Below are 144179 nucleotides of genomic sequence, written 5' to 3' on the forward strand. Positions count from 1 at the left end.
GCTGCACAACCATCAGCTTCCGTACAGTATAGCTCAAAGGGCTTTTCATAATCAGGTATTTCCAATTCAGGTGCTCTAGTCAGACTATCTTTAAGGTTAAAGAACGCTTGCTCTGATTTCTCTGTGTGAACAACACGTTCTGGTTTTGAGGAAGAGACTAGCTCCTGCAATGGTAATGCCAGAATAGAAAAACCCTGGGATCCAGGATCTACAGTATCCACACATCCCCAAGAAGGTACGGATTTGCTTCTGCTTCTGCGGCAGAGTCATGTGTTGTATTGCCTCAATTCTGTCTGTTGTCAAGTGTCTTAGCCCCTGGGTGAGACAGTGTCCTAAGTATTTAACCTTAGTCTGACATGGCTGTACTTTGTCCTTTGCCACCTTGTGCCCTGTTTGTGAGAGATGAGGCAACAATAATTTAGTATCATGTAAACATGACATAAAAGAATCAGAGAACAACAACAGATCGTCCACATATTGAATCAGAACAGACCCATTTCTTGGTTGGAAGGATTGTAAATAGTCATGCAAGGCTTAGGAGAAAATACCAGGACTGTCAATGAACCCCTGGGGCAGTCTGGTCCATGTGTATTGCACCCCCCTATAGGAGAATGTAAAAAGGTATTGGCAGTCAGGGTGAAAAGGGACTGAGAAGGCAGAACAAAGGTCAATGACAGTAAAGTGACTAGCAGACGGTGGAATCTGCATGAGGATGACAGCTGGATTGGGCACTACGGGGAATTGGCTCTCAACAACTTTATTAATTCCCTTTAAGTCCTGGACTAATCTATAGCCCCTCCCCACTCTTCTGCACAGGGAAAATGGGACTATTTGCTGTGCTGGATGTACGAATTAAAATCCCTTGTTGCAACAGCCTCTCAATAACAGGATACACCCCTAATTCCACCTCCGGTTTTAATGGATACTGTGGGATTTTTGGAGCTATCCTACCACTTTTTAGATTTACTATCACAGGAGCTACATTTGCCATCAATCCAGTGTCCTGTCCATCTTTGGTCCATAGGGAACCCGGTATTTCCAGCAACATCCCCTTTACCTGAGATGGACTTTGTTCTATAACGGTAGAGTGTAACATTAACCTCTGTGGGGTGTCCAATATATCCTGTACCTCATGTGCGACCTTGTCTGGTATATCTAGGAATACACCATAAGGGGTACAGTATATGACACATCCCATTTTGCATAACAAGTCCCTTCCCAGCAAGTTAGTAGGAGCTGCTGCAGCCAAGAGAAATGAATGGGTTTAGTTAAAGGGTAATGTAACACTCTCCCCGTTACCCCCATAGCTGGAATAGTTCTGCTAGTTACCTGTAGATTAAAAGGAGAAGGTATCACTGATCTGGCCGCCCCTGTATCTACAAAAAAAGCTTGTTTCCTACCAGCTATGTCAACTATCATTGTAGGTTCTTCCCTCAGACTCTCAGTTAACCTCACTGGCTGTAGACTACAGGTATGATCTGACCCCTATCGCTGACTATCACTTTCCCGCGCAGCATTTGCTGCTATAACATGCGCCTATGTGTGTTTCTCCTTGGTGGGTATCTATGTGATCCCCCTCTAGGTGTCTCCCTTCTTCTTTCTGGACAAACTCTCCTTATGTGTCCCTCTTTATGACAGTTGAAACATATCATTACCCTATTACCTGTGTTGTGTGCGTAGTATGTTTGTGGTTGTGTGTGCAATCCCTCTAAAGCCTGAATACTTACCGTCATCAACCTATCACTTTTCTCTTCCTTCTTTCTAAAAATATTTTTGTCATGTTCCACAGCAGACTCCCTAAGTGAATCTACTGTGATGCCTCTCCAATTAGATAATGAGGTTTGTACCCTTGTCTTTAAATTTTCTCTGAGACCATCCATTAATACCCCTACAGCCACTTCCCTATGATGTGGATCCTCCCTTATATCTGTTATCCCAGTAAACTGTGTCATTGCTGCAAGAGCTCTAGAAAAATAATCAACTGCCGTTTCACTCTCTTTTGCTTAAGGGTGGACATTTTGCACCAATTTACTACTACTGGAAAATAGATGGCTAAATGTGAGACAATTTGCTGAATATTCTCTTGATTATCCTCATCTGTCAAGGTGTTGTCTTCCTCCAACAAACAATCTTTAATAAATTTGTGTATGTTAGTATTGGGAGGAAGGCATGCCCTCAACACCACTCGCCAATCCTTATTGGTTGGTTCGTGAGCGTTTTCTAATTCTTTGACAAACTTCTGACATTTAGCCAACTCTTTTCTAGGATCTGGGAACTCAGTCATAATGGAACGTAGTTCTGATCTAGTCCAGGGACAGTGCATTGCAACTATACAGGAACTATACCATCCTTGTCCGCTTTCCCGTTAGGATCTGCTATTGAGCGGACAGGATAAGTACCAACCGGTTCACTACATTCAGAATTAGTCACAGGAATTGCTGCTTCGGTACCATGGATGTTCTCCCTCCTAGTAGTTACCCCAATACTCTCACCTATCTCAGCCGCTGCCTCTGCTGGTGGGACCGCTCCCTTTCCATACTTTCGTTGTACCTCAAACATGTTAATAGCATGGGCAATGGCTGAGATCACGGTGGGTTCATCCTCTTCCTCAGAAACACTTGCTTTAAATTTACTTAAAACAGGATATAACTTAGCAATTTCTTTTTTCTCATTTTTAGTAACGGCTGTACTTACGCCCCCTACCGCATAGGGCGGCGGGGGCGCGCTTGCATATAGTTCACCATGCTTCTCAATGGCTACTTCCGCTGTGCACGCACTTTTCACCACGCCTACTTCCGCTGTGCCACGTGTTGCACACAACTTTATACAATCATTATATTTAGTTCTCACTTTTGTTGATTTAATCAACCACACCTTATCTTTAACATTATTCAGTACCTCTGAATTGAAACTACCTATCGTTGGGAAAGGCCTAACACAATCTTTGGTCATCTTGACCCACTTGTCGCAATACGCCGTTGCGTATGCACCATACTTCTATAACATAAGGAACCTCGCTGAACCAATCGGTCCTTCCTTAGGCAGCACAACATCAACCATCTCTAGCGTTTGCTTCGCACCTGTTGTGAAAACAACCTATTTCTCAATGCTAAGCAAAAAGGGCCTCTTTAACTGATCTCTTTTCAAACAGAGCCTACTAGAGATTATAACCGTGGACGATTTAATCAGGTTAAGCCACTCACCTCCTAACACAGAAATATCACTATGAACCACAGTAATATCAGCTCCTCGATCAGGGCGGGCTGGCCCGGGGGGCAGGGGCGTATCGGTCCCCCGGGCCGCTCAGTTTACCCATTGTTAGGGCCAGCCGCCCAGCTCCGCCTCCCCCCCGGCTGCACTATAACTTAATTATGACGAGCCTGCCTCAGCGCACAGGCGGGCGAGTCAAATGACACACAATGCGGCCGTGTCATTGATGACGCGGCCGCATCACATGTCATGTGACGCGCCCGCCTGTGCCCCCCCCCCCGGGCTGCATCTTGCCAGCCCGCGCCTGTCCTCGATGCCCTGTCTTTCCACAAAATCTGTCGAGTTTATTACTTAACTGGTAGCATCTGAGTTTACCCACCTTGCCAGCGTAATTCCTCCCGCAGCTCCACCCAAGTCACAATCACGGTTGCACAATAAACCGTGCAGTCCGATCGCACCGCTTAGCGATACTAGCTATCGCTAAGCTTTGCGATTACTATTGGGGAGTACGTTTCAAAAACCTCTTTAACTGTTCTCTTTTCAAACAGAGCTTTTGCTGTCAGTATACCTGCTGTGTATACCTAACCTCGGTTGTCCAGCCTGCCTCGTCAGGCGAAAACCGATCCCTGTATTTTCAACAGCAAATCAACTGTCACTTCAAAATCATACAATTCCCAAACACATACACCTTAGTTTTCTGCGCAGAAAATAAATTTCCCAAACAATAGTAATATCTTTTCAGAGGTTTTACCAAGTGATTATACAATGCATATATAACAGACTATGAACTCGATTTTTTAAACACGTGGCAACAATACCGGAAGTACACATACGCAATTCAGGAAGTACACATACGCTATGCAATGCAATATATTTAAAGCGCAAAACGACAATCAAAAGAAACAGTTTTCTCTCTTGTCCCTAGATTCAAGTTAGCTGTCACAAATCGGGATCTTAGCCGCACTTACCTCATCCGCCGCTGTCATATCACGGCTACCTGGGTCCCTTCTGGTCATCTGCAGCATTCCCGTTCTCCACACCTTCATTTGTAAACAAACACATACTGTTTGTCCTGCTGCATGGGCGCGGCCATCTTGGATGCAGTCAGGTGATCATTCCAACCAACCAGATTCAGAAGCTGTGATCACATGAACTGATCAGCCAATAGTTGTTTGGGACATCCTATTTAAACCTGCTGCTGTGATCTGTTCATTGCCAGAACAACACACTTCTCTCCAGAGGATAGTTCTTGGCTTCAGTGTTCCTGACTGCATTACAAGTGCAGTGTTCCTGTCTGCATTGCAAGTGCAGTGTTCCTGATTGCATTACAAGTGCAGTGTTCCTGACTGCATTACAAGTGCAGTGTTCCTGTCAGAATTTCAAAGTGCACTGTTCCTGTCTGCATTACTAGTGCACTGTTCCTGTCAACATTTCTAGACTGCTCATTCCTCTGCTATATTCTACAATGAGCAAAAAGATCAACCAGGCTGCTAAGTTCTGTTTCACTCATGCTCCAGCTAGTCCCAAGAGTCCCGAATCGGATTAAGACATTCAGACGACCGTGACAGTTTGTTCTGGCCCAATGGATCTGCTAGGGGAACATACCCCGAGGGAGGACTCTGTCCAAATATTAGCTGAACGCATTGAGAGACAAGAAACTAACCAGGGGCAAATTTTGAGATTGCTGCAGGATGTTTCTACACGTATGGATACCTTGCAGTTATTCCGCAGTCAACCATCCCATACTCCGCCTGAGCCAGTAATACCTGCTTCACTACTTACTTCATCCAGACTCCATCTTCCCACGCCAGCTAAATACAATGGCGATCCGAAGAATTGCCGCGGGTTTCTCAACCAGTGTAGTATACACTTTGAATTACAACCCGGAAATTTCCCCACTGCACGTACCAAAACTGCTTATATTGTTTTGCTACTATCAGGGCAAGCTCTGGCATGGGCATCACCGCTCTGGGAAAAATCTGACCCAATTTTATTTGATATTGATAGCTTCCTGTCTACCTTCCGCAGAATATTCGACGAGCCTGGAAGAACAACGTCAGCCGCTTTAAATATTCTGCGCCTTTGGCAAGGGCAGCAGTCTGTGGGCCAATATGCCATTCAATTTCAAACACTTTCCTCTGAACTATCTTGGAATAACGATGCTCTTGTTGCGGTTTTCTGGCAGGGCCTGTCTGACCACATTAAGGATGTATTAGCGTCTCGGGACTTACCTACAACGCTAGACCAATTGATTACCACCTGCAATCGGGTTGATCTTCGGTTCAGAGAAAGAGCTCTAGAAAAGAGGAAGCTGAAACACCCCAAGTTCCACCCTATTCAACGGGTCCGTGTACCGTCTCCTTTCCCTGAAGGACCCATGCAATTAGGCAAAGCACGTCTTTTACCCACCGAGCGAGAACAGCGAGTTAGAGAGAAACTTTGCTTATACTGTGCCAGTTCCGGACATCTGTTACATCATTGTCCTCGCAAGCCGGGTAAACACAACCTCCTAGCTGACGATGAGGAAGTGAGCCTAGGAGTGGCTCTTCGCTCCCCACAAGGCAAGGACTGTATTATCCCAGTCACTCTGAAACACGCTCAAGGCTCCCAATACATTTCAGCCCTGCTGGATTCTGGAGCAGCTGGGAATTTCATGTCTGCCAGATTAGCTGCTGAACTAGCCATTCCACTAGAGAAAATTCCAGTGACCATCTTTCTCTCTGCGGTTGACGGTAGCCGTATTCCAGGGGGTACCATTACGCATCAGACTTCTCCAGTGACGCTCCAAATAGGAGTTCTGCATTCCGAGTCTCTTACCTTTTTGGTCATCCCAGAAGCCACTAGCCCTGTGGTTCTCGGGTTTCCATGGCTTCAAACGCATAACCCCCATATTGACTGGTCGACTCCACAAATCCTGGCGTGGGCTCCAACTTGTTTCGGGTCCTGTTTACAACGTGTTCTTCCACATTGCTCCACCTCTGATAAGGAAGTTTTGCCAGTTCCTTCTGCCTACCAAAAGTTCACAGACGTTTTCAGTAAGCAGGCCGCTGAAACTCTACCACCTCATCGGGATTGGGACTGTCCCATTGATCTTGTTCCGGGTAAAACCCCACCACGTGGCAGAGTCTACCCTCTTTCTATCCCTGAGACAAAATCTATGTCTGAATATGTAAAAGAGAACTTGGAAAGGGGCTTTATTCGCCCATCCTCTTCACCGGCAGGAGCCGGGTTCTTTTTTGTAAAAAAAAAAGATGGTGGATTACGTCCCTGCATCGATTACCGAGGTCTCAACGACATTACCATCAAGAACCGGTATCCTCTGCCCCTCATCACAGAGTTATTTGACAGAGTCAAAGGTGCGCAAATATTTACGTAGTTGGATCTCCGCGGGGCCTACAATTTGATCCGTATCAGGCGTGGCGATGAATGGAAAACCGCCTTTAACACCACGGATGGGCACTACGAATATCTTGTCATGCCATTCGGTCTGAGCAATGCCCCAGCGGTTTTTCAGAATTTCATAAACGAAATCTTTCGGGACTTACTGTACCATACTATTGTGGTATATTTGGACGATATCCTCGTTTTCTCCTCTGATATCCAGTCCCATCGCAGACATGTTAAAGAGGTCCTCAGCCGTCTCAGAAGGAATAAACTGTATTGCAAGCTTGAAAAATGCACCTTCGAAGTTGAATCCATTCCATTCTTGGGGTATATCATCTCGGGCACCGGTCTCCGTATGGACCCAGAGAAGGTGCAAGCTATTCTTAACTGGCCTCAACCATCTACACTAAAGGCAGTACAGCGATTTCTGGGATTTGCTAACTACTATCGAAAATTTATTCGTGGCTACTCTACTGTAGTAGCACCACTCACCGCCCTCACCAAAAAAGGAGCTAATCCTGCCAAGTGGTCTGAAGAAGCCCAATCTGCTTTTCAACTTCTGAAACAAGCATTTATTTCTGCTCCCATACTGAGGCAACCAGATTTAACCTGTCCATTCTACTTGGAAGTTGATGCCTCATCTGTCGGAGTAGGGGCAGTTCTCTCCCAAAAACCAGCTGATGAGCAATGGCATCCCTGCGGGTTCTTCTCCCGAAAATTTTTACCAGCTGAACGAAATTATGCCATAGGGGACAAAGAGCTGCTTGCCATCAAATTGGCGCTTGAAGAGTGGAGACATTTACTTGAGGGAGCTCGTTATCCTGTCACAATATACACGGATCACAAGAATCTGCTCTACCTTAAAACTGCACAGTGCATGAATCCACGTCAGGCCCGATGGGCACTATTCTTTTCTCAATTTGATATCCATGTCACCTTCCGTCCCGGTTCCAAAAATCGCAAGGCCGATGCTCTGTCACGTTCTATGGTAAAAGATGAAGATTCCATCATTGTGGATCCACGGCCTATTATCAGCCCACTCAGCATCGCAGTCAGTAGACCCGACAATACACCTCCCCAGGGGAAAACTTTTGTTCCTGAGAATCTGCGTAAAAAATTGCTCCAATGGGCACATTGTTCCAGATTTGCCGGTCATGCTGGCATCCGCAAAACTCAATCTTTCATATTGAGAAGCTACTGGTGGCCTACGCTTCATCAGGATGTTCAGCAATTTGTTTCCGCATGTGGCAGCTGTGCCCAACATAAAAGTTCAAGACAATCTTCAGCTGGTCAACTTTTGCCTCTGCCTATTCCCACCAAACCCTGGACCCATATTTCTATGGACTTTGTTTCCGATTTGCCCAATTCTAATAATTTCAATACCATCTGGGTCATCGTTGACCGATTCTCTAAAATGGCGCATTTTGTTCCTCTCCGTGGACTCCCATCAGCACCTATCCTGGCTCAGCAATTTATAAAGGAGATCTTCCATTTGCATGGGTGTCCTGAAGAAATCGTCTCAGATAGAGGAGTTCAGTTTGTGGCGAAATTCTGGAGATCCTTGTGCCAAGCACTACAGATCAAACTAAACTTCTCTTCGGCCTATCATCCCCAATCCAACGGGCAAACGGAAAGAGTTAATCAAGACCTAGAAACATTTCTCCGTTTGTACATATCCTCTTCTCAAGACGACTGGGTAGATCTGCTTCCTTGGGCAGAATTTGCTCATAATAATCATTATCACGAATCCTCTGCTTCCACTCCATTTCATACGGTCTATGGCCTACACCCCAGGGTACCCTTGTTTACTCCACTTCCTACAGCCTCAGTACCTGCCTCTGAAGTTTTCCTAAAGAATTTTTCAGGCCACTGGCGCCAGGTACGGGAATTCTACTTAAAGCGTCCCAACGCTACAAAATTCAGGCCGACAAAAAGCGACGAGCCATTCCAAGCTTGAAACCCGGAGACAGAGTCTGGCTGTCTACTCGCAATCTACGCCTCAGAGTTCCATCTATGAAATTCGCTCCTCACTTTATTGGACCGTTTAACATCTCCCGAGTCATCAATCCAGTGTCCTACAAATTACATCTACCATCTTACCTCAGGGTACCCAACACCTTCCATATCTCTCTCTTGAAACCACTGGTGCTAAATCGGTTTTATACACCCAAACTGGTTTCTCCTGAAGTGCAGACTGAACATGGTGACGAATATGAAATTAAAGAGATCTTGGACTCTCGGTTTCGACATAAAACCTTACAATATCTAGTCGACTGGAAAGGCTATGGTCCAGAAGAGAGGGCCTGGATCAAAGCTTCTGATGTTCACGCTCCATCTCTCATCAAAAAATTTCACCGCAAGTTTCCAACTAAGCCCCAATCTAAGTGTCTAGTGGCCACTCGTAAGGGAGGGGTTAGCTGTCACAAATCGGGATCTTAGCCGCACTTACCTCATCCGCCGCTGTCATATCACGGCTACCTGGGTCCCTTCTGGTCATCTGCAGCATTCCCGTTCTCCACACCTTCATTTGTAAACAAACACATACTGTTTGTCCTGCTGCATGGGCGCGGCCATCTTAGATGCAGTCAGGTGATCATTCCAAACCAACCAGATTCAGAAGCTGTGATCACATGAACTGATCAGCCAATAGTTGTTTGGGACATCCTATTTAAATCTGCTGCTGTGATCTGTTCATTGCCAGAACAACACACTTCTCTCCAGAGGATAGTTCTTGGCTTCAGTGTTCCTGATTGCATTACAAGTGCAGTGTTCCTGACTGCATTACAAGTGCAGTGTTCCTGTCAGAATTTCAAAGTGCACTGTTCCTGTCTGCATTACTAGTGCACTGTTCCTGTCAACATTTCTAGACTGCTCATTCCTCTGCTATATTCTACAATGAGCAAAAAGATCAACCAGGCTGCTAAGTTCTGTTTCACTCATGCTCCAGCTAGTCCCAAGGGTCCCGAATCGGATCAAGACATTCAGACGACCGTGACATTAGCGCTCCTTAGATTATGCAAAAACGGACATTCGGTTTCACATCACAGAATGATAACCAGGTTTTGAACACATTGCGTTCTTACCCGTATATGACTCCACCCTTTGTTGAGGAACCGAAATCCGTAGGTCTTGCGTATCGACCGGTAGCGTAACTTCCGCCGCGAGATCCCAAATTGTTATGCACTTTTTGTCGTTATCCAATAACGATTGTCGAATCTCGATTTGTGTTTCCAAAGCACAAAGTAATTTAATATCCAAAAGTAGCAGAATAATAATGCGAAATAAAACAAGTACAGCCGTTACTTATCGCAGTCGCTCTGGATCCAGTGAACAGTCATTCAGGTCTGAAGGCTGTGGTCAAAGAAGACTGGTCACTAAGCCCAGAGCCCCTGCTTATATGCGGTCAGAAATACAGTAAAACAATGCAGATGATGTGGCTTGCTTCTATTGGTCCAGGCTTCAGGAAGGTCCAGTGTACTGCAGGTCATAAGCCAATTCAAACCAAAATATCCCAAGGTGGAGATCATCTCTCCAGGGGATGTGCTCTGATTTTCCTGCCAAGAATTCAGTTTCAACTAGTCTATTTGCATTTTACAGTCCGTATCAGTTTAAACATTTATTCCCTAACATCGCTAACTAGAGTATGCAATGTGCGATTCATTCGGCGAATGAACCGGAAAACTGCTGATGAAAAGGGGATTAAAATGATACTAAATGATACTAAACAAGACATAGTTCCTGCAACCTGAACCTTTGATTTCACTAATATGATTTCACTAATATGCATATAACTTATAATACTAAACATAAATGTTGCTATATTTCGACATAAATAACTATGTGTGGCAACTACAATTAATGTGTACTAATTACAAATGTGTGTGTTTGTGTGAAAGTGAGTAAAAGTGTAAAACCTGTTATTGCCATGTGTTGCGGCTGGATACACCCTTATACGCCGTAGCGTGCTCTATGCATAATTTCAGACAAAGACAACCAAATCTGCTCAATATTAATTGAAATGACTTTATCCAATTTGCTGACTTCGACAGATTGTTCCTGCTTCCAGTGATATTGACCCAGCTATCTGTCTGACTACTCTTTGGATTCTCCCTTGTAGCTTGCTGCCCGTTTGGTGTCCTGACTTTTGGCCTACCTCTGACTACTGTTTGGATTCTCTCTTGTACATTGCTGCCCGTTTGGTTCTGAACCGGATTGTCTGACTATGTTTCTGTCCACTAGTTACTACGCTGATGGCTGTCACCCTCTTGCAGCGAAGCCCAAAATCCCTTGCAGGGGTCCCTGGTGGGTGCATTGGACTCTGCGCCTCCTTGTTCAGCTGTGCCAATACCAGCTGGTAAGTCTTTTCTGAACGTGACAGAGTGCATTCATCACAGGGTAGGGAGGGGGTGTAAAGGCCCACCACATCTTCCTAGGGAATTTGTGAAAAGACCACCTCATAAGAAGGGGAGAATTAAAAGATTGGGTATACCTGCTACCGTCCTCACAAACTTCATTATTACTAAAAATATATGTGAGATAAGATTGGCATGTTATCTTAGTTGTTAGCCCTTTTGTCTCACAACACTGGCGTCATGAGTTTGAATACCAAATATGGCCTTAGCACCTGTGTGCAGCTTGTGGGCCTGAATCATTAAGGAAAGGAACACAAGGGGAACTGGCCAAACCAGCAGATGTTTTTAATTAGCAAGGGGTAGTATTAGGATAGTATTTAGCACATAAGGAAAGTAATGTGTTTTTTTTCACAAACACTTGATAGCTTGATTGTTACTTTGACTTTCAAAGTTGATCTATGACACAATCTACCTACATTATAAATCTGTTCTCATAATTTAAATGTACCTCCCCCTCAAATGCAACAAGGTGCCTTTTTTTTTATTACAATGTTTTTCATGCAAAAATTATTCTGGTCCACAGGACAAATTCATTCACATTATCTGCATGCTGCACGTCTATTACTATGAATGGCCACAGACTTTGGGGGGGTTGATTTGGAGGAGACATGGTCCTTTTCCTCATCTACCGCTTTTATGTTATGCATGTCATCTTCCCAAAAAATCAATGCAACCAACACTTGACACCGCGGTGGCTTAGTGGCTAGCACTTCTGCCTTACAGCACTGGGGTCATGAGTTTGATTCCCAACCATGGCCTTATATGTCTGGATTTTGTGTACCTGAATAAGGGAAATAAAGTTAACAAAAGAGGAACTCTGAACCTTGGCCAAACCATGTTGTGACCCATGTAAAATAAAGCATAATGTATGTGGTAAACGTGCTATCATTATTTGCAAACGTCACATGCAGACATATATTTTCTAATTACATTAAAAAAGACACACACACATTTTTTTTTTATATTCAAAATTTAAATACAATATTTTTAACAAGTACAAAAAAATATACATTGAAAAAAAAAAATTAAAACGAACCATACATTTTTGATATTTTTTTATTGTATTTATACAGTTTTTTCATTAGTGAACCCACCGATGGTGGGTTTTTCTCCTCATTTCTGGTGTTTTCTGGAGTTGTTAAAAACACAGAAAAAAACAACACAATTAGCATGGTCAGGTTATTTATCATACATAAATTTGTTCTTGAGGTACTGTTTGACGGAATCAGCAGAGGTGTGAAGTGTGACGTAACTTAAAACTGTCTGCAATGGTTTAATATATATATATATATATATATATATATATATATATATACACATATATATATACATATATATATATATATATATATATATATATATATATATATATATATATATATATACACCTATATCTCATTTTGGAAATTATTTACTTTTCAATAATCTGGTCTATGATTGGTTCTCAAAGCACGTGTGGGCAACGTCATGACACTCACAGATCTCTTTCATACTTGTGTGCAAAATGTCTGACTGTCATTCATTCATCATATCCTAGCAAAGGGGGGTGGATCGATGGAAAATGTACTCCACTAATCGCAATTACAGGCATCTGATAACAGGCACTAGATTTATAAGTGTGGTAGTTCTTGTTCTAGCTGAGTTCTAGATGTAAGTCTAGAAATAAAGTGTTAAATTTTGTTGTCACTACCAGAAAAAGCAGACAGTAGTTTACTTATGTCTTAAATTACAGACACATATTTCAAACCATTACTTTGTGATATGGTTCAAAGTGACAAATTTATTGGGCCATAATTTGCCTCAGGAATGTGGTCCTCCTATCCTCATCACAAACTTACTAAGGAATTAAATTTTATTCAACACAGATGGTATAGGGATGTTATTGACAGTGATGGAGATTGGAGGCCAGTTGGCGACTCTAGCATGAGGGACAAGAATGATCTCTGTATAGAACATGATTTTCTTTAGTTATCGTTGTAACATCCATGGGATGAATGCAGAAAGACAGTGCTTTACAACAGATAGTCCTTAAAGAAATAGGTCAGGGAAAGCAATGTACATTTGAGTGTCCTCATCGTAGAGGTGGTATTGGAGTCCAAATGAGCAAATTATTACCCTAAGACAAGAGATGTACAATATTAAAGTGCAACATTTTGAAAAAAAAGGAGCCTTGTAAGACCTCAATGGAGAGTGAGAGTGGAAGGGAGAATGTGCCAGGAGTGGATACACTACAGGAGCGGTTTGAGAGATAGGAAGTGAACCAGGAGAGAACTGTGTCACAATGAACAATGGAGTGAAAGGCGTGTAGCACAAGAGGGTGTCCAAAGCAGCAGAGAGTTATAGGAGAATGACTATTGCGAAATTAAAAATATTTATATTTATTCATCTTTCCATTAAACAAAAAAAAACACAAATTACAAACAAACTGTACATGAAAAATCCATTAACAAAAAACAAGAAACAAATACAAACACATGGATGTTGGTTTTATCCCATGGTTGGAGGTGTTGCAAGGCAGCTCATGCCGGAACCCATAATGGCTGTCTTCTTTTTCTGTTTAAAATATTGGAGAAAAAGAGATCAACTGTGACAGCCCCACCCAATCTTCCCTAACACCAGTTCATTTGCTCCAGATTATCTTCCCAAATCTTACTGAAAATGGAAATGTCTTCTAGGTAACCCTGAACTCTGTCCAACTCATCCTCAAAAGCGGTAATACAGGCCAAGGGGTAAGTATCAGACATGGGCACATTATTCAACTGGTGGTAGTATATGCAAAACCACATTGCCTTATCATTCGTGGAAACCAATACACCGGAGGAAGATGGACTGAGCAATGGCTGGATCACACCTAGATCAAGCAGCCCTCACATCTCCCTGTATAGACTCCTTGGCTGATGGTGAGACCCGATACGCGGGTTGCCTAACTGGCCTATGCACACCAGTGTCCATCTGGAAGTTCGACCGGGCTTTCTACTGACCTGAGTCCCAAAGGGCCACAGCACTGCCTCACGCTGCTCCTTCTTGCGGGCACTCAACTGCTCATCCCAGACCCCTTCCTCTACACCACTGTCCCCTCTGGCATCCGTGAGGAGGTTAGGTAGTGGGTCATTTCCTGCTTACTCAGTTGGTAAGCAGCAAAACGCTTCTGCCGACTCCACACGCTCGTGGTATGCCTTCAACATTTTTACATGGTAGGTCCTCTGCCGCCTACCTTTGCTATCAAATGATGCCATGTAAGTGATGTCACTCAGGTGTATTGAGACCGTGTACGGTCCAGCCCAGGCAGCCTGGAGCTTGTTCTGGCGCGTGGACATCAGAACAAAGACCTTCTGCCCTACCACAAACACTCTGGCATGCTCTCTGATCATTCCAAGTCTTCTGTTTCGCTTGCACTTCCGCTAGGTTAGCCTGCGCTATCCCCATGAGATTCCCTAATTAATCTCTGAGCTTCAACACATACTCCATCACACAGACATCCTGGGAGGGTAGCTCCCCTTCCAAGACTCCCGGAACAGGTCAAGAGGCCCACGGACTCTGCGGCCATATACTAGTTCAAAGGGGGAGAAACCAGTAGACTCCTGCGGTACCTTCCAGTAAGCAAACAGGAGTCAGGTAGCGTTCACAGTCCCCCCTCCAAAGTTACAAATGCCCGTAGCATGTGCTTCAGAGTGTCACTGAACCCCTCGCGCAGTCCGTTAGTCTGGGGATGGTAGGGGGCAGTACGGAGTTGCCGCACTTCACACTTTGCCCAGAGACACTGGACCAGTTCACTCATGAACTGTGTCCCTTGATCGGTGATGCTCTCACTAGGAAATTATAGTCTGCTAAATACTCTGCTACCTTTTCCGCAGTTATGGAGAACAGAGTTACAGCCTCTGGATACTGGGTAGTGTAGTCCACCACACTGAGGATCTATCTCTTCCCCAATCTACTGGGCACAGGCAGGGGACCTATTACGTCCACAGCCACTTGCTGAAAATGTTTCCTAATTATTGGCAAGGACCTGAGGGGAGCACAAGCACAGGGGCGCCCAAGATGCTGATACATATCACAGAACTTACAGTAGGCTCGGACGTCATCCGACAATCCAGGCCAGAAAAAGTTCTGGGCCAGGCGCTTCTGTGTTTGGCCTTTGCCCTGGTGTCCCGCCATAGGGATTTCATTGGCAACTGATATTAGTTGCGCGCAAAAGCCCCAAGGTACCACCAGTTGAACTTGTTCCCGGACTGGTCTATCCCCATCTACCTTCTTAGCTACACGGTACAACATCCCTTTACGCCAGGTCACACTCCCCACCTCCATCACTGGAAGGCTGCCGCCAGCCTGGTGCCTCATGCCTTCCAGTGAGGGATCAGAGAGCTGTGCTGCCCTAAACTCTTCCATGCGGCCCTCACTATCGTCTAAGTCAGGATACGCTGCAGGGGAGTCTATGTTGGGGTGACTAGGGTTAGTCAAAGTGGGGTCAGTCAATGGGAGTTCACTCTGGTCAGTGATACTCACCGGCACCCCCACAGTATCAGGTTGGCAAGAGATAACATCCTCTGTGTTGCTAGGGGACGTAGTCTTTCCAGAGGCAAAGTGCTGGCTGTTTCCTTAAGTAATAGAAGATATCGTCTTTTCCTCTGGGCTGACTGAAGCTGTGTTTGCTGGTGATGGCTGTTGTCTAGCACCTGTGGTCTTTTCCTCTGGGCTGGGTTGTGCAGGTGTAGATCCTGAAGACTGTAGTCTGGCAGCTTGGCTCCAGGTAATAGAGTTGAGAACTGCGGTCACAATTCCACCCCCAAAATCGTTGCCCAAAATCACATCAGTTGAGAGGCCATCCATAACAGCAACATCTCGCAACTCCTGGCCATCTCCCCAGTCCAGATACACTCTTGCTACAGGCACTTCTTTCTCTAGTCCATCTGCCATGGTAAATTTGGCAGTGCGATCCTGCAATATTGCAGTAGGACCAATAAGATGGGGACTCACAACAATAAATGAGGCCCCTGAGTCTCTGAGTCCTTCATCCTGCAGGTGTCCCACTTGGACCAGCTGCAGGTTCTTCCACATGTTTTTGGAGGGTATTTGGACACACAGATGACTCTCTAGGCTGAGTCACCTTTAGACATGCCACACTCCATTGGGCTGGCAGGGGTGGAAACAGTCTCTAATGGCTCACCTTCGCCAGTTAAGCAAGTCAGCCGGGCCCCAGGACTAGGACAGGATTAGGGCACGAGCCTGGGGTGCTCGGGCTGTGGGACAGTCCATTCTTAAATGACCGGTTTTCCCGCAGTTGTAGCACTTCTTCTCCAGCCTGGGCTCCGGTGGTCTCTGATAACTCCCAGGGACAGGACAGGGCGGTGGCTGGCGAATGGTACCCGAAGGGTTAGGTACTTGCTTTTCGGGGTGAGTAGAAGAGAGGTGTCCCCCTGATTGTACAGTCCTTTGGTGTTGGCTGTGAACCTGGCACTCCTGCCAGTGTGGCCCCACTGCCACATACTGATCCGCCTACTGGGCAGCGGATTCCAGGATGGCTGGTCTCCGGTCCAGCACCCATTCTTTCACCTCTCATGTGCACCGTCATTGAAACTGCTCTTCGCACATCAAGTCTATTACCTCCTCCACGGTCTGTGCACCTGCTCCACACACACACTTCCTGGCTGATTCCCACAGCAGGTTGGCAAACTCCTTTGTAAGGTCCCATAGATTGTGAGCAGGGTTCTCTTACCTCTCTGTCTGTCTGTATTACCCAGTATTGTTTTATTAATGTCTGTTCCCAATTGTAAAGTGCTAGGGAATTTGCTGGTGCTATATAAATAAATGTTGATGATGATGATGATAAAGGTCCCGGAACTTCAGACGATAGGTCTCTGTGGTAAGAGTGTACTGTTTAAGAAGTGCCCTATTCACTATATCATAGTCCACACAGTCCCCTGTGGGCACCCCATGGTAGGCCTCCACTGCACGTCCTTGCCGTGTGGGCACCAGATGCTTAACCCATTTCTTTCTGGGTACAGTGTGTAGCTTGCAGGTCATTTCAAATACCTGCAGGTGCTCATCAATATTCCCAACACAATCCTCAAATATAGGGCAAGGTAGAGATGACAGTCCTGATTCTCTAAGGGGCTCCTCCCTGGGCTGCATGGCTGGCGCACTTCTCTCTTGGCGCCATATCTCAATGACCTGTGCCCGCTCAACTGCAGTTGTTTTGTCTCCTAAGGCCACCAGCTGGATCTTTAGCCCGTCAGCCCTGCGCTCATCATAGGACAGAGGGCTGGATGTGCGGGTGCAATCTGCTGTGTAGAGGTCCCTGCAGGCTGTTGAGCAGGGATCTCAGATGTCTGGGCATCTGGGGTACCTAGCTCCCAGTCGTCAACTGGGCCGCTATCTTGGCCACTGCTGCCATCAGTTTTCTCCGCCTGGGTACCATGATGTAGGCACCACTCGTACAGCAACTCTCTCATCTCCGCCCTGCTTGGTGAATGGCTGAGGTCAATGTACTTGGCACTACACACAGACTCAAGGTCTGCCGTGGACACATTGGTGTAGTTAGACATCCTGTGCGTTCTGCTGGCTGCAGTTATTCGTCTCCTGAATAACTCTGCTCTCCTGGTTGGTTCACAAAAAGCCACCTGCGGTTATCCCACTGCTTGTCACCAGAAATGTGTGACAGGATGGACCGCCTATGCCACCCTGTCTGTTGTTGCTGGGAACCGGCTGGGCTTACTTTGCCACCGCCCCCTTTCATTATTCTGAATAAGCTACTCCTGCCGCAGTAGGAGGAGCCTGCTGCCACCACTAGACTCCTTTATGGCGTCTGTCACAAACAACACTCACCGGAGCCTGTGTGACGTGTCCGTAACACAGTGTTAACCAAAAAACAACCACCTGGTCTGTCTAAAATGAAAAAATCCTTCCCTATCTATCCCACAGACTAGCTTTGCCGTACCAACTATGCCACCACCAAATTTTTTTTATGAAGAGCTGACACTCTTATTTAGGAAGTCTTTGGTTCTCCCTAGAATTAATCTAGCACAATTTACTTCAATTAGAGTTTGCATAAACCCCAATATTCTCCTCTTTTCAATTATGTAGCGTCTTGACCAAACTGTTGCGTGAATTTGTTAGAACACAGAGACTTGAACTTATTAAGTGTAATTTAATATGGAAAATACTTCCACAATGCTTAAGATAAAACAGTTAATAAAAGGCATACGAATATATGCAATTGTTTCTTATAAAATAAAAAGGATAAAACACAGAATCAGGGCCGGATTAAGGGAATGGAGGCCCCTGGGCTAAGGGGGCCTCCATTCCCCCGTGAGGGCCCCACCCCCGTGATCCAAGCTGCCCCCAAGGCACTTACCTCCTTCTCCTGTCATTGTGGTCCTTCCCCGGCGCAGTGTACGCTCTTTACTGCAATGGTAGCCCCAGACCGATCAATAATGCTGTTGAGCACTTTCAAGGGCCCCCTGGATGCCCGAGGCCCCTGGGCTGTAGCCCAGTTAGCCTTATGGTTAATCCGGCCCTGCACAGAATTGATAACTCAAATATATCAAGTTTCTGGTGCTGGGAGAAGCAGGAAAATGGGCCACTCTTCAATATCAGATTGGCTCCCAAAAGTGAACATATTCTTACAGTCACAGTGCAGTTTTAAAAACAAGCTGCAGGGCCCACAGCCCCCCTTCCTTTGATGTCAGAACGAAAAGGTCTGTGAGAATGCAAATTAGGGTTTTATGACTCTGCTGAAAAAACACCTTTTAAGCCAGATTTTTGTTATTCTGTCCGAACTTTTCACCAGTATGACTTACAAACATGATTTTACCTCAACACAACAGGTCATAAGTTCCCCTTCATCTGCATATCACACATGCCTCTGGTAAGTATGATATTGGGGAAAATGATATGATATTTTCCTGTGACCCTATTCAGCTTGAATTTGTCATTAACATATAACCCCTTCTCTGTAGTCGGCATGTCTGAGGCCTTCCAGACATGTGTTAGATTTCATTGTCTTGAAACAGATATTTTCAAAGGCTTTCACGTTTGCGACCTGCCGAAAATGATACAAGGTGCTACAACGGATCCAGGCTCTTATCTACCAGCCCCTTCTGGGTAGCTTAACATAAACAAAACACATTGATTTAAACAGCTCCTCTGAGCCATGTCAAATATTTCTAGGAATTAATTCACAAACACATATTTGCAGATTTATATGCCTAAAAATTAGCTTGCACATGACAGCGTCCAGAACCACGTTCCTTCTGGGTAACTGTCACTGCAAGTGTACTCACGTGCTGGTACAATTGGGCTGGTAACCCTGATCGCTTACTATGGATCAGGGTGCTGTGGATGGATCCCCCCTATCACACTGGCCAGAGCTGCTGGATAGCGGCAGAGCAGTGGTACTGGAGAGCTGGGTCAAAACCTCAGAAACAGCCGGAGAACGGATTAGATTTAGGGTCTAATCTGTAAATCACAGGATTACAGCATTATTTAAGAAGTTGTCAAGCAGGGTCTTGAAGCAAAGAGTGATGTTTATTTTGCTCAAGTGTCCTGACAAGGACAGTTCCACTGATTAAAGGTATCAGTGGTCAAGTCAGATGGAACATCAGAATGATACATTTCAGTTTACAAGGGCTGTCTTTTTATACAGTTTTAGATACAGCCTCACAGGCTATTTTAAGAATCAGGGTGCAACCTGTATACCCAAACATGGATTTACATGCAATGCAAAGCTAACAATATTTACGCTTATCTGTAATATCCTAAAACCTTGCTGTGACTTCTTGCATCTTATCTTGGACACAGTGGACACCTGACAGCAAGTCTAATTACCCCTTCCTTTCCCTTAAGGGACATTGGACACTCACATCAAAAGGTCTAATTAACATGAGATTAGAATGGGTGCTTTCTTCCAACAGTTGCAGAATACACATTTCCTCCAAAGAAAAGAATTCCCCAAGAAAAGTTGCAAAACCTCAAACAAGGCATTTCCTTATACCAATATACACAAAATACTTCCTAAACAAAGACTTATTGTATCAGATATATACATCAGAAATAATGCAATTCCTCTAGCAAGGTTAAAACAGAAAATATGAATTTTCTCCCCTGGTCTCAAAAATAAAGATTTCCTATATCAAAATATACACAATATCAAAAATAAGTACATTGACAATTATATAAATAAGTGCCCTGCTCTATTTCCCTTAAATAAATGTATACCATAAGTTATTTATGTGATCCAGTCACAGTCATTATATACGAATCCATGTCCACTGATACACAGTGATTTCAGCGGCCAATAACTTATGAGAAAAAATGCAGTTCACAAAAAATATGCAGGAGAGGCATATTCGGAATAACGAAAGGGGGCAGTGGCAAAGTAAGCTCAGCCAATTCCCAGCAACAACAGACAGGGTAGCATAGGCGTTCCATCCTGTCACAATGACCCTTAGGTTAGGAGTTGTAATCTAGTAATTGACTCAATAATCTATAGAGACAGTAAAATAATTATAATTATATAGAGACAGTAAAATAATTTACAAAAATATGCAACTAATAGTGTTATACAATTAAGACACTATGAATGTTTAATGATATATGAAATTGAATACACCGTTCATTATAGGCAATTAAGACCTTTGAATTGCCTTAATATTAAGTGGAGGTGAATAGAGTTTGAACAATATATATTCTATATAGTAATCTATTGGCTATAAAACAGTAACCAAGCACACACACTTTATTTTAAAATATTCACAAATTTTATTGCATCATGATAACAATAATATTACAATTACCAAATATGCATGGGGTTGTAATTAGATCATTAAGACTTTATTTAAAAATGAAGTTTGAATAACATTTAATATTTACTTGTGTGGGTAGCGACATGGTTGGGTAGCGATATGCTGCCTTTTTAACAGTGGATATTTCAATAAAATGCAGTAACTTCTCAATTTCCTATTCTAATATTTCGCTAGTCCAGAGAATATCTGGGGATTAAATGGATGTTAATTCTTCATTTTTAATGTATATCAATTAAGCTATTATGCATTTTTTCTAATAATTGATTGAAATAATAAGCCATTGATTGCCCTGTATACACACACTTCTTTCCTTTTTCTTTCTTTATGGTAAATTTTACTGGCGTGTGATCATGTTCTTCTATATGAACTGTAAGTGTTTTCTATGGTAACAGTTTTATGTGTTGTTGAATGGTGCAGGGAAGGTGCTGGTGTAGGAGTTGACAGGTATATCTGGATTATAATTTATAATGCAGAAACTCCTACAACAGCTTTATAATAGACTGTTTCCTTTATAATTTATAAAGGGAACAGTACTTACTATTTGCAGCAATGCACTTAGATTTAGATCATGGTCATTGCTCTTTGTATAGTATATGTTTGTTTGACTAGGAAAGGATTACTTTTGGGGACCTGATCTGCCTAGAGAATCCAGCCACTTGCTGACTAGCCTATGGCTGGTTTGGCATTATGGCAGGAGGACCCCACACTGCTGGTTTCCCTGCTATAGGGCCACCAGCCCAGGCAGACAAAGCCTAGTGATGATAATAGTAAAATCAGAGGGACCCCATGCTTTTAGTCTCCCCGTCTTTGCTAGTACCAGCCTAGACTGGTAGCACTAAAGCTGGTTATACTGTTTTTTTTTGGGGGGGAAGACACTCCGTTTTTATTTCCTATTTTTCTTGTTGACATTTTAACTATGTAGACAATATGAACACGTAGACATTATGACTGTCGAAATTATTGTGTATTTTGAATGTCAACAATATTAATGTAGACATTTCATACCCAGCCACGCCTTTTTGCTTCATAGTTAAGACAGCTGCTTGTGCCTGTTGTGTATTAATTCTAACTGTCATTTTGTAGAATGTACTAAATAAATGATAACTAGGGACCTGATTCATTAAGGATCTTAAATGAAGAGGATTCTTATTTCAGTCTCCTGGACAAAACCATGCTACAATGCAAGGGTGCAAATTAGTATTCTGTTTTGCACATACGTTAAATACTGACTGTTTTTTCATGTAGCACACAAATATCAACTTTAAATTTCAGTGTACAAATAATCTATCAAGTATTTGTGTGCTACATGAAAAAACAGTCAGTATTTAACTTGTGTGCAAAACAGAATACTAATTTACACCCCTTGCATTGTAACATGGTTTTGTCCAGGAGACTTAAAGAAGTTTCTTAAGTTAAGATCCTTAATGAATCAGGCCCCAGAATCTGATTGGTTGCTATAGACAACATCTCCACTTTTTAAAAACCACAGTTTAGTAAATATACCCCCTGATGTTTTTGCCAGCAAAAGGGCTTGTTTTTTGATTCACACTATATACTAATAGGGTTATTATTTGTTTTAGGGTTAACCTAAAACAAATAATATGAGGGGTGCTACTGGGAGTAGAATAAGAGCACTAGGTATCAATCTGACAACCTGGCCGAGAGCTGGATGGCTCTGGGGGGCCTGGGGTACTATAGACATTGGGGTCCCTATGATGTAACATGGTTATCATTTTAGACAAATACATAGGCAATACTGTATGCACTACTGTTATGTGCACGCAACTCTGCCTTCACAAGTAGTACACTGTGGAGCTGGACATAGCTCCCAACTGTCCTTCCAATCAGACCAAATCCTGACTAAGAGAGACAGCCACCCAATTTCACGATTGCCCCACCAGAGCAGGACAGTTGGCAGACTGTCCTGCTCTCTCCTACCTGTTCTTGTCATTTTCACCACCTGTGGCCGCTAATGTCTTTAGATCAGTTGCTGCTTGTCTGGATCCTGGAATGTTGGGGGACCTATTTGGAAAAAAAATGAGTACATGAAATTCAGAAAACTCCAACCTGCCCCGGTGGTAAAACAAAATAGCACTCACGTTTTATAATTAGGCCTCCCTCCTGCCTCAACATTAATAGTATTCACATTTGATAAAGAGATTTATTTCCCTCCAACTTGCCTCGATATTAAATTAATAGCATACACATTTAATAAATAAACCTATTTTCCTCCCTCCAAACAGCCCTAGCAATAATTTGAATAGCATTTACATTTAATAAATATAACTATTTCCTACAACAATCCCAGGCATTAAATAATTTATAATCACATTTAATAAATATTTCCTCAAACAGCCCCACAATCAATTAATAACTCCCAAACCATTCCAGCATGAAAGGAAAGTTCCAATTACCCTATCTTAAGTTCATAGTCTCGGCTATTAAACTAAATTGTCCCACCATCACCCCACAAATAAAATAGCACCCAATTATTAGCCCCCACCTGCACTCCATGATTTAATTAAGACCATACTCCCTCACACACAGACACACTACTTTCATATACAGGCCCCCTCACATACACTACATTCATTTACTGGCCCCTCACACACAATACATTCATTTAATGGCATCCTCACACACAATACATTCATTTACTAGCCCCCTCACACACACAATACATTCATATACTGGCCCCCTCACAAATATTAATTTAGTATACTGACACACACTATATTAATATATACACACACTATTTAAATACTACCATTCCCACTCCCCCACTTACCTGGTTCCATCCGCGCATGATGTGCAGTTTCTTCACCTCTTCGCACATGGAATGGCACCTGCCACATGGTGCACGTCCCATGTGACACCAATAGAGGTGCAGTGCATGGGAGGGATGGATTATAAGGATCCGTGGCAAGTGAGAGAAGGTGGTTGGTCCCAGGGGAGTGGCCATTCACCAAGTAGAGACTATAGGGACAGGCCCAAAATAATCTTTTTTTGTCCAGCCCAGCCCACCCCTGCTTAAAACCTTTAGAGGATGCTTCAATAGGCCCTACTAGGTTCAATCCTATTTTTTCAAAAGGAACACCAACAGTGGGGAGAGGAACAAAACAAGTGGTGCAGGGGCTGGATGTTTCATAACTGGTCTTTGAAAATCAGAACAGGCAGCACAAAATTTAGCTACCTCTGCATACATAAAAAAAGCTTGCCATGATCCTATTCATAGTTTTATCCCATCCCAGGTGTTCTCCCTAAGGAACTGAGTGGGCCAAAATCAACACCTGCTTTCTAAAAGGGTTGAAAACACCCAATTGTCCTATAACCTCACCTGCTTGTTTAAGCGTGTCCTTTACAGTATAATATATAATTTTGCAAAATGAAACAAGGGTAATTAAGCTCTTTTACACTGTGCAACATTTTCTCATCAGCAGCCACAACATTTTCAAATGCCCTTTTAAGAGCTGGGTCATTTCCTTGAGCTGTCGTGAGGTTAGAGAGGGGCGCAAGAGAAAGAGTTAATATCGTATTAATATAATGCAAACCAAAGTCATCATTGCTATTAGTATAAACAGTAGATGTTACAACGCTCTCTCCCACCAGAGTTTTTCCGAGACCCAGTGCTTGTGGTCTTATCTTTTCTGTCACTGGGTTTTAGGTTTATTTACTCAGCTTAGAAATAAATCAGGGACCCAGTGGCTGAATAAATAACATTTTTCCTCATAGGCAAGAAAGTATGCCCAACTCTGGCCTAGCAGAACAGGAGCTGGTAAACAAGGACAACCCCCCACCCTCAACTTATCAGTCTCATTTTAATAGTTAAAAAGAGACCAAAGTGGTAGGATAAGTCTGAATGTCCCCATGGATACAACCAATACTTATAGGGTTATGTTCTGAAATTCTCTCTGGCAGTTCAAAGCCCTGTATTAAGGTGTTACCAGAACCAAAAGTCCACTATGCTGTTAACCACCTTTCTTTCACCTTGCACCAGTTTCTGTGTTACTGGTAAACCTGGACTAGTGGAAGCAGTGGTGAGCACCTTTGAAAAGGAACAGTCCAACTGCAGCCAAAAATTGTCTTGCTATGTAATTGACCTCCATACGATGAACAAACTGGCACCAGAAGCTTTGGATTATACAATGGAAAAGAAGTGCTGGGTTCCGGAAAATGTACAGAAAGACTTTTTCCTGCTGATCCGTTACCTTGGCCAAAAGAAACACTGACATGCAGATGCAGATAAACAGGTAGTGACTAGATGGGTTTTACCCAGGGCTAATTTCTGTAGAGCGTATGGAACTCTGACACCTTCTGCCCCCTTTGCTGACTTCCCCAGGTAGGGTAGGTAAGGACTGTCTGAGTCGGTCAGCGATTGCAAGGGTTCCACACATGCATCCACCACCAAGGCATTTTCAGCTAACTGAAAAGCCAATGCCAATTTCTTTGTCCTATGAAGGCTTTAAGGAAGAAACCTGATGAACTGCTACAAGACCAAGGTCTCCACCAGTTGGCTGGCTGTATGAACTTTCGGGATAAGTCACTTGACTGCAAATACAGCCAAAATCTGCGGCAATGCCCTTGGTCAACTGTCTGTATGAGAGCGCTCTGTCTGGAACCGCATCACCAGTGAAGAGTGCCACATTGGCTGTTTCACTCTCCCCTGTTAGCAGAGGGGCAGGTCAAATAATCCAACAGTCTCTGGGTCAAGTCTGAGTGGTGGCCACTTGCTCAAAGGTGGTCAGGAAAACATCATCACCAGACCTCATTTTAGGAATTACAAAAGCCATTGAAAGGTGAGCAGAATCAGCTTCTACTCCTTATCTCAGCATTCTGACCTCCTCCTGGTGACCAATCCTCTTCTCCCGGAAGAGCATATAGAGTAGATTTATCTGTTAATTTTGCCATCTACTCCATTTGGGACTGTTGGAGGTGCTTCTGCACTCCTTGTTCTTGCAGTTCTTTAAAATGTATCAAAAACTGCTGCATCACTGACTCCATTCTTGCTCCAAATCTTCAAGGCAGGATTCAACTTGATCCCATTCTGACACCAACTTGTCATGGGTTATAACATCAAGTCACTAGACAATATCTTTAGTCGAGGTCATACAGGAGCTTTATTTTGAGGATCCATAGCACAACATAGCAACACACACGAACAGCAAACCAGAGCTATGCACAAAGTTTAGGGTATATTGGCTCCTTCATTGGAGAGGTATAAGACTTCCATTCTTCCCAGTCACCAGCCAAGACTAGATTCAATTTGAGCCTAAAATATGCCCAAACTCCTTCCCTATGAATAATGAGTGGAACTTCCACCTTCCTTTTCTCAGATGTGGTATTATCTCACCCTGCCACCATCTCCAATGATATTCTTTAAGGAATATGCATTCTTATTTTAAAATGCCTAACTGAAACAAATAAAATAATTAGAGATAGTTTTAAGATACTCCTCTGATTAGATCCATCTTCCCCCACACTAAAATGGGAGAAAATGTATTTATACCTGACTCTAGCGGGGTGGGGCTTAATAACACGATTAAGCCCCACCCTCTATATTCAATGCCGTGAATTTCGGCAATTTTTTTTTGATCCGGGAGGATTGCTTACTCTTCTGGGAGCCCGAGAGGACTCCCCGAATTTCAGGAGCCTCCCGGAAATTCCGGGAGAGTAGGCATGTATATGTAATATTTCAATGTATTTATTTTATTGACACAGTGTGTATATTTTTGTGAATGCAAAAGGTGCATTTATTTCTAAGTTAGTACTGTATGCTTACACCAAAACAGGAAATTACATTTAAATTAGCATCTAGCCTCAGCCAGGTAGGGAGATAGGAGGATGGTGGCACATTGGCCACCCCATTCCTTTGCTAGCAGGTGATCCCTCTGTGTCTTTGTGTGTGTTAGAGTTCATAGGAACACTGCCCTAATAATTATGTGAACAGTCATGGCCAAAAGTTTTGAGAATGACACAAGTATTGTTTTTCACAAAGTTTGCTGCTTCCAACGCTTTAATCTCAAGTGACATATACCCGAATCAAGAATCACATCTGAAATACACACTTTAACACACACTGAATTTTTTGCTGATTCAGTGTGTGAACCTTATATGGAACTTATACCATATTATTCTCATGTACATTTAAAATCCATACCTGACTGAATAAGAAATTATCTCTAACCAGTGAAATTAAAGACCTCTGCCTGGACTGCCCACAGAGCTAATCATCCAATTAACCACAGAGGAAACGGGAGAACATATGTAGTCATGGCCAAAAGTTTTGACAATGACACAAGTATTGTTTTTCACAAAGTTTGCTGCTTCTGTGTTTTTAGACCTTTTTGTCAGATGTTGCTATGGTATACTGAAATAAAATTACAAACATTTCATAAGTGTCAAAGGCTTTTATTGACAATTACATTAAGTTTATGCAAAGAGTCAATATTTGCAGTCTTGACCCTTCTTTTTGAAGACCTTTGCCATTCGCCCTGGCATGCTGTCAATCAACTTCTGCTGCTGAACACCTCTGGAGGAAATCTTGCTCTCTGGTCGATTTCCCTCACTTCAAATTTATCCTCTCTTCCTATAGTTCTGCCCTCTTCCTTGCTAAACAATACTTCTTTAAGTCCATAATTTATTCTCAATCCTCCAATCTCCGCCGCTTCTTTGCCACATTCGACTCTTTTCCTCCCAATCCCACCCTCCTTTTTCTCTTCCAAAATTGAGGCCATCAGATTCGATATTTCCCTCTCGCATCACTCTCCTGCCACCATCATCTCTCCACCATCCTTTGCCTCCAGCAACCAACTCTGGTGCTTCTTCCGCCCTGCTTCAGGTGAAGAAGTCCACTCCCTCATACTATCCTCTCCCCTATGTATCTGTCACCTGGATCCCATCCCCTCTCACCTCCTTTGCTCCCTCTCACCCACTGCCTGCTTCTAACTCCCACACCTCTTAAACCTGTCACTCTCCACTGGCACCCACTCCTCATCCTTGCCCTTATCTCTCCCATTCACAAAAAAAACAATTTTGACCCCTTTCTAACTACCACACCATTTTGCTTCTCCCCTTTACCCCTTTACCATAAATTACTTGAGCGGATTGTCTGCAACCACATCACCAGGTACCTCTTAGACTACTCCCTCCTTGATCCTCTCCAAAATTGCTTCCGCCCCCTCTCCACTCCACTGAAACTGCCCTGGTCAATGTTAATATCAATGTTCTCTCGGCAAATCCAGGAGTCATTTCTCCTTTCTCATCCTCCTGGACCTCTCTGCAGTCTCCAACACCGTGGACCACTCTCTCCTGCTGCCGACCCTTCTTTCTTTTGGACTTTCTGGTTCCGTCCTTGCATGGTTCATCTTATACCTCACCAACAGCTCTTTCTTCGTATCCACTTTTGGTTCACCCCCCACCCCCCTTCTCCCTCCCTGTAGAAGTCCCACAGGGCTCTGTTCTCTGCCCCCTGCTCTTCTATCTGTACACCACCTTCCTGGGTGAATTCATCACATCCTTCGCTCTCTAGTATCAGCTATACACCAATGACAGTCAACTCTACCTCTCTTCTCCTGATCATTCCCATCCCCTCCTCTCTCATGTATCTGATTGTCTCTCAGCCATCTATTCCTGGATGTTTCTCAAAATTAATATAGCCAAAACCGACCTCACTGTCTTCCCTCCCTCTAGATCTACATCTCATCTTGACCTCTCTATCAACGCTAACAATACCACCATCTCATCTGTTCCCCAAATTCGCTGCCTGGTCATCAACCTCGACTCCTCCTTCTCCTTTGCCACCCACCTTCAATCTCTTACCCAATCCTGTCGCTTCCAACTACACAGCATCGACCATATCTGGCCCTTTCTATCCCACAATGCCACCAAAACTATTATCCATGTACTTATCATTTCCCTTCTTGACTACCATAACCTTCACCTCACTGGCCTTCCCCGCTCCCACATTGCCTGTCTTCATACTATACTTGATGCGGCTGCTAAACGTATCTTCCTTTTGCTCTTCTTCTGCCTCCTCTCTCTGCCTTGCCTTACACTGGCTCACCTTCCCTTACAGAATCCTGTTTAAATTCCTTATCCATACTTACTTACAAGGCCCTCTCTCTCTTCACCACCCCGTACATCCCCAACCTCCTCTCCATACACACTCCCTCCCATCCCTAGCAATCTGCAAATGACTATCACCTCTCGTCCTCTCTTTTCTCATTTATCCCATCCCACTTCTGAATCCAAGATTTCTCCTGAGATGCCAACCTACAATGAAACGAGCTCGCTCATTCTATCTGACTCTCCCCTAATCTGTGCATCTTCAGACGGGCTATGAAAATTCACCTGTTTTTAAAAGCCTACCAACCATCCGCTTGATTACCTCACCCTCTCTCTTCCCCCGTCCCTCATTTGTGGTCTACTTGTCCTAGATCTTCTCCACTGACTACCCCTTGTGTCTGCTGTCTGTTTGCCCTCCCTTTAGGATGTTAGCTATTACGAGCAGGGCCCTCTTCCCTCCTGTCTCTATACCTAATACTTCTGCTCCCGCTACAAAGATACTAGCTATGCTTGGAGCTTTTGGAATTTTGGTATTACTCATTTATAGTTCTGTGCTTTTATACCCTGTATGGTCTACTGTTTGTAATATGTATGGTGCTGTAGAAACTATAAAGAAACTATAAAGGATATTAATAATAATAATAATAATAATAATAATAATAATAATAATTTTGTGTGAGTGTACATTCAGCTTTGTAATCTTAAAAGGACAACAATTACCCTTAATCTCAGTAATAAGTTAAAACGATACATTTAATTAAAGAAAGAGACACATATCTGTAATGGCTTAGTGGTTAGCACTTCTGCCTCACAGCACTGGGGTCATGAGTTCAATTCCTGACCATGGTCTTATCTGTGTGGAGTTTGTATGTTCTCCCCGTGTTTGCGTGGACTTCCTCCGGGTGCTCCGGTTTCCTCCTACACTCCAAAAACATACTGGTAGGCTAATTGGCTGCTATCAAAATTGACCCTACTGTCTCTCTCTCTTTCTCTGTCTGTCTGTGTGTGTATGTTAGGGAATTTAGACTGTAAGCTCCAATGGGGCAGGGACTGATGTGAGTGAGTACAGCGCCGCGGAATCAGTGGCGCTATATAAATAAATGGTGATGATGATGATGATGATGATGAAGCGTGGAGGCCCCATCACTGGCATAGATGTTCTCATTTTCAATACTGACACTTTATTTCAATTACTGTGTGTTGGAGCCACAAATGGTATGGTAAAGTTAAAGACAAAGAAATAACAATCAGAAAACACAATATTTTTACAACTGTAAAAATATTCCAAAACAATAGTAGTAAAAAATAATGTGTTATGCATTTGATAGGATTCTGTTTAGCACTGCATTCTACAATTTTATGCGCAGGATAATTTCCAGCTTAGCTTGTTTATAGCAGAAAGAGCAATGTGCTGAGTGGATGAATATTTAACAGTTCCACACAAGTTAAAGTAAGGTGAACGTGTAGCAATGCTCCTTGCTCCCTTGTTTATCAAGCATGCAAAGTTCATTTCTGTCCTGTTGCCTGTAAGGAAATCTGCTGCTGCTCCAGTTATAGTTTTACTGGCCAAGAACTCTTTTTTTGTGATTGGAAGCAAGCCTCCCACATTGTCACATAATTCTTAACAGCAGATCTCTGTGTTTTTCTGAGTGTTTTCTTTACAATCATCTCAAAAACATTTTAAACGGGAATATATGCTCTTGTGAATGATTGACAAAAAGAACTGTTTGCTGAAACCACTGGGAATTTAAGGTATGATTTTAATGCTTATGTTAAATGATTGGCATGAAATATATTTTTAACTGTGTCGTTATTCACTTTAATGTACTGACTCTTATAGGAAATAAATGAAAAGATTGTTTTAACTTTTGTTATGCTTATTTAATCTACTGTATAGAATGTATACTATGGAATAAATGGTAAACTTAAGTCAGTTTATGGTTCTCCAGCGACTGTTAAAGTTTAATTCCTGGGATGGTGAACGAAACTTGAAGCAAGAAAATATAAGTATAATGTTAATTTAATTAATTTAAAGACATTTATCTCCTGCTGGGAAAACCGGAGAGCCACATGTTGCTTTGTGCTCTTGGACTCTGATTACCGTTACATGCTTAGAATAACAATTCAGGCAGTTTCCCACTTAAAGGGGAATGTCAGTCATAATAGTTAATGAAATACCTGAACTTCAAACTAATACATTCAGCTTCCAGGACACACTATCTGCAGCAACACAAAAGAAAACAAACAGATTCCCTGATTTGTTGAATAAAGTGAATGAGCTGCCAGAAAGAGTGAGTACCCACTAAACTGTAGGTTTCTGGAGAGCTGGATTCATGGATTATTTTCTAGTTGGGGAGAGTTTAACTTTCTGGTAATATTATATGAATAAATATTTTCAGATCATGTAACCTTTAAATAAGCTGTAACTATTGTGAGAGTCATTTAGTGGAACTGAGCCTTAAGTACAAATGTATCACATCCATGAATTGCTAGCCAAACTCTTTCTGCAATCAAGAGTCTTTGGAGAACAGAAATTTATGTACAGTATTGTGAACAAAAAAACTATACTGTACATCTATGGTAAAATGTGTTGAACAATTTTAGGAAAGCGACTTGTGTGAAGCAATGAGCACAGCTGCTATACATGTGCTATATTTTCAGGCGTATCTTAAAATAGAGTGTGCCAAAGAATGCACTGCTTAATCAAAGCACAAGTAACATTAGCCTTGTTGAATGTATCTATTGGATAGCTGTTGAACAATAATATTGTAACTCTGAAAAATACTTCAAATTTGAAGACTTATGTGAGTGACGTTGGCAACATTGTTGTTACGAAATGAAAAAGAAAAAACACTGCACCAGGGATACTAATCTGTGTTGCTCAAATCCCTAGATAAATCTAAATATATAATTAGCACAACAAATAGATATTACAATGCGTAACTCTGGATAGATGAAAATGTCCCAATATAGTCTCTATACAAAACGTTCTGCCTTTGTACAGGCGGCTGCCAATTCCCAAGATCCAGATGGTGAGCTGGAAAAATCTAAAGCAAAACAGAAGGGATGGGGCGCCACATAGTATAATACTGTATTTCTAGAGGCACAAATACAGTGACTGTTCCACAAGCCCAGAAATGACAATCTCCACATGAATATACTGGAGTATCAGTGTAAGATAACAGAGTTTTCCCGAAGATCAGTGAGATACATGGAAATACATAGAGTGATCACCACTTTAGAGCACCAACACCTTATATGTGCAATATGCGTACCAGATATGGAAGCTTTATTGCTTATCTGTACAGTGCTGTATATAGTCATACAAACTTTCAAGCGCCAACATCTTATGCATATAATATATGCGTACTAGAAGTAAAATCTTTAAGGCTTATCTGTAACATTTGCAGCAGGCAGCTTCCATCAAACAGGATCTGTGTTGATCTCAATATTAGAGAAAAAGAGTCATCATGGTGTAGTATAAAAAATTACACATTTAATATAATAAGAACCTTAAGGTATCAAACTCGCATGGTAAAAAATATATAAAATCACAGTGCACAAGAAGAGTCTGTCCACGATTCAAATCAAAAGCCAGCAGGAGTATATCGCAATTTGAAAGTTCTATATCCAAATATACTTGCAGTCTTATGCTGTAACTCCGCTGGTACAGTAAGTCCAAAGTGCCTCAACGCGTTTCGTCTTGTCAATATAAGACTTCATCAGGAGCGGTTAGAATAATGTGACTCTCCTAGTCACAATCTTAAATAGTGTGGGCCGCGCCATCTTGCGCATGTGCCTAATGAACGTTCTCCGATGTTCAGCATGGGGGCGGCACACAAACGTGCCCTGCGTGGTCACATGACCACACTTTCAATAAACTTTATGTCTCATACAATAGAAGAACATCAGAGTTCTATAAATCTGCCCTGGATGTCCCAAACTGTAAACAATACAGCGGTATAGCAGAATAATACATTGCAGATATTACAATTACACAGGGCAACCTACTTTATACAATAATTCTGAGAATAAAAAACAAAACCAATACAATAAATGTATAAAATAAAACAGGCTGATAATTAAAACAACTAGCAGATATTATAAAAAAAGGGGCTATTTCGTAATTATCATTAAACCCTTGGGGTGACATAGTACCCAATGTATAAATCCAATACATCTCTCTTTGTGAGAGGCGTTTGTCCAAATCACCACCTCTCACACCTAGTTCTACGTGTTCCAGAGCCATAAACTTCAGAAACTGAGGATCTGATTGATGTACTTCCTTAAAATGTTGCGGTACCAAATGGCTAGTTACTTTGTTTTTAATATTTCTCACATGTTCTTAAATGCGAAATTTCAACTGTCTCTTAGTTTTTCCTACATATTTACGACCACAACTGCATTCTAGAAGATATATAACAGACGTGGACATGCAGTTCATCAAATGTTTAACTTTGAAGCTTTTACTATTATTGTGATTGTAGAATACCTTATTGATGGGAGCTGTATATTGACAGATATTGCACCGATTGCATCTAATGCTACCTTTTATGTCTAAAAACGAGGAAATTTTCGTGGTAGCTGTGCATTTCAGTAAGCTAGGGGCTAATATGTCTTTAAGATTTCGATTTTTCTTAAAGATAATCTTCGGGTGTTCAGGAAGAACTTCATGAAGAACAGGATCTTTTTTAAGCACATTCCAATGTTTGGAAAAGACTGATCTAATTTTTCTCTCACCACCACAATAGGTTGTAATAAACAAAATATCACCATTACTCTCAGTAGTTTTTTTAGAATAAGATAAAAGCTCTTGTCTATTCAGTTGTTTCGTTTTCACAATAGCATTCTCTAGTAATTCCTGAGGGTAACCTCTTTTTCGAAATCTCTCAGAGTATACATTTAGTAGTTCCTTACAATGATTATCATTGCTACAGTTACGTTTAATGCGATAAAATTGAGAGTATGGAATATTTATCTTCCATTTTTTGGCGTGTGAGCTTTTAAAATGTAAATAACTATTAGTATCCACGGGTTTAATATAATTCTTCGTAATTACTTCCTCTTCTTGTGCTATAAGAATAAGGTCTAAAAACTCTATTTGTGTGGAATCACACTTCATTGTAAATCTAAGATTAAAATCATTCTCCCCGATATACAGCATAAAGTTATTGAGAGATTGAACATCTCCTTTCCATACAATTATAATATCGTCAATGTATCTTTTATAAAGAATGATATTATCAGAAAAAGTAGTAGAATCATACACATATTGTTTCTCCCAGTCACCCATTAACAAATTTGTGTAATTGGGCGTAAAAACTGTGCCCATCGCCATCCCACAAAGCTGTAGGTAAAATTTATCAAGAAATTTAAAATAATTATGGGTTAATATAAATTTGATCAACTTACATATAAAAGTCTTGTGCACCTCTGAAATTGCATCATCCAATTCAAGGAATTTTTTGACTGCCTCAATACCTTTGTTATGTTCAATGGATGTATACAACGATTGGGCGTCAATTGTTACCCACAAATATTCACTATTCCATTTGAAATTGTCAAAAAATTTTAGTACATATGTAGTATCTTTTATATATGACTCTAGTTTACTAACATATTTACTTAAAAATATGTCAACATATTTGGATATATGTGAAGTCAAAGAAGTCTATCCCCGCAATTATAGGTCTACCTGGCGGATTATCTAGGATCCTATGAATTTTTGGCAAATGGTAAAATATTGGTATAACTGGATTACTTGTCATTAAGAATTGGAATTCGTCTTCGATAATGATTTCATCATGTAGAGCTCTAGATAATATAATTCTAAGATGATCCACAAAGTCATTGGTAGGATCTGAAGCTAGCGGAATATAGGATACAGAATCATTCAACAATCTAAGTGCTTCTTTTACATAGTCTATATGTTCTTGTATGACTATACCCCCTCCCTTATCAGTTTGCTTGATGACTATGTCAGAGTTATTTTGAAGATTTTCTAATGCCTTCACATCATTGGCATTAAGATTGCAAGCAATATGTGATTTACCATTCGTCTCGCATAAATCTGTAGTAACCAATTCTTGAAATAACTCAATTTGTTTACTTTTCGATTCCAATGGGAAGTACTTGGAAGTGGGTTTTAAACCTGATTTTGAATGAATATTAAAATTATTTAAAACAGCCTGATCTTTTTTAAGAAAGTGTCTCTTCAAAGTTAATTTTCTGATAAATTTGTTGATGTCTGAATACATTTCAAATTTGTTGGCTTTTTTTTATTGGAGCAAAGAATAGTCCTTTACTCAAAACTGATATTTCTGATTTACTCAATACATGTTTAGACAAATTAAAGATGCCTTCTTGTTTTAATTTTTCAGTATTCATTACATGTATCTCCTCTTTTGAGGTCTTAAGGCCTCCCCGTTTTCCTCTCCTTTTGTGTGTCTGCGTTTTAAGGGAGATGCTAGTTTTATATTCTCTCTGAGTGGTCGCTTCCACCTCTCTTTGGGAGTCAGACCTGGAGATAAAAAACCTTCAGTATCACTGTCAACACTTTCTAAAATAGAGAATCTATTTCTATTATTAAAATTTTCTCTGTATTTGGAATGTTGTTTCACCTCATGTCTCGAACTTTGAAATAAATTGGGTCTTTTATAGGGAACAGTGTTCCATTTATATCTATCTGTAATTGGATGTTGTTTAACATCAGTGTGAACTGGATTCCAATTTTTTACCTGATTTTTTTCATAATCAGTCTTATCTCGGATGAATTTTCTTTGTTTGATTTTAATCACATCTGTCTCTACTCTTTCCAATTTCTTATTTTATACTACTTCATATTCTGAGAATATCTGCGTGTCTTTATGAGACTCTAAAGCCTTTTCCTTTTCAGCAATTTCAGTTTCTAAATTGTGAAATATTTTCTTTTTTTCACAAATGATAAGTTTTAGAAGATTTTTAGAACACTCATGTAAGATTTGGTCCCATTCTTTAGTAGAATTTATATCATTAGTGCCAACTGTGGGAGATTTATTAATCCTCAGGCCTTTAGGTATACGATCTACTTTTACATAGTTTTCAAGGCTTTTGATGTCCCACCACACTTTAGTTTGTTTAATGAGGACTTTTTCTAGATCCCAGAAAAGATTATCCACATTATTATGTGGTTCAAAGGGAATGTTTTCATCCTCAAAAATGTTATGACAGAATTCTGATCTTTGACTCACTCTGTTACCTGTTCTCCACATATTAGATAATTATCTGGTAAATCTACCAAAGTATGCAGCTAATATCTATATCACCAAACAGAATGTAAAAATAGCCCAACAAATAGATATTACAGCGCGTAACTCTGGATAGATGAAAATGTCCCAATATAGTCTCTCTACAAAACGTTCTGCCTTTGTACAGGCGGCTGCCAATTCCCAAGATCCAGATGGTGAGCTGGAAAAATCTAAAGCAAAACAGAAGGGATGGGGTGCCACATAGCCCCATACTGTATTTCTAGAGGCACAAATACAGTGACTGTTCCACAAGCCCAGAAATGACAATCTCCACGTGAATATACTGGAGTATCAGTGTAAGATAACAGAGTTTTCCCGAAGATCAGTGAGATACATAAAAAAACAGAGTGATCACCACTCTAGATACATAATTATTCAGGATATAAAATTGATATAGTCCTGAAGGGTGCACCCTAAACACAAAAATACATTAAGTGGCAAAACAGAAATAATGTTACTGTGGGGGACTCAGGGATAGCAGTTTGTAATAGGAGCTTTCTAAAAAATCTCCAATTAGTTGACCCAACATATATATATATATATATATATATATATATATATATATATATATATAGAATACTGGACATGGATTCATTGTGTGAGTACACACTGATAACTTAATGGTTTGAGCTTTTCTGCATTTATCAGGGAGGAAAATTAAAATACTCCCTAGTGACAGATTTATAATATTGCCACTAACAGTGGGTTATATATTCACCTTATTATAGGAATTTATTTTCTTGATTTAAAATAAGGTAGCAAAGCCTATGCAAATTCTGTTCACGTTATTAATTCACTACACACTGTTTTTTATGTTTTTAATTATTTCGCTCCTGAAATCCAATTTTTTTCTACTTTTAATGTATACCTAATAAAATATTGAAATTTTATGAACTGTTATCCTGGAGTGCCCCCCAGTAACATTCTTTCTGATTTGTCACTTAATTTTTTTGTTACATAAGCAATTAATTAGGACACACTGCACATGAAAGTTTCAAGTTTATTTATTTAGTTATTTACCCCTAGGGACCTTCAGAAATGTAACATAGGGTATGCTGTTGCTACACCTGCATGTTCTAGACAGTGTTTTACAAGTAATATAAAGCAGTTGATAATTCCTGTTAATTTATGTATTTCAGTACAGTCTATCTCAACGTATACAACTTATAGCTACGTTATTCCACCCATTTCCTCCCTTGCTCTCAAGTTGTAGTTATAGTTCTTTGTGCCGCCTAACAGCTAACACCATCTACCTTGAATCTTCCTCGCCTAACACTCTGTGGAAGATGCATTGGTGTCTCACCATTCCAGACCTCCATATACAGTACATCACAGTGCTCCATGACAACAAATGGCTTAAAAGTATAAAAACAATATGCACACTCACAAAAAGGCTTTAAACAAAGGATGGATGATTTGTTACTATTTGTCCTGATTCATCATTGCAGATAAGTCTCTTTGCGGGCTATATCTTGCGTGATAAAGTTCTGCGCATACTCAGCAATGAACCTTACGTTAATGAACGCAAATGCATGCAATTTATGTCTGCATGCAAATTACATTTATGGCTGCCTATGACTGAGAGGGCGGAATGGGGTAAGGGAAGGAAGGGATGAACATAGGTAATGTACAGCAAGGGTGTGCCGAGACCGTGTTAATGCAGATGCGGCCGATTGAAGTCCTGGGTTTCTCTAAAATACATGATTTTTAGCCGAATCATTTACACCAACTCCAGTGCTGAAGAAATGTATTATTTATTTATTTTTACAAATATTTTATTAATGATTACAGTATTAAGAGTTGTCTATTTGTAAGCTTTCGAGCAGGGTTCTCTTACCTCTCTGTCTGTATGTATTACCCAGTATTGTCTTATTAATGTTTGTTCCCAATTGTAAAGCGCTACGGAATTTGCTGGCGCTATATAAATAAAGGTTGATGATGATGATGATGATGATGATTATAACAGGTTTTTGTTTTTTGTGCATGTGTTCTGATGTGCCTTTATATTGCACATATGCTTGTACGTATCCTACATTCTGTTCTGTCTGTCTACATGTGGCAAGTGACGTTTAGCCAGATTCAAATGGAAATGTATACTGAGATCTACAAGTTGCGTGCTGGTTGCATCCGAAGATGAATCAGGCCCATTATGTGTACAAACCAGTCCTCTTGAATATATTCAGTGCTCAATGCTGAGAAAGGGCGGGGGTATCATGTGATGCGGCCGCCTGTGCGCCCCCCGGGCTGAAATTTGCCAGCCCACGCCTGATGCTGAGCATATAGTACTTCAAATGCATCACATTAGTAAATGGCAAATTAAGCAGAGGACCTATCATGTTGTAGGTAATACTTGTTTTACAAAGCACCTAATGCAATATGTAAATGTAGAAAAACTGTCACAGCTTGCACAGCTTTTCTATGCTCTCTCTGCTAGGGCAATAGCAGAGAAAATAAGCATGCCCTGTTTGCAAATATGAGAAATCAGAGTAAGAAATATACTATATTTATAATATACTGACAATAGATAATTCATAAAAATAAGCTAATAGGTACTGTCATTAGTAAAACCCGGAGGACCAATAAGGGGCTAACCATCCTTGTTTTCCCCAAATTTTAATCTAAATCTTTCTCTTCTAATTCACTATTTTTATCCTATATTTTGCAACACCATTAAAAGCTTACCATATTTAATGAAAACAAAATTTTTAATTTATGAAATAAAAATTATTGTTTTAATTATATCAATAATTCAATACAAGATAGAGACTACATTCTTGTATATAGCCGAGTGCCTCCAATATTGGAACTTTCTTTTCTTCCTTTTTTGTCTAAAAACATGTGGATACTGGCCAGGTTAACAGCCAACACCAAAGGACTGTACAAACAGGGGGATACCCCTCTACTACTCACCCCCAAAAGCAAGTATCTAACCCTTTGGGTACCATTTGCCAGCCACCACCCAGTCCTGTCCCTGGGAGTTATCAGAGGTCACCGGAGCCCAAGCTTGAGAAAAAGTGCTACAGCTGCGGGAAAATCGGTCATTTAAGGATGGACTGTCCCATAGCCCCAGCACCCCAGACTCGTGCCCCTAATCCGAGTCCTGGGGCCCGGCTGACTTGCTTATCTGGCAAAGGTGAGCCTGTAGAGACTGTTTCCACCCCTGCCAGCCCAGTGGAGTGTGGCGTGTCTGAAGGTGACACAGCGGAGAGAGTCACCTGTGTGTTTAAAAGACCCCCTAAAAACATGTGGAGAAACCTGCAGCCAGTACAAGTGGGACCCCTGCAGGGTAAAGGACTGAGAGACTCAGGGGCCTCAATTACTGTTGTGAGTCCCCATCATATTGATCCTGCTGCAGTATTGCAGAATCGCACTACCAAAGTTACTGTGGCAGATGGACTTGAAAAAGAAGTGCCTGTAGCAAGAGTGTTTCTGGACTGGGGAGATGTCCAGGGGTTGCAAGATGTTGCTGTTATGGATGGCCTCCCAACTGATGTGATTCTGGGCAACGATGTTGGGGGTGGAATTGTGACCGCATTTCTCAACACTATCACCCGGAGCCAAGCTGCTAAGCTACAGTCTTCAGGATCTACACCTGCACAGCCCAGTCCAGAGGAAAAGACCACAGCTGCTAGACAACAGTCATCACCTGCAACCACAGCTTCAGCCAGCCCAGAGGAAAAGACCACATATGCTATTTCTTTAGGAAACAGCCAGCCCTTTGCCTCTAGAAAGACTACGTCCCCTAGCAGCGCAGAGGATGTTGTCTCTTGCCAACCTGATCTTGTGGGGGTGCCCGGTGATGCTCCTGTCCAGTGTCGGACTGGGGCATGAAGGGCCCACCGGGGAATGCAACACTATGGGCCCACCAAAGGGGGTGTGGTCCGCCATCATAGAGGCGGAACCAGACACTAGAGGGGGAGTGGTCAGTCCACGAAAGACAGCTAGCACCTTAGTGTAGTGAAACTACAAGCCCCAGCATGCTTTGCCAATATATAGCAGCTTATTGCTGTGAGGATATGCTGGGACTTGTAGTTTCACAACACCTGGAGTACCACAAGTTAGCCAAGCCTGCACTAGACTCAGATCATTTGACAGACTGTCCTACCTGTTGTTGTCACTTTTACCACCTGTGGCTGCTGGTTTCTTTAGTTGCGGCTTGTCTGGATACAGGAATGTTGAGGGACCTATTTGGAAAAAATAATGGGTACATTTAGAAATGCCAACCATCCCTGCCATTAAATCAGCAGCACCCACATTCAATTATAGACCCAAACCACCTCAGCATTAAAGGTCCCATCACCCCCTCCCTATAGTGTTCTCTGTGCAGCCCCCCCTCACTAGAGTTTAGTATATTCATGCCCCCCTATAGTTTAGTATAGACAGGCAGCCCCCCTATGCCACATAGTAGTGCCCCCAAAACAATGCTATGCCACACGGTAGTGCCCACAATGTTACGCCACGCAAGTGTCCCCGATTCATATTATGCCTGCAATAGTCCTCTCAATTCACACACATTATATATATATATATATATATATATATATATATATATATATATATATATAGTATATATATATATATATATATATATATTGAGAACAGATGTAATGGGAGACCCCATTTACTTTTTACGATGAGCGCTACCTTAGTACTTTCTGGTAAAAATAAAAAGAAGGTGAAGAGGGTGATGCTGCCACTATTCCCAGGGGGTAGAGTATCCTGACAGTACTCAAAAAAATTAAAATTTACAGGGTTTTATGTAGGGATGAGCGGGCTCGGATATCTGAAATCCGAGCCCACCCGAACCTTGCCGATCCGAGCCGGATCCGAGACAGATCCGGGTATTCCCGCCAATTGCAAAACTGAAAGCGAGGCTCCGAGTCATAATCCCGTTGTCGGATCTCGCGATACTCGGATTCTATAAATTCCCCGCTGGCCGCCGCCATCTTCACTCAGGCATTGATCAGGGTAGAGGGAGGTTGTGTTAGGTGGTCCTCTGCCCTGCTATATCCTGTGCTGTGCTGTGCTGTGCTGTGCTCAGTCCAGTGGTGCTGTGTCCTGTGCTCTGTCCTTCTGAGTTCAGTGGTGCTGCTGGGTCCTGTGCTGTGTCCTGTTCAGTCCAGTGGTGCTGTGTCCTGTGCTCTGTCCTTCTAAGGGCATTGTCATTTCCCCATTATTCCCAAGTTACAAAAAAATTTAAAAAAAGTTATAAAAAAATAAAAAAGAAATAATTATAAAAAAAAGAAATTAAAAAAAATATCCAAAAACAATCCTGCAGTATAAGTCCATTGGTACTGCAATATTACAAAGTTCACTGATTCTGCAGTATAAGTCCACCAGTGGTACTGCAATATTACAAAGTTCACTGATTCTGCAGTATAAGTCCAGTGGTACTCTCCTGTGCCGCATATAATTTTTAAAGGCTTTGCCGAGTGTGTGTGGCTTAGGGATACGCTCTCTTGTGCTACATATAATGGAAAACAAAATTTGGAGGATAAAGCTGCGAGGAAAAAGCTCAGTTTTCCTAAAAGACCCGCTGGCGGGGATGCTGATCACATCTGGTCCGGACTGAAGGACCTGCCAATCATTGCAGGCATGTCTACTGTTGCTGCATTGGATGCTGTCACAATAGAAAAAATGGTGGAGGATTATTTTGCTGACACCATCCAAATAGACATGTCAGACAGTCCATATTGTTACTGGCAGGAAAAAAAGGCAGTTTGGAAGCCCCTGTACAAACTGGCTCTATTTTACCTGAGTTGTCCCCCCTCCAGTGTGTACTCGGAAAGAGTTTTTAGTGCAGCGGGGAACCTGGTCAGTGAGCGTCGAAGGAGGTTGCTTCCTCAGAACGTTGAAAAAATTATGTTCATAAAAATGAATAATCAATTCCTCAATCAAGTACAGCACTGCCCTCCAGATAGTACAGAGGGACCTGTGGTTGTGGAGTCCAGCGGGGACGAATTGATAATGTGTGAGGATAAGGAAGTACACACTGTAGGGGGAGAGGAATCAGAGGTTGAGGATGAGGACGACATCTTGCCTCAGTAGAGCCTGTTTTGGACTAAAAACAATATTGTGAGGTGTGAGGTGTTCAGAATAGACTGGGAATTAGTGGAAATGATTGTTATTGAATGTTATTGAGGTTAATAATAGCGTAGGAGTGAAAATAAACCCAAAAACTTGATTTTAACACTTTTTATGTTTTTTTCAAAATAAATCCGAATCCAAAACCTTTAAATCCGAACCAAAACCTTTCGTCAGGTGTTTTGCGAAACAAATCCAAACCCAAAACCTCAAGGAAATCCGAATCCAAAACACAAAAAACGAGACACCAAAAGTGGCCGGTGCACATCCCTAGTTTTATGGGATGGGCGCAAATCAGGGGGGAAGTGGGACACACAAGGATACAAACATACGCACCTATTTGGACTGTAATGTGTATCTAATACTGGGTGTGTGTAATGATCAACAAAGCTAAATTAATATCAAAACCAATATTAATAACATTATAATCCAGTGTTATCAAGATAAAAAAACTGTAATACATAAATGATTTTTTAGCACAAACAATATAAACAACTGGTTAAAGTATACTTACCCAAAAGTTGATTGATGCAGCCTCTCTGAAATTCTCCCTTCAGCGGCGCGGGAACATCAGCTAACAGGGTGAGTGGGCGGTCACATGATCGCAGCTGCGATCGCATGTGAAAGGTGAAAGATGACTGACTGTCAGTGACAGCCAGTCATCCGCAGCAGCGGGGACGCCGGAGAGGAATGCGAGCACCCTGGTGTGAACAACGGGCCTCCAGGTAAGCTCCGCCCACATCTAAAAGGGGGTGTGGCCGTAAGGTAGCCGGGCCTACCGGTAATTTTACCGGTAGTCCTGTGAGCCAGTCCGACGCTGCTCCTGTCCCTAGCAGTATGCCAGCTCCAGCGGTGAGTACAGCTGACAACAGTGACCCCCCTTTGACTAATCCCACTTTGACTGACCATAGTCACCCAAACATACACCCCCCTGAAACATATCCTGACTTAGATGATAGTGAGGGCCACAGGGAAGAGTTCAGGGAAGCGCAATGGCTGTGGACATAGTAGGTCCCCTGCCAGTTCCCATGTCTGACCTGTATTAACGCTTCTGTAGATGAGTTAGGCAGAGTTCAGGGTTACCTTGAGGACATTTCCAATTTCAGTAAAATTTGGGAAGATAATCTAGAGCAAATAGGGCTGGTGTTGGGAAAGATTGGACATGTTTGACTGTTAAGGCAGAGAAGTGTCAGATGGGGATGTCAGAGGTACAGTACCTGGTACAGTACCTGGGTGATCGTGTGGGGGGAGTAAGGGTTAGGTCAGTACCAGCTAAGGTAGAAACAATCCCAGACTGGCCCCAGCCCACGACCCAGTTACATGTACTGACATTCTTAACGACTACAGGGGACTACAGACGCTCTGTCCCAGACTTTAACACTGTAGCGAAGCCCCTGACAGATCTCACTAAGAATAAACTCCCCAAAGTAGTTGACTGGACACCCGCTTGTGAGCTGGCATTTCAGTCATTAAAGGAAGTTCGTGCTCCAGTACTGTTGGCGCCTAATTATGACAAGGACTTTATTGACGCATCACAGTATGGACTGGGAGCAGTACTTAGCCTGGTGGGGCCTGATGGGCAAGAGCACCCTGTGGCCTATATGAGCAGAGAACTGCTAAACTGGGAGGTGGGGTATGCCACATTTGAGATGGAACTTTTGGCCATTGTGAGGGCAGTGAAAAAACTACAACCTTTATTGTATGGACAACATTTTACTGATCATAATCCTTTAAAGTGGCTACAACACACCTCAGGGGAAAATGGCCGGTTGTTGCGCTGGAGCCTTGCACTTCAAATATATGACTTTGACATAATTCACAAGCAAGGAAAGGCTCGCAGCAATGCGGATGGACTGTCTCGGCAGGAAGATCCAGATGCGCCGGATCACTTCCGGTAACCCTAGTATACTGCGGACTGGAAGACAAATCGTTGGACATGGCACCCTGGTTGCCGCATGGACAAGGAGGGGGAGGGGTATGACTGGATTCCTATTAAATAACTTTTGGTATAAATTTATTTAAAGCAAATAGCGCAGGCTGCTTATTTATATAAATTGCCAATGCACTTATTTTTTAAATTGTGTATGTTTTAATATAGGGAAATCATTATTTCTGTGACCAGGGGAAGAAATTTGTCTCTTGTTTAACCTTGCTATAGGATATGCCTATTTCTGATGTATATATCTGATACAATGAGCTTTTGTTTACAAAGCCTCTTGTGTATTGTGATGTGGGAAACTAGTTTGTTTTTGTTTTTTGTTGTTATGTGTGAATATGTATTCCGAATGGTCTGATGAAAGGCCCCATGTCAATTAGATCTTTTGATGTGTGAAGATCCTGTTAGACAGACAGGAACTCTAAACAATGGAGACAGAACATCTGAAGGGGGTATGTGGAAGTCAAATTGTGTTAGATGCAAAACTAGATTACATTCTGAGATCTGATGGAAATCAAGTTGAAATGGAAGTTCAATTATTAGATGCAAAATTAGATTACATCCTGAGATCTGAGGGAATATTCTAGACAGGTTGGAATCAGCTAGGTTAAATGTATTCTTCTGATTTTTCATCTGACCTGATCACACTGGTATCTTCCACCAGTGTGTGAGAGCAAATAAACATCTTGCGTCAAAGACCTGCTTGGAAACATCTTCAATATTGCTGTATTCCTGTGATCTACAGATTAGACCCTAAATCTAATCCGTTATCTGGCTGTCTCTGAGGTTTGGACCCAAGTGTTTCCAGTACCACCGCTCTGCCTGCTACCCAGCAGCCCTGGTTAATGTGATAGGCCAGTGGGGATACATTCACAGCAACCCGGATCCATAGTAAGAGGTCCGGAGTTACCAGCCCAGGTACAACAGCAACGAGACACGCTAGCAGCATCATTTACCCAGAAGAACCCGGTACTGGATGCTGGTAAGGAGTCCAGTGGTGGCAGCTCGTGTAAGCACCTCCTACTATGGCAAGAGGGCACATTTGGGATAACGAAAGGGAACGGTGGCAAAGTATGCCCAGCCGGTTCCCAGCAATAACAGACAGGGTGGCATAGGCGGTCCATCCTATCACAGGGGCCCATGAAGTTGTTGTACCGGGGCCCTGAATTCCTCTTGGCAGCCCTGCATATATCAGTAATGAATGTATAAATAATAGACTGGTGCAGATATCTTTTGTCTAGTGTATAAATCAGAATAAGAGCCAGTCTGCATTCTGCCCTCTACTCACTTTGCTCTTTACTTAAATCACATATTGCAAGGCAAGGAAGCTGAATGAAAGATGACTGGGAATGAGTAAAAAAATGAATGCAAATGGACCCTCGTTCTCATCTTGCATACAAGGCACTATTTTTGTAAACCTACATAGGGTACAAATCACAATGTAAAACAAGTATAGCCCTAACTGTGACCAAATCTTTTAAAGATTTTCTACTTTACAAAATCTAAATATTTGACCTTGTTACAAAGGTCATTTGGCATTATAATCAATTCACAATGTATTAGCTTTCTTTTAATTTGAAAATACATAGACAATGAAACAAAACCAACTGAAAGCATTAATTAAATTTTACAATAATACATGATTTTTAAGGCTCATTTACAAACAACAAATAAATGAGCACCAGCTCTGCTTGCTGATTTGTTCCTACTTATCTGCCTAACACATTTCCTGGTCTTTGGAAACACCCTCTGTAAAATCAATCTATACATTTGTTAGTAGATCCTCAGGTGTGTGCATGGTGGAAGGAAAAAAAATATCACATCACAGTTCTATTTCCACTTAGTAGCAACTCCATCATTAATTTCATCTTTCCAGTTCTTCTCCTAAAATACTGCTAGGTTTTGAATTCGTGTCTTAAATCAAACATGAGATTGAGTGGAGGACAGCAGGGCTGTCTTTATGCACATTACACTTATGTGTGCTTAAATGATAAAAGTATTGTATGTTAGAAGTGGAAAAGACTAATGGTCTGAAACTATCTGTCCGGCAAAATTAATCTAATTTTGTCACATTCAGTGAAAATCTAGGCCCCCATATCCATGCCCATAAAAATGGCTGATATTGCAGAAAACTATGCAAATTGCAGTATTGTACATTGAAAAATAATTACACTTTATATATTCTAATGCAGCTATGGGCAACAGGTGGCCCTAGGGCCACATCCAGCCTTCTGAGCCTTCACCTGCGGCCCCTAGCTCCATCCTACCTTATTGTTTTACAAATAATGTTCCCCGGTGCTATAGGGTAAGTGTTGATGCAAATGTAAACGTCAATCGTAATTATACAACTTTGATTATTTCACTGTTTTGTGCATACCTAATTTATAGGGGTTGTATAGACATTCAGTAAATGAAAAATGTGAAAATTTATTTTTTCAGAAACAGCATTAATACATTTACACCAAATAAATGTAACAAGTAGAGTCTCAGTAACTGTATCCAGTAACTTAAAAAGTTCCTTTATAGATTCTGTCAAGTTTTTTTCTTGGTGTGGAGTTTAACGTTTCCAAAAGGAAATGTGTCTTGTAGTATAACCTTCAGAAAAGTGTGTAAAAGTTTCAAATTTCCTTGATGGTTGCATTTGATTTTTCTGTTAGATGATTTCTGTTGTTAGTTCTTTCATAATGACCAATATCATAATGACAGTAATAGTAACTTGAAATAAGAGGTAATTACCGTCTTCAGCCGTCTATGCCTGATTCATCCGTTCCCCTTCTCTTTGTCTCTTCTTGTCTTCCAAGTTCACAAAGGATTCTTGTTTTCCAGTGTCCTGGATGGTGACTCACTTCACCTCCTATGAGGCGCTTTACTGCAAAGTGCTGGCTGTTTTACCACACTGATAGCGGCTTTGCTTGTTGCAGGGCCTGATGAAGGGATCAGGCCGCCCTAGGCTAATAAGCTTGTAGCACCCCTCGCTTTCCACGTCAGACTTTCAATGCACAGTAGACAAAACCATACTTGTCCTTAATTTAAAATCCGGCTTCTTTCACCCCTCCCCGCCACGTCATGATTAAAACCATATCACATTTTTTTTTCATGTTTTCTTTTTACTTTGGAGAACAACTATTCTAATATTTTACAATTAATTTTCGTTTATACCTCTACCTGTCACAAAATTTTTGCCCCCCCAAAAGTCTTGTGCCCTAGGCTGCAGCCTAGTCAACCTATTGGATAATCAGGCCTTGGCTTGTTGTATGCTTTACTTAGCTGTGGCTCTAGGTTTGAAATCTGAAGATGAGTAATGAATGAATAAAATCCATTTTACTTCATCTTAGTCTTCTTCAGGGATGAGTATGGGTTTCTGTGTAAAATCTGTCTGTGAATATATATGTTCTCCCGTTTCCTGTGTGTTTAATTGGATGATTAGGTCTGTGGGCGGTCCAAGCAGAGGGCTTTAATTTCTCTGGTTAGAGATAATTTATTTTTCAGTCAGGTACCTGAGTATAGTACGGCATAAGTCTGTGGTACATAATCAGCAAAAAACTGTGTTAAAGTGTGTACCTCAGGTGTGATTCTTGGCAAATAGTACAGGTATATATCTCTTGAGAAAACAGCATTGGATAGAAACCACTTGCTGTTTCCTATCAAACGTAAAATGTCAGATACATGTGGAAGCATGTATTAAAGGGAATAATGTTTGCTACTTAATCTATGCTTTACCCAGACGCATATATGCTGGTACAGCGATATGGACTCCAAATACAACAAGAAAGAATAGGAGATAATATTATCCAAGGGCACATTGAACCTCTAAATATGGTAAAGAAAAATATATTTATATTAATTAATAATTGAAAAATTAAACTGGTGAAGGTAGGTTGGTGCAGTACTTAAAGCTCAACATTAGGAGTTATGTTTCACAGGTGTTAATTAATTCTCTAAGAAGCTGCCTAGATCAAAGTCTACATTGAGGCTGTTTGGTGCCAAGTCCCTACATCAAAGATCAATTTTGCCTCTTGCAGGAAGATCCTACATTCTGTAGGAAGGAGCACAACCAAACCAATTACTGAAATAATATCCAACCACAGTGGAAGGAAATTTCCCATTAAGGAAAACATTATCCGTGAGACTGTTGGAGCAATATATCTTCACAAATGCCCCTTCAATAAATAATATGGGGACAGGACAAAAAGAAGTTTAAAAGTCAAGCTTGAAAAACACTGTAGGAACATAAAAAACCCACAGTGTATCTGATCACTATGCCAAATACCACAATGGTGACCCATCCTCCCTTAGATTCCTTTGAATCCTAGGGATCAAAGGAGCTAAAACATCTTGGAGAGTGGGCTATTTCAAGGCAAACGTATCCAAAGAAGAGGCAAAGTGATCTAGAGACTTTTGTACAAAACGGCCTCAACCTAGACTTTGATCTAGGCAACTTGTTAGAAAATTAATTAATACCTGAAAAACATAAGACCTAATGTCAAGATTTAAGTAGAGATGCTTTTGGAAAACTGAGCCCCCCCCTCCCCCCGAACATAGCCGATCCGAGTACAGAGCCAAGTCGACTCGGTGCTTTCGCGCACCCTTGGAACTGAAAACATGGCAAAATATCATTGTCGCTTCGTCGGATCTCATGAGTTTTGGATTCTATAAATACTGTCCTCCACGGAGATCCGGCGCCATCTGGTGCCACAGAAAGGGTAGCAGGGTTGTTGGCAGTCTCCAGTGCAGTTGGGCAGCGTCATAGCTAAAATAGAAAAAAGAGAGGTGACAGTGTTCTTCAAAGTCTCCAGTGACATTGTAAAAACTTATAGCTCACACAGAAACAGAAGAGGTGGCAGTTTTCAGTACTGAAAGACAAATTATAGGGCTGGCAGTGTTCTTAAAAGTCTCCAGTGACATTTTACTGTGCCATAGCTCACCCACAAACAGGAGGGATGGCAGTGCTCTTGTCACTCTCAAGTGTCCAGTCACATTGTTCTGTCACTCTCCAGTCTCAGTGCAGTTGATCACACAGAAACAGCGGTAGCAGTGTTCTTGTCACTCTCCAGCCTTCAGTCACATTTTTATTGTCACATTTAAGTCTCAGTCATGATGATACTAATCCCTCTATGTCATGTGCTAAATCCTATGTTAATGTGCATAGTGGTTTTAAGGCAGGGAAATAAAAATATAAAAAAAAAAGCTTTTACCTTTTTAAAGAATAAAACACCTCTCTAATAAAGGTGAAAGTTTACTGTAGAAAAACATAAAAATGCCAAGATGCCATTTTACCCAAAATATTAGCAAACATACCAGCATCAGCTAGCTCCCAACATCTGCAATCTACACTGTCATCATCCTCACTCTCATCAGTGTGTACATCATCCTCACACAATACTAATTCATTCCCGCAGTAATCCACCATTACAGAAGTTTCTGTATTTTTATGTAATTGCCGGTAATGGGCTTCCTCGTGGAATTTGTAGTTAATGTATGGACAAACCTGTCACGATTTTTGGCCAATTCTTTTAGACCACACCAAATGTCAAAATGTTGTGCTGACTTATCTGCAACACCACTGGGTGTCTTGAGAAAGCTAAGTTTTTCCTAGCAGCAATTTTCAGACAGACTGAAGGAGGAGATATCGTTGTGTCATGTACCACTTGAGTTTTCAGCTTGCTGACCAGGAGCTCATTGCATCTCTTGAGATCTGGGTCAGTTGGATAGATAGAGAAAACATAGCTCTTAAACGTAGGATCAAGCACAGTTGCCAAAATGTAGTGATCTGATTTCAAGATGTTGATAACTCTTGGATCCTGGCAAAGTGAATAAAGTACTTGTCTTACAGGTCCAACATAGTTAGTGGAATTGCTTTGCTTCATTAACTCCTTCAATTTCTCTAGCTGCTTTTCCAAAAGTCTAGTTAGGGGAATCACTTGACTCAATCTAACAGTGTCTGCACTCTATTCACAGTTGACTAATTCAAGTTGTTTCAGCACCTTGAACAACACGGAACGTATTCTCCACTGCGCTGGACTAACGAACATTCCCCGCTCAAATTTTATTCTTCTTGTAGCTGCTGCATTCTCCTACATGCTGTTGCAGAGTGCCGAAAATGACCAGACATATTTTGGGACAGCATCTCCTGCATGTCACTGTCATTTTTTAAAAAGCTCTGTACCACCAATTTGATTGTGTGAGCAAAACAGGGAATGTGATAGAATTTCCCCCGCTGTAATACTCTAACAATATTGGTGGCGTTATCAGAAATCACATATCCTCAGGAGAGTTCAAGCAGGATAAGCCATGTTGCAATGACATCCCTTCATTTTTTAAACAGGTTGTCTGTGGTATGCCTCTTAGTGAAGCAGATGATACACAGAGTAGTCTGCCTCTGAAAGAATTACCAACCCAGTGGGCTGTCACAGTCATATAATTTCCGCTTGTCCACAAATCTGTGATTAAGTGTACAGTGGGTAGAATGGCATTTTGTAGCCCAATAATTTTCTTTTTTGAAACCTCCTAGTACAGGCTAGGAATTGTTTGTCTAGTAAAATGGTGTTGAGATGGAATCTGGTAACAGGAACACAGGACCTCAATTAACTGTCTAAAACCTGCTGCATTAATGGTGGATATTGGACACAGATCTAATACTAGCATAGTTGCAATGGCACCTGTGATCCGCTGTGCGACTGGGTGACAGCTGCCATAATTGCTTCCTCTTGCAAAGGATTATTTAACAGTCAGTTATTGTAAACTATAGTAGTCTTCTTCTTGGTCTGCTTCTGGGCTAAAGATCCACCCTAATGCTCAAGGATTCTTCTGAGGAATCCTGGAAAGAGGAGGAGTCATCTAGCCTTAGCAACTTGGATGCAGAACTAGCTCCGATCACTAGTGAGAATATTGATGATGAAGGTGTTGGGGTGTAAATTTTAGGTGCTGTGATCTAACTGAGCGAAGAGAGGTAGCTGATGCTGGACTGCTTGTTGTTATTTTTTTTAGCACGAGTTTCTGATTTTCCTAAGAGCTTTCCATGAACTCGCTTCAAAAGGCGTAACATGGATGAGGTTCCTAGATGGTTAAGGTCCCTACCTCTATGACTGTGACTTTGCAATGCTACAAATGGCTAGACAACTGTGGTCAGAATTTGGGCAAAAATAATTCCACACATAAGAGGAGGATTTTTTGGTCTTATGCCCAGGCATGACAATGGCCTTCTTCTTATGATTGGCAAGAACTGCTTCCACTGGTGCATGACTTGCAACTGTAGAGTTCATTAACAGCACTGATAGCTTAGGTGCCTTAAGCCCATTGTTAGTTTGTTTTGTGGGGGCCCAAACAAACCAAGCACTTCAGCCACAAAAGTGATAATCCTTGTCACTGAAGTGCTTAGTTTGCTAAAGTGTGCATGTCCTTTTTAAGATCCAACATAAGGATGGATGGGAGGGCCCAGGGACAATTCCATCTTGCACCACTTTTCCTTTCAGCTACCGGCGTGTGCCAATGTTACCTACATGTGCTATATAGTGTTGTGTGCTTTGCAAAACTTAGCTTTCACCAAAACACCCATTGATGATGCAAATGACTCGGCACAACATTTCGACATCTAGTCTGGTCCACTGTAAAATAATTGACCAAAATTAGTGACACCTCCACCGTAACTCCTGATCCTACTATCAACATACAAAGAATTGTGGAGCATTATTATTATTATTTTTAACGGTATAAAGACAAGTTTTATTAACAGAGAACAACATTGCTGGCAGAAGTAATGTAAGAATGGATGTCTGAATAGACGTGTATATGTATTACTCAAACCTTACACTTTGCTGCTGTTTCATCAGTATTGCACAAAGTGTTTGTAATCTGCATTTTGCGTCAAAGGTACCTAGCTGTATTTAATTTTTTTGGGGAAATGGGGTCGATTCGAAGCTCAGTTTTGACCTTGCTTTTTGCTGTGAATATTAATGTTTCTTTTTAGTGCATTGTCTGGAACAAGATCCGATATACTCAGAGTGATCACAGCCAATTTTTGGACGCCTAGCGGATTTACACTTCTGAAGTTCGTTTTTATTTGCCCTTTGAATTGCTTCTCTCTCGTACGTGTGACCACATACTTTGTTTTTTACTGGTTTCACCATCTCCAACTGTGTTATCGGAGTGATCTGGGTGACGGCGATCTCCTCGTCTTCATATTCTAAAGCTTCGTCTGCAGGGTCCAGTGAAACACCCATTTGTTTTCTCAGGTCTCTTAGCTGTTCCTTAAACTGGACATATTTATCGTCCTGCCTCAGGGCCTCCTCTATATTATTCCTCTGAAGCGCAGTGTATTTCTTGTATACAAGCTCTCATAAATCCGAGATCTCATCCAGTGGGTCACGTTTAACTTAAGTACGGTCCCCTCAACTGCATCTATATATTGGTTTAAATCTATGTTCAATGCAGAGTATTCCAACATGACGGATTCCATGCTGCCCACATGTTCTGTGTCACATTCTGTCTGAAGCAGATGTAATGCCACTCCAGTTGTAATATCCATTCCTGTGTCTTCATAAGTTTGGCAGTTCTTCAGGGATGAGAGAGAGGTATCCAAAGAGGAGAAGCAGATTCAATATGCAGCACGAGCAGACATGGTTTAATAATGTTGAGTTAATTGACAGCACTGTTGGGCTTAAGGCAGCTAAGCTATTGGTAGCTTGTTTTGTGGGGGCCCAAACAAACCAAGCACTTCAGCCACAAAAGTGGCACTCCTAGTCACTGGAGCGCTTTGTTTGTTAAACTGTACATGTCCTTTTCAAAATCTTACATAAGGGTGGGTGGGAGGATCCAAGGACAATTCCATCTTGCACTTTTCTTTTTCTTTGGCCACTGCTGTGTACAATGTTTCCTAGATGTGCTATGATCTGGCCGTGTGTCTGTGTCGTTGGTCTGTCGCTTATCATCCAGCCAGTTCACTGCAGTCTTTGTCCGAAAGTATATGAAAATAATGTTGTGACCTATTAGATAATTTGACTGGAAATGACTGGAAATTAGTGTTATTGAGGTTAATAATAATGTAAGAACAAAAAACGAGCAACATTATGTGATTTTAGCATATTTTAGCAATTTGTCTAAAAAATGCAGATCCGAAAACAAATTAAAACCAAAACACGCAAGGGCGGTTTTACCAAAACCAAAACATGAGCTTAATCCAGATCCAAAAGCAAAACCAGAACCAAAACACAGGGGGTTAGTGAACATTTGTAGATTTAAGAAATGAACCCACCTACCTCTTAACTTGTATAGATCTCAAAGAGAGAACATATCCACATATACCTACCCACCCTCCCCCCAAAACATCTAGGGACTACTAGATTGCAAATCTATTTAAACCAATCACATTATTTTATAAGTAATTTAAATATTTCACATGTTCTCAGACAAACCCTTTGATTTGAAGGACCGTTCTCCACTTTTGACATTTATGACAGAATGCTTAATCAAGTTTGACATACTCATATCCATATTTGTATAGGTCCACATACTTTGTACACTTCTCAGGATACGCTATCCATGTCAGACAGTAATACATTAAGCACCACGTGGGCTTAACCACAGTAGATGTAAAGTAACAATCTGCACCAGATTTAATTTTCAGTTTGTTTTTTTTATTTACCATATCCGGAGATTCAATGTGCCCTTGGATAATATTATCCCCTATTCTTTCTTGTTGTATTTGGAGGACATATTGCTGTACCAGCATGCATGCATCTGGATAAGGCATATATTTCATAGTGAACATTATTCATGTATCTGATATTTCACTTCTAGTAAGATTGAGGAAGTGGGTTTGATCCACATTTGTTATCTCAAGTGACATATACCCGAACTGTTTGCCAAGAAACACATCTGAGATGCACACTTTAACACACACCGAATTTTTTCCTGATTCAGTGTGTGAACCTTATATGGAACTTATACCGTATAATTCTCATGTACGTTTAAACTCCATAACTGACTGAATAAGAAATTATCTCTAACCAGCGAAATTAAAGCCCTCTGCCTGGACTGCCCACAGACCTAATCATCCAATTAACCACAGAGGAAACAGGAGAACATGTTCAATGCTTATTTATGCACACACATCTAAACTTAGATAGTTTTATTTGGGTTATAGTATATACCACTATTAAGAGAAATTATTGCTGAATTGCTTTCTCTGTTTCTGTTTTTTTCCTCTTCGTACATACGAGAAAATATCGGAGGGATCAGATAAAGTCTTTGCTTTTTTATATAAAAAAAAATAAATGTCCAAGACATTGATCAACGATCCCAGAATTATCTATCTCGGAGGGATTACATATACAGGAACATGGTGAACTAAGACAATTTGCTGTTTAATTGAGAAATTTATTGTGTGAACTCATAACCGCCTGATATATATACATCGTTATTTTATTCAATACTTTTGAGAATGACACAAGTATTGGTTTTCACAAAGTTTGCTGCTTCAGTGTTTTTAGACCTTATTGTCAGATGTTGCTATGGTATACTGAAGTAAAATTACAAGCATTTCATAAGTGTCAAAGACTTTTATTGACAATTACATTACGTTTATGCAAATAGTCAATATTTGCAGTGTTGACCCTTCTTTTTGAAGACCTCTGCAATTCGCCCTGGCATGCTGTTAATCAACTTCTGGGCCACATACTGACTGATGACTGCCCATTCTTGCCTAATCAATGCTTGTAATTTATCAGAATTTGTGGGGTTTTATTTGTTCACCTGCCTCTTGAGGATTGACCAAGTTCTCAATGGGATTAAGGCCTGGAGAGTTTCCTGGCCATGGACCTAAAATTTTGATGTTTTGATCCCCGAGCCACTTAGTTATCATTACTACCTTATGGCAAGGTGCTCCATCATGCTGGAAAAGGCATTGTTCATCACCAAACTGTTCTTGGAAGGTTGGGAGAAGTTGCTCTTGGAGGATGTTTGGTACCATTCTTTATTTATGGCTGTGTTCTTAGGCAAAATTGTGAATGAGCCCACTCCCTTAGCTGAGAACCAACCCCACACATGAATGGTCTCAGGATGCATTACTGTTGGCATGACACAGGACTGATTGTAGCGCTCAGCTTTCCTTCTCTGGACAAGCGCATTTTCCAGATGCCCCAAACAATCTGAAAGGGAATTCATCAGAGAAAATGACTTTATTCCCAACAGTCCAATCCCTGTGCCTTTTACAGAATATAAGTCTGTCCCTGATGTTTTTCCTGGGGAGAAGTGACTTCTTTGCTAGCCTTCTTGACACCTAGCCATCCTCCAAAAGTCTTCGCCTCACTGTGTATGCAGATGCACTCACATCTGCTGGCTGTCATTCATGAGCAAGCTCTGCACTAGTGGTGCCCGATCCCGCATCTGATTCAACTTTAGGAGTCCTGGCGCTTACTGGACGTTCTTGGGAGCCCTGAAGTCTTCTTCACAACTATTGAACCTCTCTCCTTGAAATTCTTGATGATCCAATAAATGGTTGATTTAGGTGCAATCTTACTAGCAGCAATATCCTTGCCTGTGAAGCCCTTTTTGTGCAAAGCAATGATGACTACATGTGTTTCCTTGCAGGGAACCATATTTAACAGAGGAAGAACAATGATTTCAAGCACCACCCTCCTTTTAAAGCTTCCAGTTTGTTATTCTAACTCAATCAGCATGACAGAGTGATCTCCAGCCTTGTCCTCGTCAACACTCTCACCTGTGTTAACAAGAGAATCACTGACCTGTTGTCAGCTGGTCCTTTTGTGGCAGGGCTGAAATGCAGTGCAAATGTTGTTTTTGGTATAATGGTCATTGTCATGGCAAAGAGGGACTTTGAAATTAATTGCAATTCATCTGATCACTCTTCATGACGTTCTGGAGTATATGCAAATTGTCATCATAAAAACTGAGGCAGCAGACTTTGTGAAAAACAATATTTGTGTCATTCGCAAAACTTTTGCCCATGACCGTATTTTCACAGACAGATGCTACACAGACACTCATACTCATCCCACACCACATAGATAATTCATTTATTACTCATTTTACAGATAAGTCAAACGCAACCATCAAGCAAAACTGAAACTTTTACACACTTTTCTGAATGTTATACTACAAGAGACATTTCCTTTTGGAACTGTTAATATTCACACCAAGAAAAAACACTTGACGGAATCTATAAAGTAACTTTTTATGTTCCTGGATACAGTTACAGTTATTACTAGTTATATTTATTTAGTGCAAATGTATAAATGTTGTTTCTGAAAAAAATCTCTGTCTTTGATTAAATGTATCGTTTTAACTTATTACTGAGATTAAGGGTTATGTTCAATACTTTTGAATGTTGGAGGGCTGCATTAGGCGGCCCCTGAAGTGTATCAGGTTGCTTGTCACTGTTCTAATGTATAACCAAACATATTCATTTTTCTTTACTGGACTATTAGAGAATGACTTCTGAAAATGATTCTGGAAAACCATGCATTGCCAGTAAGCCAGCACTTAGTGAAGCACAGGCCATTAAGCTTGTGAAGACGTTGTTTGGCTTACAAGTAACTGCTGTGAAGTCTCTGCCGAGTTATGATGATCAGAATTTTTATATCCAGGCTTGGAATGAAGGGACCACTGAACAAATGGAGTATGTTCTGAAGATCATGAATGGTGAAGACAGTAAGAATATGGAGCTAATTGAAGTGCAGACATATGTCATGAAGTTCTTGTACGATGAAGGACTTCCTATACCTAATCCAGTATTCATAAAATCTGGAAAAATCATGTCTATAGAGGCTATAGGTAAGATTTCATATAAACATCATTCATCGGTCAATAGTGAGTGTTTATATAAAATAATATTTTGTTTTATATAGTATTATAGTGCTGTTTAACTTCTTGGGTGTGGAGAGCCATACTTTTACATATCCACTAGAAAGAAATAAAACAAAAAATGGAAATATTGACTAATACTTGTGTTCAGATCTTCATATCCATACATACCTTAATCAAGCAAGAATCACACACAAGACACAGAAACATACAATTTTTCACATCAAGTATTGCCTTACACCAGTATGGCCATCCAATCTGCATACAACCATCCACTTGGTACACCTAATATTTAAGAGCACAAATAGCTGAGACAAATGATTAGATCCAGTGCCTTCCAAGCTTGCAGGATAAACCAGATACTAAATTGCTCTGCTGAACCAAAAAAAAAGGTCCATAAAATTTGCTTGTTATAACTATTCCTCCATATCTGTTCAACCAACCTGCAAATCTTTCTGACCCTATCACTTTACTACTGCCAAATTGTCAGGGCCATTTCCAATGCTCTCTAATGGCAAAGACTAAACATATGTAGCCCTGAGTCTATCAGATGAACCATTTTCTCTAAGAGATCAGAATCACTGGACTTTCTGAACTATCCACGGACCCACCTCCAACCAGTGCTGTTCACTGAGCTTGCACAACTAGTTCACCAGATAGTGTTTATGTATGTGTGACAATCCCGCTGGTGCTTCACGAATACTTACTTGGGGTGCCATGATGCAGTGTGTTATCCCACACGCTGTTGCTCTCTTCTTCTCCAGCTGTGACGTGGGTGTGACATCCGTGACCAGAGGGTCCCTGGTTCGCTCAGAGCTTTAACACAAATAGAATGGAGTGGAGACTAGTTATGGTGCCTTCTCATAAAGCACATAAGCATAACTTTGCAATGAAACATGGTTTTTTAATGCCAACTCCTCCAGCACACACTTAAGCAGATGTAAAGCTTATGATTGACTACATAGTCTCCTCACTGATTATTGTCATCTATTAACCCACCTGAAGAGTCCTTGGATATTGTGGATGGTTTATGTTGGAGACATGTGAGAAACCTGTTTGCCTGGAAACATAGTAAGCAGAGAGAAGTTGTGGTAAGTGATTATGCCACTACTGTTCCAAACAGCTTGTATGTAACCTGTTGGTGATTAATAACATCTTATATTATTATTATTATTATTATTATTATTATTATTATTATTATTATTATCCTTTATTTATTAGGCGCCACAAGAGTTCCGCAGCGCCGTACACGGCACAAACAGTCGACTAAACAAGGTGACACATTACAAACGGTTAACAAAAAATACCAAAACTTCAGAGACTCCAGGCAGGCTAATGCAGTAAAGACGAAGCAGAAGAGCAGGTATGGAGAACAGAGGGAAGAGGGCCCTGCTCAAATGAGCTTACATCCTAAGGGAGGGTAGACAGATCTCAGGCACACAGGGAGCAAGTTGAAGTAAGTGGTGAGAGAACAGGGGGGCGGGAGGAGAGAGGGGAAGAACAGGTGGAGGAGAGGTTAGGTGGAAGGTTGGTAAGCCTTTAGGAACAGGTAAGTTTTGAGTGCCCTCTTGAAGGAGGACAGATTGGGAGAAAGACGGATGGAGCGAGGGAGGTCGTTCCAGTGAAGGGGGGCAGCACGGGAGAAGTCTTGGATTCTGGAGTGGGAAGAGGTGATCAGAGTGGAGGAGAGGCGACGGTCATTGGCCGAGCGCAGGGAGCGGGCAGGGGTGTGAATGGAGAGAAGGTTAGAGATATAGGGAGCAGTAGACTGGGAGAGAGCCTTGTAAGTGACGGTCAGGAGTTTGAAAAGGATTCTGTAAGGAATGGGGAGCCAGTGTAGGGCAAGGCAGAGAGGGGAGGCAGACGAGGAGCGGCGAGAAAGGAAGATGAGTCTTGCAGCCGCATTGAGTATAGAGCGGAGGGGGGTGAGATGGGAATGGGGGAGGCCGGTAAGAAGGAGGTTGCAATAATCAAGGCGGGAGATGATGAGTGGGTGGATGATAGTTTTGGTGGCATCCTGGGAGAGGAAGGGCCGGATGCGGGCAATGCTGCGTAGCTGGTAGCGACAGGCGTGGGCGAGGGATTGGATGTGGGGGGCGAAGGAGAGAGAGGAGTCGAGGGTAACGCCCAGGCAGCGGAGTTGGGTGACAGAGGAGAGGGTGGTATTGTTAACAGTGATAGAGAGTATGTGGTGGGCGAGGAGTCTATGGGGAGGAAAGACAATCAGTTTAGTTTTGGAGATGTTAATTTTGAGAAAGCGCGATGACATCCAGGAGGAAATGGCAGAGAGGCAGTCAGATACACGAGAGAGGAGGGAGGAGGAGAGATCAGGTGAGGAGTTGTAGAGTTGGATGTTGTCAGCGTAAAGGTGATACTGAAGACCGAATGAGGAGATGAGAGACCCCAGGGAGGAGGTGTAGAGCAAAAAGAGTAGAGGGCCAAGAACAGAGCCCTGAGGGACACCAACAGGGAGAGGGAAGGGGGTATATCTACTAAGAGACTGTCCAGTGCTATCCCTCAGTGGAGTTATTTAACGTTGCTTTCAACACCATCCTAGTATCCAGGAACCTTATTTTAGTAATTGTACTTCCTTAATGCTGCAGCCCACCTCCTGCTAGAGCCACCCCTAGAGAGGTTGTATTAAAATGCTGTATCACTGCATCTGCCGCGCATCCCCCATCCATGCCACGTTGGAGCAGCATGTGACTCAACCACCTCATCCACCACCGGAGTGTTATCCGGTATGACCCCTGACGCTGCCTTATCGATACATTTCATCGCCCCTGCTGCTGTAGATTGGCCCTCACTAAATTTCCAGAATGTTGTCACATCCTGTCCCTCCAGGCACCCAACTAGTCTTTTCCGCCACCACCTCTGCACTAATTGCTCCCACCACTAAATAGGCAGAGGGGCTATAGCTTTAAAATGTTGCCCTTTCAGTTTGTTCAAGCTTAAATGGCTACATTTAATACCATTTTCAAGTTTATTTTAATTTAAACAGCGAGCATTATATTAAATATGAAGATGCAAAAATATAGAAGGAAATGTAACGTGCACAATGACATTCATAGGCACCGCAGTAATATGGATATATTATGATGGTCATAACTGTTTATTGAGTAAAAAAATTACTATACTAGCGCAAAATATATTGCTAAATAGTGAGCACAACCAATTTAACATTTGAACATTTCTATATCTGAGTATCTTCTGTTACTCTGTAGTATATAGTCTGGATACAAGTAAAAGTTTGCTGCTGCTAGACCGCTTCTATTTCGCAGGTAGCTGCTGAAAGAATGTGTCTAATACCCCATTCATACTGCACCAAAATCCCGGTTTTTTGCCGGGGCGAGCTCAAACCGGGGCGAGCTCAAACTCGGGTCTTCAACCCGGGATTTAACGAGGGGTAATTCCCGGGTCGGACCCGGGTTGCCCTTACTATGAATGGTGCAACCCGGGTTTTTCAACCCGGGTTGCACAGAAAACAAGCTGATTGGCTGTCTGCCAATTCTATTGTCTATTCTATTAATCCAATTGTCTACCTTTCAATGACATCACCATTTTTCAGCCAATGAAAACTGCTCTGGTGATGACTCCCACAAATTGCCAGGGCACAGACTTGTGCAGTATGAATGGGGTCAACCCGAGAAATTCCCGGGTCCGAGGTGCAGTATGAATGGTGTTTCTGAGCTGGGACGCTCCGAGCCCCGGCAAAAACCCGGCTTGAAAAACCCGGGATATTGCCGGGGCGGCAGTATGAAAGCGGTATAACTAACTTGCTTTGATATTGGGATGCCGAGGGCGCTTAAGAAAAGATTTTGGCTCCAGGGGCACATCCACCTGAAGAATTGCACTGTTTGGTATCTTTTCCTGGCAGAATAATCTTTTTCTCATGTAGGTGTCATGGGCACTAGGAGTCTTTACCCAGGGATCACCAGGTGATAAGCTTACCAGAGCAGTATAGGTGGTAATATGGTACTCTGGTAGCAGGGTGATCATGGAACAGGAGACAGCAGATGATAGAGATGCTCAGGAAAGTCTATGACTAGCAGCACTGGTGATATATATGTAGTAATACACGAGGAACTGTATGGACAAAGGACACGTGAGGGTAGTCAGTGGTCTGCGATAGCAAGTTGTACCACTGCTATAGTGAGGAGGAATGTCCAACAGAAACGAGGAGGTGATGAGAATCAGCGGTCTGCGGATAGCAAGTTGTACCGCTGTCTGGGTGAAGGAATGGAATCCAAGTGGAGGTATCCGGGGAGTCAGTGGTCTGCGTTAGCAAGTTGTACCACTGCTATGTGAGAGGATACTGGAACAGGTGACACGGGAAACAGGGATCAGTGGTCTGCCTCTAGCAAGTTGTACCACTGAATATATATGTGAAGAGGAGCACGGGGAGAGACTGCAATACAGAGGATAAACGGGCACCTTGAACTTGATCCACAATGACATGCACAATATAGTAATGACTGAACAGCACTGCAATAATATAAAGTCACATGAACTATCCGGGCAACAGATAACACAGTCAATGATGGTAATAGTCTCAGCGGATAGTAAACTCCAGAGGAGAGCAACTCAGTCCAGCGAGATATGCAATACACCAGCACAGTCAATGAGAAGTATGCATACCGTGGTTCAGGAGCAGGCTGTCAGACAGGAGTGCAGAGATACCTGAACGGCTGGAGGCCGGCAGGATGCGAAGTCCCAGGAGGATGAAGCGGTAATCAAGTAGGTGCAGCGCACAGGTAGGTAGACCAGCAGGGGAACAAATACTCAGGAAGCAGTAGTATGTAGAACTGGACTCCTGGAGGACCCTGAAGAGTAGCGATGGTCTAGATGAGAAGAAAGCAGTGAGGCGCAGATCCGATGCAGACTGGCGAGTAGTGACCAGCGGGAACACGGAGAAGCACGGAGAGCGGATCAGCTGTTGTAGGACGAGTAGAACTGAGGAGTAGCAGCCAGCAGGACTCTGCAGGTACACGGAGGTAGCGGATAGCAACCAGCAGGTGCAGTAACGATGAAACACGGGAGAGCAGAGCTGAGCTGGAACTGTTGAGCACGGAGAGCAGCGGAAAGGAATCAGATGTAGCAGTCTCGAGGAAACACGGGAGAGATGAGATGAGCTGAAGACTGAAGTGCACGGAGGCAGCAGATAGGAATCAGCCAAACAGTCACGATGAAACACGGCAGAGTTGAAGTGGTCTGAAGACTGTAGTGCACAGAGGCAGCGGATAGGAATCAGCTAACAGTCACGATGAAACACAGCAGAGTTGAAGTGGTCTGAAGACTGTAGTGCACGGAGGCAGCGGATAGGAATCAGCTAACAGTCACGATGAAACACAGCAGAGTTGAAGTGGTCTGAAGACTGTAGTGCACGGAGGCAGCGGATAGGAATCAGCTAACAGTCACGATAAAACACAGGTGAGTTGAAGTGGTCTGGAAACCACAGGAGTAGAAGTGGTCTGGAAACCACAGGAGTAGAAGTGGTATGGAAACCACAGGAGTAGAAGTGGTATGGAAACCACAGGAATCAGCAGCGCTGAATACACGAGGAAACACAGGAACACCTTCAGAGGCTCATGGGGAATGAGACTCCAAGATCAGGCCCCGTGGTATTGACCACAGGTGCTTAATATAGGGAGTGTTGCCTGATCTGCCAATTAAGTTAAAGGAACAGGTACTGAAGGGTTTGAAGGGGCTGCGCATGCGCAGACCCTCAGGATGGTGGACGGCCACGGTTCCTAAACATACGGGAAGAAGCACTCACAGTCCGGTGAGTGAGAGTAGGTCTATTAAACTACACTTCTTCTCTTTCCAAAATGGATGCAGAAACACATTCCCTCCTTTTTCGTATGATAACGCAGCTCACTGTTTCTCTTTCTGTAAACTTCATCACAAAGCACACCACTAATGCTTTCCACTGAAAAGGCTTTGTTTTCATGGTTTTACACACTCTTTCTCCCTAATATCTTAGTTAAAAAAATTACTATCTCTCCCTGCATTATCATCATCGTAGAACGTACTCACATCAGTCCCTGCCCCAATAAAGCTTACAGTTTCAATTCCCTATCTCACACGCACACACAGACTAGGGTCAATTTGATAGCAGCCAATTAACCTACTAGTATATTTTTGAATTATGGGAGGAATCCGGAGCACCTAGAGGAAACCCACGGAAACACTGGGAGAACATACAAACTCTACACAGATAAGACCAGGAATTGAACTCATGGCCCCCTTGCTGTGAGGTAGAAGTGCTATCCACTTAGCCACCATGGTTATACCTTCTGATGTTACTAAAGGTGTTCAGCTGTGCTAATGTGGATGTTAAGCCACAACGCTTTTGTAACTTAAAGAGGTTGCTGTTGTAGCAATCAGGCAATACAGATTATATGCAGTACTTGAATGTATGCTGGTATGCAGATGGAGGCTATACCACCATGCTATGCCACGGATAATAAAGTGTAGTCCTGCAACAGGGTCTTTACAAATAAATATTCAGGTCTCTCCACCAGTCAGTCCCCTGTCTCACTAACAATACTCAGTCAATGTAAATAAGTAATATAACAATTGATTTCTACTTCTACCATGTCCACCTTCCCACTCTGCACCTCCTCTGTGTGACTCTGAATGTCAGATCTCATCCCCAGGCAAGCTTGGTGATGTAGTTCTGTGACAGCCAGGACCTGGTCAGTTGCATATGCATGGCCCATCTCACACTCCAAAGCTAATGGAGAATAAAGGAGGGCTAATGATGGAAGATAGGGGATTAATGATAGGATCAATGTTTGCCTTAAAAAAATATATATATATATATATTTGGGCACACCTTAATGAACTGTGCTGTTTATTGATTTCAATGAAACACTGTAAGCTCTCACACGCAGGGCCCTCTTTCCTTGTTTTCTCCTTCGATCATCGCACCTTTTGCCCAGATCTCTGAACCTCTAGGCCAGTTTCTGAAGCCCATGCTCCTAGGCACAGGCCTACATCATGCGTGCATTACTTATCACTTCTACTCACTGTCTAACCAATAATGTGACCTGCAACACTATGCTTTCTCTCTCTGTACTTTGCTATTTCATTATTGACTGATTCTAATATAATTATGTATAACATAATTATTTATTTTTCATTGCTGTCTGTATAATCTATTCTGTTCACCACCTATTTATAGGCCAGACCATTTGTGCTGTTTATAAATAAAAGATAATTATAATAAAAGTATAGTATTTAAACCAGAAGCAGATGTAGCCTTTTGGTGTAAAAATGTTGCAATGTTTTGAGGTAGAAGAAATTTGTGTAGGGGACACTTAAATCATAAAGAGATCACTTGATTTTATTTTCTTAACAGACTCAAAATCTTGTTCAATGAAGGAACATTATCATTCTAATTCTGCAGTGTGTATGCACTCAAGACAACATCTCCATAGAGTTTACAGAGTAAAGATCTTTTCAGCTGATGGTTATGACAGATAAAGAGAACAGGTATGAAGGTGGCTTAGTGGGTAGCACTTCTGCTGCACAGCACTTAAGTCATGAGTTCAATTCCCAACCATGGCCTTGTCTGTATGGTGTTTGTATGTTCTCCCTGTGTTTGAATGAGATTCCTCCGGGTGCTCCGGTTTCCATCTAAAAACATACTAGTAGGTTAATTAGCTGCTAACAAATTGACCTTTATGTGTGTGTGTGTGTGTAAGGGAATTTAGACTGTAAGCTCCAATGGGGCAGGGACTGATGTTAGTGAGTTATCTGTACAGTGCTGCAGAATTAGTGGCGCTATTTAAATAAATTATGTTGGTACACATGAATCAGCATGCTGATTGTGACTTTCAGTTGTTAATAAAATCATTAATGATATTGCATAGGGAGAAATTTTCTGTAGTGTGTACCCAACCTTATTGTACCACACTATAGATTTGAGGTTGACCAAAAAAGCTTAAGGGTACTTCTCAACTGTATTCCACACAGCTGACTCTGGGTAGTAGTGGACTCACAATCTGGTGCGTACAAGTACCCTTGTTGATAGAGGAGGTGTTCACTGATCATTCAGCATTTTATCTGCATTTTGGTACCTAAAGAGAGGCAGCTAGTTGACATAGGTAGGTAGTCCCTTTAGAGCACAGTATCACAATATAAAAAACAGCAAACCATAATTGTTTTTTTAGATAGTCTATAAGTCCCAAAATGTTAATATAATTTTTTTTTTTTTTGTAGACTATGGAGCTGTTGTACAATATCACGTGGTGAGACTTCTGACCTACCTTCCCGGTACACCCGCAGCTGAAATTGTACCAACTTCTGAAACTTTATTTGACATTGGTAAAACGGCAGCAATTCTTGATGAAAAATTAACTAAGGTATATTGAACCTTTATAAAAACTAACTCTATGTGGCTATTCTCAGTATCTCAGTAGTTACTCACTTTTTAATCTCCTGGCAAACAATATTTGCCTGTAGAATCTGTTGACTGTGTGGAGATTGTGTGCTGAAGTTTTTCTTAAAATACTTTAGTATTACCTCCTTATTTAATTTAAACTTACATTTTCTTCTAAAATAGTGGTTGATCGAGCAATAATAATAGTTTTGATAACTCATGAGGGCAAGGGGACATTAAGACTTTGTTTATTTAATATGTCACATTTGTACATTTTAATGGTTCATTACATTGGGATTTGTGCATATAAAAATGCTCAAATGCATATTAAATACCTGTAAAGTGCATATGACATATCATTGAAAGAACACACAAATGCCTGATATCAACCACCTCTGAGGAAATTTAAAATCATGTCTTTTGTGAACAGGAGAGAAGTTCTTGGCTCTCTGCTAACCAGGGAATGCCCTGAAAAAAAGCCCACTTAAGCATGTGGTCATAGTTGGATTTAAATCTTTTTGTCCTGATTTCTGATATATTTTATTTTAATTCACTTAATTTGCCATCAAGGCATGTGATTTGGATTATGCAGGGTAAAATTGTGTAAAGTATGGGTGTAACATGGCAAAATAATCAAGCTGTAAAGTTCCTAAAGATCAAAGAGAGGGGGTATGATCATGAGTGAGCAAAAGTTCTAGAACACAACTGGGGCTCAAATTCAAGAATTCAGCTACAGAGATAAACACAAATGAATGTTGGTATATCTTTACATGGAATAAGATTTATGATTTTACAATTATACTTAAGATAGAACAAATAGAATTTGATGAAATTAGCTGTTTTCGCAGTATTTTTATAGATTTTAAGTTTAATGATAATCATAATTAATTTACTGTGTACAATCTTGAAATCATTGTTTTAGCGAAGAGTTTGGAAAATTTGATTTCATTTTAACATTTACTTATGTATTTACTATAATATTTTTAAGTGATAAAGGTTGGGTAATGCCTACTGGTTAAGAATAGCAATATTAGTGCGCAGTGTGAGTGAAAGTCTAATGTGTAGGGTTTAGTGGTATGTAAAGAGGTTTTAGATTAGGTGGTGGAGGACTGTGTAAAATGTGGGCTTTAGTATTATTTCTAAAGCTGGTGAAATAAAGTATGTTCAAGATTATATTTTAAAATATCGTTTTAACCGAATTTATCAATTTTTAAACGCATTGGGTCTGATTCATTAAGGAAATTAAAGCAAAAAAATAGTAACTTAGAACTTTGGCAAAACCATGTTGCAATGCAAAGGGTGCAAATGAGTTCATTATTTTGCACATAAGGAAAATACTGGCTGTTTTGTCATGTAGGACGCAAATACTTGATAGCTTTATTTTTACACTGACAATAAAAGTTGATCTAGGATATGCTCTACCCCAATTATAAATCTGTCTGCACATTTTAAATTTACCTCCCCCTCCAGTGCAACATGGTTTTACCAAGGTTCAAAGTTACTCATTTTTTTTGTTTTACTTTCCTTAATGAATCAGGCTCATTGTGACCTATTTGAAACACTATAACTGATACTATCATTCAAAGGGACAGGCCTCAAATAACCTGGAAACAAACAACATCTATTTTTATAACTTATTTGCTAAATTTTTACTCTATTGTTGCTCAATGTGTTGCTTATGTTTTAAATAAACACAGTTTCTACTTTCAGCTTTGTGCCAAACTCATAGTGCCTACTCTCCTGGAATGTCCGGGAGACTCCGGAATTTTTGGGAGTTCTCCCGGACTCCTGGGAGAGCAGGGAAACCTACTGGGTCCAGCTCATCTCGTTTGTGAAGTGGGTGGGGCGTGGCTAAAAGCTTCATCATGGCCCGCCTCCACCCACTGATAGACTGAAATGGGTAAATATTGACAGGGGGCGTGGCCTAATGGTGTGATTCGTGTGACCACGCCCCCATAATGGAGCCCCCTCCCGGACAGCAGTCTCCAAAAGTTGGTAAGTATGGTCAAATTCTGTTGATTGGTGAATATTTTCAAAATCACACCTCAATGGATGTTTAATCATCCTATCCAGTGCTCTTGATGTAGGGCTCATGGAAGGTCACACAGAAGTATTAATTAGAGATGGGTGGGTCCGGTTCTCCGAGAACCAAACCCACCCGAACTTTGGGTATCCGAGTACCGAGCTGAGCAGCTCGGTACTCTCCCGCCCGTTCCGAATCCAAATCGAGGCCGAACGTCACTGTGACGTCGTCTGATCTCTGGGCTCGGTTCTCGCGATACTTCAACTTTATAAATACACGCCTCCACAGCAATCCATCGCCATTTGACAGAGGGAGAGAGCAGGGTGTAGTCATAGGCTAATTAGAGCAGGGACAGAGAATACAATATTGTTCTTGCAATTGCTCTAACCAAAATCGCTAGTGCAGAGAGGAGGATAGAGGTTTATTATTTTTTCTTCATATTTGGCACTCCCCAGCGCTTTTGGGGTGTCCCCCATAATTGTGCATAAATATTTCTGGCTGTCAAAAGTCATATCTGTCAGCAGTATCTACTAAATAATTTTTAGCACTCCTCAGTGCTTTTGGGGTGTCCTCCCTAATTGTGCATTAATATTTCTGGCTGTCAAAAGTCATATCTGTCAGCAGTATCTACTAAATAATTTTTAGCACTCCTCAGTGCTTTTGGGGTGTCCTCCCTAATTGTGCATTAATATTTCTGGCTGTCAAAAGTCATATCTGTCAGCAGTATCTACTAAATAATTTTTAGCACTCCTCAGTGCTTTTGGGGTGTCCTCCCTAATTGTGCATTAATATTTCTGGCTGTCAAAAGTCATATCTGTCAGCAGTATCTACTAAATAATTTTTAGCACTCCTCAGTGCTTTTGGGGTGTCCTCCCTAATTGTGCATTAATATTTCTGGCTGTCAAAAGTCATATCTGTCAGCAGTATCTACTAAATAATTTTTAGCACTCCTCAGTGCTTTTGGGGTGTCCCCCATAATTGTGCATAAATATTTCTGGCTGTCAAAAGTCATATCTGTCAGCAGTATCTACTAAATAATTTTTAGCACTCCTCAGTGCTTTTGGGGTGTCCTCCCTAATTGTGCATTAATATTTCTGGCTGTCAAAAGTCATATCTGTCAGCAGTATCTACTAAATAATTTTTAGCACTCCTCAGTGCTTTTGGGGTGTCCTCCCTAATTGTGCATTAATATTTCTGGCTGTCAAAAGTCATATCTGTCAGCAGTATCTACTAAATAATTTTAGCACTCCTCAGTGCTTTTGGGGTGTCCTCCCTAATTGTGCATTAATATTTCTGGCTGTCAAAAGTCATATCTGTCAGCAGTATCTACTAAATAATTTTTAGCACTCCTCGGTGCTTTTGGGGTGTCCTCCCTAATTGTGCATTAATATTTCTGGCTGTCAAAAGTCATATCTGTCAGCAGTATCTACTAAATAATTTTTAGCCCTCCTCAGTGCTTTTGGGGTGTCCTCCCTAATTGTGCATTAATATTTCTGGCTGTCAAAAGTCATAACTGTCAGCAGTATCTACTAAATAATTTTTAGCACTCCTCAGTGCTTTTGGGGTGTCCTCCCTAATTGTGCATTAATATTTCTGGCTGTCAAAAGTCATATCTGTCAGCAGTATCTACTAAATAATTTTTAGCACTCCTCAGTGCTTTTGGGGTGTCCTCCCTAATTGTGCATTAATATTTCTGGCTGTCAAAAGTCATGTCTGTCAGCAGTATCTACTAAATAATTTTTAGCACTCCTCAGTGCTTTTGGGGTGTCCTCCCTAATTGTGCATTAATATTTCTGGCTGTCAAAAGTCATATCTGTCAGCAGTATCTACTAAATAATTTTTAGCACTCCTCAGTGCTTTTGGGGTGTCCTCCCTAATTGTGCATTAATATTTCTGGCTGTCAAAAGTCATATCTGTCAGCAGTATCTACTAAATAATTTTAGCACTCCTCAGTGCTTTTGGGGTGTCCTCCCTAATTGTGCATTAATATTTCTGGCTGTCAAAAGTCATATCTGTCAGCAGTATCTACTAAATAATTTTTAGCACTCCTCGGTGCTTTTGGGGTGTCCTCCCTAATTGTGCATTAATATTTCTGGCTGTCAAAAGTCATATCTGTCAGCAGTATCTACTAAATAATTTTTAGCACTCCTCAGTGCTTTTGGGGTGTCCTCCCTAATTGTGCATTAATATTTCTGGCTGTCAAAAGTCATAACTGTCAGCAGTATCTACTAAATAATTTTTAGCACTCCTCAGTGCTTTTGGGGTGTCCTCCCTAATTGTGCGTTAATATTTCTGGCTGTCAAAAGTCATATCTGTCAGCAGTATCTACTAAATAATTTTTAGCACTCCTCAGTGCTTTTGGGGTGTCCTCCCTAATTGTGCATTAATATTTCTGGCTGTCAAAAGTCATGTCTGTCAGCAGTATCTACTAAATAATTTTTAGCACTCCTCAGTGCTTTTGGGGTGTCCTCCCTAATTGTGCATTAATATTTCTGGCTGTCAAAAGTCATATCTGTCAGCAGTATCTACTAAATAATTTTTAGCACTCCTCAGTGCTTTTGGGGTGTCCTCCCTAATTGTGCATTAATATTTCTGGCTGTCAAAAGTCATATCTGTCAGCAGTATCTACTAAATAATTTTTAGCACTCCTCAGTGCTTTTGGGGTGTCCTCCCTAATTGTGCATTAATATTTCTGGCTGTCAAAAGTCATATCTGTCAGCAGTATCTACTAAATAATTTTTAGCACTCCTCAGTGCTTTTGGGGTGTCCTCCCTAATTGTGCATTAATATTTCTGGCTGTCAAAAGTCATATCTGTCAGCAGTATCTACTAAATAATTTTTAGCACTCCTCAGTGCTTTTGGGGTGTCCTCCCTAATTGTGCATTAATATTTCTGGCTGTCAAAAGTCATATCTGTCAGCAGTATCTACTAAATAATTTTTAGCACTCCTCAGTGCTTTTGGGGTGTCCTCCCTAATTGTGCATTAATATTTCTGGCTGTCAAAAGTCATATCTGTCAGCAGTATCTACTAAATAATTTTTAGCACTCCTCAGTGCTTTTGGGGTGTCCTCCCTAATTGTGCATTAATATTTCTGGCTGTCAAAAGTCATATCTGTCAGCAGTATCTACTAAATAATTTTTAGCACTCCTCAGTGCTTTTGGGGTGTCCTCCCTAATTGTGCATTAATATTTCTGGCTGTCAAAAGTCATAACTGTCAGCAGTATCTACTAAATATTTTTTAGCACTCCTCAGTGCTTTTGGGGTGTCCTCCCTAATTGTGCATTAATATTTCTGGCTGTCAAAAGTCATATCTGTCAGCAGTATCTACTAAATAATCTTTAGCACTCCTCAGTGGTTTGCGCTCAGAATGGATTCAAAGCAGTCCACATATGATCTGAATGAGCAACCAGGTTCTGTCACCAGTCCTGATGTTAGTGTTCCCAGTACGTCATCTGGCCAAGGCGATGTCAAACAACAGAGTGTTTTCAAATTAGTGCAAAAAACAAAAACCAAAAAAAAATTTACTGTATTGAAGCGAAAAAGAAGTGTAACTGAGCAAAAGTTAAGTGACGATAAAAAAAAAATTGCAAGCATGCCATTCTACACACGCAGTGGCAAAGAGAGAATGAGGCCTTCACCTTTGGCTATTAGTGGCAGATCCCAAAAAGTTAGCTAGCCTACAATTGTTGCACAACTACTGTTACGCGTCAAAGCCGAGCTGCAAGATAACAGTGAGGCATTACAGGAGAATATTTGCTCTGATTCACAAATGACAACAATCCCTGTGGAGAGTCCATCCAACAGTGGGATGTCTAATCGTGAGCATTCTGCTGATGTGTGCCTTAATAGCCCAAGTGTAGCCGGTGATCAGGGCCGGTGCAAGGTTGCCCGGCGCCCTAGGCAAAGTTTAAGCTCGTCGCCCCCCCCCCCAAATAAAAAAATATTTTTTTATTTCATAGCCCCTAACACACTTAGAATTTTTAAAATAAAAATAACTCTTACCTCCTCTTGGCTGGCTAGGATGCAGTTCAGATGTCTGACGCAGCACTGATGTCTGGCGCAGAATGCTGTCCAGGCTTCACTGCTGCCCAGGAGCAAACACAGGATATCTAGAGTGGAGGCTCTAAATGTTAGATTTCAGAACCAAACAAACAAAAAAAAGAAAACATGACATCACTCACCTGTTACAGACTGACATGTACCCGCTGTCCACCAACTTCACTTACACATGCCCATCTGCCCACTAGCTATTCTCACATATGTCACCTATGCCCTTGCATAGCTGCAATTTGTCACGGCACTATTTTAGTACATAGACTCCATAGTCTCTAACTTAAGGACATTTATAAGTGTAATCCCACACTTTCTGTAGCATCCATTCTCCCCCCACACACACATTTACTGTAGCATCCATTCTCCCCCCACACACACATTTACTGTAGCTTCCATTCTCCCCCCCCCCACACTTTCTGTAGCATCCATTCTCTCCCCCACACACACATTTACTGTAGCATCCATTCTCCCCCCCCCCACATATTCTGTAGCATCCATTCTCTCCCCCACACACACATTTACTGTAGCATCCATTCTCCCCCCCCCACATATTCTGTAGCATCCATTCTCCCCCCACACACACATTTACTGTAGCTTCCATTCTCCCCCCCGCACTTTCTGTAGCATCCATTCTCCCCCACACACACATTTACTGTAGCATCCATTCTCCCCCCCCCACATATTCTGTAGCATCCATTCTCCCCCCACACACACATTTACTGTAGCTTCCATTCTCCCCCCCCCCACACTTTCTGTAGCATCCATTCTCCCCCCACACACACATTTACTGTAGCTTCCATTCTCCCCCCCCCACACTTTCTGTAGCATCCATTCTCTCCCCCACACACACATTTACTGTAGCTTCCATTCCCCCCCCCCACATATTCTGTAGCTTCCATTCTCCCCTCCACATATTCTGTAGCATCCATTCTCCCACACACACACACATTTTCTGTACCATCCATTCTCCCCCCCCCACATATTCTGTAGCATCCATTCTCCCCCCCCCCCCACACACACATTTTCTGTAGCATCCATTCTCCCCCCATTTTCTGTAGCATCCATTTTCCCCCCACACACACATTTACTGTAGCATCCATTCTCCCCCCATTTACTGTAGCATCCATTCTCCCCCCACACACACATTTACTGTAGCATCCATTCTCCCCCCATTTTCTGTAGCATCCATTCTCCCCCCACACACACATTTACTGTAGCATCCATTCTCCCCCCCCCCACATATTCTGTAGCTTCCATTATCCCCCCACACACACATTTTATGTAGCATGCATTCTCCACCACACACATTTTATGTAGTATCCATTCTCCCCCCACCACACACATTTTATGTAGCATTCATTCTCCCTCTTCCCCTTTTTACTGTAGCATCCACTCCTCCTCCCCCCTCGGTTCTCTGTAGCATACTTCTGTCACCCTCCCCTCCGTTTCTCTGCAGCATACTTCTGTCACCCTCCCCTTCGTTTCTCTGTTCCATACTTTCACTACCTCTCCCCCTTTTCTGTACTCACCTTCACTTTTCTTCCATTCTCTTCTCCGCCTCTTGTTTCTTGCTTCTTTCCTCTCTCTTTACTTCTGTCAGACTCCTATCGGCTCTCTACACTGGCAGCGTCGTGACGTCACGACGCTGCCAGGCGCCGGGCACATTTGAAAATGCGGTGCTGCTTACAGTGCAGCACCGCTTAGGTCTACAGGACTACTATATTGCGGGCGGACGATACGCCCGGTGGCGATCGCGCCGCCCGCTTAAAATGAACTTATTAATAATTGTTTTTTTAATAATCAGTCTCCTCGGCCACAGTGCCGCCCCCCCCAGAGGCCGGCGCCCTAGGCAGCTGCCTAATGGTAGCGCCGGCCCTGCCGGTGATACCCAAATTGAGGATGCCACTTTGGAATTAGAAGAGGATGAGGGGGAGATTTGTGTAGGCGACGAGGGCGCTAATGAGGATGTTGATGAGGATGAGGTTGTTTGTGTAAGTCCTGCACCAGTGGCAGCAGTTCTGGCACGTGACAAGAAAAAGGCCATTGTCATGCCTGGGCATAAAACAAAAAAATCCACTTCTTATGTGTGGAATTATTTCTACCCAAATCCAGACAACAATTGTATAGCCATTTGTAGTGTATTTCAAGCCACAGTCAGTCGAGGGAGGGACCTTAACCATCTTGGAACCTCGTCTATGTTACGCCATTTAACGAGAGTTCATGGCAAAGTGTTGGGAAAAGCTGAAAGTTCTTCCCAAAAGAATACAAGCACTCCCTCATCAGCTAAGACCCTCCGCTCACCGACATACCGACGGCTACAAAATACACCCACCACACCATCCTCATCAATATCCTCAGTAGCGCTCGGAGTTAGCCCGGCATCCCACTTAAGGCTGGATGACTCCGGCACTATTATTGATTCCTCTGAAGAAAGTGTTAGTCCTGCTGCTGCTGTTGCTGCTGCTGGGGGTGAATCGTCATCCCAGAGGCAGGTTAATAAAATGAGCAGTCCTACATTTCAGCAATTAACTGTGAAACAATCATTTGCGAGGGGAAGCAAATATGACAGCAGTCACCCAGTCGCCAAGCGAATCACAGACGCCATGGCTGCAATGTTAGTGTTAGATCTGCGTCCAATCTCCACAATAAACGCAGCTGGTTTTTCACAGTTAATTGAGGTTTTGTGTCCGCGTTACAGAATTCCATCGAGACACCATTTCTCCCGTAAAGCTATTCCACAACTATACCAAAAAGTGTGTAAAAATGTAGAGATTGCGCTGAAAAATGCCATTCTGCCCACTGTTCACTTAACCACAGATATGTGGACAAGTGGAAGTGGCCAAACCAAAGACTATATGACTGTGACAGCCCACTGGGTTGGTCATTCACCTTCACCAGCAGGAACAGCAGCAGCATGTACACCACTACGTAACATTTGTCACAGGCAGGCCACTCTTTGTATCACCGGCTTCACTAACAGGCATACGGCTGACAATTTGTTACGCAAACTGAAAGATGTGATTGATGCATGGCTTATACCACGCGGACTCTCCACAGTGTATGTCATTTCAGATAACGCCAACAATATAGTGCGAGCATTACAGCTGGGTGATTTCCAACATATTCCCTGTTTTGCTCACACCATCAACTTGGTGGTGCAGAGCTTCCTACGAAATAACCGTGAGGTGCAGGAGATGCTTTCGGTGGCCCGTAAAATTTCAGGCCATTTCAGGCATTCAGCCACAGCATGTAGGAGATTACAGCAGCTCCAAGAGCAGTTTAACTTGCCCTGCCACCAACTTAAGCAAGAGGTGGTAACTCGGTGGAATTCCACCCTGTACATGCTTCAGAGGATGGAGGAACAGCGCAAAGCCATCCAAGCATATTGCACAAGTCATGACATTGGGAAAGGAGGGGGGATGTATTTCACTCTTGCACAGTGGGGAATCCTTTCAGTGCTGTGCAAGGTGCTGAAACCATTTGAAGTTGTGACATGTGAGGTCAGTGCAGACTCTGCTAGTTTGAGCCAAGTCATTCCTTTAATTAGACTATTGGAAAAGCAGCTTGAGAAAATGAAGGAGGAGATGAAAGCAAGCAATTCAGCAAAGTATGTTGGCCTTGTCGATCAAGTACTTAATTCGCTTCACAATGATCCTCGAGTTATTAAGATCTTGAATTCGGATCAGTACGTTTTGGCCACTGTGCTTGATCCAAGGTTTAAAACCTACATTGAGTCTTTACTTGTAAATGAGCGAGATGTGAACTTTTGCAAGGAGCTATTGCTCAGCAAGTTGGCCGCTGAACTGGGCCTCGGCTTGACGACGTGTCCTCCTTCACTTTCTCAAGCTGTAGCTTGTAAAAAATTAAATTTCCAAAAAAGAAGCAGGGAAGACACAGGGGGCAGACCAGAACAATTTAACATCTGGGCTGGTTTGAAGGATTTTTCAAAAAAATGTGTCACTTTGCCCATAACTCCCTCCAATATGAGTATAAACATGCAAAGGATGGTGGAGGATTACTTTCAAGAGGTAGTTGATATGGAAATGTCAGACAGTCCCTTTCCTTACTGGGAAGAAAAGCAGGCCATTTGGAAACCCATGTACAAACTTGCTTTGCAATACCTAAGCTGCCCACCCTCCAGTGTGTACTCTGAACGAGTGTTCAGCACAGCAGGGAACTTAGTCAGTGATCGCCGTAGAAGGTTACTTCCCAAAAATGTGGAGAAAATGATGTTTATAAAAATGAACTACATCTTCCACGAGGAAGGCCTTCACCATCCAAGACATCCAAGCACTGACTGTTCTCTAATGGCGGATTCACGCGGCGATGAATTGATAGTCTGTGATGATGACATACACACTGATGAGGGTGAGGATTAAGCTGAAGATGATGCCGATAACATCTTTTTAAAACTTTCTATGTAAGTGTAGGGTGCAATCTACCCCCAAAGAGGAAAGGGACTTGTGGCATTTCCATATCACATACCATCTTGAAAGGCTGCTGTTAGGGCAATTTATCCTTAAGGGTAGGGTGTCATAGACAGAGTGACCCTAAACTGGCTTTGTCCATTTTTCATAATATTGTACAGTCTATAATGGCTGAATTTTTGGGTATTTTATACAAGTGGAGGGGGGCCTAGAGAGACAGAAACCAAACTGGCTTTTTCCATGTCAATTAATATTGTACAGTCTATAATGGCTGAATTTTTTGGTATTTTATACAAGTGGAGGGGGGCCTAGAGAGACAGAAACCAAACTGGCTTTCTCCATGTCAATTAATATTGTACAGTCTATAATGGCTGAATTTTTTGGTATTTTATACAAGTGGAGGGGGGCCTAGAGAGACAGAAACCAAACTGTCTTTCTCCATGTCAATTAATATTGTACAGTCTATAATGGCTGAATTTTTTAGTATTTTATACAAGTGGAGGGGGGCCTAGAGAGACAGAAACCAAACTGGCTTTCTCCATGTCAATTAATATTGTACAGTCTATAATGGCTGAATTTATTGGTATTTTATACAAGTGGAGGGGGGGCCTTGAGAGACAGAAACCAAACTGGCTTTTTCCATTTCTTTACATATTTAACTATAAGTGTAGGGTGTAATATACATTCAAAGACGATGGCTGCATTGCCAATATGCATAGATGGAGAGGAAGACAATCTGTTTTGTGTGTAAAATAGGCCTACCAACGAAGAATTAAACTGTTTTTTTGGATGATTTATTACCTCAACAATTAGATTACTTGTCTCTAAAACAGTTGGAGCACTAAATTGGGTTAATTAAGGCCCAAAAACATTGATTTTCCCAAAAAAATAGCAAAACAAAACCAAACAAAACCAAACCAAAACCAAAACACGCAATGGCGGTTTTGCAAAACCAAAACCAAAACCAAAACACGACGGTAATCCAGATCCAAAACCGAATCCAAAACCAAAACACGGGGGTCAGTGACCATCTCTAGTATTAATAGATCTGAAAACGGGATTTATACTTACGATAAATCTTTTTCTCTGAGTCCATCTGGGGGACACTCCTTAACCATGGGGTTGAGTCGGGGGGAGGAGTCTGGCACCCAAAGAGTTAACTTTTTTCAGCTGACAGCATATCACCCCCGCCAATTCCCCACATATCTCAGTTTGATTACCAAAGCCCTTAGGATGGTAGGCCAATCAACCAAGACACACCACTCAACAGAGGGGGGAGTGGAGATAAAAGAAAACAACGAAAAAGACGGGGGGTGGGGGATCGCAGTGTTCCCCAGATGGACTCAGAGAAAAAGATTTATCGTAAGTATAAATCCCGTTTTCTCTTTCATCCATCTGGGGGACACTCCTTAACCATGGGGACTTATAAAAGCAATCCCTCTGAAGGGTGGGACCGCTCTGATCTCCTTGCACGTAGAACACTACGGCCAAAGGAGGCGTCCCCAGACGCAAATATATTAAATTGGTAAAATTTTGTAAAGGTATGGACCGAGGACCAGGTGGCTGCCCTGCACAGCTGGTCCGCCGTGGCTCCATTACGAGCCGCCCAAGATGCCCCAACCGACCGGGTAGAATGGGCAACAATACGCTTCAGCACAGGGAGATTAATACGGACATAAGCCTCCCTGATAGTCAGGGTAAGCCATCTGGCAATAGTTTGCTTAGATGCTGGCCATCCCCGTTTGGAAAAGTCAAACAATACAAATAGAGAATCTGTCTTACGTATCTTTTGCAGATCTCTTAACATATATACGTAATGCCCTCACTACGTCCAAATATTTATTTGTCTTTGTTACAGGAGTCTGAGGCTCCTCTCTGAATACTGGAACAACTATATCCTGATTAATATGAAAACCTGAGACCACCTTAGGGAGAAAGGACGGAACAGTCCTTAAAACTGCTCTATCCTCATGAAAAACCAGATAAGGTTCCCTGCAGGATAAAGCTCCCAGCTCCGAGACCCTTCTGGCCGAGGCAATAGCAAGCAGGAAGACTGTCTTCCATGTCAAGAACCGCCACTCTGCTGAGAGTAGAGGTTCAAAGGGACGCTCCTGCAACATGCTAAGGACCAGATTAAGATCCCAAGGCTCCGCAGGATGCACGTAGGGCGGCTGGATGTGAAGCACTCCCTGTAAAAAGGTCTTAACATCCGGAAACTCCGCCAGCCGCCTGTGGAAATGCACTGAAAAAAGCAGATACCTGAACCTTTAAGGTTCCAAGTTTAAGCCCCGCCTCTAAACCACACTGTAAGAAGGCGAGAAATCTAGCCAGACTAAAGGTTTTAGAATTGTAAGACTTCTTCTTACACCACTTTATATATATATGCCAAATACGGTGGTAAATTCTGGCTGAAACTGGCTTCCTGACATTCAGGAGAGTGCCTTCCTTTTTTTTTTCTTTTTTATTACACCCCCCGAGAAACCTCTCGCTCTCCACAGACTGGATTATTTTTTTTATTTTTTTCTTCTAACTGCCCTGCCCAGACTTCCATGGCCCTAGCTACCCGGGTAGAGGACAATGCTGCCTGAGGCTAGTACCGGCGGCCGAGAAGATCGACTTCAGCAGGGACTCTAGTTTCTTGTCAGTCGCGTCCTGTAAGGTCTCTGACCCGGGTACAGGTAGTGTAGTCTGACGAACCAATCTCGCCACAGGTGCATCCACCTTTGCCACCTGTTCCCAACGGATCATATCCTCCTCCTAAAGGGGATACAGTACGCCAAACTTCCTTGGCATAGAGAACCTCTTATCTGGATATTTCCAAGAGGCCTCTACAATATCCCTCAACTCAGCTGAGGGAGGGAACCTGACCACCTGCTTAGAAGCCTTCTTAAAGAAGGAGCGGTCCAAAGACTTTGTCTCCTCTACTTCAGCAACCCCAGGGTCTGACGAACTGCTCTTACCAGATCGTCCATACCCTGGTGCCTAGAGTTTCCTTTGACTCTATAATGGACACATCTGAATCGTCCAACAATTCCCCCTCCTCCTCTGAGAAACTCTCAGAGTCTGACACTGACCACAGAGCTTTAGCTGTTTGTCTACGTCTTTTAACACTACGCTTGTGTCTGAGGTTCTCCAGTAGATGGGTAAGCCGGTCCAGGCCTTTAGCCACCGCTGACCAACCCACCTCTCCTATCTGGGAAACCCCCGGGAGGGTTGGGGAGGGAAATAAACTGACCCCTGGGAAAATGACTCATCTGTCATTCCTGCTGTTATACCCTGAGAAGCCACCGATGTAGATGGGATCTCAACTGGTTAGATAACAGACCTACAAGGGTATTAACTCCCTGTGTTAAGGCAGCCGCCCACTCAGGAGGATCTACTGTTATGGTGGAGGTGTCTATAGGCTGTTTCACAGGAGCCACAGTGCAGGCCCCCCTGATCCAGCCGTTCACTTGTTAATTTAACATTACATTTTGAACAGACATTATGTTTGGTACGTGTTGTTTTGCTTTTATCTGCCATCACAAGATAAGAAAAACTGAATCACGTTTCAAAATTCACAAACACTTCTTCAAATTATCAGAAAATACAGATTAGGTTATTTAACATATCATAGTATTTCTGATTTAAATAAGACAGGCTTGGAGAACTCTATAGTTTTCTCATAAACAACAGTTCTCTCAACACATCATTGTCTTATAATATACATGTCTACACATGCACACAGAAAAGATAAAAGTGATACTCAGCGGGGACAGATATGCGTCAACAGTGCACTTCTCTTCAAATGACTGCTGCAACTGTCCTCCTTTTGAAGCTTGGCGCCAAAAGGGATCTTCCACACGCTCACTCAGGGGGGGGGGAAGCGGTGTCCCTCAAACACATTCCCCTTTCACTGGCTCTCCTTCTGTTTTATTTACTTTAACAGCGTTTTGCCCTTTCTGTTATATTAGGGTAAAAACTGTTAGAATGTGTTCCCCGCTAGCGCTATCAATAGCGCGCCATCCTCAAGAATTCACTGCCATCCCATGGGAGGAGGAACTTGGTATACTCCAGCAGGCTTCCGGGGAACCTCAGCAGTAAAGGCGCTTCCTGCCTAATGGCAGCGCCCGTCCTGCATCAGCGGGGAGAGTCTCTTGCCGACTGCTTCCCGCTGTGAGAAGCGTTTCACCCTCTCTGTCAGCGGGGCCTCCCCCCCCCCCCCCCCGACAGGCGCTTCTTCGTTGTGCACGGAGCCTCTCGCCGCTATCAAAAGAAAAAAACTGCAAAAGAAAAGAAAAAACCTACTACCAGTGAACCCTGTTCACTGTCTCTCTTGGAGCTCTTCAGGTGCGACCTTCTTCCAAGGGCACCCAATTCAAACTGAGGTATGTGGGGAATTGGCGGGGGTAATATGCTGTCAGCTGAAAAAGTTAACTCTTTGGGTGCCAGACTCCTCCCCCGACTCAACCCCATGGTTAAGGAGTGTCCCCCAGATGGATGAAAGAGAAATTCTCATTTCTCCAGTGCATGAGGTATGTTGCTGAAGCACCAGAGTACCAAACAAACGGTGGGTGTCCCGGACATCGGACCCTGCCTTTGTGCTAGCTGGCGGACATGGAGCCTTACTGCTTAATATTACAGATAGTTGAAGACTTTCCTAAAGGGCATGGCCACATTGACTCACTCCCATATCTAGCAAGTTGGTTATGGTCCTTCTTCCTTATATTGGTGAAGCCCTCATTTGTCAGGGAATGCTTTACAGACAACTCTTTAAGGAAAGATCCGGCACTGAGCTACTAATAAGTAGTAGGTTCATAAGTGTGATTGCAGCTGTAAAAAAGACAGTGTCAAGTCCCACTTGAATTTTTTTTAACAAACAAGGAAACCACACTAAACACTACAATATACAGTACCTTCTAAAAGAAAACAATAGATCTTATTATGACAGAGATATCACAAGAACTGGCTCATTAATATAAATGCATTTATTATTAAAAAAAAACAAACCATACAAATTGTATTTATACAAAAAAAAACATACAAAAATAGCTTTTAGACTTAAAAAATTGCCTTCAGTGGCTAAAGGTTCTGTAATTATCCAAACTGAAAAGAACAACTGTTCAGTTACTTAACAAGAGTAATATATGAGAAAGAGTTTTGTATGATATTGTGTATGAATTCCTCTGTATGTAACGGCAAATTCAAATAAATCTACTTTGTCTGGAGAGTTAACCAGTTAACAATGGTTGCAGGTTCTGATATAAGCACATTAGACACTTGTGTCACAAGATGATATAGGCTTGATTCGCTTCCACAATCATCACTTAAGCAGGTTGCTTAAGTTTAGATGTGATCACACATAACATAGAGGACACCGTGTATTATTCAGCTCTGTTTCCTTTCTTGACAAAAATTATGCAGCCTACTCCGCCAAATGTTATTATTTCCATGTTTTTAGTGTTGTAGTGAATGGAGTTCCAACATTACCTACAGGAGAGTTTATTGTCTAACATGTACTGAATACCCATCCATCCTAATGTCTTCACTACTAATAGATAATAAACTATGTTTTATTGGCGCTCTGAAAAATAATTTAAACAACAAGATTGATGATGACTATTTTTTTTTTACTGAAAACAATATATTGCCCATTTCAGAAATTCCAGCATCCATTTAAGGAACATTTTCATCGTGGTGATTTTATTTGGAACTTGTCAAACACCCCATTGCTGAGAAAGTACATTTATGCTGTTAAGGAAGAGAGTTTGCGTGAAAAAATTGAAGTAGTCATCAATCAATATGAAGCTTCTGTGCAGCAAAATTTGAAAACCTTTCGCAGATGTAAGTATTATGTTCTTGACCTTTACATATTTTGAAATCAAAGAGTTACACAGTGTACTATATCTATCTGTTTCCTACCCCAGTCCTGGGTTGGCTGCACCGATTGCGTAAGAGGTATGGGTCCCTGACACAATGGCTCAGATTCACTGATTAAATAGTGCTATAATTATCTGTTCTGCAACTCTAGGCCAAATTCTGCTGCAATTAATGTGTGACAATGCACAATGTCAGAAATGTGGAAAGATAACTTTGTAACTGCAAATATACCTGGGCGCACAACATCAGACTGACTCTCTGGACTGCATATATTTATACGTTTAAATGATAGAAAAATTTCAGGAAGACACAAATGTCATCCTACACATCGTAGTTCCCCAAACTGCTACCTTTATGGCCTTTAAATCCAACATTAATTTAGTTTAACTAGCGTCTCACTAACACACTGTACATTACAAAATACAAAGCAAGCTCACTATATGCCAGTGACTCTTTATTTGTTGGTGAAAATAACAGCCATGTAAAAGTGATTCTAAATATTTAAAAATAAATATAGATGTCTAAGGAATGACATTGCCTACATATGGTATCAGATGAATGTGGATGAGATAGCTAGGAAAGAAATTAGAGCAGTAGTCTCACCTAGGGGTTTCCTATAGAAAATCAAATTGTCCTAAACACCATATTTATATTTATATTATTATTTGTTAAATATATCAAGTAAAAATGCAAATATCTTGTCAAGGAGACTGTTTAGAGCTTGTAAAGAACATTGTATAACATGCAGCTCAGGGGAAAAGAAATTCATTCACAATACTCATGAGCTTCTTTATCAAATATTATTTTGCCAAATTAAGGCACATGTTAGTATTGGGGTTATTCAACAACAGTGTAATGCCAGATATATCACAGATATCTTTGGTGTTCAGTATAGTATCACTCTTTATGCTGTTCCTTTAGTCCAGGGGTCAGGGAACTTTTTTACCTTTTACCCCAAAATATATTTAGATACGCTGACGTTACCAGTTTGATTTGAAATTAAGGAAATCATATATTATTAATAGGGATGTGCACCGGCGACTTTTGAGGTCTCGTGTTTTGTGTTTTGGATCTGGATTTTCTCGATGTTTTGGGTTCGGATTTGTTTCGCAAAACACCTGCCGAAAGGTTTTGGTTCGGATTTAAGGTTTTGGATTCGGATTTTTTTTGAAAAAAGCATAAAAAGTTAAAAAATCAAGTTTTTGGGCTTATTTTCACTCCTACGCTATTATTAACCTCAATAACATTAAATAACAATAATTTCCACTAATTTAAAGGCTATTCTGAACACCTAACACCTCACAATAATTTTTTTTTTTAGTATAAAACCTTGCAACGAGGTATCTTTCTGGACTGCGTAGAGGAGTGTTCCCCACAATACAATTAAAAACCCATCAACTGGTCTGAATTACACCCAAAAATAGTATCTGGACTGCGTAGAGGACTGGCCACTGGCCACCACAATATAATATATAGAAAACCTTCAACAGGTCAGAATTACACCCAAAAATAGTATCTGGACTGCGTAGAGTAGTGGGCACTGGGCACCACAATAAAATATATAGAAAACCTTCAACAGGTCTGAATTACACCCAAAAATAGTATCTGGACTGCGTAGAGGACTGGCCACTGGCCACCACAATTGTCACGGGCACTAGGAGTCTTTACCCAGGGATCACCAGGTGGTAGGCTTACCAGAGCAATGTAGGTGGTAATAGGGTACTCTGGTAGCAGGGTGATCACGGAACAGTAAATAGCAGATGATGAGATGCTCAGGAAAGTCTATGACTAGCAACACTGGTAATATGGAGGTAGTAGTACACGAGGAACTGTATGGACAAGGACACGTGAAGGTAGTCAGTGGTCTGCGATAGCAAGTTGTACCACTGCTATAGTGAGGAGGAATGTCCAACAGAAACGAGGAGGTGATGAGAGTCAGCGGTCTGCGGATAGCAAGTTGTACCGCTGTCTGAGTGAAGGAATGGAATCCAAGTGGAGGTATCCGGGGAGTCAGTGGTCTGCGATAGCAAGTTGTACCACTGCTGTGTGAGAGGATACTGGAACAGGTGATACTGGAAACAGGGATCAGTGGTCTGCTACTAGCAAGTTGTACCACTGAATATATATGTGAGGAGGTGCACGGGGAGAGACTGCAACACAGGGTAAACACGGCACCTTAACACGATCCACAGTAATATGCACAATATAGATATATATATGAATGACTGAACAGCACTGCAAATATGGAAAGTCTCTTGAAGTAATCCGGAACAAGATAGTATAGTCAATGATGGCAACAGACTCAGCGGATAGCAGACTCCAGAGGAGAACCAACACAGTCCAGCAAGATATGCAATACACCAGCACAGTCAATGAGAAGTATGCATACCGTGGTTCAGAAGCAGGCAGTCAGACAGGAGTGCAGCGATACCTGAGCGGCAGGAAGCCGGCAGGATGAGAAGTCCCTGGATGGATGAAGCAGAGGTCTAGTAGGTGCAGCGCACAGGTAAGTAAACCAACAGGGACACGAATCCACAGGAATCGGTAGAACGCGGAACTGGACTCTTGGAGGACCCAGGAGAATGGTGATGATCTAGCAGCAGAATAGCGGATGAGACACGAATCCAATGCTGACAGGTGGGTAGAGACCAGCGGAACACAGGGAAGGCGTGGAGAGCGGATCAGCAGTAGATGGACGATCAGCGCTGGCAGCAGCAGCAGGACTCTGCGGACACACGGAGGTAACCAGTAGCAACCAGCAGGTGCAGATAGCGATGGAACACGGGTGAGCAGAGTAGACCAGGAGCTGTTGATCACGGAGAGTAGCGGATGGCAATAATAGCAGCAGTCTCGAGGAAACACGGGAGAGATGAGATGAAGACTGTAGTGCACAGAGGCAGCGGATAGGAATCAGCTAACAGTCACGATGTTGAAACACAGACGAGTTGCAAGCTGGAGTCTGTAGTGCACGGAGGCAGCGGATAGAAATCAGCTAACAGTCACGATGTTGAAACACAGACGAGTTGAACGCTGGAGACTGTAGTGCCCAGAGGCAGCGGATAGGAATCAGCTAACAGTCACGATGAGGAGACACAGACGAGTTGCAAGCTGGAGACTGTAGTGCACGGAGGCAGCGGATAGGAATCAGCTGACAGTCTTGATGATGAACAGGTGAGTAGATGTGGAGAGTGGCTGAAGTGCACGGAGGCAGCGGATAGGAATCAGCAAACAGTCACAATGATATGAGATAGAGTTGAAGTGGATTAGAAGACTGTAGTGCACGGAGGCAGCGGATAGGAATCAGCTAACAGTCACGATGATACACTTGATGGTAGAAGTGGTATGGGAACCACAGGAGTAGAAGTGGTTTGGAAACCACAGAGGTAGAAGTGGTTTGGAAACCACAGGAATCAGCAGCGCTGAATACACGAGGAAACACAGGAACACCTTCAGAGACTCATGGGGAATGAGACTCCAAGATCAGGCAACGTGGTGTTGACCACAGGTGCTTAATATAGGGAGTGTTGCCTGATCTGCCAATTAATTTAAAGGGACATACACTGAAGGATTGGAAAGGGCTGCGCATGCGCAGACCCTCAGGATGGAGGACGGCCACGGTTCCTAAATGTCCGGGAAGAGGCACTCACGGTCCGGTGAGTGACAGTACCCCCCCTTTTAAAGGTGGTCACAGAACGCCTGGAACCAGGCTTGTCCGGATTTTTGGAATAAAACTTCTTCAAAAGGGCAGGAGCATTAAGATCTTCAGCTTTGATCCAAGAGCGCTCCTCAGGACCAAAGCCCTTCCAATGAACGAGGAAACGGAGGACTCCTCGCGAAATTTTTGCATCCAATACCTCAGTAATCTCGAAATCCTCCTCCTGATGAACTTGAACTGGCTGCGGAGCTGAGGGAGGAGTTGAGAAACGGTTGATGATAAGAGGTTTGAGTAAGGACACATGGAAGGCATTGGAAATCCGAAGATTCTTAGGAAGAAGAAGTTTAACACATACTGGATTGATTACTTGAATGATCCTATATGGACCAATAAAACGAGGGGCGAATTTCATAGAAGGAACCTTCAAACGAATATTTTTGGTAGATAACCAGACACGATCTCCAATTTTTAGTGGTGGAATAGCCCGCCTCTTCTTATCTGCGAAAGACTTATATTTGTTAGATGTCTTCTTTAAACAGGTTTTGACCTGAGACCAGATATTTTTGAAGGTCTGACAAGCAGTCTCCACAGCAGGAACTTGGGTGGGCGGGAGGGCAGGAAATTCCGGAAAAGACGGATGGTGACCGTAGACCACAAAAAATGGAGTTTTGCATGATGACTCATGGTACATGTTGTTATGGGCGAATTCAGCCCAGGGAAGCAATTCTACCCAGTTGTCTTGATTGGCTGAAGAGAACATCCTTATAAAAGTCTCAAGATCTTGATTGACTCGTTCAGTTTGTCCGTTAGATTGCGGATGGTAAGAAGATGAGAGTGCTAATCGTATGCCCAAGGTTTTACAAAGGGCTCGCCAGAATCTGGAAACGAATTGTACTCCTCTATCAGACACAATTTCCGACGGACATCCATGGATACGGAAGATCTCTTTAATGAAATGTTCAGCCAGAATAGACGAGGAAGGCAAACCAGACAGAGGGACGAAATGAGCCATCTTCGAAAATCTGTCCACCACCACCCAAATAGTATTATGATTCTTACTAGGTGGTAAGTCAGTAACGAAATCCATACTGATATGGGTCCATGGTTTGGACGGAATGGGTAGTGGTCGCAGCAACCCTGCTGGAGTTCTGCGGGAGGATTTGAACTGGGAACATAACTCACAGGAAGCAATGAACTCTTTGACGTCTCTCCTCATTCAAGGCCACCAGTAATTTCGAGAGAGAATCTCAAAGGTCTTGTGTTCACCGGCGTGTCCAGAAAAACGAGAGGCATGGAACCACGAAAGGATTTTTCTCCTCAGAGTAGGAGGCACGAGGGTCTTCCCAAATGGTAGCATTTTGGTGGATGAAGCAGCCAGTGAGATACATTTGGGGTCTAGAATAGTATGGTTGGAAACCTCTTCTACATCAGAGGACGTCACAAAAGCTCTAGATAAAGCGTCAGCTTTTTTGTTCTTGGCAGCTGGTTTGAAGGTTATAATTAATTCAAAACGGGAAAAGAAAAGAGACCATCTTGCTTGACGAGGGTTCAAGCATTGGGCAGACTGGAGATATGACAAGTTCTTATGATCCGTGAAGATCGTCACCGGATGGCGAGCTCCTTCCAATAAGTATCTCCATTCTTCTAATGCAGCTTTGATAGCCAGTAACTCCTTGTCCCCGATAGTATAATTCTTCTCTGCGGGCAGAAGACCCCGAGAATAGAAGGCACAAGGATGGAATTTTTGCTGTTCCGAGCGTTGGGAGAGAATGGCTCCCAAGCCCACATTAGAGGCATCTACTTCTAGGAAGAAGGGAAGTGTCACATCAGGCTGTCGAAGAATTGGAGCCGAAGAGAAGGACTCTTTGAGAATTTGAAAGGCTTGGAGAGCCTCAGATGACCATTGCTTAGGATTAGCCCCTTTCCGAGTCAGGGCCACAATAGGAGATGCAATGGACGAGAAGTCTTGAATGAAGCGTCTATAGTAATTGGCAAAACCTAAAAAACGCTGGATAGCACGAAGAGTAGTTGGCTGGGGCCAATGTAGTACAGCATTCACCTTGTCTGGATCCATCTTCAGGCCAACTCCGGAAACTATATACCCCAAGAATGGAATCTGGGGCAATTCGAATGAACATTTTTCTAATTTACAGAACAATGAATTTTTCCGTAGCCTAGAGAGGACTTCTGCCACATGTTGGTGATGAGAAGGCAGGTCCTGTGAAAAGATCAATATGTCGTCCAGGTAGACGACGACACATACATATAATAAGTCCCGAAAGATCTCATTGATGAAGCCTTGGAAAACAGCGGGGGCATTACACAGCCCGAAAGGCATTACCAGATATTCGTAATGCCCGTCTCTGGTGTTGAACGCTGTCTTCCATTCGTCACCGGAACGGATTCTAATTAAATTGTAGGCACCACGAAGATCCAACTTAGTAAAGATACGGGCTCCCTTGATGCGATCGAATAGCTTAGTGATCAGCGGAATGGGATACCGATTCTTGATAGTAATGGCATTGAGTCCACGAAAATCTATGCAGGGGCGTAATGATCCATCCTTCTTTTTGACGAAGAAGAACCCAGCTCCAGCGGGAGAGGTGGAAGGTCGAATAAACCCACGCTGGAGGTTCTCCTGTATGTACTCAGATGTGGCTTGAGTTTCAGGTAACGAGAGTGGATAGACCCGGCCCCTGGGAGGAGTCTTGCCAGGTAGAAGGTCGATCGGACAATCCCAAGAACGATGAGGAGGAAGACGTTCAGACTGAGCTTTATCAAACACATCAGTAAATGAAGCATACTGAGGAGGGAGTCCCGGTGAGGAAGATGAGATGGAAGATTGCTGTACTTTGAGAGGAATAACTTGGGAAAGGCAACGATGGTAACATTCAGACCCCCAAGACGTAACTTGAGGAGTGCGCCAGTCAATCTGGGGAGAGTGACACTGAAGCCATGGAAGGCCTAAGACAATCGGACTTGTCGTAACTGGAAGGATTAAAAACGATATCTCTTCATGGTGCAGGGCACCAATTTGAAGTGTTACTGGAGACGTACTCTGGGTGATGAGACCGTTGATGAGACGTGATCCATCTATAGCCGTCACAGTAATGGGTGTTCTTAACGTAATTACTGGTAGAGACCATTGATGCACTAATGATTTGGAAATAAAATTTCCTGCTGCTCCGGAATCAATCAATGCCTGTGACTCAAAGGTTTTGGTAGCAAAGGAAATCGTAACATCAAAAGCGCAGACTTTAGATTTCATAGAAGATGGAGAGGACTCCAGGGACCCTAACTTCACCTCTCCAGAACTAGTTAGGGCCTGGCATTTCCCGATCTCTTAGGGCAAGAGCTGAGCATATGAGTGGAATCAGCACAATAGATACAGAGTCTATTCTTTACTCTTCGTTTCCTCTCCTCTGAAGATAATTTGGAACGTCCTATCTCCATGGGAATCACAGAGGGTGAAACTGGACGAAATTGAGGGTTAGAACGAAGAGGTGCTTTAGCCGAAGTTGTTTTCTCAGCCTCTCTTTCACGAAATCTCATATCAACACGATGGCAAAGCGAGATCAGATCTTCAAGTGACGAAGGAAGCTCCTGGGTAGTCAGTGCATCTTTAATTTTATCGGAGAGCCCCTGCCAGAAGGCGGCAACTAGGGCTTCAGTGTTCCACTGAAGTTCAGAGGCTAAGATCCTATATTGAATGACGTACTGGCCTACTGTATGAGATCCTTGTCGCAGACGGAGGATGCTGGAAGCAGCGGAGGTCACACGACCTGGTTCATCGAACACACTTCGGAATGTAGAAATGAATTTGGCACTATCTTGCAATATTGGGTCGTTTCTTTCCCACAGAGGGGAGGCCCAAGCCAGGGCTTGTCCAGAAAACAAAGAGATAAGATAGGCCACTCTGGAACGATGGGTAGAAAAATTTTGAGGTTGGAGCTCAAAATGGACTGAACATTGGTTAAGGAAACCCCTACAAGTTTTGGGGTCCCCATCGTACTTTGACGGAGTAGGCAGGTGAAGCGTAGAAGCTGTAGACACCTGGGATGGCACTGGGGAAACGGAGGAAAGCACAGGAGCCTCAGTAGTAGCTGTCACAGTCTGTCCAGATGTTCCTTGGGAGGTTAACGATTGATAACACTGAAGTAACAGCTGTTGGCGGGCATCCTGTTGCTCCACACGGCTGACCAGATGCTGCAGCATCTCTCTGGCGGTAGGTTCCGTATCTGGGTCTGTCATGGCCTGATCTTACTGTCACGGGCACTAGGAGTCTTTACCCAGGGATCACCAGGTGGTAGGCCTACCAGAGCAATGTAGGTGGTAATAGGGTACTCTGGTAGCAGGGTGATCACGGAACAGTAAATAGCAGATGATGAGATGCTCAGGAAAGTCTATGACTAGCAACACTGGTAATATGGAGGTAGTAGTACACGAGGAACTGTATGGACAAGGACACGTGAAGGTAGTCAGTGGTCTGCGATAGCAAGTTGTACCACTGCTATAGTGAGGAGGAATGTCCAACAGAAACGAGGAGGTGATGAGAGTCAGCGGTCTGCGGATAGCAAGTTGTACCGCTGTCTGAGTGAAGGAATGGAATCCAAGTGGAGGTATCCGGGGAGTCAGTGGTCTGCGATAGCAAGTTGTACCACTGCTGTGTGAGAGGATACTGGAACAGGTGATACTGGAAACAGGGATCAGTGGTCTGCTACTAGCAAGTTGTACCACTGAATATATATGTGAGGAGGTGCACGGGGAGAGACTGCAACACAGGGTAAACACGGCACCTTAACACGATCCACAGTAATATGCACAATATAGATATATATATGAATGACTGAACAGCACTGCAAATATGGAAAGTCTCTTGAAGTAATCCGGAACAAGATAGTATAGTCAATGATGGCAACAGACTCAGCGGATAGCAGACTCCAGAGGAGAACCAACACAGTCCAGCAAGATATGCAATACACCAGCACAGTCAATGAGAAGTATGCATACCGTGGTTCAGAAGCAGGCAGTCAGACAGGAGTGCAGCGATACCTGAGCGGCAGGAAGCCGGCAGGATGAGAAGTCCCTGGATGGATGAAGCAGAGGTCTAGTAGGTGCAGCGCACAGGTAAGTAAACCAACAGGGACACGAATCCACAGGAATCGGTAGAACGCGGAACTGGACTCTTGGAGGACCCAGGAGAATGGTGATGATCTAGCAGCAGAATAGCGGATGAGACACGAATCCAATGCTGACAGGTGGGTAGAGACCAGCGGAACACAGGGAAGGCGTGGAGAGCGGATCAGCAGTAGATGGACGATCAGCGCTGGCAGCAGCAGCAGGACTCTGGGGACACACGGAGGTAACCAGTAGCAACCAGCAGGTGCAGATAGCGATGGAACACGGGTGAGCAGAGTAGACCAGGAGCTGTTGATCACGGAGAGTAGCGGATGGCAATAATAGCAGCAGTCTCGAGGAAACACGGGAGAGATGAGATGAAGACTGTAGTGCACAGAGGCAGCGGATAGGAATCAGCTAACAGTCACGATGAGGAGACACAGACGAGTTGCAAGCTGGAGACTGTAGTGCACGGAGGCAGCGGATAGGAATCAGCTGACAGTCTTGATGATGAACAGGTGAGTAGATGTGGAGAGTGGCTGAAGTGCACGGAGGCAGCGGATAGGAATCAGCAAACAGTCACAATGATATGAGATAGAGTTGAAGTGGATTAGAAGACTGTAGTGCACGGAGGCAGCGGATAGGAATCAGCTAACAGTCACGATGATACACTTGATGGTAGAAGTGGTATGCGAACCACAGGAGTAGAAGTGGTTTGGAAACCACAGAGGTAGAAGTGGTTTGGAAACCACAGGAATCAGCAGCGCTGAATACACGAGGAAACACAGGAACACCTTCAGAGACTCATGGGGAATGAGACTCCAAGATCAGGCAACGTGGTGTTGACCACAGGTGCTTAATATAGGGAGTGTTGCCTGATCTGCCAATTAAGTTAAAGGGACATACACTGAAGGATTGGAAAGGGCTGCGCATGCGCAGACCCTCTGGATGGAGGACGGCCACGGTTCCTAAATGTCCGGGAAGAGGCACTCACGGTCCGGTGAGTGACAACAATATAATATATAGAAAACATTCAACAGGTCTGCATTACACCCAAAAATAGTATCTGGACTGCATAGAGGACTGGCCACTGGCCACCACAATATAATATATAGAAAACCTTCAACAGGTCTGCATTACACCCAAAAATAGTATCTGGACTGCATAGAGGACTGGCCACTGGCCACCACAATATAATATATAGAAAACCTTCAACAGGTCAGAATTACACCCAAAAATAGTATCTGGACTGCGTAGAATAGTTGGCACTGGGCACCACAATAAAAAATATATAGAAAACCTTCAACAGGTCTGAATTACACCCAAAAATAGTATCTGGACTGCGTAGAGGACTGGCCACTGGCCACCACAATATAATATATAGAAAACCTTCAACAGGTCAGAATTACACCCAAAAATAGTATCTGGACTGCGTAGAGTAGTGGGCACTGGGCACCACAATAAAATATATAAAAAACCTTCAACAGGTCTGCATTACACTACACATACGGCTGCTCCTCCATCCTCTCCATCATATACATGTTGGAGTTTCAGCGTGTGAAAACCTCTTGTTTTTGATAATGTCAGTGCATTTTGAATATTTTTCAATTTGCCCCACACCACTGAATGTACTTTATCTATGATACGCATCTATCTATCTTGACTGCGTAGTGTGGTGGCCCCGGTACACAATTTGGTACCGAGGCCACAATATAATTAAAAAACCCTCCACGGGTCAGAATTCCACCAAAAAAGGGTATGGACTGCGTAGTGTGGTGTGCCCGGAACACAATTTTTTACAGCGCCAACAATATAATTAAAAAATTGGGCATCAACTGTCACCGTTGTTTAATATCTGATACACCTAAATATGGACTGCACAGTGGAGTGGCCCCGGGAGTAAATTTGGTGCCGGGGCCACAATACCTCCTCCAACTTCCAAGTGTAGTGTTTATAAAGACAGACAGCGTCGAAGTGTTATTAGTTGACTTTCTTAACCCTAAAATTGTCCCTGTTGCAAATATTCGTGCAATGGACAGTTACTTTTTTATTGAAAGACTCAAGCTTTCAAGTGTAGTGTTTATAAAATATAAACAACAATACAGTAGTTTTAGAGCACGTCAATACCTCTTGTTTTAAATTATGACAGGGCATTTTACTTTTGGTTTAATTTCTTGAATTTGTTTAAATTTGGTTTTACTTTTTGAACATGGCAAACGACTGTTGATTGGTCATATAATGCAAAAAAAAAAGTTCCAAGATGGAATTGTCCTTGGGCCCTCACACCCACCCTTATGTTGTTGAAATAGGACATGCACACTTTAACAAACCAATCATTTCAGCGACAGGGCCTACCAAACAACTTTGGCTGAAATGATTGGTTTGTTTGGGCCCCCACACCAAAAAAGCTATTCATCTCTCCCTGTACAGACTAAACAGGCTCTACTGAGGCAAGATGTCGTCCTCATCCTCAACCTCTGATTCCTCTCCCCCTACAGTGTGTACTTCCTCCTCCTCACACATTATCAATTCGTCCCCGCTGGACTCCACAACCACAGTCCCTCTGTACTGTCTGGAGGGCAGTGCTGTACTTCATTGAGGAATTGATTATTCATTTTTATAAACATCATTTTTTCAACGTTGTGAGGAAGCAACCTCCTTCGCCGCTCACTGACCAGGTTCACCGCTGCACTAAAAACTCTTTCCGAGTACACACTGGAGGGGGGACAACTCAGTTAAAAAATAGAGCCAGTTTGTACAGAAGCTTCCAAACTGCCTTTTGGAGTTCTACCACGTCACTACCTCTAGTTAATTTAGATTGCAAGGCTTGTAAATATAAATACTTTGAAGATAAAAAAGCAGGCTGCACAGACTGTGGAGATAGAAAGTGAAATTAAATGGACCACGTTACTTTAGTGGCTATCTATGCCCCCCCCCCCCACCCTACACTTGTAGTTGAATATAAATAAAGCAGCCTGCATAGACTGTAGAACTAGAAATTCAAATATACAAAGAAATGGACAAAGGCAGTTTGGTATCTGTCTGCATCAGATCCCCTCTCCACTAGGAGTAAAACAGAAAACTTTTCAGCCGTTATATAATCTAGAATATAAATAGAAATTGAGAAAGGCAATTTGGTATCTGTCTGCATCATAATCATCAACATCCTCCTCAGCGCCAGCTACATCAATATCCTCCTCCCAGTGTACAACATTCACACCTTCATTAGCCAAATCTGTAACTGGACTGTGGGTGATCCTTCCAGCATATGCAGAGGGCGTGCTGCAAATGCTGGATGGAGTCACCTCTTCCCGTACAGTGATGGGAAGGTCAGGGTTCACAACCAACAACACCCTTGGACTCGCCTTGGGGATTTGTGATGTCATCTGTTTAGAAGGCAGAGTTCTTTGCTGTTTTGTTGTTGTTGCTGACAGCATAACTCTCTTAAATTTTTTGTAGGGGGGGGAGGAGGGCTTAGATCCTTGGGTGAAGCTGTACCACTAGTCATGAACACGGGCCAGGGCCTAAGCCGTTCCTTGCCACTACGTGTCGTAAATGGCATATTGCCAACTTTACGTTTCTCCTCAGATGATTTTAAGTTTCTCTTTTTGCTATTTTTTGAGAACTTGGGCTTTTTGGATTTTACATGCCCTGTACTAGGAGATTGGGCATCGGGCTTGCCAGACGACGTTGATGGCATTTCATCGTCTATGTCATGACTAGTGGCAGCAGCTTCAGCATTAGGAGTAAGTGGGTCTTGATCTTTCCCTACTTTATCCTCCAAATTTTGGTTTTCCATTATATGTAGCACAAGAGAGCGTACCCCTAAGCCACACACACTCGGCAAAGACTTTAAAAATTATATGCGGCACAGGAGAGTAGCACTGGACTTATACTGCTGAATCAGTGAACTTTGTAATAGCAGTACCACTGGACTTATACTGCTGAATCAGTGAACTTTGTAATAGCAGTACCACTGGACTTATACTGCTGAATTAGTGAACTTTGTAATAGCAGTACCACTGGACTTATACACTGCTGAATCAGTGAACTTTGTAATAGCAGTACCACTGGACTTATACACTGCTGAATCAGTGAACTTTGTAATAGCAGTACCACTGGACTTATACACTGCTGAATCAGGGAACTGTGTAATAGCAGTACCACTGAACTTATACACTGCTGAATCAGTGAACTTTGTAATAGCAGTACCACTGGACTTATACACTGCTGAATCAGTGAACTTTGTAATAGCAGTACCACTGGACTTATACACTGCTGAATCAGGGAACTGTGTAATAGCAGTACCACTGGACTTATACACTGCTGAATCAGTGAACTTTGTAATAGCCGTACCACTGAACTTATACACTGCTGAATCAGTGAACTTTGTAATAGCAGTACCACTGGACTTTTACTGCTGAATGTGTGAACTTGGTAATATTGCAGTACCAATGGGCTTATATACTGGTGAATTGGCTTTGCAAATTTGGTTATAATTATTTTTTTTAAAAAAAAATTATTTTAATTTTTTTTATAACTTTTTTTTTATTTTTTAAAAACTTGGGAATAATGGGGAAATAACTATGCCCTTAGAAGCACAGAGCACAGGACACAGCACCACTGGACTGAACAGGACACAGCGCAGGACCCAGCAGCACTACTGAACTCAGCAGGACAGAGCACAGGACACAGCACCACTGGACTGATACTGCAGAATGTGTGAACTTTGTAATATTGCAGAACCACTGGACTTTTACTGCTGAATGTGTGAACTTGGTAATATTGCAGTACCAATGGGCTTATACTGCAGGATTGGTTATGCAAATTTTGTTGTAATTAAAAAAAAAATGTAATTAGTTTTTTGTATTTTTTTTAAATAACGTTTTTTTATTTTTTTAAACACTTTGGAATATTGGGGAAATAACTATGCCCTTAGAAGCACAGAGCACAAGACACAGCACCACTGGACTGAACAGGACACAGCACAGGACCCAGCAGCACCACTGACCTCAGAAGGACAGAGCACAGGACACAGCACCACTGGACTGAGCACAGCACAGCACAGCACAGAACTTAACTGAACAGCACAGAACTTAACTGAAGAGCACAAGATATAGCAGGACAGAGGACCACCTAACACACCCTCCCTCTACCCTGATCAATGCCCGAGTGAAGATGGCGGCGACTAGCGGGGAATTTATAGGATCCGAGTATCGCGAGATCCGACAACGGGATTATGAGTCAGAGCCTCAGTTTCAGATTTGAATTTGGCGCCAATACCCGGATCTGTCTCGGATCCGACTCGGATCGGCAACGTTCGGGTGGGCTCCAATTTCATAAATCCGAGTGCGCTCATCTCTAATTATTAATGATTGGAATTCAAAATGTTATTGAATCTATTCAAAATTTCTTTGAAAGCTTTAACTTCAAAACTTCAGGTTTTGGAGAAATGATGTTACTTCATTTTTGATACGAGAGCATCAATATTGGGGCATTTTGATGTCAGAGCAATTTGGATAAAGTCTTCAGCGTCCAATCGATTTCTCTGCTTTGTTTTTATGTTTGTTAGAGTGGAAAAATCCTTGTTCGCAAAGATAGGTTGTTGCAAAAGACAGCAACTTTTTGACTGCCTCCTCATGTGCAATTTTGAATGCCTTTGCAGCTGCTGACATCCCAAAATATGACAGATCTGCTTTGTTTTCAAATGCAATACGTGCTTAATTATTGCATCGAAGCTGAAGAAGTGCCTCTGCCAACCCTTGAGGCTCTTCTGGTACAACAGCAATTTCACATTTAGAGGGGTCTACAATCCAACTGACAGCATGTGAATCGGCAGCATTACCCCCAGGAATTTCATTTTTACCATATTTGTGGTAATTTAACCCTGTTCCCTGACCACTGCTTTAGTCCTCTATGGGAACAGTGGACTTGTGCAATTTAGCGAGATCCCAAAAGTTTAGCTTTGTGGAGCTTGTCTCTCATAGCTAACGTCCCCTTCAGATGGCATTAGCATCTCTCTCCCAATAGTAAAAGCCTTGCCAGAGAGGGAAGTTCTGCTTGACACTTCTCCACACCTTCTCCCAAGTTCAATAGCCGCGCATGTGCAGAGAACAGATTGGCACAGTACCTGGAAGTACACTCTTTCCCTCTTGCGATCATTTCTCCGTTATGGCATCTCTTATCGCTGCAGATAGTAATGGTAAAAGATGTTAGTTAACAGCCAAAATTTCTGAAAGGACTTTAATAGACCGATTGGACTTCAACTTATCTCCTGAAAAGCAGAACCACCTTTAGTTAAAGTTACTCCACACACACATGATAACAAAACTTCTCTACACTGCAGCACATTCCCTAAATCCAAAGTTACAACTCTTCTTACTACATTTGTTTAGTAGAGTCTAAAAACATACCCTATATATGGTCATGTGAAATATTTGTGGTGCTTTATAGATTAAATATAATATCAAATAAAGACATATACTATATGGACAAAAGTATTCGGGCGCTTGACCATTGCAACAACAGGGACTGTAATGACATTGTATTCAAATACATATATTTTAAAATGGAGTTGGTCCCCCTTTTACAATGATCACAGCTTCCACACTTCTCAAAAGGCTTTTCACAAGATGTTGGAGTGTTTCTGTGGGAATTTGTGCCCATTCATTCTATAGAGCATTTATGAGGTCAGCCACTGATTTTGGAGATGAAGGCCTGGCTCGCAATCTCAGTTCCAGTTCACCCCAAAGGTGTTCAATGGGGTTGAGATCAGGGCTCTGTTTGATCCAGTCAAGTTCTTCCACACCAAACTCATCAAACCATGTCTTTGAAGTCTTTGCTTTGTACACTGGGGCACAGTCATGTTTGAATAGAAAACGGCCTTCCCCAAACTGTTGCCACAAAGTTGGAAGCATAGCATTGTCCAAAATGACTTGGTATGCTTATACATTAAGATTGCCCTTCACTGGAGATAAGGGGCCTAGACCAAATCAGTCTTCACAGTTGGCATAATGCAGTCAAGCAGGTAACGTTCTCACGCCATCCACAAAACCCAGAAACTTTATTTCTACCTTTAAACTAAATCACAATTTCCTTTCATAAACCACAATGAAGTCCCTTGACACAGAGTTAACATAAACCAAATGATCTCCTCCATTTCAACTATGTAGCATTCTAAAACCAAGCTAAGTCTGACTTCATAAGAACACAGAGATATGAACTTATTAAGTGTAATTTTATATGATTAAGATAATTATTATTATTATTATTAATATTTATTTATAAGGCGCTACAAGGCATCCGCAGCGCCGTACAGAGACAAACAAAATCACAATACAATGGGAGACAGCACAGTACAGTAAATACAGCAACTCAGTACGCTCAATGCACAGCTAGAGAGGGCGGGGAAGGGGGAGGGAGGATCCGAAAACGACGGGGCCCAAGAAGGGGGGCGCGGAAGACAGGGAGACCCCCAGGGGGGAGGAGGGAGCGAAAGTGGACGTAGGGTGGAGGACCTTTGAGGAGGAGGGCTAAGTAGCTGGAGAGCAGAGTTAGAAGTGGTGGAAACAGGAGGAGAGATGGCCCTGCTCAGAGGAGCGTACAATCTAAGGGGAGGGGTGGACAGACAGAGAGACGCAGGGGAGAGAGGGAGAGTAGGGGGACAGAGGCAGAAGATAAGGTAGGAAGTTAAGTGGGAGACAGAAAGGCTTTAAGAAAAAGGTGGGTTTTAAGGGCCCGTTTGAAGCTGGACAGATTAGGGGAAGTTCTGATGGAGGGAGGGAGCTTGTTCCAGTGGAGGGGGGCAGCGCGGGCGAAGTCTTTGATACGCGCGTGGGAGGAGGTTATAAGGGGGGAAGAGAGGCGACGGTCAGAGGCAGAACGGAGAGGGCGGGATGGAGCATGAATAGAGAGGAGGGTGGAGATGTAGGGCGCAGTGGAGTTGGCGAGGGCCTTGTAGGTGAGTGTGAGGAGCTTAAAGAGGATTCTGAAGGGGAATGGGAGCCAGTGAAGGGCTAGGTAGAGGGGGGAGACAAAAGAGGAGCGGCGAGAGAGGAAAATAAGCCTAGCTGCAGCGTTAAGGACGGATCGAAGGGGATCGAGATGAGAGTGGGGGAGGCCAGTGAGGAGGAGGTTGCAGTAGGCCAGGCGGGAGATGATCAGAGAGTGGATAAGGCATTTGGTGGCATCTTGGGAGAGGAAGGGCCGGATGCGAGCGATGTTGCGCAGCTGGAAGCGGCAGGATTTAGCAAGAGAGAGGATGTGGGGGCCAAAGGAGAGAGAGGAGTCGAGGATGACACCAAGGCAGCGAAGTTGGGGGACAGGGGAGATAGAGGTGTTGTCGACAGTGATGGAGAGGTCAGAAGGGGATGGGGTATGAGAGGGAGGAAAAACTATGAGCTCAGTTTTGGCAAGGTTAAGTTTGGGGATGGGGTATGAGAGGGAGGAAAAACTATGAGCTCAGTTTTGGCAAGGTTAAGTTTGAGGAATCGAGAGGACATCCAGGAGGAGATGGCAGAGAGGCAGGCGGACACCCTAGAGAGGAGGGAGGGAGAGAGATCAGGAGAGGAGAGGTATAGTTGAGTGTCGTCAGCGTAAAGGTGGTAGCTGAAGCCGAAGGAGCTGATGAGTTTACCCAGGGAGGAGGTGTATAGAGAGAAGAGTAAGGGTCCCAGAACAGAGCCCTGAGGGACCCCGACTGGAAGGGTGGATGGGGGGGAGAGAGACCCAGAGGTGGTGACAGAGAAGGAACGGTGAGTAAGGTAAGAGGTGAACCAGGACAGGACTGGGCCGGAGAGGCCGAAAGACTGGAGGGTGTGAAGGAGGAGGGGGTGGTCAACGGTGTCAAAGGCTGCAGAGAGGTCAAGGAGGATGAGAAGGGAGAAGTGGCCCCTGGCTTTTGCAGAGAGGAGGTCATTGGTGACTTTAGCCAGGGCAGTTTCAGTGGAGTGGAGGGGGCGGAAACCAGACTGGAGAGGATCAAGGAGGGAGTATTCAGAAAGGTAGGAGGTGAGACGGCTGCAGACGAGCCTCTCAAGAATTTTGGAGGCAAAAGGGAGAAGAGATATGGGGCGATAGTTCGAGAGAGAAGTGGGGTCGAGATTAGGTTTCTTAAGAATGGGGGATACGAGAGCATGTTTGAAGGAGGAGGGGAAGATGCCAGTGGAGAGGGAGAGATTAAAGAGGTGAGCGAGGTGGGAGCAGGTGGTGGGGGAAAGGGAGCGAAGAAGGTGGGAGGGGATGGGATCCAGGGGGCAGGTAGTGGGGGGGGAGGATAAAATGAGAGAGTGGACTTCCTCGCCGGTGGTGGGATGGAAGGAGTGGAGGGGAAGGTGGTTGGGGGGGGGAGGACAGAAGAGTGGGAGGGGTGGAAGAGAGAGTGGAGGAGGAGATTTCAAGTCGGATGGCCTCGATTTTAGAGGAGAAGAAGGAGGCGAAATCAGAGGCAGTCAGGGAGGAGGGGGTGGGGGGAGGGGAGGGGGCCAGGAGAGTGCTGAAGGTGGCAAAGAGGCGGCGGGGGTTAGAGGACTGGGAAGAGATGAGAGATTTAAAGAAAGATTGTTTAGCGAGTGAGAGGGCAGAGCTGTAGGATGAAAGGATGAATTTAAAGTGGAGGAAGTCAGCCAGGGAGCGGGATTTTCTCCAGTGACGTTCGGCGGAACGGGAGCAATACTAACTGTGACTGATAGAAAAACAATTAACAAAATGGCATTCAAAGATATAATACAATAGTTTTGTGTAAAATAAAAGGGAACAACAGAAATGGTACACTCCCAAAAGTGAACAAAATTGTTAGATTTACAGGACATTTTAAACATGCTGCAGGTATCAAAAGCCCTCCTTACAGTGTGATGTCAGGACCAAGTCTGTGTAAATGCAAATTAGTTGTTTATGACCTCTCTGCAAACACCTTTCTGCAAACACCTTTCAAGTCAAGATTTTTTTACACTGGCCTAACTTTCTACCAGAAAGTCCTAACAAGATAATATTACCTCTACACAGCAGGACGTAATTTTCCCTTCATTTACATACTTTACATAACTCCTGTAAGTATGACATTTGAGAAAATTTGAGGTGCATTAATTTAGCCACCCCCTTTCAGGTTTTAACCCATGGCTGGCTACAGAGTTTATCTGAGCCACACCAAACTAATACTATGAATTAATTCACAAACACATATTTGCAGTTTTATATGATTAGAAATTGGCTTGCATATGACACCTTCCTCATCATGGGGGACTTTAATATTCTTATATACAATCCCTCTGGCCCTGCTGCCTCCAAACTTCTTTCCCTCTCCTCCTTTATCTCAATGGACCTCCTCTTCCTCCCACCACACTGTCCATTCCCTTGATCTAGTCTTTTCCCACCTCTGTATTGTCTCTGACTTTAACAATTCACCTTTCTGTCTCTCTGACCACCATCTCCACTCTTTTAGCTTCTCCACACACCTCTCACCTTCCACATACCCTAAACTTACTGTCAGAATTCAAACTTGGAGCTTCTGCCAATGGAGACTGCTGCTTTGCTGACTGAGCAATTCTGGCTGCTGTATAGCTCCCTGCCTTCACTCTGTGTTATAGCTCCTGTTCTCCTGATGTTTCAGTATGTTTCTTTCCTTAATGTGTGGTTATTGTGCTCCTGCCAGTAATCTAGTATCTGTTGCTGAATTTCTGCCTCCAATTATCCATTATTTATGTACCAATCCCGGATTGTCCTTAACTATGCCTCTGCCTCAAAACTTTGCCTTATTTACTTGCCTGTGTTCTTCCTTCCTTCTTGCCACTAGACGCCAATTTAGTTTGGACAGAATAATCTGGCCAAAATAATCGTCTGCAGGAGGAACTACTCTGCAGAACGAAATAAAAGAGTTGCAAGAATTTGCTTGTATTTCTCTGAACAAGATCAGAGAACTAGAAACCTTTGTTAACACTTGGCAAAAACAAATAACTACATTGCAGGAACATTAAAAACATAATGACAAATTTCGCCTCCACCATTGCCTTCAAAATAAAATGGTGATTGTTATACAGAGATTTCCTAAAAAGTGCAACATTTCTTTTCAGATGCAACCTACACAATGCAAAAATGATAAGATGAAGATCTTCTTTATAATTATTGTTTGTGTCAGGATTGTTAGTATGAACACCACAGAGTGTAATGTGAATGAAACAAAGTGGTTTATTTTAAAAATAGGTTCCTCAGGTAAAAGTGAGACGTTGTAAAGTTGTAATTGATAAGGCAGATAACGCAAGTCCATAGAAACCGTGAAACAGGACCCAAGGATACCAAGTAGCGAAGGGAGCACTAGATTTGTGTCACAATAGGTTGACTGAAAGTACAAGTGGGTCTGGGTATACAGGTTTGGCTGGGAATTTGGGGACCCTGGTTTTCCAAGGTAGACAATAGATTGCAGATATTGGATGTCTGGATTGTCAGATAGAGCTGAGAGGCTTGTGAGCTGGATATCAGACAGGTGAGATGATCTGCAGGCACAGAGTGTCCAGATGTCCAGGTTAAGCTGTGAAGCTTGTGAGCAGGATACCAGGCAGATGTGATTGGGGGCCAATGGTTCTATGGATTAACACTCCCTTTTGAAAAATGGTTATGATGCTGATACTTTCCTCAGAAATCCTTCTACAGATGTTTATTTATTGTGTCATAATGGCTACTGGACTAAACTTCATCGCCTTTATGTATCTGATTGAGTATGAGTAGAAGTATTAAAATTAATTCATGATTCCAAACCAGCTGGACCTTTTGGAGCATATAAGACTCAAGAATTGTTAGCACATTCCTTCTGGTGGCCAAATTTTAAAGAGATGTAAAAAGATACATTTCATCATGCCTGACATGGTCCCAAAACAAGATTCCACGCAACTCACCACTGGGTTTACTCCAAAATCCTCCTATGCCATCTCGTCCCAGGATTTTATAGTCGATCTAACACCTTCAAAAGGTATGACATTAAAAGGGATGACAACAATCCTAGTTGTAGTGGATTGTCTTACTAAGATGGCTCATATCTCTGCCAAAGGAGTACACACAGCTGAACAGACTGCAGAACTTATGTTTCAGGAAATATTCAGGCTTCATGACATACTAGATGATATAGTTTCTGATCGAGGTGTTTCATTCACTTATAAGATCTGAAAGGGTTTCTGCACTGCCCTTGGAGTGAAGGTTAATCTGTCCTCTTATTTTCATCCACAGTCTAATGGTCAAACTGAAAGGACTAATCAGACACTTGAACAATACTTATGATGTTTTATTAGGTACCATTAAGATGATTGGATGGATTTTCTAGCCACTGTCGAATTTTTATATGACTCTGAACACAGTTCAATTTCCCAAAGTTCATTCTTTGCCGACTTTGGACTCTATCTTACATTTGTTCCGAATCTCCCAGTTTCCACACCAATTCCAACTGTGACTGATAGAATCACAATTTTACAGGAATCTCAGGAGAGGTTAATTGAGACTTTGAGAGAAGCTCAAGAATATTATAAACAAGCTGCAGACACCGTAGAGCTGTACCCAATTTTCAGATTGGAGACATAGTATGACTGTTTACTAAAAATGTCAAACAACAGATACATGCTCTGAAATTAGGTAAAAAATGTAGTGGAGAATTTAACATTTTGTCACAATTAATCAAGTTGCTTTCCACTTAGAACTTCCAGCCTCTATGAAAATACATCCGGTATTCCATGTTTCTTTGCTTAAACCATTTCATATTAGCCCCTTTCCTTATAGAATTTTGGCCCCACCACCACCAATCGTTGTGCAAGGAGAAGAATTTATTGTTGAAAAGATCTTGGACACTAGAATCTACAGAAATAGATTACAATATCTGGTGAAATGGAGGGGATATGGGAGAAAATGTTTGGGAGCCGACAGAAAATGTTCATATCTATAGATTAACTAGACACTTCCATCTAAGACAGACTATTACAATTACTTTCACCAGACCTGACACCATTGATTCTACCAGATTCTCCTTCTCCCTGGGCTCTTCTCTCCCCCACCACTATGTATTCTTGCTCCAATTAGGCTGTTTCATTCTATAATCAGACCAATACCACTGCCTTTGACTCTGCCACCCCTGCTGCAGCCTTCAGTTGCTCCCACCTCAACCTTGGCACTACAAGCTTACCTGCTATCTTCAAAAATTCTCCCATAGCACGGAACAGCTCTGGTGGAAGTCATGCACTCCTGCTAACTTCCTTCACTTCAAGTTCAGTCTCTCCTCTTACAAGTCTGCCCTACAACTCTCTAAACCGTTCTAATTCAAAGCTCTCATTTCGTCTAATCCTCCAACCCCCAACGCATCTTTGCCACCTTCAACTACTGCCTCTCTCCCACTCCCCTCCTCACTTTCAGCACTTTTATTTGCTACCCATTTCACCTTCAAAATTAAGTCCATACATCATGACATCTCCTCCCATCAGTCCCCCTCAACCACCATCTCCACTCTCCCTACCCACCTTGTCCCCCATTCCATCCTTTTCTGTGGAGGCTATCTCCACTCCCTGCTCCAAACTATCACCCACATTAACTAGCCGACCCACCTTCTTTTCCTTCACTCCAATATCTGCAGATGAATTCCACTGTCACGGGCACTAGGAGTTTTACCCAGAATTCACCAGGTGGAATTTCACTTTACCAGAGGCGCGGATCCTAACACAGTGGCTGGTCTTCTCCAGAAACTCCCGCAAGGGAGTATGGTTTTAGCGGCTGCCACTGTGCAGGTCGCGGCCCTCTGGGAAGTGTGGTGAATATACGGAACTGTACAATTGAGTAGGAAAGGAAATGTCAATGATATAAATGCAGAGTCTCTGAACAATGGAAACAATGGTAACACTGTAGACTGATGAGCAGTAATAAAAGGAGGAGAATGTTCCAAAGTGCATTAGCACAAAGGTAACATACAGCAGACCAACATATGACAACTGGATAAAGTCTATGTCATGTCCACTCGGTTACACACAGATATCAAAGCATCCAAAGAGGAAGGTAACTCTTGTGAGGCCAGTACATCTTTAATTTTGTCAGCAAGGCCCTGCCAGAAGGCAGCTATCAATGCCTCATTGTTCCATTGGAGTTCAGAGGCAAGTGAGCGGAATTAGATTACATACTGTGCTACTGAACGAGATCCTTGGCGTAATCGAAGAATGCTAGAGGCAGCAGATATAACACGCCCAGGTTCATCAAAAATTCTTCGGAAAGTAGAAATAAACATGGCACTATCCTCCAATAGAGGGTCATCTCTTTCCCACAGAGGGGAGGCCCATGCCAGAGCCTGTCCAGAAAACAAAGAAATTAGATATGCCACTTTAGAATGATGAGTAGGGAAATTTTGTGGTTGGAGCTCAAAATTAATGGAGCACTGATTGAGAAAGCCCCTACAAGCTTTCGGGTCTCCATCAAATTTTGAAGGAGTAGGCAGGTGTAGAGCAGAAGCAGTAGACGCCTGGGATGGCACTGGGAGCAAAGAAGACACTGGAGGATTAACCGTAGAGGATACATTTTGCACAGGGTCTCCCCGAGAAACTAGAGACTGGAAACATTGAAGTAATTGTTGCTGACGAACATCTTGTTGTTCAATCCGAGTAACCAGGTGCTGCAACATGTCCTTAGCTGTTGCTTCCGATCCCGGGTCTGTCTAGGCCTGTTCTTACTGTCACGGGCACTAGAAGTTTTACCCAGAATTCACCAGGTGGAATTTCACTTTACCAGAGGCGCGGAGTCTAACACAGTGGCTGGTCTTCTCCAGAAACTCCCGCAAGGGAGTATGGTTTTAGCGGCTGCCACTGTGCAGGTCGCGGCCCTCTGGGAAGTGTGGTGAATATACGGAACTGTACAATTGAGTAGGAAAGGAAATGTCAATGATATAAATGCAGAGTCTCTGAACAATGGAAACAATGGTAACACTGTAGACTGATGAGCAGTAATAAAAGGAGGAGAATGTTCCAAAGTGCATTAGCACAAAGGTAACATACAGCAGACCAACATATGACAACTGGATAAAGTCTATGGAAGGACCAATCAATAATGCAGCAGGAGAGTCAGCGACTTGCAGCTATACTTCAGAGGCACTATAGGCTTTAGTCCTAATAACAGGTACCATGCGACATAGTAGGGTAAGCTGCTCCTGACATATATTCACGTTGGTAGATGTAAAGACTTGTGCAGATGCTGGTATACTACTAGATAGCGTGAAGTGGTCTGTGGCTAGCAAGTTGTAACACTGATATGGATAGACGACTTGTCTCGGTGCAGGTATGTTATCAGGTAGCGTAGAGTGGTCTGCGAGTAGCAAGTTGTACCACTGATATGGAGAGACGACTTGTCCTGGTGCAGGTATGTTACCAGGTAGCGTAGAGTGGTCTGCGAGTAGCAAGTTGTACCACTGATATAGAGAGAGGACTTGGCCTGGTGCAGGTATGTTACTAGGTAGCGTAGAGTGGTCTGCAAGTAGCAAGTTGTACCACTGATATAGAGAGACGACGAGATTCACGTTGGAAGATGTAAAGACTTGTGCAGATGCTGGTATACTACTAGATAGCGTGAAGTGGTCTGTGGCTAGCAAGTTGTACCACTGATATGGATAGACGACTTGTCTCGGTGCAGGTATGTTACCAGGTAGCGTGGAGTGGTCTGCGGCTGGCAAGTTATACCACGATATGGAGAGAAGGCTTGTCCAGGTGCAGGTATGTAACAAGGTAGCATGGAGTGGTCTGCGGCTGGCAAGTTATACCATGATATGGAGAGAAAGCTTGTCCAGGTGCAGGTATGTAACAAGGTAGCGTGGAGTGGTCTGCGGCTGGCAAGTTGTACCACGATATGGAGAGAAGCCTTGTCCAGGTGCAGGTATGTTCCACAGCAAACAGAGAGCACGAGTAGAAACTGATAACACCTCGGAGTCACAAGGGAATGAGAACCAAAGAACAGGCAACCGTAATAAAGTAACAGGTGCCTTAAGTAGTGAGAGGTGATTGATTGACCAATGAGACTATGAGCAAGGTTTTAACAGTTTGTGGTTTCTGCACATGCGCAATCCTTGGTCAAGATGGCGGACGGCCGCGGCGCCGAACAGGCATCGGCAAGAGAGAGAGAGACCCATGTCCCAAACCAGAGGCACTAACCATCCGGTGAGTGACAGTACCCCCTCTTTTATTAAAGGTGGGCACAGAACACTTGAAACCGGGTTTGCCCGGATATTTGGTATAAAACTTTTTTAGAAGTGCTGGAGCGTTAAGGTCATCCGCACGGATCCAAGAGCGCTCCTCCGGACCAAAGCCTTTCCAATGCACCAAAAAACGAAGAACTCCTCTAGAAATTTTAGAATCAAGTATATGAGTAATCTCAAACTCCTCCTCTTGTTGAACTTGAACTGGGCGAGGTGCTGAAGAAGGAACAGAGAATCGGTTGATGATAAGAGGCTTGAGTAATGAAATGTGGAAAGAGTTGGAGATACGAAGGTTCTTAGGCAATAACAGCTTAAAACAAACAGGATTTATCACCTGAATGATTTTATATGGACCAATAAAACGTGGAGCAAACTTCATAGAAGGAACCTTCAGGCGAATATTCTTGGTAGAGAGCCATACACGATCTCCAATTCTGGAATTGCTCAACTCTTTTTATCGGCAAAGAATTTATATCTCGACGATGCCTTCTTCAGAGAGGATTTAACCTGAGCCCAAATGGATTTAAACTTTTGACATAATGGATTAACAGCAGGAACTTGGGTGGGAGGGAGGGAAGGAAATTCTGGGAGAGACGGATGGTGACCGTATACCACAAAGAATGGTGTTTAGAAGATGATTCATGATACATGTTATTATGGGCAAATTCAGCCCATGGAAGCAAGTCTACCCAATTGTCCTGATTGGCTGAAGAAAAAATTCTAATGAAAGTCTCTAGGTCTTGGTTGACTTTCTCGGTCTGTCCATTCGATTGAGGATGGTATGAGGATGATAATGACAATCGAATACCTAAAGTCTTGCAAAGGGCTCGCCAAAATCTGGAGGCAAACTGTACTCCTCTATCCGAAACAATTTCTGACGGACATCCATGAAGTCTAAATATTTCTTTGATAAAATGATCAGCCAATGTAGAGGAGGAAGGTAACCCTATCAAAGGGACGAAATGAGCCATCTTAGAGAATCTATCGACTACCACCCAAATGGTGTTACATTTTTTGCTGAGAGGAAGATCAGTAACAAAATCCATACTTATGTATATGGGTCCACGGTTTGGAAGGAATAGGTAGTGGTTGAAGTAATCCCGCCGGTGTTCTACGGGAAGACTTAAATTGGAAACAAACATCACAAGCGGCCACAAACTCCTTGACATCTTTCCTAATAGATGGCCACCAGTAACTCCGAGAGAGAATCTCTAATGTTTTTCGTACTCCAGAATGCCCATCAAAACGAGAGGAATGATACCATGACAGAAACTTCTTTCGAAGAAGTGGTGGCACAAAGGTTTTTCCAAATGGTAGAACATTGGTGGAAGAGGCAGCTAAACTCACACATTTAGAATCAAGTATAGGACGATCAAAACAATCTTCAATATCGGAGGAAGAAGCAACCGCCCGAGACAATGCATCCGCTTTTTTATTCTTGGAAGCAAGTTTGAAGGTTATATTTAAATCAAAACGAGAGAAAAAAAGTAACCATCTTGCTTGTCGGGGGTTCATACATTGAGCTGACTGCAGATAGAGAAGATTTTTGTGGTCAGTAAATATAGTCACGGGGTGACGAGCACTCTCCAGCAGGTATCTCCATTTCTCCAAAGCCACTTTAATGGCCAATAGCTCTTTATCCCCGATAGTATAATTCTTCTCAGCAGGTAATAGACCTCGAGAGTAAAAAGCACAGGGATGGAATTTCTTTTGTACCGATCTCTGAGATAGAATGGCCCCTAGTCCAACATTAGAGGCATCCACCTCCAGGAAGAATGGAAGAGTTACATCAGGTTGTCGAAGAATAGGAGCAGTTGAGAACGCCTTCTTGAGTAACTGAAATGCTTGAAGAGCCTCAGGAGGCCATTGCTTGGTATTAGCACCCTTATGGGTAAGAGCCACTATAGAAGAGACAATGGAAGAAAATCCTTGAATGAAACGTCGATAATAGTTAGCAAATCCTAAAATGCGTTGAATAGCTCTGAGTGTAGTTGGCTGGGGCCAATGTAAAACTGCATTCTCTTTCTCCGGATCCATTTCTAGGCCTACTCCAGACACAATATATCCTAAGAAAGGAATCTGAGATATTTCAGAGGAACATTTCTCCAACTTACAAAATAGTTAATTTCTCCGAAGTCTAGAAAGAACCTCTGCCACGTGCTGTCGATGAGATGAAATATCTTGAGAAAATATCAATATGTCATCTAGGTAGACAACGACACAAACATATAATAAGTCCCAGAAAATCTCATTCACAAATCCCTGGAAGACAGCTGGGGCATTACATAACCCAAATGGCATGACAAGATATTCATAGTGTCCATCCCTGGTGTTAAAAGCTGTCTTCCATTCATCTCCGGCCTTAATCCGAATTAAGTTGTAAGCACCACGAAGATCCAGCTTGGTGAATATCCGAGCTCCCTTGATGCGGTCAAAAAGTTCAGTAATTAACGTAATAGGGTAACGATTTTTGATGGTTATGGCATTGAGACCTCGATAATCTATACAAGGCCTTAATGACCCGTCCTTCTTCTTAACGAAAAAGAAACCCGCTTCAGCGGGGGAAATGGACGGCCGAATAAACCCACGATGGAGATTTTCCTTGACATAGTCAGGCATCGCTTGAGTCTCTGTTAACGAGAGGGTAAACACAACCCCTTGGAGGATTTTTACCAGGTTGTAAGTCTATTGGACAATCCCAAGCCCGATGAGGCGGAAGACGTTCTGACTGGGCTTTATCAAATACATCAGCAAATGAAGCATACTGTGGAGGAAGACCAGGCAAACAAGGTGCTATAGAGGATTTATTTATTTTCACAGGAACAACTTGAGTCAGACATCTATGATGACAAGCTGGACCCCAGGAAATAACTTGCGGAATGTTCCAATCAATTTGTGGAGAATGGAGTTGAAGCCATGGAAGGCCAAGTACAATAGGACTAGTGGTAACAGGGAGAATCAAAAAAGAAATTTGCTCTTGGTGTAAGACCCTAATTTGAAGGGTTAAAGGAATAGTACGTTGAGTAATAATTCCACTGATAATTCGTGAACCATCTATGGCCGTGACGGCAATAGCTGTTTTTAAAGGAGTCACTGGTAAGGACCACTGACACACTAGGGAACGTAAAATAAAACTTCCAGCGGCTCCAGAGTCCAGAAGTGCTTGAGTAGTAAAAGACCTAGTGGAAGTAGAAATAGTAACAGCAAACAAGTTTTAGAATCCATATGACATGGAGAGGATTCCAGGACCCCAACCTTACCTCTCCAGAACAGGTTAGGGCCTCGCGTTTCCCGACTTTTTAGGACAAAAGTTCAGCCTATGATTAGGATCAGCACAATAGATACAGAATTTATTCTTTAATCATCGTTCCCTCTTCTCTGGAGTCAATCTAGAACGTCCCACCTCCATGGGTTCTATTGGTGGTGAGGAATGACGAAATCGGGATGCCAAGCGGACAGGTACTTTAGATAAAGACTCCATTTCAGAATTTCTTTCTCGGAATCTCATGTCCACTCGGTTACACACAGATATCAAAGCATCCAAAGAGGAAGGTAACTCTTGTGAGGCCAGTACATCTTTAATTTTGTCAGCAAGGCCCTGCCAGAAGGCAGCTATCAATGCCTCATTGTTCCATTGGAGTTCAGAGGCAAGTGAGCGGAATTAGATTACATACTGTGCTACTGAACGAGATCCTTGGCGTAATCGAAGAATGCTAGAGGCAGCAGATATAACACGCCCAGGTTCATCAAAAATTCTTCGGAAAGTAGAAATAAACATGGCACTATCCTCCAATAGAGGGTCATCTCTTTCCCACAGAGGGGAGGCCCATGCCAGAGCCTGTCCAGAAAACAAAGAAATTAGATATGCCACTTTAGAATGATGAGTAGGGAAATTTTGTGGTTGGAGCTCAAAATTAATGGAGCACTGATTGAGAAAGCCCCTACAAGCTTTCGGGTCTCCATCAAATTTTGAAGGAGTAGGCAGGTGTAGAGCAGAAGCAGTAGACGCCTGGGATGGCACTGGGAGCAAAGAAGACACTGGAGGATTAACCGTAGAGGATACATTTTGCACAGGGTCTCCCCGAGAAACTAGAGACTGGAAACATTGAAGTAATTGTTGCTGACGAACATCTTGTTGTTCAATCCGAGTAACCAGGTGCTGCAACATGTCCTTAGCTGTTGCTTCCGATCCCGGGTCTGTCTAGGCCTGTTCTTACTGTCACGGGCACTAGAAGTTTTACCCAGAATTCACCAGGTGGAATTTCACTTTACCAGAGGCGCGGAGTCTAACACAGTGGCTGGTCTTCTCCAGAAACTCCCGCAAGGGAGTATGGCTTTAGCGGCTGCCAGTGTGCAGGTCGCGGCCCTCTGGGAAGTGCGGTGAATATATGAAACTGTACAATTGAGTAGGAAAGGGAATGTCAATGATATAAATGCAGAGTCTCTGAACAATGGAAACAATGGTAACACTGTAGACTGATGAGCAGTAATAAAAGGAGGAGAAAGTTCCAAAGTGCATTAGCACAAAGGTAACATACAGCAGACCAACATATGACAACTGGATAAAGTCTATGGAAGGACCAATCAATAATGCAGCAGGAGAGTCAGCGACTTGCAGCTATACTTCAGAGGCACTATAGGCTTTAGTCCTAATAACAGATACCATGCGACATAGTAGGGTAAGCTGCTCCTGACATATATTCCCGTTGGTAGATGTAAAGACTTGTGCAGATGCTGGTATACTACTAGATAGCGTGAAGTGGTCTGCGGCTAGCAAGTTGTACCACTAATATGAAGAGAAGACTTGTCCGGGTGCAGGTATGTTATAATGTAGCGTGAAGTGGTCTGCGGCTAGCAAGTTGTACCACTCATATGGATAGACGACTTGTATCGGTGCAGGTATGTTACCAGGTAGCGTAGAGTGGTCTGCGAGTAGCAAGTTGTACCACTGATATGGAGAGACGACTTTTCCCGGTGCAGGTATGTTACCAGGTAGCGTAGAGTGGTCTGCGAGTAGCAAGTTGTACCACTCATATGGAGAGACGACTTGTCCAGGTGCAGGTATGTAACAAGGTAGCGTGGAGTGGTCTGCGGCTGGCAAGTTATACCACGATATGGAGAGAAGGCTTGTCCAGGTGCAGGTATGTAACAAGGTAGCATGGAGTGGTCTGCGGCTGGCAAGTTATACCATGATATGGAGAGAAGGCTTGTCCAGGTGCAGGTATGTAACAAGGTAGCGTGGAGTGGTCTGCGGCTGGCAAGTTGTACCTTGATATGGAGAGAAGGCTTGTCCAGGTGCAGGTATGTTCCACAGCAAACAGAGGGCACGAGTAGAAACCGGAAACACCTCAGAGTCACAAGGGAATGAGAACCAAAGAACAGGCAACGGTAGTAGAGTAACAGGTGCCTTAAGTAGTGAGAGGTGATTGATTGACCAATGAGACAATGAGCAAGGTTTTAACAGTTCGTGGTTTCTGCCCATGCGCAATCCTTGGTCAAGATGGCGGACGGCCGCGGCGCCGAACAGGCACCGGCAAGAGAGAGAGACCCATATCCCAAACCAGAGGCACTCACCATCCGGTGAGTGACATCCACACTCTTCTATCCTTATCACCCCTCTCCACCTGCAGCACTGACAGGGGCAGGCTGGGTTAGAGGGCGATACCATAGTGTGCTAACTTGGGCTAGGTCACTGGACCACCTGAATTTCTTTCCCTTTAAAATAGGCTGCTGAGTCGAGTCTTGCCCCCCGGGCTCAAATTTGCCAGCCCTCCCCTGAGCACTGACCCCATCACTCTCACCTACGCTGCTTCCTCTCTCTTGAGACCCGCTCCAACCTTGCCCACCTCCTCAACCTATCCCTATCCTCTGGTATTGTCCCCGCCTCCTTCAAACATGCTCTCATCTCTCCATACTCAAAACAATGTCCATTGACCCTGCCTCTTTAATTACCACCCTATCTCCCTCAATGCTTTGGCCTCCCAAATTTATAAAATGGGTTGTCTCATCCCTCCTCGATGCACTCCAATCAACTTTTCGCTCCATCCATTCAACCAAAACTCTCATCACTAGGGTCACTAAATACATTCTCTTCACTACACCTAAGGGACACTACAGCCTAACTTATCTTTCTTGACCTGCCTTTCTGCTTCCTTTTATACCGTTTATCACTGCCTTTCGCAAACTCTCCAATCTATAGGCCAATGTAATCCTGTAGTCATCTGGTTTTCTTTGTACCTCACCAAGCACCCCTTTTCTATCTCTACACCTGACTCTACATCTCTCCCTCATCCCTCACCCGTCGAGTACCCAAAGGATCTGTTCTGCTACGCTCTTCTCCATCTACACCTTCTCACTTGTAGATCTCCAATACCACCTCTATGCTGATGACACCTTAATCTATCTCTCTTATGTCTCATGTATCTGCTGTCTCTTGACCATTTCATCTTTAATGCCCCAGCACTTTCTTAAACTCAATGGGCCTGATTCATTAAGGAAAGTACGGCAAAAAATGAATACATTTTCTCCTAAACAAAACCATATTACAATTCGAGGAGTGCAAATTAGTTTATTATTTTGCACATAAGTAAAATACTGGCTGTTTTTTCATGGAGGACATTTATTTTTACACTGAAGTTGATCTAGGACATACACTGCTGAAATTATAAATCTGTCCCCACATTTTAAATTTACCTCCCCCTCCAATGCAACATGGTTTTGCCAAGGTGAAAAGTTACTACATTTCTTTGCTTTACTTTCCTTTGTGAATCAGGCCCAGTATTTCTAAGACTTAAATATCCCCCCCCCCCCCACCACCACATTACTACCAGTAACTTCAAAACAATGAATGACTTAAATGTGTTTGAGATGTAGTAATATGTTTTTTGTTACAATTAGACACAACTCTGACTCAAAAATATCTTCTCTGAATCTCTATCCCAGTGATTCTTAGGAAACATTCTATTGTCCAGCAAAGCTTTGGGGACACCGTCGACTTATTTAGGCCAAACCCCTGGCAATAAGACCACCATGCTGAACCTGATCAGTTAATAAAGCAGAACCAATATGACTATCAACTACAACTACCAATAACATTGTCCCATATTGGTTCTCAAGTGTGGCTAAAAAAATCCCAATTGTGCTGTTGTTTGTAGGAAATCTTTTTGTTTGTTGCACTTGAGAATCAAGCCCAACCCTTTACATATTACGCAGCATAATACAATATTTTTCTGTGGAATCGTCAGGCCCTATTGCTATAGACTTGGTTGGTTAAGTAGAGCTTTGGGGATTAATTCACCATATTATTATCACTGTTGAATATAACATGCTTCAGTTTAATTTCACTCCTTGTTTATTTTGATTAGGGACCCTCCCACAATATATTTTGACTATAGTTTTATTTAAATTTAGCCAAGATAATTAGATTTTACCTGTCAATGTGCCTTCAGTTCATATTACTTTATTACCTTATTTCCCCCTTCTAATTTATTTCATGTGACCTGCGCCTCACCCCCCCCCCCCACACTTTCTATTTTACTTCTCATATTGTACCATATGTATTCACGCATGCAAATCTTCAGCACCCACTAGGTGGCAGCATTATTACACTGCACCTACTGTAGGTCATGGTACAATATTGATTTCTCAACATTTGAGTGTCTGTTGCCTACATGTGGCAATAATGATGTGCTATAATAGGAAGCACATCAGACATATGTAGCAAACACTAATTTATTGTTGCCAGGAACATGGCCAGTTTTCAGAGGTTAACCCACCTTCATCAAGACAAACCATGATGAAGTGCACAAGCTTGACAATGGTCAACAAATAGGTGAATTGAGAGGACAGCATTTACAGGGAACCTGGGTAAATAGAAAAGCATAGGCTACAGTTGCAATGGTGGCAAGAAACATTTGGCAAAATACACAGTATATGTCTTTTAGCTAGTGATTTATTAAGGATTTGTTGAGGATAAAATCAATATTCTCAGGATCATCTTTGATTATTGAAGAACTTTCGAAAATTATCATGGAATAAGTTAGTTCTTGCTGAGGAAAAAAAGTTAACTTATTAACAATAAGGTTATGAAAGTTAAAATACTACAGTTATATTCAGTTAAAGGTATGCTATTGATTATGAATTTATGACAATTTAAAGTACACCTGTCTTTTCCACACAGTGGAGGCAACTTAAACAATGTTAATGAGAATGTATTGAACAGAAAAAGGAAATAATTACAGCCGAAGAGTACCATTTCATATTTTAATGCAGCTGTCATTTCATCTTTCTATGATTTCGTAACAGGGCAGATGGTTGACACCCCAGAAGCAGGAAGGAAGGATTCTACAGGCCTGGTGGTATGGTAGAGAGGCAAAGGTTCCCCAGTAGTGTTGGAAATAAACAAGGAACACAGGGCTAAAACTGCATAAACTAATGGGTTTATTCTCTTTGCCTGTGGCATAAGGTTTTACCACAGCAGCAGATTAGTAGAGGTAATGTAGGGAAGTAATACCTCAATACCATCAACATTCAATGTTATTCAACATGTCACAAAATAAATAGCATTTTAGAAATCTTGGTTCACCAATATGCAAACATAAATCAACACCACACATAGGTCACTAAATAAATATATCCCACTTTAAATTTAGGCACTGTGCTTTAGTGAAATGGATTTCATTGGATAGATACTTTAGGAGACAACCAGTTGCTATGAGTTAAATAGACCATTACACTAAATGCTGCGACAGCAGATAATATAGACCAATCAATCACAATCTTTTAGTGCAATTATAGAGATTATACTTATCACACAAAAATCAGTAGAGATGCAAAAATGATTATTCCAGGAGGTTCAGGTTAGATGCTTTAGAAGAAATGACTGTAGAATAGCGTCACTTTATGATATACAAAACCCAAGTGGGTAAATTGTAATCCACAGATTTAAGCAAAGTTTCAGCTGACACATGAAGCTTATTTACATGTGAAAGTTGAAATCAGTAACCTTGATGCATGCGTAACTCCTGAGCTCCTGTATAAAGACCTCAGTGTCCATTTAGCAATCTGTCTAATGGAATAAGCAACTCTCACCAAGCAACTGTAGGGTTAAACAACTTGCAATTCTCTCATCAACCATTTTAGGCAGTTTCACAACAGAATCAAACTTCTGATGCAATATAGACAAACTACTGGTGAATGATTGCTCTCTGTGTCCCAGTCAGCTTGCAGATAACTTTAAATACAGCAGATTTGACTGCAACAAACTCTTCCTTTAGACCAGGCCTGTCCAACCTGCGGCCCTCCAGATGTTGTGAAACTACAAGTCCCAGCATGCCCTTCTAGCAATCAACAGGTTGTCTATTGGCAAAGCATGCTGGGGCTTGTAGTTTCACAACATCTGGAGGGCCGCAGGTTGGACAGGCCTGCTTTAGACAGTGCTATAACACCTCACAATAGCAATACTGCAATCCCGGTAAGTGGTTTTAATATCACAGTTTGATGTCTCACTTAAATAACTTGAACATAGCAAAGCAAAATAAACTTATCTGTATTCATATGAGTCCTGCTGACATCTCATGGGCAGTGGCAAGTTAGGTCTTTTCCTATACTGCAAAGGTGCTTCTTTCTGGGCTGGCTGCAAACATCCCTCAGGACATCAATTCAGCCATGGCATTCAGTGGCTCTTTGTGGGAAGATCCTCTATTTGCTCAGCCAACAGTCACACATCACTTCTCTCTCTAGCCAATCCGTGTTTGGCTCCTCCCCTTTTCACCCAAGAATACCCTGGAACTTTCTAGTTCATTCACTGCAGTTTACCCATCCCAAAATAGCAGATGCAATTTGCATTGAACTTCCCAGAGGCACTCTGGGGAACTCTAGTTTTATGAATGAGTACATACAGTAATATACCTGTGATTTGCAGGGTATTACATTTTGGTAAAGTGTAAATGAAAATTTTAGCTGTTTTAAATAAAAAATAAATTTCATGCCAATTTATTTCCCTCCTTCTAGGTATAAATCACGGAGACCTCAATGACTACAATATCTTATTACAAAAGAGTAACTTATCAGATGGATGCACTAAGGAACTGTACAAAGTTTCAGGAATTCTAGATTTTGGTGACATGAGCTATGGTTATTATGTTTTTGAAGTAGCAATCACTATAATGTACATGATGATTGAAAATCCTGACCCTATTTCTGTAGGGGGATATGTACTTGCAGGATTTGAAAGCATTGTTCCATTGACAAGAGAGGAAAAAAATGCTCTATTCACTTTAGTGTGCTGTAGGTTTGCACAGTCTCTAGTAATTGCCAGGTACAGTGTCCTACTTTGCTCAGAGAATGAAGAGTATCTCATGATAACTGCAAAAACTGGATGGAAGCATTTAATAACACTGCTTGATATGGGCAAAGAAGCTGTGGAGAAGATATGGGATAAAATTGCAAGATCATACAGTGATAAAATAAATCAGAACTAATTATTGGATTCTGGATGATAAATGGAACAAAATAAAAATTACAATAATGCAGAGAAATTAAAAGGAGCAGGAGATGACCTGAAGACAAGACAAAGCATAACAGGATTAATATTGGAACAATGTTGTATTTCATATGCCTAAGAAAATCTTGGGAAGAATGTTTCTATATTTGGTTAAAATGTATCACATAAGATAACACCCTTGTGCATGAGCTACAATGTATAATATATCCCTTCTAAGCTGACATTCCCAAGTCAGGAGGGTACAACAAGCTGTTTTTTTTAAAATAAAATCAACAAGAAAATACATGTGCCAATCCATTCTTAACAGAGCCACAAAATCATAGTCATAGTTTTCATAATAAAGCAATTTCCTACTTATGCTGATGTGACTTCTTACAGTTCTGTTGTATGGTACATTCTAAATACACTCTATTAACTCTTCATTTAAGGTAGAAACAATTTACATGATCTTGAGAATAGAGTTTACTGACCCCATGTGGATATTTCGTGCATACACAAGTTGAATGAGTTTTCTCAGATCAAGAACTCTTTAGAAGTCTAATGACTGTTTCTCCACCAGAAGGAGTTTAAAAAAGTTGGTGCCTCTCTGAGTGGTAGGTACTGGGTAAATTAACTGAACCAAGAGAATAATTTGATAATAATCTGAAATTCTTCCTCCGACAAGGCATTTGTCTTGGGTAATCTTTAATGAGGATATAAAGCTAGAGGCAAGATTCTGGGATGGGTCAAGAAGGAGTTAGATTTCTTCCTGTGATTTAGAATATTTAAAGTCAAATAAGTTAAAACTAAAAGAGAAAGGGCATCCGATTTAACGTTTTTGGACCCAGAACAAAAAACTAGCAAAATATCAAACTGAGAAAAGAAGTGCCTAGCATGCTTGTTGTGCTTTTCATTTATTGTTCTGTTTGGATGTATTGAGGACTCTTGTAGTCCTATCCTAACAGCTTTCTCCCTGTTTTCACTGATGCATTTTTTTTTTCTACAGGCAGTTTTCTAGAGTAGAAGCAACATGGATGATTTTTCCCAGAATTATAACACTTACATAATGCTTCTCCTAGTCTGTTGAAGCATCTACCTCTAAGAAGAAGTTTTGAGAAAGATCTGGGTGCTATAGTACTGGAGATGAAGGAAACCCCTATTTTAAGGAAAAGAAAGCAGGGATGATGGTGGGAGGTTATTGATTGGATCTCAGTGAGAACAGTAATGGGAGCAATCTCAGATTAATAGTACTTGAAGTGGCGATAAGAATTGGTGAAACTGAGGAATCTTTGAGTAGCTTTTAGGCCTACAGACTGAGCCCAATTCAGAATAACTGAAACAATTTAGGATCCATCTGGAAAGTAATCTATCCAAAGTATGTTGTAACTGTTCAAATTGTATTTTCCAAAACTACCACTGGTATATCTTACGGTGTTAGTCTATTTAAACATCAACTTGACTGTGGGAATGGATAATGGATATATGCAATATAATCACCCTCTAAATGGAGATGTCCTGGCTAGATGTTTATGGCATAATTGTATGTTCAGTCATGTGGCAAGGTCTCCGCATAGTAGTACTTGGAATAATGATGAGGAAGAGTAGAGACAATTTCTATGCTTACCAAGGCAAGAGTTGAAACAAGGGTGTCCCCCAGGAAAGAATTTGTCCTGAGTTCTAGTACAAGACAGGGGTATGCTTCTGACAGTGGCCATAATATCTGTGATTCTCATTTGCTCTATGGATCAAACCCCCCTCCATATGGCTAGGGTTTTCAGTTGAGGTTGTGATACAAACCATAGAGCCCTGGCTATAACTGCTGCACAGATCGGCCTCCAGGAAATAACTTTAAGAATTAGTTTCTACTGTAGTAGTAACAAACAGCTACACACAAATGTAATTTTTTGTTTTTGCTGTTTTTGTAAAGCTTCTTATTGTGTTGTCATACACTATTTAATGTTTAATGCAAAAACTGCATGTTCAAAAGTAATTGTTAAGTATACGGCAGCACAGCCAGATCAGCAGATTCCCCACACTTGCATGTAGGGCCACAAGTGTGCAGAATAAATGGTGCCTCATTATAAAATAATTGCCCCTTCATAATGTTAACACTGTCATAATTAATTATTGCCCCCTTTAAAGTCAAATAATGTTTCCCCCTTAATTTCATTATAAATTAAATTGCTGTCTTAATTTTGTGATATCATGACCTTATTGGGGGAGGTGATATTGAGAGTGGATGAACGGGTGTATTAATGTGTTATCACACTTTGCAGTAATTATAAGGCATCTCCTCCCCAAGTGTTGTGTGCTGGTGACAGTGTTGGTGCTTACTGACTTATCAAGTAATTGACATAGGAGTAGTAAAACTTGTACAAGAACAAAACTTTATTAAATGTTGGATTTTACTTTATTAATGTTCACATCTTTTCTGCCAGACCAGTCCTTTATCAGATTATTGTAAGTTTCGTTATTATTATGGTTACACTAAACGGTTTGAATTGCAGCTATTCTATGCTCTTTGGCTTAGCCACCTTTTAAATGCCTTTTTTTTATTAACGTCCACAATAATTAAATCAGGTTGAAATCATGCAACTCATAATATCAATTAAAAAATATACAAATTATTTGTGACAAGAAAACAAGCATATCAAGTCAGTCTATTACAGTCAGTGTATTCCCATAGTAATGTGAATAATATCAACTTACTCAGGAGGTGTGTGGACCCAATTAATGCTATTCTCCATGTGCGCAAATATGTATACTTTTGCCTAATAATTGCATAGAAATGTGGCTTGGCAGTTGTAACAGTAGATGTGCAAGTCACATTACCCTATCTGTACACTATACATAATGTAATGAAGTGTCACATACATAAGAAAGAACAGTGCAAAATAGTGTCTTGACAGTGTTAACAATAAATGTGAAAGACCTTTGTCGTGAACATAGAGAGCTTGCATTTATTTATAAGGTATAAACTGCAGTATAAATATGTTATATTAAATGAGTCCATTGATAAGTGTAGTTATAGTGTAAAATGTAAAGATAGAGTCTGATGTAAATGTATTTGCTGGCTTTGCACATTCCAGTGTGAAAAGATAAGTGGGTCACCTGTGACAGCTTCAAAGGGCTCCTACTGTGAGACAGCCTGGCCTGGGAGGGAGTTTTGGACACTTGAATAGACTGTGTGGGGCTGATCACAGCAGGAGAGCCTTGTAGGCAGCATGTGAAAGCCTATACAGGTATATAGAAATATGACTTTCAAAGAAAAATAGTTCATATTTTGGGAAATCTGGGTGTCACTTCATACTGAGGAGCAGAAATCACACCAGGGTTGTGAATGACAGGTAAAATCACATATCTTTGGAAATGGTATGTCACATTGTCATAATTCCATCATGTTTGGTAATTAAATTTGCGGGAGATTATGACCGGTTTATTGAAGGGGGAGTTATTTCTCTGCGATATATCTGTGAAGAATTACCCACAGGTCAAGACTTTGGGAATATTTGTGAGCCAAGTATAGTGACAACCAGGGGATATCCCTGCCCCCTATTAGCATTAAACACCGCCCCTGTGAAGACCATCCCATTTCATTTTGCCTTAAAAAAAACTGTCTTGGGAAGGGGCAAGGGTGAGCTTCTTGGGGAATCAATCTAATTGAAGGACTGTCCATCTTTTCTGCCTACCCCCAGGCATACAGATTATGATAAGTAAGTTATGCTCTGTACCTTTATTTTGAACTGTTTTGGTTGTTATGTCAATCTATTAATTGTTTATTCATTATTTTTCTTTATATCTGAATGCCCTGTACTTTTCTATATTAAATCTATAATTTAATATGTTGCATCCTTGGTACTCTAACAAATCCATTAGCCTGTTAGAAGAGAGCTCGACCAAGTTAACCTTTGAAATGCTAGTGTGTGATTTGTTGATATTTGATTAACAAGCTGTGTGTGCTGGCATTTACATTTGTGTAACAGTCTGGAGGTGTGAAGAGGTAACCCTTTGTGTGCTGGTGTGGGTCTTGCTAGTTTGTGGATAGCTAAAAGCCTGCGTGCCAGTGTGGGACAGTGTATTGAGGTCCTATTGCCCGTATTCAATAGGTGGTGGCAAACCTGTAGTGTCTGGGGTGTGAGAACGCTGTGTTTGGGGGCGATTTCATAGGTCTATAACCTGTGTGATAGGTAGAGAGAGACTGCGGGCTGAAATTATGTGTGACCTCATACAGCGACACCCCAAAGTCATGGCAGCTGGGAGCGTGTTCGTGACAATCTTGAATATAAAATGTAATTAAATACTAATACTTCCACATGTGTTGTGTACAACTTTAAAAAATAAATTGCAATTTTCGTTTCTGCTGTAGACTGGAAATTATGGAAATGACAAATGACTTGATATAATAGAGCCACAGCACTAATGAAGTATTACCAACCCGCAAATACACTGTTTTCTGTGGGAACTGGAGTTCGTTATCGGTATATCGTCTTTTTAATTATCACCACATAAGAACTTTACAGAGGTAGCATCTGTAAATTAAAGGATTGCGGATATATCATGTGACCATTAAATGTTTGATTTAACTTGCCATTTTGAATATATTGTAAGACAATCTATGTCCGGCATTGAATTTATTGATTACCTGGCTAAAGTTGGCTTTACTCTATTAATACTGTAACAAGCATTACATTCTTTACCAGAAAACATGCAATAGGAACAGTGTTTTCCATAAAGTAATTAACCCCCTTGAAAGTGCTTTTTCTTTTCACACTAAATATATTGTATAAAAAAGCACTTTTTGCCCTTGGATATTATTCTAAATATTGTTTTATTAAATTATGAAACCTTGGGAACGATTTATTAATTTTGTGTCCTGGGCGAACTTATGAGGTTTCTTGGTCTATCTCAGGGGCCGGCTGGCCCGGGGGGGCAGGGGAGCAATAGCCTCCCGGGCCGCTGGGTCAGATGGCTATTATGCAAAAAACATAGTTTCCCCCCCCGCGGCCGCGTCTGATGACATCAGATGCGGCCGTGTCAGCGCACAGGCGGCCGCATCCCCTGTCATATGATGCGGCCGCCTGTGTGCCCCCCGGCCATCCCTCTCCCAGCCCGCGCCTGGTCTATCTATCTAAAACACACTACCTAGTACTTTCAAAAATCATGGCCCCCAGAACAGCTTGAGAGATAGCACCTCATCCATGAACTTTCAGGTGATGTTTTTCTTTGTTTGTTTGAGAGATGGGTACAAGGCCTAAAGGAGCTGTTATAGTCTCTCCAATGCTGTAACATGTTACCAAGACTGCAAAACTAAAATACTAGCAATAATAAAGAATGACAAACTGACAAAAATTATGATTTAGTTGGCTTTGGTAAATCTTAATATATATTTAAAAAACCTTTCCTTAATCAGTATAAGAATCCCAGTCCCAGGTCGAGCCTTTGAAATATATATCAATTTCAAGCAACCTTTAAATAGAGACGTCTGGTACGATGTGTGTGCATCCAAAAGAGAGATTCCAAAGAATATTTGAAATATGTAGTCCTTATATAGGTGTTCTTAAGTCTCAATAGAAATAATTGACTGCATTGTTTCAGAAATAACAGCACTAACTTTGAACAGCAGATGGCAGTACCACTCTATCTAAGATTAAAATGTGAATTGTAAGTAAGTGCCATTAACAATACATCTAAAATTTGTTTTGGATCAATCCTGAATGAAATTTAATTTATGTTAAATGGGTGGGTTATATATATATGGAGAAAAGGGAAAAAAAAGCAGAGAAAAGCTTTACTAATTGATAAAGGGGTAATCTCAAAGGCTTCATTTATTCCATACGTGTTAAAGTATCATGTTTAAAAACCCAATACATTTCACGGCATGCGGCATGCAAGCTTATTACTCAGGCTACCACCTCTAGTCCCCAAGGTTACATGTTTTATTGCATTGAACTTGAGGCCACTGTAATCCGCATTGTGATCATTTATAATATGTTGGGAAACAGAATGTAATTCAGACTTATTTTGATAGCTCTAACATGGTCTTGAATCCTCAATTTTAGAGCCTTTTTTCCCCCACATATTTTAGAATACAGGGACATTTTATTATATAGATCACAGATGTGGTTAGACAGTTCATCAAGTTTTGGAACTTCTATAAAAACCACAGGCAACCTTATCTAGAAAGTCAGTTTTGCACTGCTTACACTGTAGCATACTAGGTGCTATAAAAGCTTTCTAATTTTTTGTTCTCTTAAAGATTATATCCATTTTTTATCCATTATTAGACCTAAAATATGGTCCATCTGGATAAAAATCTTTATTAAGAATGCATTTGAACTTCTTCTTGTCTCTATTATACCCAGTTATAAAGGGAATTCTTATATCCTACTTTTTATTAATTTTATAAGTAGGTCAGTTTGTAACAAATTGACCTCTATCCATGATCTCTTTATCTCTAGATCCTTCAACCTGCTTGCCATCACTGAAACCTGGCTATCCCCTGAGGACACTACCTCTCCTGCTGCTTTCTCTTTTGGGGGCTTGTCCTTCTCCCACACACCCAGGGCTGGGGACCGGCAAGGTGGTGGCATCGGCATACTTCTCTCCTCCTGCTGCTCTGTTCGAGTTCTGCCCCCTGAACCCTCCCTTTCTTTATCCTGTATATATATATATATGGTGAAATTTCCCAAAAGCCTTGAGCTAGTAGGTTATTTGTTATCTACTTCTGCAGATTTTTGCTTCTGCTTTTATTCTCTGCAAACTTCTTACAAATTCAAGAATATATCCCTGAGCATATTAAAATGTGAAGCATTCTTAAAGGTACACTATGTTTCATATAAAATATATTATCACTATGCTCACTGTAGGGTGACCACTTATGTGGCTGTAATTTCAGCTGTTGTATGCTGCTTGGAGTGACACCCATAGCCGGATTAAGGGGGGGGCACAGGGGGCACGTGCCCCGGGCCCCCCTCTCTCTGAGGGCCCCCCGCCGCCAGCCGCCATCTGATCGGATCACCTGTCAGTTGGTGATCCGATTCTGTTGCTTTTGCTTTGCGGCTGTGGGGCCCCCCTGACGCAGGCGCACCGCCCCCCCGCAAAATTTGGCAGCTGTCCTGATGTACAGCAGTCGCGGTGCTGCTGTACATTAGGCTATTCTAAGATGGCCGAAATGGAGCTGCTGCACATGAGCTGCTGCGCATGTGCAGCAGCAGCTCCTCTAATGCAATACCAGAAGAGACTGTCTGGGATGCTGTGCTGAACGTGGGTTCCTAGGTAAGTCCCACTTTCACTTGGAGTATGTATGTGTGTATTTATGTGTATATGTGTAATATATATTATATATATATTACACATAAATACATATACACATAAATATATATATATATATATATATATATATATATATATATATATATATATATATATATATATATATATATATATTATAATATGTGTAAGTATATGTTAATTGAACCTTTAATAGAAGAGGCATAATTACTTTAATAATTACTGACAAAATAGGGGATCCCATAACATATTTGTTGTGTGTGCCTACGTATATACATATATTATATATATATATATATATATATATATATATGTAGATAGATAGATATATCAAAATTATTGACATGTTATAAATGTTTCTTTCATTTTAATGTGCGGCATCATTGCTCTTTATGTATGTGTATTTATATGTATACATACATATACATTTATACACATACACATACATAAAGAGCAATGATACCGCACATTAAAAAGAGAGAAACATTTATAACATGTCAATAAGTTTGAGATATATATATATATAAGTTAAAACTGATGTAATTTTATCAGTGTTTTTTTTTTTTTTTTTTTAATGTGCAGTATCAGTACTATTTTCTGAGGCGGGCTGGGGCGGGAAGAATAAAAAAGACTATTTTGGGCCGGTCCCTGCAATGGCCCAAGTCTCTATTACTTGGTGGATGGCCCCTTCCCCGAGACCAGCCACGTTCTATCATTGGCTGCAGATTCTTACAATCCGTTCCCCCCTTCCCCTATGTGTGGCTGCTATTGTTGTCAGGGACGTGCACCACATGACAGGTGCCGTCCCATTTGTGAAGAGAAACAAGGCCATACAGCGTGCAGATAAAACAAAGTTAGTGGGGGTAGTACGTTAATATAATGTGTGTGTGTGAGGGGGTAGTATGGTAATATAATGTGTGTGTGTGAGGGGGGTAGTATGTTAATATAATGTGTGTGTGTGTGAGGGGGGTAGTATGTTAATATAATGTGTGTGTGAGGGGGTAGTACATTACTATAATGTGTGTGTGAGGGGGGTAGTATGTTAATATAATGTGTGAGGGAAGGGGGTTTTTTAATATAATGTGTGAGGGAAGGGGGGTTTTTAATATAATGTGGGAGGGAAGGGGGGTTCTTAATTTAATCTTGGATTGCAGGTAGATGCTAATTATTTAATGGGTGCTATTTTATTTGTGGAGTGATGGTGGGGCAATTTAATGTAATAGTGTGGGCTATCAATTTAAGATGGGGTGATTGGACCTTTAAATTTGATGCTGGGGTGGTTTGGAAGATCATAAATGAATGTGGGGCTGTTTGGGAAAAATTAGGTCTGTTTATTAAATGTGGATATGAATTATTTAATGCAGTGGATGATTGTGCAAAATGGTTATATTTTTTAAACATAAATGCCATTTAATTTATTGATAGGGCTGTTTCGAGGGAGGGAAATATGTTTATATATTAAATGGGAATACTATTGATTTAATGCTGGGGTTGGTTGGAATTTTCTAATTTTCATGTACCCATTTTTTTTCCAAATAGGGCCCCCATCATTCCAGTATCCAGACAAGCAGCAACTGAGCTAAAGACAACAGCAGCCACAGGTGGAGAAAGTGACAAGAACAGGTAGGAGAGAGCAGGGCAGTCTGCCAACTGTTCTGAATCTGGTCGGGCAGTCCTGAATTTGGGTGACTGTCTCAGCGTAGTCAGGATTGGGTCCGACTACAAGGACAGTTGAGAGGTATGTCCCGCTTCACCTTGTACTGCTTGTGAAGGCAGAGCTGCGTGCACCTAACAGCAGTGCACACAGCAGTGCCTGTGTGTTTGTCTAAAATGATAACCATGTTACATCATAGGGGCCCCCCTGCCTAAAGTGCCCCGGGCCCCCCAGAGCCTTAATCCAGCTCTGGTGACACCCATTTAAAGTATTTAATCTGGCAATGCGAAACATTGGAATGAAGACATAATTTTGAATTCCTACCAAGTCCAGGAGTGCTTTACTTACTTTACCCCTTATTACATCAACTACAAGCACTGTGTAAAGCATCTGGGCAGTATGCAGAATTTATTAGTGCTATAAACAGTAATTTATTGGTGTACAATTAAAAATAGAATGGTTAAATTACAGTTTTCGGTGCAGTATACACATATGGTAAATTATTGTACAGATGAACTATAAGTCCCAGCATGCAGGTGTCATAAAACAAACGCATTATACTGTTCATCTATTTCAGTGGAGCTTTCAGTGTATACATGTTTGTACAGTATGTACATTATTGCTCAAAAACGTAAATGACACACTATCATAAGGATTTACATAGTTGGAATTGAAATAAATCAACTCCAAGCACCTTTGCTAACCACTTTGCTATAAATATCATTTTTTTCTACTCTATGTTCTGTCTTCTTGGGATCCCATGGAAAGGATGTAATCCATTGGAAATTAAAAAAAAACATACAGAAGAGTACTCAAATGTTTTAACCTCTTAGAAAAGTGCTTTATTATTATTATTATTATTAATATCATTATTATTAGATTTTAGCATAAAGGGGGTAGGGGTATAAGTGGCATGGTAGCAAGGGTACTGGAATATCTGGATTGGCATAAATGCAACTCCAGAGTTCCAATTTTTCCCTACAGTATTACCATGGTACCTGCAACAAATTTGTGCCATTGGAAGCACCACACTTTTCATATTGAGACTTGAAGCCTCTTGGAAGTACTTGGTTTTATTTGTCCAAATAGCCACCAAACACAACATGGGCTATAACATACATTGGTTAAGAATTGTACAATGATGCTACATAGTCAGTTTTTATTTATTTGTGAAGCTATCCCATTCATGTCCAAGCACAGGGTACAGCATTATAAGCAGTTTAATAAAAACTTAAAACTTTTTAAACCTCTAAAAAGCAATACAATGTGTTTTAATGAAGCGTCACCTTGCATTACAATAATGGCAGTGTGATGCGCTGGGTGTCACATTAAAACCTGTATTTTACAAATATGCATATTTGTGTTGATAAACCAACAGTCTCACAATAAGTTTTATGTACATTTATCATTGCAATTGAATGTACAATGTAGGTTGTTGAGGCTGTTCTTTGTAAAAGTAGGATTTTGGTGCTTAACATTCCTGATTTAAAAATATGCATATGTAGTAGCTTTAAATATGAGTATCAACGGGGGCGTGGCTAGGTAGCCACTCAAGACAGTCGCACTTGCTTGTAGCTCCGTGCCAAGAGGCTAAAATCGGCAGTTATAGTCCACCCACACTAAAATATTCCATCCCAAAGAGCTTTTATACTCCATATGGGAGTTGCTGCTTACCGATCCGGGGCTCCGACGGCTGGAGAAACTGCTATTCTGGAGCTCTCCTCACGACCCCGGCAGTCAGAGAAGTGCTGCGGTTAGAAGTTCAGCAGCCCCGATCGGGGGACCGCGGGGCGGGTGTCGCGACACTCATCCCTGGTGTCCAGGCGCAGGACCTTGTCTTCAGCTGCTTTCGCTGTCCCTAGTGGACTAGGGGAACAAAGTGCTGTGGGAACGGAAGTCCCTGGACGCCATCGCGCCCTTCTCTTCCGGCAAGTGGAGCCTCGTGGTGCCTGCTGGGACCCGCTGTAACGCAGAAGGGGGTGGAGCTACGCTGAACTACACTACGGAGGTAGGGCAAAGCACCCCTCCGATAATAATAACTCCCAGGCAGCAATCCTTAATGCTCAGTGAGTCATCTCATTTATTTATTCATTCTGCCACTGAAATCAGCCCTGAAGGCATACGCAGTACACAGTGCATAGTGGCCACTCATATTCAGATGCAAAACGGGGGAGTGGCTTAGGTCACAGTTTGGAAAGTAACCTGACTGTAGAGCTTCACAATAGTCATCAACGCATCAGTTTCAATTAATGCAGCAGGGGGACTTGTGCTGTCATCAGATAAACCCGTGGGAACCCCCCAGTGTGTGATCCAGGGATACTGTAGCACCAGTTGCCCGCAGTCTACAGATATAAAAAGTCTCAAAGCATTAAGAGGTTAATATCAAACAAACCTAGCTCAACTCTGTTCCTTTAAGAAGAGTGAAGATTTACCATCCTCTACTGTCTAACTCAAAACTTGTAATTGAAAGTGTTGCCTTATGCCTCATGCACAATACAGTTTCTCTGCTACTGTGTCTACACTGCTATTTAGTAGCCAGACCACGACCGCTCAGCTGAAGCGAGTCTAACACAACCAAGTGACTTTTTAACCACTCAAGCCTTAAACAACATCTTCTACTTTCCATCTCAGAGTAGACATGACCGTTTAAATAATACTTTCTGGCCCGGCCCACCCGTAGACACTCTTGTTCACATCTTTTAATCCTGCCTGGTGATCTGCTACTAATCATGCATAAAAACAGCTCCAGAGGTAAAAAGGGGACACAGACGGGAATCCTCCAACACATGTCAAGACAGGATTCTCCCGTGCATACCACCTCTCCTCCTCCGTCTCCTCAAGCCACAGCGGGAAACCCGACTAATTCTGCGGACGCTTTAGCCACTATTCAAGCCATGATGGTTTCACTCCAGAACACCTTCACAACTGAATTTCAAAAACTGTCGGCGGATCTCCGCGGTGAAATTGCGCAGTTGTCGAAGCGTACTGCTTCTATTAAACATAAAGTGGATTCCAACTCTAAAGTGTTGCAGGAAACAACGCAAGATATTGACTATCTGAATAGGGAGCTTTTGTTCTATAAAGAGAAATCAGAAGATCTTAAAAACAGAGAACGGCAGAATAATCTTCGGATTCGTAATATTCCGGAATTGGTGGACCACCAGCAGTTGGAACCCTATCTGGTCCGATTATTCCAAAAATTAGTTCCTGAGCTCTCAGAACAAACCATCTGCATTGAACGCGCACATAGGGCCTTGCGCCCTAAGCCTAAAGACACAGAGCCTCCCAGGGATGTGGTCCTTAAGTTCTTGTCCTTTAAAACCAAGGAAAGCATAACTACCGCAAGCAGGAACTCTCCTTATATTTTATTTGAAGATTCCAGGATTCAAATCTTCCAGGATCTGGCTCCTTTCACAATTTTGAAGCGCAGGGAAATGAAGGATGTCACAAGAACTTTACGAGAGCATGGATATAAATATAAGTGGGGTTTTCCCTTTCGTTTAATTGTAGACGCAGGTGGTCGCCAAATCACCATAAGGGACCCTACCGAAGGCAAAGACTTGCTACGTAAACTTGATTTGGGCCGTCCAGTTCCGGATCCGATCTCCAGTCAGGGATAGAATCGCTTCATTTCTTTTGGTACCAGATGTCCATTCTAAACGTCAGCCTGCGGGTTCGGAGGCTGGACTTCTACGGCTTCCAGGCTGATGTGTCGGTTCCACAAACCAAAATCTGTCGCCCTGGGCAAGTACCATTGGTCCTGACACTCTCAACTGAAAGGAACTATGTGTAGTTGTTTATGTAAAGTTTGAATTACAAATTATATTTGCTAATTTGTTCTATACTTAATATGTTGTTCATTTATTCACGCATTATCCTTGTTATTGCATGTTCCAATATGTTCAGGTTCTGTCTATACTTTGTTTTTCGAATTGTTCTTTAGGAAAACTCCCTGATGTTGAGGGTTGGCCAGGTCCCCTGGGCTCTCCTGCTGTTTTGCACACTGTGAGTGCTGGGGCCTGGTCGACAATATGGTCCTGTTTATAGTCGGTATCTTTGGAGCCTGTTGAATTGCTCGCGGGACATGGCGGCCTCCTGGTGCCGTAGTCTGGATGGAGACTTAAGGTCCCCTGGAATTCTGTTTTTGAATTTAAGTCTTTAAAAATGCTTAAAATGTTCCTTCATTTACGTTATTGTTTTATCGTAACTGTTTATAAGGATTTATATTTCTGTTTGTAATACGTGTTTCTGGGTGGGTTGGGTTAGGTTTCTCAACCCGGCCTCGCACCCCATATATACTGGGTCATTGGAGTGTGTGGACAGGTTAGTCCTCATAATCTCCCTATTCACATTACTCTAACTTTAGTAACTTGAAGCCCAATTCCTGAGCCCATTCGACCCGTTCTACTTGAGACGGTTCGGATTCCCACTTTTCCGTGGGCTCAACCTCAGTGGTCACCTCTTCCCCCTCACTTTGCTGGGCGAGGTGGTCGATCACTAGCTACCCTTATCCCTTCACCAATACTCCCCTTCCACACTTCCCCTCCCCCTTTCTTTCTTTTCTTTCTCTTCTTTTTTTGCTACCCAAGCTTTAATTGCTCCCTCTTGCTCCCCTTGACTAACTTGGTACGCACCTTAGTACTTTTACAGAGCATCATGTCTTTGACTTTTGCTTCCATTAATGTTAAGGGGCTTAACACACCACAAAAGAGATCACTACTACATAGAACTGTAAAAGATTTGAAAGCTGATTTTGTATTCCTACAGGAGACTCATTTTAAACAGGGCGACCATCCCTCCTGGTCCTCCCGTAGATTCCCCACTGTGGAATATGCCTCCCTATCAGTCAAGAGATGTGGAGTTGCCGTCATGATTAGGAATTCCGTGCCCTTTCAGCTTACAGCATCTAGTCTAGACCATGAAGGCTGCTTCATTATATTGGTGGGTCAGGTAGGACATCAAACTATTACTGTGGCGAATATGTATGCCCCTAACACGGGGCAATCTAGATTCTTTAACAAATTTTTCCTTGAGCTAAGTAAAATACAGAGAGGTCTTCTCCTGATAGGCGGAGACTTTAATACTATATTGTCAGAGGATCTAGATAGGTGAGGAACACGTCATGTCCCCCCACCTACCACCCAAACAAAAACGCTGATTAAACACATGGCTGGGGCTGGTCTGTTCGACTCTTGGAGAGCCCATAACTCCTCCTCTCGGGACTATACTTTTTATTCACATCCACACAATTCTTACTCCAGAATTGATATGATTATGGGCTGCAGTAAAGTTATACAACTTCTCACTCGTACTGATATACTCACCAACCCGTGGTCGGATCACTCAATAGTCACGGCTTCGTTTGATCTGTTGGATAAATCTAAAAGTAACTCATCCTGGAGATTAAACAAATCTTTACTCAAGCTACCCGTGTTTAAAGAGCAGATTGAGTCTCGCCTCCAAGAATACTTTGAACTTAATCTAACGCCTGACACCCCTCTTTCCACGATCTGGGAGGCAATTAAATCAGTTATCAGAGGGGCCATTATTAAGTTTGCCTCCTTTCGTAAAAAACAACAAACCTTGAAACTAAACTCTCTTACTGCCAGTTGCAACAGCTAGAGAGTATTCACAAACAAACTCATTCAAAATTAGTATATAAGCAAATCCTCTCCATTAGAGGTGAAATCCAATCTTTGTTAGCGGAAAAGACTGAGAGGGCCCTCTGCTGGCTAAATCAAAAATGTTATGAGAAAAGTAATAAATCTGACACTATGCTAGCAAACAAATTGAAGACAAAAAGGGCTGCTCAGGCAATAATGGCAGTAAGAGACAAGAAGGGTACGCTGAGTTACGACCCGAAAGTTATCAACGATTCTTTTTATAGCTACTACAAATCTCTATATAATCTGAATAAAGAGCGCACCCCTGTACCCCCCTCACCATCTATTATTCAACAATTCCTAAAGACATGTAACCTTCCAAAGCTAGACAAGAACATAGCTTCCAAACTGAATGAAGACATTAGTGAGGAGGAGCTTAATATAGCTCTTAAATCTCAAAAGACTTCCAAGGCTCCTGGTCCTGATGGTTTTACCACCTCGTACTATAAAACCTTTAAGCATATTTTGTTTCCGCACTTACTTACTATTTTCAATTCTATCCTACGGGGGGAACAATTTCACAGAGACACTACACGTTCTAATATTATAGTAATACCCAAGCCTAATAAGGATCCCACATTGTGTGCTAACTATCGGCCCATCTCGTTGCTAAATGCGGATATTAAGCTATTTGCCAAAATTCTGGCGAATAGGTTGAACAATCATTTGTCGCAGATATAGGAGTTCGCTTTCTACCTTGGATTCATAGGAGTGTCAGACCAGCCTCAGTCCTTGTTACGCCCTCCATCCGTTTTACACTGGAGGTTTGGGACAAATTGAACAAAAAATATACACTAGCCCCATATCCTTCGCCTCTCACCCAGCTGTGGAGACACCCTGGTTTCCCACAGGGGTGCATCAATGCTTTTGCTTACCTTTGGAGGAATGCAGAAATAGACCATTTTCTTCATTTGATGGGAGAGCATGCTCCACGCCCTTTCACAAACCTGAGTGAGAGACATGCACTTCCAAGCAACCTTTACTTTCACTATGTACAAATTAAAAGCTTTATTCAAGCCCAGACTCATTCATCTAGGTTTGCGGTTGCCAACATCCTTTGAGAGGCACTGTATTTATAGCCCAGGTCGCCGTGGCTATATATCGATCCTGTATAGTTCCCTCGTGTCCTCCTCATCTCCTCCTAAGGAACCGTTTCAGCAGGCTTGGGAACAGGATCTTGGGGTGACCCTAGACGAGGAGAGATGGTCGCTCATTCGTGAAAAAATCTCAAGGTCATCTATTAATACAGCTATCCGTGAAAACTCATACAAGGTCTACACCAGATGGTTAATGGTCCCTGAGAGGCTCCATTCTATCTTTCCCCAAACCTCAAATTTATGTTGGCGTGATTGTGGGGCGATGGGCTCTTTTCTTCATGTTTGGTGGGATTGCCCTTTGGTGGCTAAATTCTGGGACGATGTTATATCACTGGTTCGACAGGTTACCTCAATTAACGTGCCTAAGAATCCACTCTCGGTGCTTCTATACCAACCAATCAAGGGCATTACTAAGACATCAGATAAGCTGATCCGACACATCTCTAATGCAGCTAAGTTACAAATAGCCAGTGAATGGAAGAAGGCCTCACAACCTTCTAAAGAGGGAGTTATGAAAAGAACTTGGCACACGGCATCCATGGAATATATGACTAGTCTCCTCCATGACAAGGTCCCCACGTTCCACAAAATATGGGATCCTTGGTATAGCTTTAACAACAGTACTATGCCAGGCCTCTCATAAGCCTAAGTTGCTTCTCCCTTCTTTTCTCTCTTCAATCTCGGTAACTCTCTTTCTCCTATTCTCCCTGTGTTCCCTCTATCCACCTCTCCCCCTCTGTCCCTCCCCCTTCCTCCCTTCCCCTCACACCTTCTCCAAAAAATAAAAAAAAATCATAGCAGTGTGTTTTATACGCTAGATAAGTACGATGATACAAGATGCACCTTTGCTATTGGGGAAAAAAATTTCTATCTCAATTGTTCACTTAGCAAATCTTTAACTCCCTCCCGGAATGTACCTGGATGAGAAAGATGTATCTTTATTTTGTCTGTTATTTTCTTTTGCGTTTCTCATTTTTCTTATCTGGTGTCCTTATATCTAGTAATATTGGTACCTGGACAAGATGTATGATCTGTACTGTTGTGCTTTATACATGTATCTGCTGTTATAAATAAAAAGTTTAAAAAAAAAAAAATATGAGTATCAACCCTTTCACACATGACTAACACATACTTATAAAATGGATTTAGCCTGTATCCTAAGTTTTCTTGCATATGTGCAGAGGCCCTTACATTGTCCTTCTTGGTACCAAACAATAATGTTTATAGAGAGCATTTTTAGTGAGAAAATGTTTTGTTTCCTTTAAGCAAAATGTTGAGGCATTTTATCATTCATGATAAAGATGACATAGAATTAAAGTTTGTGTTATGTGTGATGAAATCCTATAGTGCACGTCTAATATGTGATTTTCTCAGTCTCTGAATGTAATTTTGTCTTTGTATGTTTGTTAACTTCAGTAACATAAATCCAGAAACAGATACATTCCACATACTGAGTCCAAATTCAACAGGAGTGTATACTGTGGGAAATAGTCTTTCCAAATTAAGTCTGATCAATTTTTAGTTTCGTTCCTACCTTTGTCTTCAACTGAACCTTATATATTTTTTAATGGTCACTCTCGCCCAAAATATCTCATGGCATACTAGTGATTTGCAAAAACTATGTTAAAGCTAGTTACTCCTATAGCAACATTATAGTAGGATTCCCATTGTCACAGTACATTGAGTACATTAATGACAATGATCTTAGCCTGAAATTCCCCACCAACATCAGCACGAACTAAGAGGACTTCTTGGACCTTACAATCTATATGGAAGATGGGACCCTGAACACCAAAACTTCATAAAAGAAGTAGATTGTAATAACAACATCCCAGCAGACAGCAACCAGCACAATCTGTGGCTACATAACATATTGGGAGCCCATTTCAAAAGACTCGAAAGAAACTGTTTAAACCTCCAAAACCTTGAAGACCAAGCTAAACCTGAACTAAAATTTCCAGGAAAGATATTAATACTTGCTACATCTGTATTGCTTCAGAATATTTTATGGTAAAGAACAGAGAGATGCGTCTTGTAGTAATTTCATAATTTTGTTGGCTCAAGGCATCAATGATTTCTATCCTCTGCCCGCAATACACAGATAGCAATATTAAAGTACCATTTACAGTATATTGTGCCTTTACCTACCATATCAAACAATCATTGTAGTATATTAAAGATACTCTTTAACCTTCTGTGGATACTTGCCCCTTTTTCTTATCATACCATGAGATTATAATAAAATTGTTTTCTTCATATGGAAATCCCTATATTCAATCATTTCCTTTACATGAACAGAACAGTCATGACAGATTTGTACATTGTCATAATCATTTCATCAAGTTCTTTGGCTCACTTCCATGGTCCCTATGATCTGAAAACCTGAAATCTACTGTCCACACAAAGAGGTCCCAAAGACACTAGGAGTAATTTGGCCCAATGGCTGGATCTCATGTGGTTTAGCTATGTGTGTGGCCAATCTGGACATCAATCATTGTACCCAGAACAGGATTGGCCCTTGTGTATTACTACATTAACAAATATAATCAACACACCTGCACCTAGCTTCTACCCATCTGTCAAACAACAAATCAACAACAACTTCTCCTATTTAAAAAAAAAACATTAATAAAAATATTTACAAAAAACTTATATTTCACATAAAAGGAAGTGTCATTCTCTATATAATTGTGCCAATAATTTATGTAGCACCTAACCTGTGTTTATTTATTGATAACAATAAAAACAATACTGTATATGAAGACAGAGTATTGTATACAAATATGTTTTAGGTAGGCATGGTATCTTGTCTTAATGTGCTTTAAAATATTTTTTGTTTCTTGTTTTCAGACTTTGTTTGTTATTGCTGCTTGCTAAGCATTCATCCTACCATTTATTCTGTTTCTTTGTTGCAAGAGGCTCTTTGATCTGTGCTTCCAGGAATTCCATTCATCCTGTATCTTTGTAGCATTTGAGTGTCTGTTGTTTAACTTCTGTCTCATAGTCTATTTAATACTGGTTACCGAAATTCTGGTGAAGTGTAAATGTAGTGCAGGTGCCTTGGTTAACCTCAAGAGTCTATTTGCAGCATGTGCTTCTATACTTACATAACTGTGCATAGATGTGTGCTACGCAAATATTATATAAATATGTTTGGCACAACACAAAGGACTGACCAGGGTAATACAGAGTGTGACGGTATAAGTACACTGCTGCGTTTTATTATATGCAAAATATGAAAAAACAAGATTTGGTTTTAAGATATTTAAATGAGCTTATAGGAGTGAAGACTGCACATATATGAAAATGTTACTTGGCACTGCTGGGCTTTTAAGCCACATAAAATAACCAGAAACTTAACTTAGGAGTAAAGGAAGGAAGTACTTTTCCAGAAAGTTTAGCAATGTCCCTTGTAATATGTGCATATCTATGCAGACATACATTTAAATAAAGCCAACTGTTACTCTCAGTACTTATATTCTGTATAACATGAATGATGATGAAATAGAATAGTGTGCTTAGTGGTGCAGTTGGACATAAGAGGATCTTCTTAGTCATATCATATATTGGAGAAGTTAATTACTGTGGTCCCACACTGCCCCATGTGGAGCAGCATGTATTTTGGCCTGTTTCATTCAGTGGTTCTCACAGAATATAGAGCCCAGGAGGGAGCCATTAACACTAAGGGCCCCATTTAGAGTTAGGGTTTAACATAACCTTCTGGAACGCATAGCTGGCCTACCCGGTACATATCCAAGGTTCAAAATCACCCAGCAAATATCCGAAATAACACAAATAAGTTTATTTAACAAAATGGTAGTAGAAAACAGCAATAAACAGATGTAAATAATAACTTGAAACACCTAACACTACAGTCTGGCATAGACAACATACAGGGTATAATAAAAACACCTCACCAGTATCCTAGTTACTTTCAGGGACTGTTGCCTCTCTCCTTTAAGACTACCAGCAAACGTAGTGGCCCAAAGTAACTATCACTCCGCTTTCGGCGGACACACAGCTCCCCAAGACCTGGAGAGGTAGATCAGGGCACGGCAGTACTCCAGGGACCGATTGTCCCTTTCCTGTCAGGGGCAGAGATTAATATATCTCAACGCCAGCCTGACCTCAGTTATCACTCTTAAGTGAATGCCATTTTGCTGTCCTCTAGAGCTCTCTTTTAAACCCAGAAATGTCCTCATCAGCAATTCCAGTACCGGCCTGATTGGTCCTTTCCTGTGTTTACCGTTTCACAGGTAAACATACAGACCAGGAGATAGCAGATGCATCACTCCTGATTTAATTAGGAACAGATATTGTTCTGTGGCTATACAGCAAAGTTTGTTTAAACAGAGAGCAGGATCCAGACACCTTTACATTTAAATACACAATGTCTTCCTCTGTAATTAAACCTAGAGCTCTGTCTGTAGACCCATTTCCTATGCTAGCACACATAGATCAAAGCTAAAGGAAGACAGGAAACCCCCTGGTGTGATGTCCATTCATACAGGACTGGTGGACAATAACCCTTTTGCCTTGACTGAAACAATGGAGTAGTCTGCATGCTAACGATGCAAGCCGGCAGTTATTTTACTACTTTCAAAATAGAATATACACAAGCTTAAATATGACTGAGAAATATGGGGAACCAGACGGCTAGAAAAAGTATATGTTTTTATAGTCCGCAGTTGACAGGTTGAGGTGATTTTAATACCTTGTTTCCCCACAGGTGTAAATGTATTTGTTTTGCATATAATAAAAAATAATATCTAATTTTGCATGTAGCACACAAATACTGGGCAGCTCTATTTTTATACTGTTATTTACAGTTGAACTAGGACATTTTTTACTTGACTCTCCACTGGAGTGGAACATCATCATCATCATCATTTATTTATATAGCGCCACTAATTCCGCAGCGCTGTACAGAGAACTCATTCACATCAGTCCCTGCCCCATTGGAGCTTACAGTCTAAATTCCCTAATATAGACACACACTCACACAGACACAGACAGACAGAGAGAGAGAGACATGGTTTTGAACCTTTTTGCTAGATTTACTCCTAACTTTAAATGAGGCCCTAATTGTCCTTACTTTCTTAGGATCATCTACCTAATAGCAGGTTGTGCTCCACTTGGTACTCAAAACAGCACATACTTTTGTTGGGACATTGGCTCAAGAAACATTTTTGAAAGCTTGGGCCAAAGATGTTACCAGTGGTGGGTCTGTAGTCTGAAATGCTTATTCCACTACATCCCACAGAATCTTGGTTGAGTTGTCATCTGGTGACTGTGAGGCCACTACATTAACTGCCTGTTTATGACCACATGACCACTGTGTTGCTATTTCAGATACATTCATGTCAGTGGGTCTGGTGCCCACTACAACAGCACTTTCAAAGTCACTAAACATGATTTGCCAGCCAGCTTTGAATAGCATTGTCTACACATATAATATAAATTGAAATATATGTGTTCTTTATAAACTGGTCATAAATGTATATTTTATAAGTACTTATCTACACCCTGGGCCTAAGTCATTAAGGAAAGTAAGGCAAAGAAGAGGAGTAAATGTTCTCTGGGACAAACCATGTTACAATGCAAGGGGTGCAAATTAGTTTCTTATTTTGCACATACGTTAAATATTGGTTGCTTTTTCATCTAGCACACAAATACTTGATAGCTTTATGTTTACACTGAAATATAAAATTTATCTAGAACAAGCACTGCCCCAACTATAAATCAATTCCCACATTTTAAATTTAACTACCCATCCAATGCAACATGGGTTTGCCCAGGTGCAGAGGTACTCCTTTTTAATGCTTTGCTCTCCTTAATGACTCAGACCCTCTGTATTCTACTTTTTATAATGTTACACAGTACTCTATGGAGTTTTTTGGGAAAGATTGGAATGATAGAATAACTACTACAACTGTCTCGATTTTGGTGGGTGGTGATTTGAGGGCTCTGTCCCATCATTCAGACAGCTTTATCCAGACATTTCGTAGGTATCTCTATTTCAATGCTGCTCTGCATAACAATGAAGGTTAGGGCAGCCTAATGCTTCAAAAGTGCTAGGCAAAGTACCCGGGGCTGTGACCATGACTCCTGTCCCAATTCTTGAGCTTCAAAGCCGGTAGTTGTATTATAACAAAAGCCTTTAAGAGCCACATTTGGACAAGCCTGAGAGTAAAATCTTATGTACATATGGAGATTTCACTTTTTTTTGTTACAGTTTGGCCATGGAACAAAAGCCCCAAATACAAATAAAGTATTGTTTAGATTTCACATTTAAAATACAGATACTCTTTTTTACACACAGACATAAACCACATAGTATATCTTTGTCATCGGTATTCAGAAAATCCAGACACACCTCTCAACCTGGATTCTAAAAAAAATCTAGGTGGAATTTCCCACTGTAAAAAAAATGGATAAAAATAGAGCCCTTTTACAAGTGCACAAAAACCTGTATTTTACAAATACGAACATTTGTGTTGATGAGTCAACAGTCTCACATTAAGTTTTATGTACATTTATCAATGCAATTTAATTTAAAATGTAGGTTGTTAAGGCCCGTTTTTATAAAAGTAGGATTTTGGTGCTTAACATTCCTGATTTAAAAAAATGTGCATATGTAGCAGCTTTAAATATGAGTATCAACCCATTCACACATGACTAACAAATACTTATATTATGGATTTAGGCTGTAACCTAAGTTTTCTCTCATATGTGCGGGGGCCCTTACATTGTCCTTCTTTGTGCCAAACAATAATGTTTATATAGAGCAATTTTTTGTGAGAAAATGTTTTGTTTCTTTTAAACAAAATGTTGAAGCATTTTATCTTTCATGATAAGGGTGACAGAATTAACGATTGTGTTATGTGTGGTAAAATCCTATAGTGCACGTCTGATATGTGATTTCCTCAGTCTCTGAATTTAATTTTGTATTTGTATGGTTGTTAAATTCAATAAAATAACTCCAGAAACAGATACATGCCACAAACTGAGTCCAAATTCAACAGGAGTGTATACTGTAGGAAAAAGTATTTTCAAATGAAGTCTTTCATCAATTTTTAGTTTCGTTCCTACCTTTGTCGTCACCTGAACTTTCTATATTTTTTAATGGTCAGTCTCTTTATTGCCCAAAATATCAGAAGGCATACTGGCGATTTGCAAAAACTATGTTATAGCTAGTTACTCCTATAGCAACATTATGGTAGGATTCCCATTGTCACAGTACATTGAGTACATTAACGACAAATGACCTTAACCTGAAATTCACCACCAACATCAGCACAAACAAAGAGGACTTCTTGTACCTTACAATCTACATGGAAGATGGGACCCTGAACAACAAAACGTTCATAAAATAAGTAGATTGTAACAACTACATCCCAGCAGACAGCAACCACCACAAACTGTGACTACATAACATATTGGGAGCCCGTTTCAAAAGACTCAAAAGAAACTGCTGAACCCTCCAAAGCTAACAAGCTGAATTAAAAATTCCAGGAAAGATATTACGATCCAACACTACTGGCCTCTCCGGTCCAGTCCTATCCTGGTTCACCTCTTACCTTGCTGACCGATTCTTCTCCGTCACCACCTCTGGCTCTCTCTCTCCCCCCCCATCCACCCTTCCAGTCGGGGTCCCTCAGGGCTCTGTTTAGGGACCCTTACTCTTCTCTCTATACACCTCTTCCCTGGGTGAACTCATCAGCTCCTACGGCCTCAACTACCACCTCTACGCTGATGACACTCAACTTTATCTCTCCTCTCCTGATCTCCCTCCCTCCTTCCTCTCTAGGGTGTCTGCCTGCCTCTCTGCCATCTCCTCCTGGATGTCCTCTTGATTCCTCAAACTTAACCCGCCAAAACTGAACTCATAGTCTTTCCTCCCCCTCCCACCTCGCCCCCTTCTGACCTCTCTATCGCTGTCGACAACACCTCTATATCCCCTGTCCCCCAACTTCGCTGCCTAGGTGTCATCCTCGACTCCTCTCTCTCCTTTGGCCCCGACATTCTCTCTCTTGCTAAATCCTGCCGCTTCCTGCTGCGTAACAACGCTCGCATCCAGCCTTTCCTTTTTCAAGATGCCACCAAATGTCTTATTCACTCTCTGATCATCTGCTGCTTGGACTACTGCAACCTCCTCCTTACTGGCCTCCCCCTCTCCCATCTCGCTCCCCTTCAATCTGTACTTAACGCAGCCGCTAGGCTTATCTTCCTTTCTCAACGCTCCTCTTCTTTCAGCCCCCTCTACCAATCCCTTCACTGGATCCCCTTCCCCTACAGAATCCTGTTCAAGCTCCTCACTCTTACATTCAAGGCCCTCGCCAACTCCACAGCACCCTACATCTCCACCCTCCTCTCTATTCATGCTCCATCCGCCCTCTCTGATCTGCCAATTACCGTCGCCTCTCTTCCCCCCTGATCATCTCCTCACACGCGCGTATCTAAGACTACGCCTGCGCTGCTCCCCTCCACTGGAACAAGTTCCCTCCCTCCATCAGAACTTCCCCTAATCTGTCCAGTTTCAAACGGGTTTTAAAAACCCACCTTTTTCTTAAAGCCTTCCAGTCTCCCACTTAACTTCCTACCTTTTCTTCTGCCTCTTCCCCTCTTTCCCCTTCCCTTATCCTTATTCTCCGTTCCTCCTTCTCTCCCCCGTGTCTCTCTGTCTGTCTACCCCACCCCTTAGATTGTACCCTCCTTTGAGCAGGACCATCTCTCCTCCTGTCTTCACCACTTTTAACTCTGCTCTCCAGCTACCTGGCCCTCCTTCCCCCCGTTCCCTCTCGCTCCGTCCTTTCTCCACTGGAGGTCTCCCTGTCATCCGTGGACTCCGTCGTTGGCGGACCTTCCCCTCTCCCCTCCCCCGCCCCTTTAGCTGTGCCTTGAGTTCACTGAGTTACTGTGCTTATTGTTTACTGTACTGTGCTGTCTCACCTCGTATTATAATTTTGTTTGTCCCTGTACGGCGCTACGGACACCTAGTGGCGGCCTATAAATAAAAATTAATAATAATAATAATAATAATAATAATAATAATACTAGACAAGAAATTCGACAAATCAAAAAACACAATAGGGGAGCAACTGCTCAACTACAGAAAAAGGAACAAAAGACAGAGATAAAACAACCACTCTTCATTACTCAATACAGCTGCATCCACAAAAAACTGGAAACCATTTTAAAAAAACACTGTCAAATCCCCTTCCAGGATGAGAAACTTGGAACAAACACTGCCCAAAAGATCAAAAATCATGTACAAAAAAAAAGAAACGCAAAAAGAAATTTTCCACGTGCTACATTCCAAAAGAAATTCTCACAACCCCTTCCTGGCTTAACGAAAACAAAAACGGCGTCTGCTATTGCAACAGAGGCGTAGCCTGTAAAACCCGCAAACTAAATACCACAAAACCGACTACAGAGATCACCTTAAACTAGAGATGCTCACTGACTCCCGTGAAGTGGTTTTGGTTTTGGCAAAACCACCCTCGTGTGTTTTGGTTTTGGTTTTCGTTTTGGATCTGTATTTCTTTTAGAGAAATTGCTAAAATATGCTAAAATTCACATAAATTTGCTCTTTTTTTGATCCTACATTATGATTAACCTCAATAACACTAATTTCAAGTCATTTGCAGTCAGTTTTGACCACCTCACAGGTCACATTATTATTTTCATTGAAAAAATACTGCATCGATCTGGCTGGATGGTAAGTGACAGAGCAATGACTCAAACACACGGCAGTTCCTACTACATCTAGGGCACATTGGCACATAGCAGTGGCAGAAAAGAAAAGTGGGGCAAGAGGGAATTGTTCTTGGATCATGAAACCAGTTATGGTTCATTTGATCGCTCCTCCTGTTTCTTGGATAAGTGAGTTAATTCTACAGCTAATACATGGAAATGAGCGCTGCCCCCCCCTCCTCCCGGGATGCGTGCTTTTATCAGGCACACACCAATGCAGGGTGCCAGACAATGCACTGAAAAGAGCCACTGTTATTCCCAGCAAAAAGCCAGTTCATCAGTGAGCTTCGAGTCAGCCACAATTCCCACAAAATTATAACCTAGTTATATACTGTGACTGGATCACTGATAAATAACTTTTGGTATACATTTATTTAAAGGACATAGCGCAGGGCACTTATTTATGTAATTGCAGTGCACTTATTATTGATATTGTGTATATTGTGAGATAGGAAATCATTATTTCTGAGACCAGGGGAAGAAATTCATCTTTTGTTTAACCTAGCTATATGATATGCCTATTTCTGATGTATATATCTGATACAATGAGCCTTTGTTTACAAAACCTCTTGTGTATTGTGATGTGGGAAACTGGTTTGTTTTTGTTTTTTGTTGTTCTGTGTGAATATGTATTCCGAACGGTCTGATGAAAGGCCCCATGTTAATTAGATCTTTTGATGTGAGAAGGTCCAACATTAAAGGCAGGAACTTTTTTTTTTTTTTTAAAAGGTCAATAATTAGCATCAGTCCAAGACAACATCCACTACAATCAAGTCATACATGTTCAGGGACTAATACAATCAGTGCATATCATAAAGAGAAGAGTCATCAAATTGACCAAATTTTTACTATAAAGATAGAAGAGAGAAGAAACAGAAATGAGAGGCTAGTCAGAGAAAAGTAGGCAAGATAGATGATTAGAAGGCGGTGTGGCAGACCGCTAATAGAAGAAAAGAAAAAGAAAGCAGAGCAAGAGATAGAAGAGAAGTGGGGGGAGGCGGGGGGGGAGTGGTAACGGGTTGAGGAGGGATATCAAGTGGAGTGTTGTAGAGGAGTCATAGGAGAAAAGGAGTTTGGATTTGAAAAAATGATATCCACAGCGCCCAGACTTTGTTAAATGATTTAGAAGCATTACACAGTATGCATGTCATAAACTCCATTTTGTATGAGTGCCAAAGTCTATTAATAATTGCCTGCATAGTAGGTGCGGTGGGTTGTTTCCAATTTGTGGCAATTTGACACTCTGCTGCAGAAACTATGTGACGGAACATTTTTGTTAGCTGTGTTGTAGCAGATGGAATTCCAAGTGGAAGAAGGAACAATCTGGGAGAGATTGGGATGTCAACCTGCAGAATCTGATACTTGAAGTCCCGTAGTTCCAACCAGAATGGGGCAAGCTTGGAGCATTGCCACCAAATATGGAGGAAGGACCCTTCCGACGAACATCCTCTCCAACATGAGCTGGATGAGTCCAGAAAGATTTTTGGTAATTTGGTTGGGACCAAGTACCATCGATAAAGAAGCTTA

General features: G+C 42.0%; 1 protein-coding gene across 3 annotated transcripts; it reads left to right on the forward strand.

Moving 5' to 3' along the window:
• Positions 1 to 30373: 30373 nt before the first annotated feature.
• Positions 30374 to 117496, forward strand: LOC142151999 (hydroxylysine kinase-like). 3 transcript variants are annotated; one of them, XM_075208174.1, is made up of 5 exons: positions 30374 to 30622; positions 56620 to 56965; positions 65222 to 65364; positions 81525 to 81708; positions 116721 to 117496. In XM_075208174.1, exons 2-5 carry the CDS (start codon positions 56623 to 56625, stop codon positions 117188 to 117190), a joined length of 1140 nt encoding a protein of 379 aa, XP_075064275.1. In that variant the 5' UTR covers positions 30374 to 30622; positions 56620 to 56622; the 3' UTR covers positions 117191 to 117496. The 3 variants fall into 3 exon arrangements, with proteins under 3 accessions (XP_075064275.1, XP_075064276.1, XP_075064274.1); XM_075208175.1 differs by having other exon boundaries at positions 30375 to 30622; positions 56779 to 56965; XM_075208173.1 differs by lacking the exon at positions 30374 to 30622 and adding an exon at positions 30701 to 31161.
• Positions 117497 to 144179: the final 26683 nt, after the last annotated feature.

The sequence above is a fragment of the Mixophyes fleayi genome, chromosome 4 (assembly GCF_038048845.1).
Source record: "Mixophyes fleayi isolate aMixFle1 chromosome 4, aMixFle1.hap1, whole genome shotgun sequence".
In the NCBI taxonomy this organism is placed as follows: Eukaryota; Metazoa; Chordata; class Amphibia; order Anura; family Limnodynastidae; genus Mixophyes; species Mixophyes fleayi.

Bases quoted from the DNA above. Each gene is read 5' to 3' on its own strand.
- LOC142151999 (XM_075208173.1), top strand. From the start codon at position 31,021: ATGTCAGTCATAATAGTTAATGAAATACCTGAACTTCAAACTAATACA. The intron at 56,966-65,221 runs GTAAGATTTCAT...TTTTTTTTGTAG, and splicing joins CATGTCTATAGAGGCTATAG to ACTATGGAGCTGTTGTACAA. The intron at 81,709-116,720 runs GTAAGTATTATG...CCCTCCTTCTAG, and splicing joins TTTGAAAACCTTTCGCAGAT to GTATAAATCACGGAGACCTC.